Source organism: Acomys minous (genome assembly GCF_964271855.1).
Source record: "Acomys minous genome assembly, chromosome: 2".
In the NCBI taxonomy this organism is placed as follows: Eukaryota; Metazoa; Chordata; class Mammalia; order Rodentia; family Muridae; genus Acomys; species Acomys minous.
This window is the reverse complement of record NC_140484.1, coordinates 135,506,795-135,650,973: the sequence shown is the minus strand read 5'-3', so window position 1 is coordinate 135,650,973 and position 144,179 is coordinate 135,506,795. Positions and strand designations below refer to the sequence as shown.

At 36.6% G+C, this 144,179-nt stretch overlaps 13 protein-coding genes and 2 pseudogenes across 15 annotated transcripts; 11 read left to right on the top strand and 4 right to left on the bottom strand.

Moving 5' to 3' along the window:
* Positions 1–2,220: 2,220 nt before the first annotated feature.
* Positions 2,221–3,144, top strand: LOC311578530 (olfactory receptor 52A5-like; the record flags this gene model as incomplete). The annotated part of the gene is made up of 1 exon (XM_084748433.1): positions 2,221–3,144. The coding sequence occupies one exon, from the start codon at positions 2,221–2,223 to the stop codon at positions 3,142–3,144; it is 924 nt and encodes a 307-aa protein (XP_084604559.1).
* A 9,836-nt stretch (positions 3,145–12,980) lies between these two features.
* On the top strand, positions 12,981–13,940 carry LOC311578522 (olfactory receptor 51G2-like; the record flags this gene model as incomplete). Its single annotated transcript, XM_084748420.1, has 1 exon — positions 12,981–13,940. The coding sequence occupies one exon, from the start codon at positions 12,981–12,983 to the stop codon at positions 13,938–13,940; it is 960 nt and encodes a 319-aa protein (XP_084604546.1).
* Positions 13,941–22,595: 8,655 nt separating this feature from the next.
* Positions 22,596–23,505, top strand: LOC311581429 (olfactory receptor 52P1-like; annotated as a pseudogene). The gene has a single exon. The product of its transcript is annotated as an olfactory receptor 52P1-like (transcript).
* Positions 23,506–39,733: 16,228 nt separating this feature from the next.
* Positions 39,734–40,681, top strand: LOC311581182 (olfactory receptor 51B6-like; the record flags this gene model as incomplete). The annotated part of the gene is made up of 1 exon (XM_084753211.1): positions 39,734–40,681. The coding sequence occupies one exon, from the start codon at positions 39,734–39,736 to the stop codon at positions 40,679–40,681; it is 948 nt and encodes a 315-aa protein (XP_084609337.1).
* A 6,669-nt stretch (positions 40,682–47,350) lies between these two features.
* Positions 47,351–48,304, top strand: LOC311581059 (olfactory receptor 52P1-like; the record flags this gene model as incomplete). Its single annotated transcript, XM_084752995.1, has 1 exon — positions 47,351–48,304. The coding sequence occupies one exon, from the start codon at positions 47,351–47,353 to the stop codon at positions 48,302–48,304; it is 954 nt and encodes a 317-aa protein (XP_084609121.1).
* A 7,109-nt stretch (positions 48,305–55,413) lies between these two features.
* Positions 55,414–56,355, top strand: LOC311578513 (olfactory receptor 51V1-like; the record flags this gene model as incomplete). The annotated part of the gene is made up of 1 exon (XM_084748408.1): positions 55,414–56,355. One exon carries the CDS (start codon positions 55,414–55,416, stop codon positions 56,353–56,355), a length of 942 nt encoding a protein of 313 aa, XP_084604534.1.
* A 6,811-nt stretch (positions 56,356–63,166) lies between these two features.
* LOC311581201 (olfactory receptor 51B6-like) lies at positions 63,167–64,114 on the top strand (the record flags this gene model as incomplete). The annotated part of the gene is made up of 1 exon (XM_084753255.1): positions 63,167–64,114. The coding sequence occupies one exon, from the start codon at positions 63,167–63,169 to the stop codon at positions 64,112–64,114; it is 948 nt and encodes a 315-aa protein (XP_084609381.1).
* Positions 64,115–70,050: 5,936 nt separating this feature from the next.
* On the top strand, positions 70,051–71,018 carry LOC311581052 (olfactory receptor 52P1-like; the record flags this gene model as incomplete). The annotated part of the gene is made up of 1 exon (XM_084752958.1): positions 70,051–71,018. Exon 1 carries the CDS (start codon positions 70,065–70,067, stop codon positions 71,016–71,018), a length of 954 nt encoding a protein of 317 aa, XP_084609084.1. The 5' UTR covers positions 70,051–70,064.
* Positions 71,019–78,357: 7,339 nt separating this feature from the next.
* Positions 78,358–79,299, top strand: LOC311578506 (olfactory receptor 51V1-like; the record flags this gene model as incomplete). Its single annotated transcript, XM_084748396.1, has 1 exon — positions 78,358–79,299. The coding sequence occupies one exon, from the start codon at positions 78,358–78,360 to the stop codon at positions 79,297–79,299; it is 942 nt and encodes a 313-aa protein (XP_084604522.1).
* Positions 79,300–90,573: 11,274 nt separating this feature from the next.
* LOC311581320 (olfactory receptor 51V1-like) lies at positions 90,574–91,515 on the top strand (the record flags this gene model as incomplete). The annotated part of the gene is made up of 1 exon (XM_084753438.1): positions 90,574–91,515. The coding sequence occupies one exon, from the start codon at positions 90,574–90,576 to the stop codon at positions 91,513–91,515; it is 942 nt and encodes a 313-aa protein (XP_084609564.1).
* Positions 91,516–101,295: 9,780 nt separating this feature from the next.
* On the bottom strand, positions 101,296–102,252 carry LOC311580971 (olfactory receptor 52Z1P-like; the record flags this gene model as incomplete). Its single annotated transcript, XM_084752806.1, has 1 exon — positions 101,296–102,252. The coding sequence occupies one exon, from the start codon at positions 102,250–102,252 to the stop codon at positions 101,296–101,298; it is 957 nt and encodes a 318-aa protein (XP_084608932.1).
* A 9,536-nt stretch (positions 102,253–111,788) lies between these two features.
* Positions 111,789–112,800, bottom strand: LOC311580848 (olfactory receptor 52Z1P-like; annotated as a pseudogene). The gene has a single exon. The product of its transcript is annotated as an olfactory receptor 52Z1P-like (transcript).
* A 6,788-nt stretch (positions 112,801–119,588) lies between these two features.
* Positions 119,589–120,542, top strand: LOC311581033 (olfactory receptor 51A4-like; the record flags this gene model as incomplete). The annotated part of the gene is made up of 1 exon (XM_084752928.1): positions 119,589–120,542. The coding sequence occupies one exon, from the start codon at positions 119,589–119,591 to the stop codon at positions 120,540–120,542; it is 954 nt and encodes a 317-aa protein (XP_084609054.1).
* Positions 120,543–123,748: 3,206 nt separating this feature from the next.
* On the bottom strand, positions 123,749–124,690 carry LOC311578501 (olfactory receptor 51E1-like; the record flags this gene model as incomplete). Its single annotated transcript, XM_084748383.1, has 1 exon — positions 123,749–124,690. One exon carries the CDS (start codon positions 124,688–124,690, stop codon positions 123,749–123,751), a length of 942 nt encoding a protein of 313 aa, XP_084604509.1.
* Positions 124,691–131,596: 6,906 nt separating this feature from the next.
* LOC311581046 (olfactory receptor 51I2-like) lies at positions 131,597–132,550 on the bottom strand (the record flags this gene model as incomplete). The annotated part of the gene is made up of 1 exon (XM_084752945.1): positions 131,597–132,550. One exon carries the CDS (start codon positions 132,548–132,550, stop codon positions 131,597–131,599), a length of 954 nt encoding a protein of 317 aa, XP_084609071.1.
* Positions 132,551–144,179: the final 11,629 nt, after the last annotated feature.

The window sequence follows — 144,179 nt, the reverse complement described above, 5'->3', positions numbered from 1 at the left end:
GGGTATATTCCAAGGAGGTACCCACACAGTTCTTTTCTAGAGTATCCTTCTTCACCTTTCTGGTGGCTCTTAACCTCAGATCATTTCTATTCTCATCTTTCTGTTTCTCCTGCATCAGTCAGCAGCTTTCATAGACTACTTTCCCAGTCTACCCTCAACCACTTTCACATTATTTCATAACAGAGGTGTGTAGTAAACAACTGTTAAATGTTTTTCATTGATACAACCTTGTAGGTGTGTATGCTGGGCACACATCTATAGACTAGTATTTGGCAGAAATAGGAGGGTTAAAACAATTCCTTGTCAGTCTAATTTACATAGCAAGTTTTACACCAACCAGAGGCACACAGCAAGACACAGTAATATGCCTCTTACTCTCCTCATCTTCAAATATCAGAGATCGTTGATGCTAGTACCACAACCTAAATAAAGTAAAACAATCTAAGATGTTCATGGTGTACACACACTAATGATATTTAAAATCTCTTTAATAAATTATAGATGCTGTTTGATTTTCAAACTACAAACAATGTTGAGCTTTATAAAGATAAAATAAATGAACTCTCACTTTTTTCCTCAAATGTTTCAAAGAACATTTGGATTTTATGGTCAATGTTTCTTAATAAAATTGGAGGCACATAAAATTCCAATTTATATTTATTCACACTACCTTATACAATAAGTAAGACCTAGTTTAACATATTGTGATTTGAATAAAGAGTCCTGTGTAAGGAAATTCAGACACAAGAGACTGTGAGAGTTAGATAAGTGTGGGGAAAAAAAAGGAAGCAGATTCTAGTCTTTCGGGCAAGCCAAGAAAGGGTAGGTGACAGGCACCTTCTTCTTCCTCAGAGACAATGTATAGTAGTGCGAGAAGAAAAAAAGAACAGCAACTTACATAGGTGCCAGATGGAAAGGAGGACAGATTTATGTGGTGTGCCTTTTTAAAAAAAATCAATTTGCTGTTCTAGATCATGCTAATAGCATTTAATATTTAAAGCTATTTCAGGAAACAGGTTTGTGAATTACTGAAATAAAAATAAACATGCTTTGTAAATAATTTAATTTTCTGGAGTAGACATATTTTTCAAAGAAGATAAAAATATAAGCTTGAAGTAAGCCACAAGGTAAGACACCCCACACCCATGCAGATTTGACTACATGGCAAAGCAAAGGCCTTCTGCACATAAGCATGTTTGCAAGCCTGTCATAATGTCCTAGGGGAGAGGGATTGGAGTAATGGAAGAGAATACAGGGCAGAGAACTAGGATGAGAATAGTCTTCCAGGGAGTAATGTAATAGAAAAAGAAATATGCCATCTCCAGAGAAGAAATTCCCTCCTGTAGTCAAAGGATATATTAAAATTTTAGAATTGCCTCTTCCTAGAGCTTTCAATATTATTCAAACACTTAGGCAGGAGTGAATGGTAGCCTTAGGTAGGTGAAGGAGTTACTGATAAGGAAGAGTGAGCCACAGAGGCTGAAGGTAGGGACTCGTTAAATATAATTGATATGTAATGTGCATAAAATGGAAGGTTAGGACTACCTGTGAACAAGCAGAAATGATTACTGAATTAGAAAGATTGGATGGGTTCTCAGAGAATGGGCAGGAGAAATATAAAGTAAACAGTTGTGCTTCGGGAAAGATCGGGTGTTCAAAGGATTGACTTGCATAAACACTGGTGGGTCCTTTTATAGAAGAACCACATTATGAAAAGACTAGCAACAGCAGTTAATGAAGGACAGCTACTGTCCTGACAAACTGCCTTCAAAAACCTGGATAATCTTCTGCTCTGCTGTGTTATTCATGTCTAGATATAGGTTTTTATAATATCTATATTCTGTGAATTCCAGCTGCAAACAGAGAAGAGCACATAGAGAGCAAGTATCAAGCAAAAGGCTTTTGTGATCACATGTTTTTGGTCTTGGACCAGAATTAAGTCGTCGGTGAATTTATCTTACAGAAAATGACTCAGGTAAGGAGAAACAAAAGTTTGTGTTTAATTTTTAAATCTCTTTAGGAAGGAAAATTGTTGAGGCAAAAAAGTGAATTATCATACTCCTATTATTGCTAACCGGCATAGAGTAGAGTTTATTTTGCTAATGAACTAATATCTTTTATATTTAATGTGTCCAGTTTCAGTATGGAGCAGGACTTGAAGCACCATACCGCTATACCACTGACAGGCTCACCACGCTCAAGTTCAATGGCTCCGTCTTTATGCCTTCTGTATTAACATTAGTTGGGATCCCTGGCCTGGAGTCAGTGCAGTGCTGGATTGGGATCCCATTCTGTGTCATGTACATCATTGCTGTGATCGGAAACACTCTCATTTTAGTTATCATCAAAAGGGAAAAGAGCCTCCATATACCCATGTACATTTTCTTGGCCATCTTGGCAGTCACAGACATTGCCCTTAGCACATGTATCCTTCCCAAAATGTTGGGCATCTTCTGGTTTCATATGCCACAGATTTCCTTTGATGCTTGCTTGCTACAAATGGAACTCATCCACTCATTCCAGGCAACAGAATCAGGCATCCTCCTAGCCATGGCTCTGGACCGCTATGTGGCCATCTGCAACCCCCTGAGACACGCCACCATCTTCTCTCCACAGCTCATGACTTGCCTTGGAGCTGGTGTTCTACTCAGGTCTTTTACTCTCACATTCCCAATGATACTGCTCATCAAATGCCGCCTTAAGTACTACCGAACTACCATTATCTCCCACTCTTACTGTGAACACATGGCCATTGTGAAATTGGCAGCTGAAGATGTCAGAATCAACAAAATATGTGGCCTCCTTGTTGCCTTTGCTATCCTAGGGTTTGATATAGTCTTCATTACCTTCTCATACGTGAGAATCTTCATCACCGTCTTCCAGCTGCCCCAGAAGGAGGCTCGATTTAAAGCCTTCAATACCTGCATTGCTCACATCTGTGTCTTCCTACAGTTCTACCTCCTAGGCTTCTTCTCTTTCTTCACTCATAGGTTTGGGGCTCACATACCGCCCTATGTGCATATCCTCCTGTCAGATCTTTACCTGTTAGTCCCACCTTTTCTTAACCCCATTGTCTATGGTGTTAAAACTAAACAAATCCGTGACCAAGTCCTGAAAATGGTGTTCTCCAAGAAATCTCTGTGACCATTAGTCCCTCTATTGAAATGTTGTGTGGTTTTTAATTAGCCAGTTGAATGAATTAAACACCATGTCCTCTACAAATAAAAAAATGAGAGGTAGTGTGTGAATTTTAGGCACTCAAAATTTTAAAAAGTATCAGTTAAATAAAAACAACCTTGTTATTGTCATTTTAATTTCAAATTATTGAATGCATCATTCTTGTCTGGAACTGGATATTGTCTTATAGTTCTTTGCTGACACTATGGATTCATATTTTAAAAGAAATTTTAGAATCAGCATTTTCCATGAAGAAAATTTCAGAGTAAATGCTCTAAATTACTATTCTGAAACTTCTAACCTAACACATACATATGATTTTTGGCTATGTTTTACTTACAGGTACCTTCTTCTAATCTTTATTTTGACAATTTGGACAGATTTTTAGAATACATAACTAGTTTTATATATTGAGATAGTGATAATATCTAGTGAACAATTCACACAAAATTATTCAATGAAATTCAAACCCATTAAAGATAACAAATGTTTGCAAAATAAATTGTAGTGGGTCAGAAGAAATGGTTCAATAGTTCAGCCCTTGCTGCTCAAGTCCAGAATTCAAATCCCCAGAAACCTGTGTAAAATGCCAGGTGGGCATGGCAGATGCCTGCAATTCCCACTGAGGAAGATGACAACAGGGCTTCCCCCAGAGCAAGTTGGCTAAGAAAGATAAGCCACATAGGCAAACTCTGGGGGTGTGTATATGGCACACCCTACCTCATGCAATAAGGTGGCAGAAGAGCTGAGAATGATTCTTGAACTCAAACTCAGGCTTTCACTTTGCACATATCTGCACATTTGCCCACACGCATTTAAAAACTTGCTAATGCACATGCATGCACATACCACACACACAAAATATGAAAACTAGGAAACATGAAATACATTAACATGAAATACAATAAACAATACAATGATAAAAGAAAGAAAACAATGTCTTAGTTGATAGACAATACAAAAAAAAAACACGTTTTATGAAAAAATAGTGGTGAATAACTTAATGACTTATTTTGATTCTGAATTGGAGACAACATATTCCAGGGCTTTTGACACATACCTCAGAGCAATTATGCAATGAGGAATCAACTTAGAATAAATAAACATGAAGCATATAGAAATCCCATCAGAAATATTGGGAAATTAATGAATATAGAGAATATATTAGGTATTCTTAAATATGGAACGGAATCTAGTAAGACAAGATAAACACTTACTGAAGAAAAGTAAATTAAGCAACCTAAATTTTATTATATGTGTGTGTGTGTGTGTGTGTGTGTGTGTGTGCATACTAAGTGCATAAATTAAATTAAACTACCCTTTGCTGTTAACATAAGCAATTGAAAAAAAAAAGCCTAACACAATTGTAGAAGAAAAAAGAAAATGTCATACACCTTTATGAGATCATGGATTCACAAATTATAATTTCAATATGAGGAATAATAAACAGTAAAAATATTAAATACACACTTAAAACAATAATATTTAGTTGTATGATAGTAGTGGGAGTCTGTTAACAGTCAATCCATTTGTGGGTATAATTAAGCATAATTTTAGGGAGTAGCTTAGCAAGAATTTCCTGTGTACCAAGTGGGTTTGGCAAAGGGAGACTATTAATGGAGCAGACAGTTCAGAGAAAACACAATGAGATCATCTTTTTACATTACTTGTGTGAGTTTAATCTTTGACATAGGTGATTAGTACAGGTAATTTTATTATTATTATTTCAGATATGTAATTCATAAGTGAGGAAGGTCATAAAACCCAAAGAAACTGTCATTAAAGTAGCACTAACTAGAGAAATGAATCATGACTGTCCCTCCACACTTCCTGCAATGGTCCAGTTAGTTCCACAAGTATCTCATTTTTCTTGTGGCAAGCTTCACTGAAATATTTAACACACTTTCTTGTTTTTTTTTCCTTTTTCTCTTTATGTACAGTACCTGTGAATTGCTAGTCCTAAAATTCTGTTTTGATTGCTTAGCATTTTATGCAAATTGGATCACACAGTATATAATTTGTATAGAAGAAAAAAAGTGGATTTCTCCAGGTTATTGTTTGTGGTTTGCTTCTAATTTTCTTCCTGAATAAAAGGCTATAGAAACATACACGAAAATTTGCTTACATATCCTGTGTTGATGTGCTCTAAAAAACAGTAGGCTTAATGTGATAAATGCTTCTGTATTTGTCTTAATGCACTCAGGATGTTAATTTCTACATCAAGAATTAAATTACCAATCTTTGGCCACTAAAATTCTCCAACATGGCTAGATGTTTTAAGTATTCTTTTTATACACTTCTATCAGATAAAATCACCAGCAAGATACAAGATACTTGTGTTTCTTGATGTCTTTACAAATACTTGAAGGTGCAAATTATAATTTTGTTCAGGTGATTTATAAGTAGTAGGGGAATTCTGTTACCTTATTCATCATTTCCATGACATTAGAAATATTTGATTCTGTGTATATATTCTATTTGGCTAGAGATTTTTTGTTTGTTTTGGGTTTTTTGTTTGTTTGTTTGGAATTAAAGACTATTCTTTGGGTTTTTTGTTTTGTTTTGTTGTTGTTGTTGTTGTTGTTGTTGTTGTTGTTTCAAGACAGGCTTTCTCTTGTAGTCCTGGATGTCCTGGACTTGCTTTTTTAAGACCAGGCTGGCCTTGAACTCACAGAGATCTGCCTGCCTCTGCCTCTCAAGTGCTGGGATTAAAGGTGTGTGCCACCACCACCTGGCATAAAGACTGTTCCTTGGAGGGGGATCCGAGATGGCACAGCCTGATCATGCAGGGTATCAGATCACTAGAAGAGCAATAATTGCAGAATGACCAACAGGCTGTGGCTGTGGACCACAAAATTCCAAGTCTGTGTTTCCCAGGTGAGAGGAAAGTCCACAGTGAGGGAACAGTGGGTCCAACCTCAAGTAACATAGCTAATAGTGGGGAAAATCCCAAGGTTCCCCTGGAGCTTGGTCTCAACCTCTAGCCACCAGCATAGTCCCACTGTCTCATGGGTGGATACCCAGGGGACAGGTCCAGAGGTGCACAGCTCCAAACTCAGGGCCCCTTGATGCCTGACCTCCATTAACACAGCCCTAGCTCCTGCTCCAAAGCACAACCTGTGTTCCAAAGGAAACGATACCAGACCTTTGAGCTCACAGGTTCTCTAAAATGGTTGCACACAGCTAGCACATAGTCTGAGTGCAGTGTCTGGGACGCTGAAGGTCATTAACCTAGGAGCAAGAAAGCAAGTAGTGTGGTGACTGATTCCGGGACTTCTCCTGGTGCGAGGAGAGGGTCTCCCGGCTCCTGAGAGCACAGTCAGGGCTGAGGATCACAGATCACAGGAGCGCCATAGGCAATTCCCTGATAACCACACATCAGTCAAGAGACCATATTCACCAATCTAGGAAGGTCTCTTGCAGGAACATCCAGCTTCCTGTCCAGGGCTCTTCTTGCACCCTTGAGCACTCCCGTGGGCACCAGGAACTACTGGCCAATGCCAGAGACAACTCGATAGCTAAAGGCCAGAGTAAAAACACAGTCAACAAAAGCTAGAGAAATATGGCATCTCTACAACCAAGTTTCCTACCAGCAAGCAGCTCTGGACACCACAACACAACTAAAACTCAAGAAAATGACATTAAAGAAGTGCAAATGAAGATGTTAACAGTCTTTAAAGAGGAACCCCTTAAAGCAATAAGGGAAGGTACAGTCAAACAGATTGAGGCTTTAAAAGAGACAATAAATAAATCACTCAAAAATACAGGAAAATACAAACAGGCGAAGGAAAGAAAAAACCATTCTGAAGATGAAAATGGAAACAATGAAGAAAACACAAATTGCAGAAACCCTGGAGAGGAAAAACTTGGGGAAAATTTCCCCAATCTAAAGAAAGAGATGACTATAAGCACACTAGCGGCCTACAGAACACCAAATAGAATAGGCCAGAAAAGGAAATCCTCCCACCACATAATAGCAAAACACTAAATGTACAGAACAAAGAGAAAATATTAAAAGCCACAAGGGAAAAAGGTCAAGTAACATATAATGGCAAACCTATAAGGCTCCGTGGGAACACTGAGGAAGGGGATACAGCCTATTCAGATGAGACCTGATAGGATGTGGTCAGAAGGTGGAGGAGGAGGACCCACTAGTTAGAGGTCTAGGGGAGGGGACTAGGGCAGAAGAGGGAGGGAAGGTGGGAACAGGAAGATAAGAGCAAGCGGATTACAATCGAGATGTAATGTAAATAAACTATAATAAAAAAGCAAAGAAAAAACTTTTGTGACAGTGGAAAAAAAAACCTAAAGAGACTCTCCATGCTGGCAAGGATGTAAAACAAAGAGAACACTGCTCCACAGCTGGTGGGAGAGCAAACTTGTACAACTACTTTGGACATTGGTTTGGCAGTTTCTTAGAAAATCAAGAATAGATCTGCCTCAAAACGCAGCTATATCACTACTGGGCATATACCCATAATAAACTCTACGATACCACAAGGACACTTGTTCAACTATTTTCATTGCAACTTTATTTGTAACATTCAGAAACTAGAAATAACCTAGATGTCCCTGCATCAAGGAATATATAAAGAAAATGTGGCACATTACACAGTGGAGTATTACTCTGCCATTAACATGTGTTTATTAATACATATCCCATGATTATTAATTTTTTTCCTCCACCCATTGAAAATTAGGGCAGGAAAGTGACTGTAGGTCTGTAGATCTTCTAGCTTTATGTAGGATTTGTAAAATGTAATACTTCACAGAGAGTTCCGGTTTCCAACAAATACACACTAGACCTTCCTGAATGACAGCTGGTAATCCTTGGCCCAGTATAATCAGGGACTGTCAAATCATTGCCTGTCTCAGGCTCATTCTTTCACAGTAAGCATAGGACCAGTAGTTAATGAAAAGAGGTCAATTACCATTGACAAGAAATCAGTTTATATCTTACAGCCAGACATAAGTCATCTTGTGATGGAATTACCTTGTGAGATACTCTCTCTGATCCAGATGGAATAACACAATTGCTTTGGGACAATCCTAGGCTTGGAGCACCCTTTAGAGATAATAAAGTGGCTGCCTATCAATTGTAGACTCACAGAAAAAGATGACTTAGAATGTATGTCTAGGCTGGGGGCAACTAACAAACTGTTTCACTGTTTCAAATCATTAGAAAGTTGCAGCACTAAGAAAATCAAATTACAAAAATTATGAGAAACTTCCTGACCATCAATAAATCTACAATTCTACATGCCATCAAATCCCAAGAACTTTTCTATAACTAAGATCTTGTTTAAAGAACATGTAAGGTAAGATCATGTTCTTTTCCCCATTCACTTTGATGTATCTATCATTGTTTTCTTTGTTCAGCTCATGTTTATGCAGTCTTGCTATCCAATATACAGTGGTCAGCCCTGAAAACATATATACAAATAGTACTGTACAGTCTGAAAAGGCTACATTGAGAACTATATGTGTGTATACACATATACATGAACAACAACTAATAACAAAGAGGCCGTGAATTTGAAAGTCAGCAAGGATGGGTATATGAGAGTGTTTGGATGGAGGAAATGGAAGGAAGAAACAACCCAATTATATTATAATCTCAAAATTAAAAGAAAAATAGAAGATAAAAACAAATGGAACCACAGACTGTTACCAGTAGAAACTCAATTCAAATAGAAATTTAAACTATTTAAAGAAACTTAACACATTTCAAGAAAACACAGTACAACAATTTAATGTTTTCTCAGGAAAACAAAAAAAATATAGAGCAAATTTACAAAACTGAACAGACATTCTCTAGCTGAAAACCATACTAAATGAAATAAAAGTTATTAAAAGAAGTATTAAATGTTCTAAATGTGCTAGATAGATAGAAAATTACTAAGATCAGATATGGTAAATTTGAAATTTTAAAGCAGACAAATACAAATTAAGAAAGTTTCTGGACAGTATTAATAGTGTAAGTTTTTACTTGTCAATTTATGAAGGACTTGAGAATACCAAAAAAGCACAAAAAGTATTCAAAGAGGTAACAACAGTCAGGAGACCTAAGTCTCCTGATGGGACTGCCTTGCTAGGCCACAGGGGAAGGTGATGAACTCAGTCCTGATGTGACTTGATGAGCTGGGTGGTAGGTAGCAGGGCTTCCCTGTTGCAAGGAATAGTGGAGGGGGTGAGGAAGAGGATGTGGGACTGGAAGGAGAGGAGGTAGGGGGCTACAACCAGGTCATAAAGTGAGTAAATAAATTAATAAAAAGTAAAGTCTGTAATCCTAGATTTGACACAGATATCTATGTCAGTCAGTCAAATCTAAGTACATCAAGTCTATCTCAGGATATAACCTTATCAAAATTTCAAGGTTAGAGATGAGCAAATTAGTCTCAAGGCAGCAAGAGCAAATGAATGACTAATACAGAAGGGTATCTCAATTTGTCTGTGTTTTATCAGAAGAAACTTCACCATTCAATTAAACATGCTATTAAGAAGCTAACAAAACCAAAAGCATCCAGAAAAACTGCCAATCAGTAATGCAATGTGAGTTTAGCTGACAAAGTTCAGTGACATTAAAACCATTAGATCTCTGGAACAATATGGCCAGAGGAGTTCTTTGTTTAAAGAGAAAGAAGGGAGGGGATAACAATTGAGATGTAATATGAATAAATTAATAAAATATATTAAAATGTAAATAATAAAGAAGAACATGATCACTCTAAAATTTTCACCTTAAAAAGGAACTATGAAGGAAAATTTAGAATGCTCTAAACTAAACATAGTAAACAAATCATTCATGTACGGAGTATGAAGAACAAAAAAGGCAAAATAATTTCAAACAGCAACCATTAATATAAGATGGAAAATACAGAAAGATGTAACATTGGAGATAAGAACTAATCAAAATATATGGAGAAAACAATTCAATGTTTCTTTTGATTTTTTTTAAAATGTTCAAGTCAATATTAAATTGCTTTATTTCAAAATAATTATTATTATGCAAAGATGATTTAGTTTTTAGCCTTAATGGATAATACAATGTATAAATTTATAAAAGATGTAACAAAAATAATATATAATGAGGCAAGTGACACTACTAGATTTAAACTCTAAACCAGAAATAAAGATTTTGTGAGACAATGGATGAGAACGCAGCTGTGATAAAACTAGAAGTTAAGTATGATCAGTGTGTTTAGTAAATCTCATATATCAATAACCATACTAATAAATCAAAATGTCTAAATAAAAGATAGAGCGATGACATAGACTTAAAAGAAAAAACTATGAGAAACAATGTAGCTAAAGGCATGTATAGAATGAATGTGAATAGGATGAAATATCCTAGAAAAATGGGATACATCCTAAGGCATCAATAGCCATACATTTATAATATAAAACAAAGTATTAATAAAAATCTGTAAGAGGAGGCAAGATTTCAACTGTTTAATGATAAAGGGATTAATACAGCAGGAACAATCTAAATGAAATACCCTCAATATCATAGCATCAAATATATAAAATAATCATTAAGAGACCTAGAGAGACTGACAGAATACAGTGTAATAATTAATAGAAGACATCAACACCTCCTTTTCCATTTGATGATATTATAATACCAGTTTGACCATAGTCTGTAAAACATTCAACAGCAAAATGGAGTTAGTTACACTTCACTTTGGACCAATTATACCCAGTAGACATCTGAAAGATTAAATCGAGGAACTGCAGAACATACATTCTTCTCAACAAGATAAGAACAATTCTGCAGGCATCCAAGATAACTGTTACCACACTTGAATTTTAGGTATGCATAGCTCTTAGACATAGATGCTACGCTTTTCCACAATCTAGGCCACACTTGAAGCTTTTCACAGTTGTCTCATGTTCTGGATGTAAACCCATGTCTCATTACATATTGAATTATATCAGTTTCCCCAGACACAGAGACAACAAATATAGACATCTCTAGAGAATTCATTATCCATCACACTTAAATTGTGATACTCTGCTGTGCTCTGGCTAGTGATGGCGCTGAAAAGAATTGGACGGTGCAAAAAAGAACCATAAATTGGAAATGTTGGCACTGACAGGGTTACAGCCTGTCTCCTTCTTGGCATTCCGATTCCTCTCTAAGGACCACAGGAAGCCTTATTAATTCATCTTGCTTGCTTTCAGAGTTAGAATGATCTCTCATACCAAGAAGAACTCTTCTACAAAATATGTGAGATTGGGGGAAATATAAACAGGAGGACAAAGGAAAACACAGAAAGGATGTTGAGATGCAAAAGGGAGGAAGGAAGGCATCAAAGAGGAGAAGAGAAGACAGAGACCAAGAGAGCTCAGGAAGTATTACATATTCTTTAATGGTTCTCTCTCTTATCCTGTCTCCCCCTGTCCCTGTCTCTCTCTCTTGCTCTCGCTCTCTCCTGTATTCATTCTTGTCCCATCCAATGTGAACTAAAAAAATTAAGGTAAGCAGGCCTTACTTAGGATGGCCCTGACTTTCACTTCAGGTAGCGTCTGCCTACATGTGGCAAAAGGCGATATTAGATATAATTTCAGAATGAAGCTAAAATTTCAGCAGAAAACTTTAAAATGCCCGCTCCGACTCACATAACAGTTACTTTTAAGTATGTTTTTACATACTATGCCTCAAACCTACTTTACAAGCTCCCCAGACTTTTAAGTTAAAAAGTAGCCCTATGAATTGCAACTTTAAAAAATAAAATAAAAATGCTGGAAATCATGTCATGTCCCTATGGGTGAGTTGGAAATTACATGTTCAGAAGCAATAGAAAATGATGGGTCAAAATCAAGCAAAAGCTACAGTATGGTGCCTTGTAAGATGAGAGATAGTAGCACGCAAAATATCCAAAACAAAACCAAAAAATAAAACAAGAATAGAATGTTTTATCAAATGTTGTATAAACTTTGGACATTTATAATGTAAATGTGGCTGCATACTCGTATAGCTTGCTGAAGTTCTAGGATTTCATTTGCACCTTACCTGGAGAAGGTTTTATTTCAGAATTGACACTGGAGTGAATATGGAACGCATCATATAGTCCACACTACCAGAGGAACTTGACAGTAGAGCAAAGATAAAAGGCAATTCACACATTGATACATTGGGTCTTCACTATGTGACGAAGAGATGAATCTGACATATCTCATTTCGGGGGTGTGTGTGTGTGTGTGTGTGTGTGTCTGTGTGTCTGTGTGTGTGTGTCTGTGTGTGTTTACTTTTTAATTGTTAATTTTAGGTTACTATGGATACTGAGGAACTTCATCACGGCCTCTTCGTACATTTGTGTCATTAAAGCTTTTTGTCACTCACTTCCCTCCTCAATCACTTCTTCTCATGTCACTCTCTCCAAGCTGATTCATTCTCCTGCCCCAGTTAATTCCAACATCTGCTTCCATCGTGTTGTATTCTGCTACCCTCTCAGATTTCCACTCCTCTTAAGATCTTCTCTTTCCCTCTCAAGATCATATGGAGCTTTAATGGGTTTGAATTTGGGAAGCTGAAGGGAAGTTCTTGATGGAGTAAGTAGATATCCTACTTTAATGTTAACTGACAAAGCAATGGAGATTATGAGATAGAAATGAAGAACAGATTATGGTGTGAGTATACCTAAGCACTTAACAATTTTGTTGGTTCGTTTGTTGTATTAATCGTTGCTACTCTTATCATTTGCAGTTCCCTCCCCTCCTCCCCCAGATCTGGGTCTTGTCAATGCCTCCCTCATTAGAGAGTAACTGAGGAACTGGATTGCACTCTAACAGTCAGCTCGATGGAAACCTCAAACTCCAGCAGCATTGTGTCCACCACATTCTACCTCACAGGCATCCCTGGCTATGAGGAATTTCACCACTGGATTTCTATCCCATTCTGCCTCCTCTACATTGTTGGAGTAACAGGAAACTGCATGATCTTGCACGTTGTGCGGACAGACCCCAGGCTCCACGAGCCCATGTATTACTTCCTAGCTATGCTTTCCCTCACTGACATGGCCATGTCCCTGCCCACAATGATTTCACTTTTCAGGGTGTTGTGGTCTATTTCACGAGAAATCCAGTTCAATATTTGTGTGGTCCAAATGTTTCTGATTCATACTTTTTCCTTTACTGAGTCCTCTGTGCTCTTGGCCATGGCCCTTGACAGGTATGTGGCTATCTGCCATCCTCTGCGATATGCTACCATCCTCACCCCGAAACTTATCGCCAAGATTGGAATGGCTGCTCTGCTCAGGAGTTCTATTTCAATAATTCCACTTATGGCCCGTCTAGCATTCTTTCCCTTCTGTGGCTCCCACGTTCTTTCCCATTCCTACTGTCTGCACCAGGACATGATCCATCTTGCTTGTACTGACATCAGATTCAATGTTATATATGGACTAGTCCTCATTACGTTGCTGTGGGGCATGGACTCCCTGGGAATTTTTGTATCTTATGTTTTTATCCTTCACTCAGTGTTAAAAATTGCATCCCGCGAGGGTAGGCTCAAGGCACTGAACACGTGTGCATCGCACATCTGTGCTGTGCTCATTCTCTATGTACCCATGATAGGATTATCTATTGTCCATCGTTTTGCCAAACACTCCTCTCCCCTCATTCACATCTTCATGGCTCATATCTACTTATTGGTTCCGCCAGTGCTTAACCCAATCATCTATAGCGTGAAGACCAAACAGATCCGCCAAGGAATCCTCCATTTGATATGTTCTCCCCAAGTCAGTTCTATCACAAGGTAGGCACGTCAGCATGACAAGAAAGGTATCAGTACGTGTGATGCGAATCATGGTGAATTGTCTGATTCAGGTATACTGCATATATAGTTGTCAACAGTAACAGAAACAAGTAAACAAAGAATCACAATGAGACTCTGAAGGAACATGCTTCTGTCCACTGTGTCTAGCAAGGCTGTCTTCACATATGCTACGTAAATCTTCTTCAGTTGTGTTTGCAGAGCAGTGTGTTGGTAGTAATTTCCATTTATTCTCTCCCACTTCCATCTTCAAACTTTGCTCAAGATGTCTTATCTGCGAATATTATATCCTCGTATTCCTTTGCCTCTTGATACCTTATTCTATAATTATTATGTATGTAAAAAAGTTGGTGAATTGTTATCTAGAAATAAGAATGTACTGTAGCTTAGGGTTCACATCACCAATACTCATGCATCTTAGTATCAATTTCAAATATTTATAGGTACATCTCTTCCCTATCTGAAATTTAGTTTCTTTAGGAACAGGAAAGGGCAGCCTCAAATCTTGTCACTTAATTGTTGGTATTTTTTGTTTGTTTTGTGATGCCTAGGCCATGGCGCATGCAAAGACAATCCTCTACCGGTGCGATACATCTCTAGCCTAATAAGTTTAAGTTTAAAGAAAAGTGAGGGCAATTTTAAAAAATTTTCTAATTGTCATATGACATTGTAAAGATAATATTATAATCCATTGAATTAAATATGCCCTAATAAAGTAAATAATTCAAGTTTTTAAAATATAAAGATACTGATGTGAAAGTTCTTACAAGGTATGTTAGCAAGAAATAGATAACACAGGTCTTTGAATATTCATCTAGACCTAGAAATTTTTCAATATGTAAAGCCAGTATTTCTTATAATTTTGAAGTTTTTTAGTGTGCAGCTATGTATAGAGTGGGATAATGATTCCTTCAATATTATTAGGTTTTCTTAGATCATGTATCTACAGTAAGAAAACAGGCATACAAGCAGGGCAACCAAGATGGAGAAATAAGTTAAGACTCAAGTCCTATAGTAATGTGAATCAAAAGTAGATAATGTATTTCACACGCATTTTTGTAACTATTAAATAGGAATTGTGACAACTGGATTGTGCTTGTTTAAAAGGACAAAGTTACTGTATGTAAAATGGCTGTGAAATAAATTAGTCCTTGAAAAAAGAATGACTCATTTATATATTCATTTTAAAATCAATAATTGTCAAGAGGCCACATTTTATATAGTAAAATCCATTTTAACAATTTAAAATTAAAATCTTCAAATTTTAAGCACTTGATGTCAACTCTGAAAAATCCTCAGACTTTTGTTTGCACTTTAACTTTGGTTTGGTTGTATCTGTTTACCCTCTTTATATTGGTCCTGTTTACTACCCCATACTGAAAAAATATATATATACATATATATATATATGTATATATATGCATATATATAATAAAGCAAGAGATATTAATATCAAAATTTAATAATTCACTTTATAATATGATACATCTTTAAAATCAAACTGACTTCGTGAAGGTATTTTAAAAGATTTATTTTTTTCATTTTATGTGTATGAATGCTTGCCTGCCTGCATACATATGTACCACATGAGAGAATTATGCCTAGTGAGGCCAGAAGAGGGTATAGAATTCCCTGGAAATGAATTTACAGATAGCTTTGGGCCACCATCTGTGTTCTGGGAATCAAACCTGAGTCTTCTGCAGGAACAGGAAGTTCTCTTAAGTGTCAAACCTTTTTTCCAGCTCCTTTAAGAATAATATTTACAAAGAATATGATCATTGAACATTGAATCAATAATATTTTACAGTCATTATATAAGTAACACCTTCAGGGACAATTTTATTTTTAAGTTACATATGTTGAGCATATTGAATACAGAGAGAAGAAACAAGACATTCCTGTGTACATGGGAATTACTTCACAGTAGGATGGTACAAGGTCAAAATAATGACAAATGGATACCCAATAAACTCTGAGTTTATAATCTTTGTGAAATTATTATTTTCTTTGCTGTACATTAGAACTCAGTGTTTCAGATCCTGTGTAAGTTCTGGAATAGCCTGTTAACTTTAGAATGAATATATTTACTAAACTTATCTGTTAGCATTCACATAATATTCTACATGGATTAAATCTTTAATGTGTACACCACTGTAGCTAAGCAGCACGGACCTGTCTTCAGATAGCATGCATTGTAAAGAGCATTTCCTATCAGCACTGGGGAATTGACAGGACCCCACATTTGCTTTTGTGTCCAGATGTTTGCACACAACCACACTGTTTTCTCTTCACATGTATAGACATGGAGTCTTCTATAGCCCAGGACCACAACTGCCCATCAACATAACTGACTGCAGACCACGACCACCAACTTTTCGACTGAGGATTTGGTCCCAGAACCACAGCTCTCTTGTATCCCAACCATTCCCAGGTCAAGGGCTTTATAGTGACACTGAAGTAGGAAGCAATCCTCTAAAGATTTATGTGGAGTACAGTTTATTTTAGTTACTACACTAGTATTATACATGTTAAGATAGTTGAAAGAAAGATCCATTTGTAGATAGAAAAATCGCAACTGTGTTCTTTAAGAATAGGCATTGTCACTATCTTCATCAAACTTAAGAAACTAACTTAATAAAGCTATTAATTAATTCTGTGTGGTAGAATTCCCATATATGTAATGATCACTATCAGATTTATTAAAAATATGGATACTTGTAAGAATAACTAAGATCTGATGTTTCAAAAATGTCACTACATGCTCAGATGTAACCAATAGTCAGCAGCAGCCCAGTCTCCATGTGGGTGCCCTAGTAGAGGAACAGGGGCTGCCTCTGTCAAAGACTCTGTTGCCCGATCTTCAAGCACTTCTTCCTAGCAGGGAGGCCTTCCCAGGCCACAGAGGAAGAGGAAGCAGGCAATCATGATGCCACTTGGTAGACTGGGGTCAGTTGGTAGGGGAGGAGGAATATCCCTTTCTGAGAATTAGAGGAGGGGGATGGGAGAAAGACTAAGGGAGGGTGGGACTGGGAGGAGATGAAGGAGCAGCCTACAACTAGGATGTAAAGCAAATAAATTAAAAATAAAGACATTTAAATCAAAGAGAGAAAAATGTCACTTACAACAATAGCAAACTCTGACTAGGTGCTTACTTCCTGCTATGTGTCCCACAAAACATTTTATATCATGAAAAAAAATGTGCTTGAGAAAAGTAGCCAAATAGAAAAAATATTGCTCTCTGCTATTCTTTTAAAAAATATTAATTAACTAACTTTACATCTTGACCACATTTTCCCCTACTACTTTCTTCCCATCCTTTCCTCCACCTGCCATCTACTTCCTACATCTATTTATCCTCTCTTTTTTTTCTTCAGAAAAGGGCAGGCCTCCCATGGATGTCAACCAGCACTGGCATAGCAAGTTGCAGTAAGACTAGGCACCTCCTCTCCTATTGAGGCTAGAGGAGACAGCTCAGCAGGAGGAAGTGTCCTGAAGGCAGGTACAGAGTCAGAGACCGCCCATGCTTCTGCTGTTAGGAGTCCCACTTGAAGCTCAAGCTACACAAATGTAACATGTGTGTAGAGGGCCTAGGTCAGACCCAGGCCTATGCTCTCCTCTCTTCGAATATGTTGGTAAATTTTAATATATTACACTTCGTAGTCATTGATGAAAATAAATATTAAATAAAGGATTTCTGTTTCCTTAGATACTTGCATGCTTACACACACACACACACACACACACACACACACACACACACACCACAAAATTAAAATAAAAATCTCCAAAAAAAAAAGGTAAAAGAAGCAGAGAAATAAATATTGAGGAGGACAAATTGTTACAAGCAAGCCTGACTCCGTGACAGGCTTCACTTCTCCACTTTACTTCACTAGGCATGAGTTTCTGTTTCTCAGAATTCAGGAAAACAATTCCTGAAAGAACCATAATTCAGAGGCAGCCAATCAGCTTACAGGTCAGGTTGACCAGAAACTATGCCTATATTAGTTTATGGACCTGCTGTTCCCAGGAAAGAACACAGCTGGCTGTAACCAATCCAATTAAAGGTCAACTCCTGAGGAGACTCCAAACCTCAATGACTCAACAAAATCCCAAGTAACTAGGAAGAGTGCCAATCTTGCACGCCCTCCTATACTCCAACTCACTTCTAACCAATCAATCTGACAGTCATAACAAGACCCTTTGACTGTCTATAAATCGAGCCTGTGTGCTCACTTCAAGGTCACTATTTTGAAAAAGGTGGTGATCCTTGCATGCTGGAATCTCTGCAGAATAAAGGCTCTTTGCTTTTGCATACTGCCTGAGTCTGGGGTCTTTCTTCAGCAGCTCACCTGGACCCTAACAATATGAAACAACGACCACAACTCAAACCTCAAAGTCTAGTGACCCACGCCAACCAGTAAGGCTCTACTTTCTTACAGTTCCATAGACTCTAAGAATAGTGACACCTTATGACTAAGCTGTCAAACACATAAGCTGGTGGGTAACATGTTGCATTCAAACCTTAAACCAATGATCTCTAAAGAAAAGGAACATAAACACATTCCACTTAGGAGCTCTGTGGAGCTCACAAGGCTAGTATTGCTATGCCTAAGGACATTGCCATTACCAGTGGGTGGCTCTGCCCCAGGCCTCTCTTTGCTCACAGGCCATGTCAGAGAATGTACTAGGACATTAAACATTCAGTTTAAATTTAAAAATGACACTTATGTCTTCATATAGTATAATTTTAAGTGTATCCATATATTAGTAAAAGTTATCTTTTAGTATTGGTATGAAGCTTTTACCTGTATATAGGCATGCATGCATGCATGCATGAATTCCTGGGGCCCAGAGAAGTCTAAAATGGTAGCATGTCTCTGTAACTGGAGTTACAGTTTATTGTGAGCCTACATATGGATGCTGAGGATTGAACCTAGGTCCATTACAAGAGAAACCAGTGCTCATAGTTGTTGAACATCTCTCCAGACCTTGAATGTATAGAGCTGAAAGAAGCAGGCATAGCCCGATAAAAATCTTAGCCCTTTTCCTGGGAGAAGTGGCACAAAAGTGTGAATCCAGTCTCGGGGAATGCTGTTCACTAACAACCTATGAGCTTTGTGGGATTCACAGGGTTAACATGGTGGTGCAGGGGGACATTGTGCTGTTCTGTGTTTCCCCCAGTCTTCATCCTGGTTTCCTTTGATCTTCTGTCCCTGAGGGACCATCAGCTTTCCAAGTGTGAGTGGCCTCTTGGGAAGTGGACTACTATATTACAAGCAACCATAGCCATCAACCTGACTCAGAGTCCATGCTGTTTAAGGAAATAGTCCTTTCTTAATATCTTCTGCATCTAGAGGTTAAAGGAGTATTCAAGATGAAGATAAGTCAAATGGGAAGCAGATACACATAAATGGTAGTACATAGTTTAATCATTTTATTTGGCAGGCAAGTAGAGTATATTTAATAATATATTGTTCACAGAAGGACCTCATTAATTTGTCACAAGACTATTTCAGTTCATTAATTTATAATATAAATGATTTGAAAAGAACACATCCCCAAAAGACTATTGAAATAAATGGTGTTTGGACCATAACTGTGAATGAACAGATCATTTACAGAGAAATGGAAACTTTAAATACAAGATAAACCAACCATGGAGTTATTATCATACTATAGAGGACGCAGAGATTGTCCCTGAGAATTTATTGTGACTTTGTTGGATTTCAATAAATCCTTTTGGTGCACAAATCTGAGGAATGAGACTGAAAATAGACAGAAATGAGAAGGTAAGAACTTTAGCAGAAATCCAGTTAGCAGCTGCTGAGGGGATGCTTGCATCAAGTAAACCCAGCAATAAGCATCTCAGTAGTGGCTCTGCCATGGAAGAAAATGTAGTGTAATGGTAGGGTTGTGAATTCAGTTACGGTTCTGTGTATTATTAAAATACATTAAGATAAAATTAGGCTAAAAACGAATATTGTCTTTTATGCTTACAATATATTTTGTATCTAATATGTATTAGATTAAAAACATGCTTTTATCTTTTAATTGAGTCTCCCTCTCTTAAAGAGCTAGTTTCAGGTAAGGAATTTTATTCAATGACTGCGAAACAAAGTCCAGGTGCTTTGTTTGAAAGTACTTTTTGTGTTTGCATTCTAATGAGAGATAGAAAGAAAGGGTGTGAATTTAGGTATGTGGGTTACATGGGGAGGAATGGGGAGGTCTTGGGTGAGGGGAGACCAACCAAAATATGTTATAAGCAAAATTTATCTTCAGTAAAACAAAGATTATATGGACAAGCACGAAATAGAAGTGTATGAACAGAAATTTAGAGGTGAGGGCATTTTCTGCAACACCCTTTTTGCTGCTGCTGCTGCTGCTGCTAATAAGAATGAGACTCCCACAGTAAATTACTTGTCTCCAAACTCCATTAGAAGGAAGCTTGGGTGACAGAGATGATTTACTTAGGAGGAGAAGGGATCATCAAAGCAGAGCACACGTAGGGTCTGTAAAAAAAAAAAACTTATCCAAGTGGAACCACATTCATTTTTTAATAAATTGCACATCTTATCCTCATGGAGGTAACATTACTAGAAAGAAAATACTTTATTGCACTCACATGTGTTTGCCAAGGGTAAGTATGTTTATTTATACTTTAGCAAAGTTTTCCTCCTAAATTTCATGGCTATATTTCTAGGCCAGCTGATTTTCTTAGTACCATCACAAAGCACGTGTATCTGATTATTATTATTATGGTCTTAAAGCTACCATTAGCCTCAGGCGTGTTTGACTCTCTCAGAGTCAAGGAGGAGAGTTGGCCATGGCTTAACAACTCTCAGAGAGGACTGTGCTATATGGCAGCTTATACAGAGAAATTGTTTAGTGAAAACATAGTAAAATATATTCTAACTTGAGAGATCAAGATGTATATTTTTGCTTTCATTTCTTAACTTTATGTAGTGCCATCAGCTTCACATTCCATGAATTAATTTAAAAACTTTAAAATTTTTCCTATTATGATGAAAAATATTTTCTAAGTTTTTTCATGTTTTTGATACGTTCCTAATGACTTTTCAGTTCCTCACAAAAATATGCCAGAAAAATGATTTACGTTGGTCCTGTGCAGCAAATGATTAAGCACTGAATGTGGATGCCATGTTAGTTTTTCCCCTTGAAACTACTATTGGGACAGTCAGACATTAATAAGTCTCGTTGAGAATGTTCGAAATGATGCGCTATGAAGACTTTTAGTTAATATTCCACAATGTGAGTGGTAGGTGAAAACCAGACTCCAAGAAGGACAGAAGACTATGTTAGAAACTGCAGAATACAGTAAGGAGAAGAGGCTTAAACAGTCTTGGTACTGAAAGCAACACTGAATTTCTAAGACTTTGATCCACACTGTCACTACAAAGGATGGATACCAGAGCTAGAGGAAGGGCCTGTGACTCAGCTAGGGAACTGAATTTTTTTTTTTGCCAATAATTTGAGGCCATCTCACTGCACAGAAATAAATAATAGCTTCATTTATATTTTTATGGTAACTTCTCCACCCGGAGATGTTCATATGGAGTTAATATTGTTAAGTAAAAATTAAGTAGGTCACTGTTTGAAATCACCATCTTCCTGTTCTGAGAGCCCAGATTGAAAATCACCATGGTCTCACTCATAATAAACTTCCAATCCACTCAAATGGATAGTATTGCCTCCTAAGCCGGGAGACCTGTGCTCAATTCCCTGGCAACACATGGAGAGAAATGACTTCTAAAAGTTGTCTTCTGGCCTACACATGTGTGCACATTGCACAGAATAAAATACAAAGGATAAAGCAGCAACATAACAGTCAAAACTCCCAAATAAGAATCGAGATGACCATTACTCCTTATTTAAAAAGTGTGCCTGCGGTGACCTAATGCCAGCTAATGAGTAATTGCTTATTAATTTGTTTTCCCATCTCCACCTTCTAGGGAGACAAGACTGAAATAATCAATCCACCTTTTTCTGTTTCTTTTTCACCCTTTTCACAACATAAAATCAGCCCCCTCTGCTGATGAAATGTTCATTCTTTTATCCAAAAAAGCATCACCAAGCTCTAAAGTGGAAAATGAAGTAAAAGAAGATCTTTAACTCTGTGGAGTGTTCATGTTTGACAACCTGAAATACACCTAGATTTACCATTGATAGATTATGAAGCAATTAATTTCTATAATTGGATTGTTCAGTTTCAGCAATTTAGCTGGGACTGCAGTATCCTATGATAAGTTGTTTCTTGAAATGTCTGCTTATGGTAGGTGTTCGTGTGTGTATGCTTATGCTTATTCTATTAACTGCCCGAGTAATAGAAAATGAAATATTTGTAATAAGATTTAAAAATCCCTAAGTAAATATAAGATTCTTCTTTGCAAGTACAGATCCTGTGCCTCCAAATGTGGTTCATGTGCTTCTAAAGGTTGAAAAAAAAATTCCTGAGGCTTTACAAAGGTTTGGAGAACAGTCAGAGCTTCGAGGTGGGTTTTATATAGTGACTCTAGATTACCCAAGAAAGACACTTAAAATTAATCTGGCAATCATATTTTCTACGTTTTGGAAAATTTCCTGGTGACTGTATTTTTAAGCTTGTGATTTCTCTAGTTTTAACATGGCAGGCAATGTTACACAACATATTTCATCTTTTTTCCTGGTTGGTATTCCTGGGTTGGAAAACTTTCACTGCTGGATTGGCATCCCTGTCTGTCTCCTGTTTCTCCTGACCTTGCTTGGGAACGGCATAATCATTGCTACTGTCACGCAAGAGCCAAGCCTCCACCAGCCTATGTATTTCTTCCTCTGCATCCTGGCAGCGAATGACATGTGTCTTACTTGCTCTGCAGCTCTAAAGATGCTTGGCACCTTCTGGCTTGATGCACACTGGATCAGCTTTGATGCCTGTCTAACGCAAATGTTTTTTATACACACACTTTGCATCATGGAGTCAGCCATTCTGGTGGCCATGGCTTTTGATCGCTTTGTGGCCATTTGCATCCCACTGCGTTATGCGTCAATCCTGACAACGTCAATGGTGATTAAAATAGGTCTAGTCGGCCTAAGCCGAGCTGTACTTATGATTATGCCATGTCCCGTTCTCATTAAAAGGCTGTTGTACTATACCAAATATGTCATCCATCATGCCTATTGCGAACACATGGCTGTAGTGAAGGTGGCTAATGCTAATACCCATGTGAACAGAATATATGGAATCACAGTGGCCCTTTCAGTGACAATATTCGACCTCGGGCTTATAGCCACATCCTATATAAAAATTCTCCAGGCAGTATTCCGGCTCTCTTCCCAGAATGCGCGCTCTAAAGCACTGGGCACCTGTGCTGCACATGTCTGCACCATCCTAGCCTTCTATGCACCTGCGCTTTTCAGCTTCCTAACTCATCGTTTTGGCAAGAATGTGCCTGCAAGCGTCCATATAATCTTTGCTATCCTTTACCTGCTAGTGTCCCCCACCGTCAATCCTTTGGTGTATGGTGTTAAGACTAAACAGATTCGTGACAGAGTAGTGGGTCTTTTTTTTTTTCCTCAAAAAGAAACATTTTGGCTAGATCTGGGTAGGGGTTTAAAGTTTACCGCCTGTATTGTCCTTGGCTGGTGCCTTAGTTTGAGCAGGACCTTTGGGCCCAAATCTGCCTACCATAATGTTCTACTTGTAGGTTTCTAGGACCCTCTGGATCCTTCTACTTTGCCATTCTCCCATGCTTCTCTCATCCAGAGTCTCAATGGGATGTCCTCCCCTCTGTCTCAGTTTCCTGGTAAGTGAAGGTTTTCATGAATTTCTCACGTACTCTGGTGCCTCACATTTGACCATGTCCCCTGGAGGGGGAGACCTGGTGGCACTCAGAGGAAGGACAGCAGGTTACGGAGAAGAGACTTGATACCCTATGAGCATATACATGGGGAGGTAATCCCCCTCAGGAGAAGTCATAAGGGAGGGGAATAAGGGGAAAATGGAAGGGAGGGAAGAAGGGGAGGATACAAGGGATGGGATAACCATTGAGATGTAACAAGAATGTTTAAATTGGTTATATCAATTTAGTTTGCTTTTGTAGTTTATATATATTTGAAAATTTATGTATCTCTGTCATATTTTCTAATATAATTGAACATAGCTTTTTCATATATTTGCTAATGATACTTTGGACTTCATTGCTGTATCTTGTAATACTTTCCATTTGAATTCTACTGTTACTAGTTGTAGTTTATCTATTTTAGGTTAATTTTGCTAAGTGACTTATAATTTTTTTATAAACAACCAACTATTTGTTTTATTAATTCTTTCCATCATTCTTTTAATATAAAATTCATTAATTTCTATCATGTTATTATTTATTTTTATCTTTTTCTCTTGGAGTTTGGTTGCTCTTACTTGTCTAAGAATCTAGAATGAGTTATTCATTGAAACAAAGTTTTCCTGTTTGCAGCTGATTTAATTCTGTACTTAAGAGACATTAAAATCCCCACAAATAGTGAAGAATCTGATTTTTTTTAAAAAAGTTCAGTAAAGTAGCAGGATAAAGAAGTCCACATTCAAAAAACAAACAGACTACTGTCAATATATCAATATATTCATGCTAGAAAAAAAAAACTGGAAAATAAATTCATTCGCAGTAGATTAAAACAACCCAAAAAAATAACAAAAGCCAATCCTAAATAAACCAAATTAACCAAACCAAAAAGGTGAAAGACTTTTAAGTTCAAAGGGGTAAAATACAGTACAAAATCGAAGGAGATCCTGAGAAACAAGCCGCATTACCATCTCATAGATTGATGGAATTGATATGTACGTTTAAGATGGTAAGAAGGTTAAGATATTCTCAGAAGAAATCAAAACTGACAAAGTGGCCAATTAATGTGATAAATACAGGAAACAATGCCACTTAAGTGCATAAGGAAGAACAAATTACTGACTTAATTTTAGAAATGATCACAGTGTAAAACTAAAGAAAAAATTAAAACAAATCTCTGTATGCCAGGAATGGTGGTGCAGGCCTTTAATACCACCTCTTGGGAGGCAGATGGATATGAGTTCAAGGATAGCCTGGTCTACAAAGTGAGTCCAGGACAACCAAGGATACACAAAGAAACCCTGTCTTGAAAAAAAAATCTTTGTAGTTCATAGATTCTTAAATTGAGTGTCATGCTGCCATTTAGGATGGCATATCTGCATAGGGTTTGCAAAAAATTTGACAGTAGTAAAATGCTTCTGAATTTGCAATGACCAAATAAGAAAACCAAATTAAATGAGTGATGTATCTGAGGAGTTTTGGTAGTGTCTGCCTATGTTGCACTAAGTCATCTGTGCAGTAGCTTTGGCTCTGAAACCAAGCTTGTGTAATTTGTAATATGTATGCAGTCATATCATGAGATGCCAATGATGGGTGCCTGAAACACCTTGGTTATGAACTGAGACCTGTACATGTATTGGATTACACTAAAAGTTTAATTACAGAACATAGGGACTGTAATAGTTTTTTTAACCTCATCCTTCAGAACATGACTAGTTAGTGCTTATTTAAATGTATTGTGCTAAGTTTTTAAAAAGATTTTAAAAGAACATTTATAATTTATTTATCTCTCTCTTTCTCTCTCTTTTAGTGTGCTTGTGTGTGTGTGTGTGTGTGTGTGTGTGTGTGTGTGTGTACGCACACCCGCATGTTTGTGTTTGTATCTGAACACATGTGGGGGCCTGTGGAGGCCAAGAGAGGGAATCATATACCCTGGAACTTTATATCTGGCAGTATCTGATGTTCAGCTAAGTTTTAATGCTTTATGTCAGTCTAAGGAATTGCGTCCTTCTTAATAGTACATAATTTTGCTTAGATTTTAATATCTAGTAAATTCATAAATTCATATGAATCTAGACATTGTGTTAAAATAAATTTCTCTATGACTTATTACATTAATTTTTGATTAGTAAACTTACTATGCATGCTTATGTGAAGTCAGGTTAAAAAGTACTGGAGAGAAAAAGGTTAACAAATGGAAAACCGTAAGAACTGCTGCTCTAGGAGATAAATATAGGCGTCATACAGTCCTTGGGGATATGCTCAGAACCCAAGTTAAGAACTTGGTGCACTTTTTGTGTTAGTCTATGATCCCTGACCACAGCCCTGTGACACAGCGTGAGTGAGTTGAAGGCAGTAGAGTTGCTAAAAACCATGTAATGTTAAAAAGGTAATTCATGAAAGCACCATGGGTGGGACAAGAAGGACAGGAATTAAACAGATTAAGCAGATCATTGAAATGTGTACAATATGAAGGTCTGGTATGTAAAATTAAAAGTAGCCTGTATAGTAAATCCCAGGTCACTTAAGTGGATTTTGAGAAGAGGATTCAGAGTTCAGGCTTCTTCCTTACAATGATGTTGACTTCATGGCAGAGGAGCAGGAGCCATGTTATTTGTGAAGCTGTGAAAGAGTCCATGCTTTAAAAAGAACGATAAACTGGAGAGTCTGCAATTCCACAGCCACTCATACACACTGAAATGCCCACCACCTACACAGCGTGATTAGACTTATCATCTTCCTAGAGATTAAAACGGTCTCAGAACCTTGAATAGTCACTGGCATCTTAGATCCTATTCTCTAGTTACAGATTTCGTTCTATTTGATGTCTGTAACTTTTATCCTCAAGGATAGTTTTCCAAACAATATTTTGTATCTGATATTAAACGTCACATTTACTATTCATTGGGAACATTACAAGGCTAGTATAATACTACATTAAAAATTAATGAAATTTAATTATTTTATTAAAATATTTTTTATTTTTTAAATTTTTCATATTATTCATTTATTCATATTATACCTAAATGATTGTCCCCTCCCTTGTATCCTCTCATTCTTCCCTCCCTCCTACTTTCCCCTTACTCCCCTCCCCTATGACTGTGACTGAGGGGGACCACTTCCCCCTCTATATGATCATAGAATATCAATCTCTTCTTGGTAGCCTGCTATCCTTCCTCTGAGTGCCACCAGGTCTCCTCCTCCAGGGGACATGGTCAAATATGAGGCACCAGAGTTTGTGTGAAAGTCAGACCCCACTCTCCATTCAACTGTGGAGAATGCCCTGTCCATTGGCTAGATCTGGGTAGGGGTTTGAAGTTTACAGCCTGTATTGTCTTTGGCTGGTGCCATAGTTTGAGCAGGACCCCTGGGCCCAGATCTGCCTATTATTTTTATACACGAGATGAATGAAAATGAGGACATGACCACTCCTAGGTGTGGTTGAGGAGATGGTTTTTATTGTAGATATTAGGGAGAGAGAAAAACCAAAGGCATCTGGAAAAGTAAAGACTGAACATCTGAATACGGCAAGCAGAATAGACTAGGCTATAAGGAGAGAGAGAGAGAGAGAGAGAGAGAGAGAGAGAGAGAGAGAGAGAGAGACAGACAGAGAGAGAGAGAGAGAGACAGAGAGAGAGAGAGAGACAGAGAGAGAGAGACAGGGAGAGAGAGAGAGAGAGAGAGAGAGACAGAGAGAGAGAGAGAGAGAGAGAGAGAGAGAGAGAGAGAGAGAGAGAGACAGAGACAGACAGAGAGAGACAGAGAGACAGAGAGACAGACAGAGAGAAAGAGAGAGAGAGAAAGAGACAGACAGACAGACACAGACAGACACAGACAGGAGCAGCAGAGACAGACAGAGACAGACAAAGAAGGAGGAGACAAATGAAGACTGCATGGAGCCAAGAGTGAAAATGGCTACAATGGCCTAACAGCATGAGATACAGAGAAGAATTGCTGCCTGATTTCCTCTCCTCATTTTACAACTGTCCAATTGATACGTATTGAATTCTATTACCTTAATTACTCATTTCATCAGCAACACTGGTAGATTTTATCCATGCAGTTCCCCAAAAGATGCCATCTTTAAGGTTCTTATCTCAGTGATTACCAAGTAAGAACACCGAAACAAGCATGGCAAAGTTAATCCAATGCGTTATCTATTGACATCCATATTTTCAAAAAGTGTATGGCACGAAGTTAAAATATCTCATGCACTTGGAAATTTGTTAAAATTACAAAACTGCACATATCTTGATATAACATAGCTTGACAACAGTACAGAAGACCAAAGTCTAAAAGGAAACATCCTGGGAGAAATGACAACAAAGATAAACACACAGGAGACTGGAGAGACTAAGAGTGGTTAAGAGCACTGGCTGCTCTTACAGAAGACTTGTGATCAAGTCCCACCATATGTATTGTGCCTATCAGCTGTCTGTAATTTTGGTTCTAGGGACTGCTTTCTGGCTTTTATGGACACCAGGCATGCATGTGGTACATAGACATGCACACAAGCAAAATACACACGCATATAAAGTAAAAACAATTCAAGAAGTAAACATCTAGTTTTATAGAATAAGATTATTTCACCAATAATATACCAGGGTAAGGAATCCTGGTAGAGAACACACAAGAGACTGAGTGGACTACCAAGTATCTGAAACATTTCAATGGGGGAACAATCCTTTCAAATGATGCCCAAGTAGGAAACAACTTTTTTGCATCGTTGAGGCCACTGGATTTTTATTGAATTTAAAGGCAGTTTGAGTCATGGTATTTCTGAAATGAAAAATAAATTGTGTAGCACAGATAGTCATGGCTGCACATAAAAAGAATAGTCTTTAGGGACGTAAAGTTGATCCAGTGGTTAGAGTACTTTCTACTTTTCCAGAGTACATGGATTGAAAGCTCACAATCCACATGGTGCCTCAAAACTGTCTGTAACTCAAGTTCTAGGGAGTATGATGCTTAATCCTAATCTCTGTGGGGCATAAAATACTAACACACAGACAGGCAAAACTCTCCCATAATAATAAGTAGAACTTAAAAAGATAAAATGAAATAATAAATTAAAAATACAGTCAAATCTCATCATCTCCTACATCATGAAACTCTTACATAGTGTGTGGAGTAGTCTGGAACCATATAATTTTTACCAATCACTTTGAATGTAAACATGGCAAAGTAATATCAAAACTACAATATGAGCATGTCATAACCAGGAAGTGTAATAGAAAATGAGAGTAGCTATAGTCTACATGATATATCCTCCATGTACCCTAATTTATTGTTAGTTGGCTATGTTACTAAATCTATGTTCTCTAGATTTCTACACTTAACCAGGTTTTTATAGTGTTTCCAAAACCCATTATTCTATCATGTACAAAATTATTCACAGCACACCACATTTTAAGAAAAAAACATCTAAGAAACACATATGCATACTCACTATTCATTTATGCAAGTATGGTAATTATTCCAGATACTAGATCTACAGAACTGATTGCACAAAACTAGCATACTAACTGGTGATCAGATTCACTCATTTTGTGCTTGATTCTAATTTTTCTATTAGGTTTGATTTTATATTAATATTTTTTGCTATATGTGTGCCTGTCCTAAGCTATATCAGATATGTTCTTGAAAAAAAGAAAGTGCATCTAAATATTAATGTATATATTTGAATTTTCATTGTCAAATTAGTACTCATTTAACCAGGATCCAGCTTAAATAAATAATCTTTATTTAACCATCCTAATAATGATGCTGAGTATAATTTAAAATTGTAAAAAAGTGATTGCCTTCAAATTTAATATAATTTACATATATTCAAATAAAGTACATACATAGTACTATCAATGTCACTTGATACAGGATTTAAAAATATTTAGCATGTACACTTACTTTCTGAAAAGTGTTCACTATTAAAAGCTTAATTAACACAGGAATATATCTGTCTTTTATACTGAATTAAAATTCAACCTTTGGGCCACAGGCAAAGGTTAGTTGGGCGGGGGCCACAATCCACATTAGCTGCCATCCCAGGAAAGACTGCAGGACACTGGAGAAGCTTTGGTCTTGGACCTCTCTCTGTCTGCTCTTTTCTGTCCTGGCCCCCATACCAAGGAATCTTGAGGTTCACCCAAGAAGCTTTTGCCTTGGAGATCTCTCAGCCTGCTCCTCTCCTACCTGACGGAACTGGTCACAGTCAGGGAATCCAGCAGAGCTGAGCTGGGTGCAGGCTCCAATACCCCTGCTATTCCCCTGCCTGACCTATGTGAGACACAGACAGGGACCTTATAGGAGAAACCACCAGGCCTGCTAACACCAGAGACAACCAGCTAGCTAGAGGCTAGCACAAGAAAAGAAGCAACACAACACAGAGTCATATGACACCACAGGAATGAGTGGTCCTACTACAGCAAGCCCTGGAGATGCAAACACACAACAAGCACAAGAAGATTTTAAAGCTGAGGTAATGAAAATGATAGAAGCCTTGAAGGAGGAAATGAAATCTCTCAAAAAATGCAGGAAAAATACATTCAAACAGGTGAAGGAATTGAATGGATCCTATGAAGAATTACAGGAAAACATAATCAAATCGGAGAAGAAATGCATAAAACTGCTTAAGATTTAAAAAGGGAATTAGAAGCGACAAAGAAAACCCAATCCAAGGCAATCTTGGAGTTGGAAAGCCTAGACAGGGGAACAGGAAGTCAGCCACAAGTAACACCAACAGAATACAAGAGATGGAAGAGAGAATCTCAAGTCTAGAAGATATTGTTGAAGTTATGTGTACATCATCAAAGGAAACATTAAAACTAAAAAGTTCCTGACACAAAACATCCAATAAATCTGGGACACCCTCCAAACCTAAGAATTTAGCATTACTCTTAGGTGAGTGGCCACCCATGGGGTCACAACCTTAAAGAAAGCCAGCTCTTTCTCTCTTTTGGCTGCTACCAGTTACCATTACAGTGACATCTGGTGGCACAAATTCTTACATCAATTTCCAACATGTGTACCTTATCTCTGTTATAAAGTCATAACGTTTTACTATATTTTGACTGCTGGATCCTAAAGCAGTTGGAACACCCTCATGAACTAGTTTTGGCTGCATACTTGCCATGATTTTGAACTATTTGCTGAAATATAAGGCAAAGGAACACTTTGTATAATATTAAAACTTTAGCCAAGAGTCTTAAATCATAAAATAGCATGTCATATATGAGATAACATCATTTATTATTTATATTTTTTCTTGTTTCTCATTAGTCAGACTCTGGCAACAGCCAGTTTTCCATTTTCCAAGTAAGTGATACCACAGAACAGTAGTCTTTTTTTCCAATTTATTCCACTTCGTATGATAGACTTTCTTTCATTCATTATTTCACCAATTTTCAACTCTTTTAAGGCTGAGTAACATTCCATTTGAAGTACAGCATAATTTTTATTTTTATTTATTTTTATAAAATATTTTGCACTACATTTGTCATGTTCCTTAAAGCTAGAAACACACTTAAATTGTTAATATGAAACACTATGTGTATAGCCTTATCATCTTGGTTCAACAACTTCTTACCTTAGAAAAATTAACTTGGGATATTTTGGTAAATAATGTATCTTGTGACAATTCTTTTATACCACATACAAACAGAATAATACACTATTTAAGATAACATAGGTAAATTTTAATTATATTATTTTAAAGATAATGTTTTATTATGAAAGATGCACACAGTCTTGAGACTGTTTCTTGTCAAGTCATATAAATTTAGTAGCAAATTCTTGATTATTATGTAGATTCTATTGCATTCCTACTAACAGAGAATTCATACTAAATTAATCATGAGGTTAATTTACATTCACTACTTTATTGCTTATTTAATGTACACTTTCAATCTAGTAGGCTGGCTTTAGAAGCTCTAAATATTTTCTTTTTTAAAATATATTTTATTAATTTATTCATATTACACCTCAATTGTTATCCCATCTCTTGTATCCTCCCATTCCTGCCTCCTTCCCATTTTCCCCTTACTCTCCTCCCCTATGACTGTGACTGAAGGGACCTCCTCCCCCTGTAGATGCTCATAGGGTATCAAGTCTCTTCTTGGTAGCCTGCTATCCTTCCTCTGAGTGCCACCAGGCCTCCCCATCCAGGGGACATGGTCAAATATGGGGCACTAGTGTTTGTGTGAAAGTCAGACCCCACTCTCCTCTCAACTGTGAAGAAAGTCCTATCCATTGGCTAGATCTAGGTAGGGGTTCAAAGTTTACTGCACGTATTGTCCTTGGCTGGAGCCATAGTTTGAGCAGGACCCTTGGCCCAGATCTGCCCATCATAATGTTCTTCTTGTAGGTTTTAGGATGCTCTGGATCCTTCTATTTCCCCATTCTCCCATGCTTCTCCCAGAGGGTCCTAGAAACCTACAATATTTTCTTAATTAAAAATAAAACATTTGGAGAGCTACTGGTGGTGTATTCTGTAATAACATTGTTTGTCTGCATGTCCAAGGTCTTGGATTTAAAAGCAAACAGGAAAACACAAACAAAAAACCCAAAAAGGCTTTTTGGTCCAAAATGGATAAAAACAGGTGTTTTTCTTAATTAAAAACACTTCGAGTTATGGCTTACAGGATATTTAAAAAGAGACCTTGTTGTTGGGATAACAAATTCTTATCCTCTTATCCGACCATCCCAATGCCAACAGTATTAAATCATAGATCTATCACATTATATAGGATCTATAATTTTATAACTGGCCCAAGATTTTTCTTGTATGGTCTTTGTGTGCTCAATGATAATAAAGTTAATATTAATATTAGAAGTAGCTAAAATGAAATAGAGTTTATGCTTTCTTTAGCCATACAGTATTGTCCAGTCCTCTTAGCTGACAATAAAATCCCCAGAACAAATCTTTTTTTTACAATTTTAAAATATTTATTTATTTGTTTTTATTTTTACATATATATTTATATTATTATACATATATACAGTAAACCTCCTATAGCAAGAATAACCATGACACAATCAGGAATTACATAAATGTTACATTCTTAGTGTTTTGGCTATTTGTATTTGACAGCCTTGAAGAAAACATCTTTACTATCTTGGTGCATCTAAAATTCTGAATGTAAATCAATCTCCATCACATCTTATCAGTATCAACTTAGAATATCTGTCTAGATCTAAATACATCTTAACCCCTAAGTGACTAAGCTTCATTGGAAGTACAACATAATTTTTATTATCAATGAAAGTACAGTTGTTTATAGACTTTATTACTGTGAATGGTATTCCAATAAACACATAAGTACAGGTATCTTTTTGAAAATTATTATATGTTTTCTTTACGATGTAAATCTGTGGTACTTGGAAGAAATTCATTAAGTAAAATACTATTCTTGCATGTCTGAAGACCTGAGTTTGATCTGATATAAATAAAATCAGGGAAGAGTAGCATACTTTCATAATTTCAAAGCTGAGTAGGCACAGACAAGCAGATACATAGGTGGTTTCGTTGCTTATTTTGTGAGTACTGGGCCAGTAATAGACCCCAACACACATACATACACGCGTGCACACACACACACACACACACAAATGCACACATGCACACAAGCACACACATATGCATACACATAGAATTTATATATGTGTACAGATGCCTATGCCATAGCATATGTATAATAGTTCAAGGACAGCTTTGGAGAATCAGTTCTCTTCATACACCAGGTGAGTCTAAGGGACAGAACTCAGATTATAATGTTTGATAGCAAGTACCTTTATCTACTGAGCCATCTTGGTGGCCCATTAGAAGAATTTCAATTATCCTATCATAAAAATAATTTGAGTATTTTTCCATGGAACTTCATGTGTGCGTTGAAATCCAAAACTTATTTGCACCAACTTTTCTAAGTCACTGACTTTCCTTTTCTGTTATATTTTTTGTTGTTATTATCAGACATTCTGTTGACAAGAACTTATAACATGTTTTCATCACCACTAGGAGAATGCCACACAATTTTTAAAAGGGTTTCCTCAGTAGACATGACAAAGTAGATGGGAAACCGATCACAAGGCCACAACTCTACACAAAGAACCACAAGCAACTAAGGAATACTGAGAGCAGGAGAAATAGTTCTCCCCAGGAACCATCACACCAACTCCTTACCCCGCGTCTGCATAGGCCCTCCTGGCATTTAGAGTCTCTCTTGAGAAGTCTGGTGTAATTTTAGTAGTTCTGCCTTTTATATATTATGTGGCCTTTCCTCTTGCATCTCTTAATATCCTTTCTTTGTTCTGTACATTTAGTCTTTTGATTATTTTGAGGTTATTTTGTGATGAGGTTTTTTTTTTTTCTGGTCCAATCTATTTGGTGTTCTGTACGCTTTTTGCACGTTTATGGGCATTTCTTTCTTCAGGCTAGGAGAAACTTTATTCTATTGAAAATTTCTGGGTCTTTCAGCAGGAATCATCTCCTTCTATTCCTATCATTCTTTTTTTTAAAGCTTTTTTTCCCTTTATTAATTTATTCTTGTTACATCTCAATGGTTATCCCATCCCTTGTATCCTCCCATTCTTCCCTCCCTCCCATTTTCCCCTTACTCCCCTCCCCTATGACTGTTCCCGAGGGGGATTAGTTTTGGTCATTTTATAGCATTCCCCATTTCCTGTGTCATTTGTGCCAGAAAGTTTTTAAATTTATCATTTTCTTTGGCCAGTGTATCAGTTTCACTTATTGTAACATCTATTCCTAAGAGTCTGTCTTTCAACTTCTATATTCTGTTGGTGATGTTTATGTCTGGAGTTCCTATATGCTTACTCAGATTTTCCATCTACAAGGTTCCCACGGTTTGTGTTTTCATTGTTACTTTTGCTTTCATTTTCAGGTCTTGAACTGTTTTATTTGTTTCCTTTACTTGTTTGATTGTATTTTCCCACATTTCCTTAAGAGACTTATTTATTTCCTCTTTAAAGGCTTCCATCACCTTTATAAGATTAGATTTAAGATCATTTTCTGTTTCTGTTTCCTCCTATATAGCTTCTCACCTGAGTGGTCTGGAGTTCTGGTGCTCAGAGTCTTCTGGTCCAGTAGGTTGTTGCTACTGTTTTGTTTTTTGTTTTTTATTTTGTATTTTGTTTGTTTGTTTGTTTGTTTTTTGTTTTGGCCTATGTGACCTCTGGGGTTTTAGCTGCCAACATTGCCACATGGGTCCCTTGAACTGGTGTAGCCTCCAGAAAAGCAGAAGTCTTGTCCTAAAGTTGTGGGTCAGAATATGGAGCCCAGGTGATGGGGTACAGGTACCAGCTGTTGGGTGTGCTTTAATGGGAGTTAGCCTTCAAAGAGCATAAAGAAGGGGTCTTACTTGCTGTTCTTGGTGCTGGAGTGGCCTCCAGGAGGCAGATAGAGTTGTGGATGGGAAAATGGAGCCCAGGATATGTGGTGTAGTTTGTGACTGTTGATTGTGCTTTAAAGGGAGTTGATGGGCCTAGGCCATAGAGCAGAGTCTTACATGGGGTCCCTGATGCTAGTGCAGCCTCCAGGAAAGCAGGCAGAGTTGTGGGCTATAAAATGGAGCTCAGGGGATGGAGTGCCTACTTTTTAATTATAATATATATTTTCCTGTAAAAAACTTTTTTAGACATTGAAAGGCAGAGAATATTCTTTTCTCATTTTTTATTAAATATTTTTTTACATATCCATTTATGCTGTTACACATACATAGAATATACTACCTTCAGCAAGAAGAACCATGAAACAATCAGGAATTACATAAACATTACATTCATAGTGCTTTGGCTATTTGTTATTCCAACTATGCCATTAACATCTGCTCGTGAAGAACCCAATCTGTAACTACAATAAATAAATGGCCATTGGTGAATGTAGAAGCTTGGCTGATTAACAATAACACAAATATCTGGGTAGAATTTTATTTCCTGGGGGCTCTTTAATTTTAATTTTTTTTTATATAATCACTTTACATCTGATCCCAGCCCCCTTCATCCTCTCCTCCAAGTCCCTCCCTTGTGCTCTCATCTTCCCATTTCCCTGTCTACATCTTCTCAGATGAGAGGAGGCCCCCAAGGGGCATCAACCCACCCTGGACCCCAAGTCAAAACAGAACTAAGCACATCCCCTCCCACCGGGGCCTGACATGGCATCCAGGCTAGGAGAAATGGATTAATTGAACAAAACTATCCACTTAGTCTCTTATTTACATATATTTTCCATTGTAGGTGGAGGATTGAGATTTCTTAAAGACTGTAGGATATATACATTCCCCAAAACTTGGTTGTAGTTCATATTTCTAACCAGTGTGTTTCAATTTCCATACATTAGATAACCATGCTGTCAAGAGGCTCAAGTCAAAGCCCTAATATGGACAAAAGACTTGGAAACTGTTAGTAAAGTCCCATAGGTTCAGAGAACACACAAGGGAGGGAACATGCAAAGAGACAGACAGAGAGGAAGGAAAGAAAAGACAACAAGGAAGGAAGCGCAAATGAGATGCCTTAATTATAATTCATCCCTGAGGAGATGCTTCTGAAATAAATGCTCCTACAGGCCAGGCTTGTTTCAGTGCCTGAAAAAAGTGTGTAATGGCCAAATTCTTCACAACTCTAACTATCTGAAGCTCCTAAAAATGTCATCCAAGAATGAACAAGGTCAAAATCTCAGGTTTGTAAGGGTATGTAGTGTATTTTCTCTTAGAAGTCCTATAGGTACCAGGACAGGGCAAAATAGGAAACAGGTGTCTGACTTTTCAGTAAGAGAAAAACAATGGGATTGTCTGCCAAGAATCCACAGGTGATGGTCATAGTCTTTAAGACTCCTACGCTCTTCCAGCCTGGCCTCTTTCATAGTTGGCTATTTTGATGTGTATATATATATATATATATATATATATATATATATATATATATATATATATATATATATATATATGACATCAAGTTAGGCACTGAGTTTTGTCCAGGGTATGGGGGAAGTTTCTGGAGATAATGAGGATTGTATATTTCATTATATACATATGTAAAAGTTTCAATTCTTATAATAATGTTAATAATAGTAAAAACTATACTAAAGGTGCATAAAAAGTGAAAGAACAAAGAAAGGCCATTGAGATGAGTTGTGTTTCTATATACTTTTGCCTCTCTGTCTGAACTTTTATTTTTCTAACCTTTATTCATCTAACCCTGTGATTTTCTTCTCTAAAATTATATGTGTCTACTTTTCTCACATGTTAAAAAATTGATTTCCGCTATTTCCCCAGTCCCAGGATCAATGTCATCTTCAGAAATGTCAAAATTTGTCACTTACCACTCCACAAATTTAGTTTGCTAGACAGTACAAATTCTGCTGCCTAATTTTAATCTAGTGCAGTATATTTGCTTAAAGTCGAACCTCCATTTGTTATGTCATTTTCCCCTAAATGCTTCATAAGAAATTAGTAACACATGAAAATTCTCATAAGAGAGATATGTATCTACTGTAAGTTTTTATAATAACAAAAGCTTCAAACAGAGGAAATCATTCTCTTTAGCAATTCTAATTCATTCTTATGCTTAGTGTTTAAACCAAGATGATGAAAGAAGTCACTAAGATCTTTATACATGACAACCCCAAATATTAAGTCGCTTTCCAGTTTTAATACTATTAGAAAACATTCCAGATGTAATGTAACTAAATTATCATTTTAAAAACTCTTGAATGTATATTAAAATGTTCCACAATGGAAAAAAAAACAGGGTAATATGGGCAAATCTTGAAGAGTGAAGCTCAGTTATCTTGGGTACACCTTTGCAAGATGAAAGTGGCTATGTGAGTAATGTCTAAATGTACACAGGAGTATAGTAGTATAGTTTGCACAGCATGTGAGATAAGTAATGCATACCAAACATAAAAGAATATGGCCATATTTTCTTCTGATGATGCTAGAAAGTGTCTGCCTGTATTCTCCCAATGATACCTTAGAATTTCAAGTCAGAGGCCTTCTCAGTATATTTGGATACAACTTGACTCCATAGCTTCTAAAACATAACCAATGTACATGTATGAAACTATCAAACAATAAAAATATCCATGTGAGCATGTCTAATCAATACTTTTTTTTTGCTTCTCTAAATAAGTGATGTCATATTCATATATCTGGTATTATCAAATAGTGCCTTCAAGTCATTATCATAATCTCTTTTATTGCCTGTACATTATGAATTTATGAAATATGATATAATGTATATATAATTAAATAGTACATATAATGAATTTCTGATTTTTTTTGAAGTATTTATCAGGAGCTAGAACATTACACTGCTAAAACACAGAGATTTTCTCAGTTTGGAGACACATGCATGAACATCAGTTTTATGACATTTTGAAGCCTTCTCCAAATTCTAGAATTTTATCAATGGAATAATCCTTATAGTCATTTGTCAATCCATACACTTAACCAACTTTTATTTATTTGTTTATATGCCTGAATAATTTTGCAATCAGCTATCAATACTTGATTTTCAAATAATGCTTATCTATTTTCTAACCTTCTAGGTTTCACTTATTCTGGAGAATCTTCAGGTCAAATCTCCACACTTTCAGTAAAAATGAATAATACCACAAAAAATACTTTGTAAACACCAACCAGAATGCTACTCGACTATAGTGGTTTCTTCCTTTAGAGTATAGGATTTACAAAATTTTCATTTAGATCAGTGGTTCTCAACCTTTCTAATGCTGTGTCCCTTTAATACAGCCCCTCACCTTGTGGTGGCCTCCAACCATAAAATTATTTTTGTTGCTACTTTATAACTGTAATTCTGCTTCTGTTATGAAATGTAATGTAAATATCTGATATGCATAATCTGTTAAATGAGATTCCTATGAGAGAATCATTCATCTTCCAAAACAGTCATAGCTCACAGGTTGAGAGCCACTGACTTAGATCTGCTTTTCATACATAGCTTATCTATAATGTACACCCAGTAATCTTAGACTGAGTTCGGAATAATGTGTAGACTTGCTCTTCTTTTCTCCTTTATTAATTTATTCTTGTTACATCTCAATGGTTATCCCATCCCTTGTATCCTCCCATTCTTCCCTCCCTCCCATTTTCCCCTTATTCCCCTCCCCTATGACTGTTCCTGAGGGGGATTACCTCCTCCTGTATATGTTCATAGGGTATCAAGTCTCTTCTCCGTAACCTGCTGTCCTTCCTCTGAGTGCCACCAGGTCTCCCCCTCCAGGGGACATGGTCAAAGGTGAGGCACCAGAGTATGTGAGAAAGTCATATCCCACTCTCCACTTTACTGTGGAGAGTGTCCTGTCCATTGGCTAGCTCTGGGTAGGGGTTTAAGGTTTACCGCCTGTATTGTCCTTGGCTGGTGCCTTAGTTTGAGCGGGACCCCTGAGCCCAAATCTGCCTATCATAATGTTCTTCTTGTAGGTTTCTAGGACCCTCTGGATCCTTCTACTTTGCCATTCTCCCATGCTTCTCTCATCAAGAGTCCCAATAGAATGTCCTCCCCTCTGTCTCAGTTTCCTGGTAAGTGAAGGCTTTCGTGGGACATGCCCCTTGGGCTAATATGCAGATATAAGTGAGTATATACCATTTGAGTCTTTCTGCTTCTGGGTTAACTCACTCGTTATGATCATTTCTAGCTCAATCCACTTATCCACAAATTTCGGGAATTCCTTGTTTTTAATAGCTGAGTAGTATTCCATAGTGTATATGTACCAGTTTCTTTATCCTTTCTTCTACTGATGGAGTTGCTCTTTACCTATCCCATGTTTCCATATTTAGAAAGCTCCCAGGAATGATTGTACTGCCATTGTTGTTGGAAAGCAGGACCACTGAACATCCACACAGCAGGTGGCATCTTCAAGGGGTAAAGCCTACAGAAATCATTTCTATCATTTTACCTGATGGGGAAACTTTCCTCTGCAATGCCTGCAATTTGGCTCAATACCTCTGCCTGCCCATTCCTGCTCACTGGGTTTCCTGGTCTGGAGAAAGCCCATCACCTCATCTCCCTCCCATTGCTGGTGGCCTACATCTCCATCCTGCTTGGCAATGGCACCCTTCTGTTCCTCGTTAAGGATGACCGGAACCTCCATGAGCCCATGTACTATTTCTTAGGGATGCTGGCAGCTACGGATCTTGCAGTAACACTGACCACCATGCCCACAGTGCTGGGCGTACTGTGGTTAAATCACCGGGAGATTGGCCATGGTGCCTGCTTCTCTCAGGCCTACTTTATCCACACTCTCTCTATTGTGGAGTCAGGGGTCCTGCTTGCCATGGCCTATGACCGTTTCATTGCCATTCGCAACCCGTTAAGATATACCACCATCCTTACTGACACTAGGGTAATGCAGATTGGCATAGGTGTATTGACAAGGGCTGGACTATCAATCATGCCCATAATCATTCGCCTGCATTGGTTTCCCTATTGTCGATCCCATGTACTCTCTCATGCTTTCTGTCTGCACCAGGATGTCATCAAGCTAGCCTGTGCCGACATCTCATTCAACCGTCTCTATCCAGTTGTGGTTGTATTTGGTATGGGGCTTTTAGATTTTTTTATTATTTGTTTCTCCTACGTTTTGATTCTCAAGACTGTCATGGGCATCGCTTCTACAGACGAGAGGGTCAAGGCCCTCAACACATGTGTCTCCCATATCTGCTGCATCCTGGTTTTCTATGTCACTGTGGTTGGTTTGACATTTATTCACAGGTTTGGAAAGCATGTTCCTCATGTGGTCCACATCACAATGAGCTATGTCTGCTTTCTTTTCCCCCCATTTATGAACCCTGTCATCTATAGTATTAAGACCAAACAGATTCAGAGTGGTTTGCTCCGTTTATTCTCCCTGCCTTGTTCTAGAGCATGACTCTGACTCTGATTACTTCTGAAATTGGAACAAGTTGACAACATTTCAGGCAGGAGAGACCACACAGAATAATTCAATAGAAACATACTAATGCCTCTGAAACTTGATTGTTGTTTAATACTGATATAATATGCCTTATTATATTTATAATACTAAGCACTATTTAAAGATCTCACTTTGGTGTTCACTGTTCCACTAAGGTAACTCATTTGTTTTTGTAAGCTTATGGCATGTGCATTTGTATATAGTCTTTGAGAGTAGAGCACACAAGTGTTTGGATCAAGACCATAATTTTCCATGCTGGCCCTTATTTATCCAGGACTAATATTTTTGGTTGCTGTTTCTAGAAAATGGCATGGAGTGAAATGAGCTGGACATAGCCCTCAATTCACAGTGGTTCCCCTAGGAAGAGCATGCCCAAAAAGTCTGCCCAGTTACAAACTTGACAAACATTTATCAAATAATAAAACCAACTATAGAAATTTAAGCCAGGCATAAAATTCTGCTGCAGACAACCATTATCTTCCTGCATTTGGTTCTAGACACCACTGAGTAGGAGTTGGCATTTTCATTGAATGAAGTGATATGAAAGGTCCTATTTGGAGAACAGCACAGGTACTCTTCCCCAGGAAAGAATATACGTAGTGATTATCCAATACCAGATGGCCACTATATGGACTAAACCAGTGACAGAAATATATTTAGGAATTCATACACACATATATAACAACAATTTCTAAAACAGGATCAATGAATTTGAAAGAGAATGAGGGGTATATTGAAGGTTTGTGGAGAAGAAAAAGAAGAGGTAAATTAGGCAACTATACTATAAACTCAAAAAATATTTTTAAAAGTAAAATAAAACTCTTCTAACAACTAGATGTTTGTTTTCTTTATTCTCTTGACATAAATTCTGGAGGTATATCTTACATCAAGGGAAATATTTCTTTACTTTTGTATATACACTGATATTGATGCCTGTTCCTACTATTAAGATATGGTATTTATTAATACTTTGAGAATTTCATAGGATATATTTTGTTTTCACCTCCTAACTTCACTCAGATCCAATCATTATTTTCTACTAGCCCACCTTTGTGTTCTCTCTAATTTAATTATTTCTTTTAATTTTTTGAGATTATAATATAATAAACCATTTCTTCCTCCATACCTTTCCATACACCTCTCTTTTTTTCCTTTTTAGATAAATGACTTATTTTTCACTAATTGTTTTTGCTCACAGATATGCATGTGTCAGTTCTTTAAACCTACCAAGTCCAAATTGTGTTGCGCAAATAGGTACAGCACATTCCAAGGAAGGGTAACCGCAGTTTTGAAATATCTATAAATTGATTTCCGTATGATAGTCAATACTCAAAGCGTCTCTTTCCATTTTTCCTTCCTTATATTTAAGAGAGAGGATGGAGAAATCAGAGAAAACTTACAGGAGGAAGAAAAAAAACAGATAGGGCTTCAGATATTTTTTAATGGAGCCTAGAGCTGAGTGACACAACAGGTTTTGGATCCATCATGGCCTTTGAAGAATCTCTCAGTAGTAGGTAGGTCCAAGAGGTACAATATAATGCAATTTGCAAAATGAGGATTTCTGTGAACCTTTTATCTAGCTCCACTTGACTGAAAATAATGGGCACTGGATGTTTTCTAAAATTCTGTGCTAAAAACCAGTCTTCCCTATATTCTTTTGTCTAATCCTATGTGATATTTAAAATAGAATACTTTCCTGTTGTTAAGGCTAGTCCTTAAATTAATGCATGGAAAGAACTTGGCACCTGCTATTTCAAAATTTAAAATCTCCAAGGCTGTAGAGATAGAGGCTACATCCTAGAAACCTACAAGAAGAACATTATGATAGGCAGATTTGGGCCCAGGGGTCCCTCTCAAACTATGGCACCAGTCAAGGACAATTCAGGCCTTAAACTTCAAACCCCTACCCAGATCTAGCCAAAGGACAGGACAATCACCACAGTTGAGTGAAGCATGGGGACTGACTTTCACATGTACTCTGATGCCTCATATTTGACCACGTCCCCTGAATGGGGAGACCTGGTGGCACTCAGAGGAAGGATAGCAGGCTACCAAGAAGACACTTGATATCCTTTGAACATATACAGGGGGAGGAAGTCCCCTTCAGTCACAGTCATAGGGGAAAGGAGTAAGGGTAAAATGGGAGGGAGGGAGGAATGGGAGGATACAACGGAGGGAATAACCATTGAGATGTAATATGAATAAATTTAAAAAAGAAGATATAAGTATAGTTATCAACCTCATCAAAGAAGCTGTTCTCTTCACATCAAGTGGAGACCATCAAAGAAAAGCACAACTGAACACTCTGCTGAGATCAACAGTGCGTGCGGTCCTCAGACCAAGTGGATACATTTATGTCAAAGCCCACACATCTATTGCTAGGGAACATCACAGAAGAGGAAAAAATAAGAAGAGAATGGATAATATATCTCATAATTTTGAGATTTGAAGAATCATGGGATTTCTTCTATTTCTGTGGATTTTCAACACTACCTTTTCTCAACTAGTAAAGTACTCAAGTAATCTCACAATTCTCCAAATCCCAGGAAGATATTTCAGGGTAAAAAGAGACTCCGAACATCTTCTCGATGCCTCCAAGTTCTGGAAACAGAGTGACTGTTCCAGGAAAATAGTCTGTCATCAACACAATTCAAGAATTCTCCGAGGATGAGCTCCTGTAAGTTGACAGTTTTCCAAATCAAATGCTGATTGTGTTCAAGTAGCTGACTCTTAATACATAAAACAATACAACAGGACCTGTACCGTACACCACACACAAGTGCAACCTGTATGCACTACTGTCATAAGTGTAAGATCTGAAACTGCAGAACTGGGAGGATTTGATGAGAGGATTTTAAAACTCACCTGGTAATAGTGGGATAAAACTTCTCCAAGATACTATATTCTATCAAATAAAAGCCCATTTCTAGGTATGGAAAATATACTTATTTTTGAAGTTTTGGTAATATGGGTCCCCTAGAACTCCTTAAATAGTATGGGCTACTGCCACTGATCTTTGTTACCCTCATCAGTGTGACAGGAAGACCTTAGAACGAAGATACTAAGTACATGAGCTATGAGGCACAGAGAAATCAAACTGGGTATTTCCCGGATGCATGTTCCCTACAGGAAAGCTTTCACAGACCTGGAAGCTTCTTCTCCAAGGCTCAGGCATCATCATGGAAAAGGGAGAGAAAAGACTGCACAACTAATAAAACTGTATTTGTTTGTTGTTATAACATGGCCACTGGGTATATGAACTTGCAGCAGTTGGGACCGATTGTGTAAGAGCTGCATAAAATCAAGCAATCCAGCATCCCGGGATGGATGAGGGAGAGGCTCAAGGAGTACCGCCGCTAGGTGAGAATCATTTTTCTTCAGAGATGTGATCTAAGAAATCTGATGTTCTAGAAGATTATCTTACATCAATGCACATACAGAAAGCATCTAATGGACCCCATGGGTTTAAAACAAAGTACATGGGGTTGGTAGGAAAAATGGATAAGGTATAGGGAATTAAGGGAGAGCAACTAGGGGACTGAGTCTGATCAGAACACCTTATACATAAAATTATTATACAGTTTAAAATATGTAAGAAGAGTTTCAGAACTGCCTTGATGTATTCTAAGACTTTTCACAGATTTCCCCAGAGAACAAATTTGGTTTTTTTTTTCTTTTCGGTTATGACTCAATAGAAACTAAAGTTTGTGCTCTGGAGACGACAAATTCACAAACTATACCATATCTGTGGGGTGTATAAGGATAACATGGCAGTGTCGAGGGACATTGCATGTTTCAAGCTATACCAATTCTCTTTTCCTTTTAATATTGCATCCCCCCAGGGATTATCTACCTTTGATTCTAGGTATCCCTTGAGCCTTCGGCTAACACATTAGCAGCTGTAGCCACCAACTTGGTCATGTGCTCTCTGCTATATGAAACAACCTGGTTTCATAGGACATAAGACAATGATAGAGAGAAGGGGACAAAATCAAACCAGAGAGAAAGATCCATACAGACCCTGGTGGTGTTACATATCTAGATGAAGAAAATACGAATTTGATAAACTTGGTTTGGTAGCAAGGACACAAATAACATGGAACATTTTATTGCTCAAGGAAGAATATTGACAGTTTTTTAAGCAGGATTGTTTCTAATTGTGTAAATTACTGTATAATAATCTGGACAAAACCCAGTCTATTGAGGAAATTGGAGCTAATGGAGATTGAAATCTGTGGAAAGACAAGTGGCACAGAAAAAGGGTGGGAAAACCTCTCAAATGCTTCTGAGACTGAAGAGGAGGCCAGAACGACTGATTTGTAAGAATTTATTATGTCTTTATTGGAATTTTATAAATGCCTTTTGAACTTAATTCATGATGAGCAAGAATGACAACAGGTACTTAGCTGAGAATACTAGCATAATCTCAAAGTTAGCTATGACTGATGAAAGGCTGGCATTAAAGAAATCTAGTTTGGTGTATCTTCATATGTGTTATGCAATACATTATGATAAAATAGGTAGTATATTAAAAGAAAACTGCACCAAAGTGCAATAGTCTTCTTGTGAGTCATCTGCTCTTAAGGTGAGAGTTCCAGGCTCTATGAAGCAATTCAATTATGTTTTGAGTTTAGAAAGATGAAAATTCTGTCAACAGAAGTTAGAGGCAAGAGTAGTCCTGACAGCTACCTGTGTGCTGAAGATTATAGTGCAGGGGAGTCCATTCAAGTAAGCCTGGGAGCATGGTGCTATCTCTGGGCAAAGGGGATAAGGAAATATCACTCCTATGTGGTGTGCAAGTCTGTGCCTCCAGGGCTTTGCCGAGAAGCTTCTCATAGACGGAGTCAATTTTCTTCTTTTTCTAGGTATAAGGCAGCCATGTTATCATGATGAAAGTAAACTTACTGGAAACAAAATGATAAGGTTTTAATAATCAGGGATAGTTCATTTATCCTCTTTAGAAAGATTTTCATGATAAAATCTAGGAGACCTTACAGTCACAACTTTCTGCTTAACATGATGTCCTGTATGCTCCAATCAGCTTTTTATAAGGTTAATTATTTCAGATCAGATCAAAGAGGTCATTTCAGGACTTACAAATAGCAGATTTTGATAAATATGATAATATGACACCCTTACGTAATTGAAACATTAATGGTTATAGCTTTGCCTTGGTTTCATGTCATCAACACTATAAGCCTCAATGGTGCAAAGCAATTTCAGTTCTAAATTATAGCTAACAAAAAGTTTAAGCTATGATTTTTCTCTAATATTTGAAACAAATTTGGTTCTTTATTAGAATTATTTTAGAAATACACTTAAAGACAAGTAGGAAAAAATAGTTTGTCTCTTCAGAAGTCTTACTGAAATATTTAGGCAACGAAGACTGCAAAGGAACACATGAATGAAATGATGTTATGAAATGGGCAGATGAAACTAGATCCGAAGAGCAATGATTCAGGGTGATTGTAAAAGCTGAAGGAAATAGCAAGAAGAGAGGTCCTAAGACCTCAGGCTTACTGCTGAGATGAAAACCCTGAACTGTTGAGGTCTTCAGCCTCCTGCATTAGAGGAAGGGCTGACTAGAGAGCTGTTGCTCTGCAGGTAGACTGGTCTTATTTCCAAATCACAGGCTTACAAGTAACAATTTTAAACATTCGGCTGTGCGTTCTTTCTATTTTTCATTTTGTGTGCTTTTATTCACCTATTCTTCAACCCATATTTTTAAGGATTTAATATTGTTAAACAGAAATGATAAGAGGGCATTGTTAGCTAATAAACATGCATGAAATTTCCTAAATATGACAGTTTTAAGCAACAGCATGTAAAAGATCCCTCTGCCTTAATTGGTAAAGTAATAAGTGAACTGGTGATTGGTATTCAGTAATTACCACACTGAGCTGTCTCTCTGTTGCCACCTTCCAAGGAAAGCAACTTTGGAATGGCCAATCTGCCTTTGTTTCCCTCATTTGTATTTTTAATTCCCTTTCCACAATGTTTTTCTGCTCATGCATTTTTTCCTGTTTTATGCACTGAAGGGTCTCACAGTTTGGAAATGGAAAAATGTATGATTTCCCTGTTGGCAATATAATATGCTTGACTTTATTTTTGAAGAGTGATAAATATTTCTGTCTAATTTATGTTCTTTATTCTTATCAGATCCTACTGAAATGTCTAATTATTTAGTTACATTAAGGATACAATTTTAACTTCAAAAGGACAGCATGTTTTCACATTTGGTAGAATAATAAGGTGTATTTGTAACTATTTTCATATCATTCTCTGTTTTATATTTCATTTCTTGAGAAGAAAATCACCACCAAGGACAAAGATATACATTATCTTCCCTCAGATCTAGTACTACAGAAGAAAAATTGTGCATATTGAAGCAATCATTGGCATTCAGAAAAAGTAATGAATAAATCTACTTTCCTTTCATATTGAAATGCTAAATTTTAAAGTATAAAGTCATTTACCTTAACATTTTCACTGGTTGAGTAAGATCCTCTGGGAAAGTGTTTTCAAGTGATGCTGGACCAAAGAAGAATTTGCAATGCTGTTTTCTATTTATAGAGTGTTGCCATAGGTATTTTCTATCAAACATATAGCATGTTGAGTTTTAACATGGCAGGCAATGGTACTTGTCAACAGATTACATCTTTCTTCCTGGTTGGCATTCCTGGATTGGAAAGCTTTCACTGCTGGATTGGCATCCCTGTCAGTCTCCTGTTTGTCCTGACCTTGCTGGGGAACGGCATAATCATTGCTACTATCAAACTTGAGCCAAGCCTACACCAGCCTATGTACTTCTTCCTCTGCATGCTGGCAATGAATGACGTGTGCCTGGCCTTTTCTGCAGCTCTGAAGATGCTTGGCATCTTCTGGTTTGATGCACACTGGATCGGCTTTGATGCCTGTCTAACGCAAATGTATTTGATACACACACTCTGCACCATGGAGTCAGCCATTCTGGTGGCCATGGCATTTGATCGCTTTGTGGCCATTTGCATCCCTCTCAATTACGTATCCATCCTGACAACATCTATGGTAACTAAACTAGGTACAGTGGGCCTACTCAGAGGTGTCCTCATTGTTTTGCCATGTCCCCTTCTAATTAAGAGGCTGCCCTACTGTACAAAGTATGTCATCCATCATGCCTACTGTGAACACATGGCTGTGGTGAAGCTGGCCAGTGTAAACACACTCATTAACAGAGCATATGGAATCTCAGTGGCTCTTTCAGTGATAACAGTGGATCTAGGACTCATAGCAACATCTTATGTAAAAATCCTCCAGGCAGTGTTCCGGCTCTCTTCCCGGAATGCCCGATCTAAAGCCCTGGGCACCTGTGCCGCACACGTCTGCACTATGCTTGTCTTTTATATACCTGCACTGTTCAGCTTCCTGACTCACCGCATCGGCAAGAAGGTCCCACCAAGTGTCCATATCATTGTGGCCAGCGTGTACCTCTTACTGCCTTCCGCAGTTAATCCAGTGGTGTACGGTGTCAAGACAAAACAGATTCGTGATCGGGTGAGAGATCTTTTCTTTACACACAAGAAACTTCTTGAAAATTAAAACATTCCCATGTAACTTGTTTCAGCATATTCTGTTTTGTGGAGTCATGGCACACTAAGAATAGTTAACTTTTGTTTTCAGTTTTTTATTTTGACCTAAAATATATTTCAAAAGGTTATATTTTATGACATTATATGCCTCTACATTTACTCAGTTTTATTTTATACAAAATGTTTATAGAACTGTACAATGTTTTTTTAACAAGCATAACAAGTTTTACAATTTTAGCTTAAAGTAATTTCTAACTATCTACTTTCTTTACTATATCTATATCTGAACTTCTTTAAAATAATATTCCGGTATCTATGAGAGATTTGTAAAAAGCATATGCTGTTCTCAGTTTTATTTCCATTACACAGTATGCTAAATTTATTACTTCTATCCTTAAAGGCAGAAGATCAATATGAAAAATATCTAAAGCAGGTAATATTTCTTCTATTTATCAGAAAAAATATGCTTTAGATTGCTGCCACACTACCTTGGGATCAGATAGGCAAAAGAACCAGAGTTAAGTTGAAATCTCTAGAGACAGGCAAACAGGAAGTTGAATGATTTTCTGGATAAATGTTATAAACAGTTTTCTGATGGAAGGAAATGTGAGCTTCAAAAGTGGGGATCCAATTTTAGTGAGAAATAAATTCAAAATAACCTAAGTAGAGGTAAAATGTGTGAGTTTTCTTATTCTTTGTTTACTACACAACACATTCTCCAAGCAGGTCTCATCAGAAGACTGTAAGTAATAAGATATGAATATGAAGGATGAACATCTTAGATGTTGTAAAGGATGAGAGAGAATCTCCAGCCTATCTTCCCTCCTCTTGCTGTGCTACCATGTACTGGCGTTTGACAATGAACGTAGGTGATTTCTTTCGCATGCTGATTATTCCTGGCCCTGGCAAACACTAATTGTATTAAATGCTAAACAATGTTAGTTTAAATATAGAAAATATAAAAAGAGGAAGAAAAATTAGTAAATGAGTGTATAGAAAATTATTTCAAGTATGGTAGTCATTGTTCAAACATAGGGAAATTCACAGCGAATGTGAATTGTCTAAATATACCTAAAAGACAGATTTTCCAGAGTGTATAAAATGCAGTACAAACTGTATATTCTGTATGAAGAACACATTTTGTGTGTTTTTGAAAACTCAAGATTTATTTTATGATACTATGGTGAGACACAAATGAACAATATATCCTAATAGGGAAAGATACACGTTTTGTGTATTTACCATCAAACTCAGCTTTTTGTTCCTTAAAAGAATCCCATTTTTCCCAATCAAAGCTTTGTGTATCAACATTATAAAACAAATAATGAAAGAAATTCTGCTTTCCCTAAATAACAAACTGTTAATGCTGAAAAAGACATGGTTTAGATGAATGCTCTACACTCTTGCATTATAATAATTAAATCTAATTAATTTTGCCTGCTATCCTGAATATTACATAAGCAATTTTAATAGATATATGATAAACCCAGTGTAAAATAACCTATGAGACTGGAACTTATTATTCAGTTAATTTTGGGTATGTGATATGAAGATCTTAAGTTAAAGGTCTTCTGGACCATAGAGTGAGTTGAGGGCCATTCTGGGCAATTTATCGAAATGTGGTCTCAATAAACAGGGAGTGGCTGGGGTGTTGCCTCAGATAAGAGAAGTTGTTCTGTTGATGATCCAGGTTGGATTCCCAACATACTCATGGATGCACACGGCCATTACTACTAACTCAGTGCCAGGAATTCTGATGTTCTCTCTGGATGTCTGTGGGCATCAAGCACATGTGGTCCATATACATACAAGTAGACAAATTATTTACACATAAAATAGAATGCGCAAACCTAAATTTTTAAGTAAAAAGAGATCACTGATTACTCAGAGTTATTACTTTTTGCAAATATTCATTAATTCCTAGCTAAGGAGCAGTTGTCAATTAAAACTTCTGGAGAGGAAGTATCAGTCTCCATAAAAATGTGGTACTTGGTATGTTGACCACTCTCTGGTGGAAGGCCACACATCCAAGAGTATGAGTACAGCACAAACTGTATTTCATGTGTTCAAAAACGGAATAATGTTGGGTGTATATGGATCTGCAATGAGTTGGGTTGAGGGGGAAAATAAGTAAAAAAAAAAACAGTATAGTAGTTCTCAAAGAACTAAAAGTAAAAGTAAAAAATACAGGGGGTGGAAATATGGCTACATGATAAAACGCTTGCCTCACACAGTGAAGATATGAGTTTTGTGTCTATCTTTTTTGAGTCCTTCCATGGCACAGTGGGAGACGGAGATAGGAGAGCCTAGGGTGCCAAGAGCTCATTAGGCATGTGGGCTTTCTAGGAGATAATCCAATATTTTGCAAGGCCTGTACCATAATGCAACCCCCCCAGAATTGGTTCTAGAATCTGACACGATGTGTAGAGCTAATGATTTAGGGATTCTCAGTAGGCATGAGAGATCTCTGGAAGTGATCTGGGATTTCGCAGTCTCTCTACTGTCATGCACCCTAGAACTCCTGGCAACCTCTGACAACCACATCGATGGTTCATGGCTGCATTTTTCTAAACTCTGTCATTAGAGCCAGGCACGGTGGTGCATGCCTTTAATCCCAGCACTCAGGTAGGCAGAGGCAGGTGGATCACTTTGAATAAAAGACAAGCTTGGTCTATGAAATGAGTCCAGGACAGCCACTGTTACCCAGAGCAACCCTGTCTAGGAAAACCAAAAAGACAAAATATCTGGCATTTGTGTGAACTGTCACTTTCTGGGTATTGACCAGTTCTGACTGAGAAAACTTCCTACAGGATCTTGTTGTTGTTGTTCAGATGAATTAATCCCTGATCATGGAATTCCTGATTGGATTCAAATTGTTTAAAAATCTAAATTGTTTTAGACATCCTAAAACAAGTTTAGTGAGTCTGTGGCTGCAATAAAAACCCTTGTGGACCTCCAGATTCCTCACTAGGGCATAGCCTGAAGCAGATTTGTGGACCCAGATAAGTCTTTCCTCCAGATAGCAACACAAATGTTGGTATTCACCATAAATATGGGCAAGTTGGTTTAAACATACCATGAACCCAAGATATAATGGGGGTACCTCGATATGTCTTAATTAAGCATGAACCTTAATGTCTAAATATACAGACTGCTCTATTATAATTCCTTATACCTTGTCACTTTGTGGTATCCTATGTTGTCATTTTAAATTTACTCAGTTTCTTAGAATGAGAGAGCGATTAAATTATTGTCCTGAACTCATTATGAACTAAGAAATAGCTGAATAATGTATAGCGAGTTCAGTCCTCATTGAAAAGTCATCTTCTTGTAAGTTTTAGACCCTATTAACCTTTAGGCCTTGTCAACCTTTGTCACTCTGAACCTACTGTAATCTTATGTAATGGATACATAGATAAGAAGTGTTTAGCTTTATATCATGTAACCTGTCGTGATTTAGAATTCATCTGTTTTTGTGATTAATTGCCTTTTTTTGACTATGAGGTACTTCCTCTTTCTCAGAAGTATAAGTATGGTGACCAACAATAAACAGCATTGAAATTGCAAAGCTTAACTTCAGTTGAGTTAAGATGCCTGACTTCATCCACCTTTTGAATGTATGTGTGTTTGAGTGGTTTATTTTCTATCACTCTGTTATTTCTTATTTCTCTGTGTATTCACAAATAAGTTAGCTGACTCATGGCTTTACCATCAGTCCTCTAAGACTAACAGGCCTAAGTTTACATTAACATACTGTAGATTTCCACAAGAGGCCTATCTACAGATCAGAGCACCTCCTTTTATGGACCCGCTGCAGTGTCCAGCTAGACACCTCTTTTATAGCCTAAGCTGTAGGGAAATTGTGGGCAGTTTAAGTTTTCCTCTTTCTCCGCAGTACAGACAGTCTCTAGAGAAGAATCCCTGGGTCCTTTCCCTCTTTCTGCTTTCAATCCTGATCAGTTGCCTGATCTACCAGCTCTGGCCACACAAAGGATGTAACAAAACTGAAGAGAATCTGCATCCTACCCCAGAGATTTTACCCTGGACATTCTCAGAGTTACAGACAGACATGAAGACCCTGGAATCATAGAGATGACTTAGCCTGAGGTACACAGTGGTAAGCAACAGGAGACCCTGTGTTAACCAAAGTGGAAGAAAAGGACTGAAACACAAAGCTGTCTCCAGATGTCCTCATATGTCCAGTGATACATATGGACACACAGTACACACATGAATATGCACATGCATACTCAATGATGTTTAAAAACATCTAAAAGGAAGAAGACTAGGACATAGCTATGGTGTAAAACATGGCTAGAATACATAACAATCTAGGTTCAACCATCAACAATAGTTGCTATTGTATATCATTATTTTATTTTTATTTAAATTGCCTGGGTGTAAAATTAAATGTTAAGTTATAAATAATAAAATGTCATAGCTTTAAATGTATAGTGTAATCTCACCCACAAAGAACACAAAAGCCTTGAAAGGGAAAATGAGACACTAGTACTTGGAATTCATCATAACATAAGATAAAGTCAGACTTCAGTAAGCTGAATATCTATAATATGCATGTTATCAATATTAAGCAACAGCATTATAACTTGTGTTACATGGAATCATTAACCCCAGGAAAGGCAATATATTGGAAACTAATAGAAATAAGACATTCATAAAGCAATTATATTAATGACCACAAGTATAAACACTCTAAAGCATTGGAAACAAACCCAACTATATTTTGCTTAAGAGAAATGTAGTTTAACTATAAATGTAAAGATGGATTAATATTGAGAATGGAAAAAAGATTCCCCCTCCCTGCATCCATGCATCAAAAGCAACAATAACAAACTCAGAGTGATCATGTTTAGCATAGAATTGATTTTTAGAGTAAAGAACTTTGACAGGGTTAATGTGTGATTTCACAACAAAGAAGGGACCGGTTCATTAAAATCCAAACAACTACTCTGCTTAAAGAAAATCTTCAGAAGAGATGCTACAAAAGCAAAAGGAAATAAACACAGACACAGCTGTCAGAGTGGATTTCATCACTGCTTTCTCAGCACTTGAGAGAGCAAACAACTTGAATATCAACAAGAATATCTTATTTTGAGGAACACAATTAGCCACCATAAGCTTATTAGTATTTATCATGCAATTTATCCAATAATAACAGAAAATTTATGGACTATCAGGAAACTCCAATAAACGTAAAATTTTATTTATTGGTGTGTGTGTGTGTGTGTGTGTGTGTGTGTGTGTGTGTGTGTGTGTGTTCTTTTTTGAAGTATGAGACCCATAAATCAAACTGATTGGCAAGCTGGAACACAAGTGCTTTCATGTGCTTAGCATCTTGTCAGGTTAGAATACTAATCTTTTCTTTTGTGATTTTTACCTTTTATTTAATGTAGTTTTTTAAGTTAATTTTTTGTCCTTAATTAAAATATTTTTTAAAAACTATATTTTTGTCATGTTTTCATTTTTCTAATTCTTCCCTGATATCCCCATTAAGATACACACATACACACACACACACACACACACACACACACACACACACACACATACACACACAGGAGAGAGAGAGAGACAGACAGACACACAGACAGACAGACCCAGAAGCAGACATAGACACAAAGAGAATATGTGGGGTTTTTATTTGTTTGTTTGTCTGTTTTGTTTTTCAACACAGGGTTTCTTTGTGTAGCCTTGTCTGCCCTGGATTCACTTTGTATGGCCATGTACTGACAGAGATCTGCCTCCTTCTGCCTCCCTGATAGCTGGGATTTAGAATTACAGGCCTGTGCCACCACACCTGATTGAGAATGTGCATTTTTTTCTTCTTCTTCTTCTTTTTTTTTAATTTATTTTTTATTTATTTATTTATTTTTTTGAGACAGGGTCTCTCCGTGTTAGCCTAGGCTGTCCTGGACTCGCTTTGTAGACCAAGCTCGCCTAGAACTCACAGTGATCCGTCTGCCTCTGCCTCCCGAGTGCAGTGATTTTTCCACTAGAGTGGCAAATTATCCTAAAATGAATATTGGTGGTAATCTTAAATGTAGCATCTATAAAATCTAGGAAGTATAGAAATAAATCTACTTATAGAGTTATATTTGCTGTTACTATCACGCAGATAATAGGTAAACAAGGATATTGTATGTTATGGTAAAAAACCAAAGCCGAAGAACCAATTAATACAGAATATCCTCCCTGGTAAGTCCCTCAGCAGGTGATACACTGCTTATCTTTGCTGAGCATGGATGTAGATGTATACAAAGCAAGGTCCAGATCTACTTTCTCTATTACTGATGCACCATTCAACATATGCCACATTCTCAAATGCCCAGTTTATTCAAAATAGAGATCACACATATGAGAAAAAATATTATTTTTTTCAGAACCACTCAACGTAAATTCCTTGTCAGTTATTTTATGTGACAAGAAGGACATAAGAATAAGCAATAATAGGATTTTGGTAAAAAGACTTACATCTTCTATAGGTTGAGAGGAATACAAAGTATGATTATACTGACAAGAGCTAAGCATTGTCATGTCTGTCATAAAACTTCAGTTTCTATTCAGATTTCTCTGTTTCCTTTTTCTCTCGTAGTTGATATTCTAAAAAAAAAAAAAAAAGATGTGTTATTTCAACCAGCTTATTTCCCTAGGGATCATTTAAGACTTGAAGAGAGTGAAATGCCCATCTGTAGTACCGGACAGGAAAATCCTCAATGCATTTCACATACTCCTGAGGGGTATATGAACCATGACATCACCATGAACCTGTGAACAAACACTGTTGTTCTCAGGGACACACTCTTAGAAGTGAAGTATACAATCTAACTCCCACGAGTCCGTGGCATTATTGCTTTAACATAAGACTCTCTGATTCCTGGTTTCTCTTAAAAGGAGATGTGAATGGTCTGTGTCTGTGTCTAGTAAAGAGGTTTCTGCAATGATAAGCAATCAAGGATCAGGTCTCTTTCTCTGCTTATGGAAATTGAAATTTTCCTTTCCCAAGGCAGATAAGTATTTCTAGAAATTAGAATATAATATTTGTAATGTAGAATAGTGTCTAGAAACAGTTTGTCCTTTTTATCAATGCCTGTTATCTTGATGTCAAACTTAAGTACCTCTCGGTTTGTTCTCACTGGATTTCCTGGCCTGGAAGCTTACTATATCTTGTTTGCCATTCCTTTCTCAACCATCTACGCGATGGTGTTCCTGGGGAACTGCATGGTCCTTCATGTGATCCGGACTGAGCTGAGCTTGCACCAGCCCATGTTCTATTTCCTGGCCATGTTAGCCCTCACAGACCTGTGCATGGGGCTCTCCACTGTGCACACCGTGCTGGGCATCCTCTGGGGCTTTGTGCAAGAGATCAGCCTTGATGCCTGCATTGCACAGTCTTATTTCATTCACGGCTTGTCCTTCATGGAGTCCTCTGTCCTCCTCGCCATGTCCTTTGACCGCTACATTGCCATTTGCAACCCTCTGCGCTATTCCTCCATCCTAACCAATGACAGAATCATGAAAATTGGAGTGGCCGTCTTATGTAGGAGTTTTATGCTCACTCACCCAGTCATCATCCGCCTGAGGTTCCTAAACTACTGCCGGCCTCATTTCCTCTCTCACTCTTTCTGCCTGCACCAAGACTTAATTCGGATGGCATGCTCAGATATCCGCTTTAACAGCTTTTATGCTCTGGCTCTGGTGATTTGCATCCTGTTACTGGATGCAGTGTTCATATTACTGTCATATATTATGATCCTGCGCACAGTGCTATCCATTGCCTCCAGGGAAGAGAGAATCAAATCCTTGCAAACGTGTGTGTCTCACATCTCTGCTGTTTTGGTTTTCTACATCCCCATCATTGGTTTGACCATGGTTCACCGCTTTGGGAAGCATCTCTCCCCACTGGTTCAGGTCCTCATGGGCAACATCTACATCCTCTTCCCACCCTTGATGAACCCCATCATATACAGTATCAAGACTCAGCAGATACGGGTGAGGATTCAGAGACTGTTTTTCTGGAGTGGAACCTCAAGTCTACAGTGATTATATTTGAAAGTGAAGAAATCACACGGAAAGGAACACTGTCAGGAACGGAAACTTGATTAGTTAACTCACCTTTTGTTGGTGATTTATATTTTACATGTTCTTTCTTCTACTTTTTACCTCAGCCTTCATGAATAATTGTCATTAACTCATATACATTCATATTCTTTTATATAAACTGGAATATGAATTTATAATGTACTAATAATTATATTATCAGACAAGTTATGATTCTTTTCTACACTTCATTGTCTTTTTAAAGAGAATTTTAATTTTTTAAAAGTTCAAAAGCATATTTTACTCATTGCATTAAAAACAAAGCCCGGATATGTGCAAACAGCACATTGACTGCAACTCTGTGTTATGATGGAACACAGACACTGGGGTAACACTACACTGGTGCTGAGACCTGGCAAAACTCTCAAACTAATTTGAATTGAACCAAGTTGAGACTTTAAGCATTTTGTTCCAGTGAAATCCAAGTAAAACAAGGACACACTCGAAGGTTGCTGTTCCATTATGGGATGTCCATATTGCCTCATCAAACAGTTGTCACATCAAGTTTCCCCCCAAAAGCTATATAACTAATCATCATGTGCTTTGAAGCCCATGGAGAGCTGCTCCCTGCTGTGTGCAGCATATGTATAATTTCCTCAAATGCCACGTCAAAAGTTTGGTGACTCAGTCATATCAGTTCGACTGACTGTTTTAACTATTCAAATTCTCAGACATATTCATTGGTCACCTAGCCTTTTAAAACGTCTCTTAAACAATTCAAAACAGGTGAAGAAATTGCTTATGAGAATTTTTTAAATGGATAGGTGACCAATGTAACCTATATAGTAAAGGGACTATAGAGAGACTCTGAAGTTAAGAGCATTTGCAGCACTTGACTTGACCATAGTTTGGTTCTTGCTTGAAACTATGCCTCAAATTTCCAGGTCATCTAGTATTGTATTCTGGCCTCTATGGGCACCATCTATGTATGAGGTACACTTATATACATGTAAGCAAACATTTATTAATTCTTCATATCTATTACAAAGGCATATAATAGCAGATAAAATTGGGATGGAAGATCTAGGATCATCTATGCTTTGAGCACAGCTATTTCCTGACCTATGATGATGTCAGTCATGCTCAAAAAACTAGTTTAAAGTTCAAAATATGGTTTTTATAAGATGTCTTTAGTCTATCTGACACACATAACCAGAGCAGCTTAGCCTAGCTCACCTGTGTGCTTTGAATCTTTCTTTAGTGTACCAGTCAACAAAATCTACCTAGCACAATGCCCGTTTTATAACAAAATGTTCCATGTCCTATTTGACTTACTGAATTTTGCAATTAAAGTGAACCCCTCCCTCCACCAGTTAACAGACGTGGGCTGGCACAACCAAAAACCTTCAGTACAGCAAAGGATGCCTTCGTACAAGTGAAAAGACAGCCTACAGAATGGGAAAAATTCTTTGACAGGTATATGAATGATAGAAAATTGGCATCTAGAATTTCCAAAGTTCTTAAAACACAAAACATTAAGTAATATTTATGTTCACTTCTTTATATCTTTATATACTTATTTTAAGTATCTTTAGCCATCAGAAAAATGTAAGGGAAAAACCTCATTCAGATTTTTATCTTACTTCAATCAGAATAGCTAAAATTAAAAGATAAGATATGACATCACATTCATTTTGGTTGGGTTGTGGAATGTGTTAATACTGTTAAAAAGAAATTTTCCAATTATGTACATACTTACAATTTGTCTTTATCTATGCTTGTATGTGTTCATAGAGTTGTGTGATGTGATCCATCTCTCATGTAATTTCATGGATAAAATATGCATTTTAATACCCATAGTTGATGTTATGCATTGCATGAATGTTTTAACTTTTTAAAAATATTTTTCAAATTTCTTTATTCTCCAACTTCCATTCATAGCATCTGTAATCTCCAGTTCCAAAAACTAAATGTTGTATGATTCAAATTTTCGATGATACTGTGGAAAGTTGATCTTGCTTTGCCCACCTTACTCGACATTGCATTATAACTTCTGTTTCATTTATGATGACACACCAAAAATTTTGCTGTGATACATTATTTTCTTTATCCATTTCTCTGTAGTGAAAACCTGCTGTTTAATGGCATTGCTGTTTTGAATACCACTGGAGAAAGAAGTAAAAGTATTTTTTGACATCTAATTTTTTTTGCCAGTATCAATGAAGAAATGCAATTTATGTAAAAACTGATAAACAGGTTGCTGTTTTTCAAGGAATTTGTAGATATTGCTACAGATGATTTTGGAAGATTATTATTTATTTATTTATATTTTTGCCATCACACATGGCTTTTATTTATTTTTTTATTAATTTATTCTTGTTACATCTCAATGGTTATCCCATCCCTTGTATCCTCCCATTCTTCTCTCCCTCCCATTTTCCCCTTATTCCCCTCCCATATGACTGTTCTTGAGGGGGATTACCTCCCCCTGTATATGCTCATAGGGTATCCAGTAATGAAAGCCTTCACTTACCAGAAAACTGGGACAGAAGGGGGAACATACTTTTGGGACTCTAGATGAATGAAGAATAGGAGAATAGCAAAGTAGAAGGATCCAGAGGGTCCTAGAAACCTACAAGAAGAACATTATGATAGGCAGATTTAGGCTCCAGGATCCCGCTCAAACCAAGGCACCAGCCAAGGACAACACAGGCGGTAAACATTAAATCCCTACCCAGATCTAGCCAATGGTCAGAACATTCTCCACAGTTGAGTGGAGAGTGGGGTGTGACTTTCACACGAACTCTGGTGCCTCATATCTGACCATGTCCCCTGGAGGGGGAGACCTGGTGGCACTCAGAGGAAGGATAGCAGGATACCAAGAGGATTCTATTTTAAATTATAAAATTATTCATATTTTCCTAAATATGTCTGACACAGACAATGTGAAAAGAGCATAAAATCCAATATTATGCTTTAACTCTATTGATATATTTTCTCAGTATTTCAGATCCACTTTCTGTTGTTCATTTTATTGGATAGGGATACACACAAATTCCATCAAGACAAAGGAGTTTAAAATGTATCAAAGAGACGCTGTGTCCTGGCCGATGTCTATACCCTTTAGAATTCCATTTCTGTTAGGGAAATGGCTGGAACCTCACAAAAGGGAAAGGCACATCACACCACTGGTGTGAAGATAAGGCTTTACAGAAAATGGTGGGATTTTGTCTCATACTTTATCAAATCTCATGATTACAATAACTTAGCTTTATAGATGAAAAATGCATTGGTCACTGATATTTTGACGGGATCTCTGTTAAGAGAATACATAAATATCATGCAGTTAATCCAGTGGTGGACAGTGTCAAGACCAAACAGATTAGCGAAAAAGTGAGAGATTTTTTCTTTAACACACACCACACACACACACACACACACACACACACACACACACACACACAAAACCTTCCAGAAAAGTAAAATATTACCATGAAACTTACATTAGCAGATTCTGTTTTATGCACTTAGGGTACATTAACAATAATTTACTTCTGCTTTTTAAAATTTTTATTGATTTAACTAATATTACTAAAGGACATATTTTATGATATAATATGCCTGTATATTTATTCAATTTTATTTTACACAAAATATTTATAGAATTGTATCACATAGCTAACAAATTTAGCACATTTCACAATTTTAGCTTAAATGTATTGATAACTATCTACCTTATATAATATATCTATATCTAAACTTCAATATAGTAATATTCAGGTATCTATCAGAACTTTGCCGAAAAAATGCAGTATTTTCTGTTTTATTTCCATTATACAGTGTATATTGAAATCAATATGTCTATCATTAAATCCAGAAATCAATTTGAAAAACACTTAAAGCTATTGATATTTCTTTAATTTATCATGAAAACATATGTTTCAAATTGCTACCAAACAATCTAGAGTCCAGGAGCACAAAGGAACCAGTGTCAAGTTGAAATAACTAGAGATGGACAAGCTTGAAGCTGAACATTTTGCTTCATAAATGTAATAAAGAATTTTATGATGCAAGAAAACATAGATTTCTAACATGTGAGTCCATCTTCAGTAATAAATTAAATCTAAATAGACTAAGTAGAGCAAAAACATGTTAGTGCCCTTACTCTTTATTAGTACGTAACACAATATTCAAGCAGTCCTAATCACATGACTAGAAGTAATGAGAAAGGGATATGAAGAAAGAGCATCATAAATGTAAAGAAAGAGAGCGATTCTCCATCCTACGGTCCCCCCTTCCTTGTGATACAATGTACGGATACTGTACAATGGATTTCGATGATTTTTATTTGTATATTAATAGTGCCAGATCAACCATTAAATATTTTAAAGGTTATAAATGAAAATCAAATGCTAAAATGCTTAAGATGTGCAAAAATCCCCCCCAAATGAAGGGAAATTTAATAAATGAGTGTGTAGAAACTTGTGTCCTATATAGTAGCAATTGTTAAACTATAAGGAAAATTACAGTGAATGGGAATTATTTAAATATACCTGAAAAGAAAGGTATGTTTTTCAAATTGTATAAAATGCACTACAAGCTGTGTATTCTGCATGAAGAACCCACTTTTAAAAACTCCAAATTTTAAATATATATTTTTTAATGTATTCACTTTACATCCCAGTTGGAACCCCCTCTCTTGTCTCCTCTGAGTACCACTCTCCATGACCTTTTCCCCTTTCAACTGATCCAGACTACTAAGTCTCAGCAACACTGTCTGCATCTTCTTCCTCTGTGTCCTGATAAGGCTGCCCCACGAAGAGGAAGTGATCAAAGAGCAGGCAACAGAGTCCACTGCAGGGACAGCCCCTGCTCCCCTTACTAGGGTACATGTATGGAGACTGAGCTGCTTCTGGGCTACATCTGAGCAGGGGCCCTAGGTCATCTCTGTGCATGGTCCTTGTTTGATGCACCAGTCTCAGCAACACCCCTGGTCCCAGCTTTGTTGGCTGTGTCATCTTCTCATTTGGGATTATTTAATTTATTCGTGTTCAATTTCTTGAGTTCTTTATATATATATATATATATATATATATATATATATATATATATATATATATATATATATATATATATATATAGGAAATTAGCCCTCTGTTAGGTGTCAGGTTGGTGAAGATCTTTTCCCAGTCTATAGGATGTCATTTTGTTTTAATGACAGTGTCTATTGATTTGCAGAACTTTTCAGGTTCATGAGGCCCCATTTATCAATTGTTGATTTCAGAGCCTGAGTTGTTCATATTCTGTTCAGGAAGTTTTCTTCTGTCCCAATGAGTTCAAGGATCTTGGCCACTTTCTCTTCTGATAGACAGTTTTTGAATTTTTAAAATTATGTTCCTTTTTTAACATATACATTTAGAGATGTTTCTGAGCCACCATATGGTGAAGGCAAGATAAACATGTTTTTGTTTAGATCACAAGTGCGACATGAGAAAAGACTTGTGAGAGAGCAGGTGATGTCTATCCCCTTAGAAGTCGAACCACCATGTGGGGGAGATTGGTTATTAATTAGCGGAAAAACATCCTTGAACAAATTCTGAGAGGAGGTATAAAAATAAGCCAAAAACAAGAGGCAGAGACTTTGGAAACTTGGGATAGTTTTGGCTCTTCATCGCTCCATGTCAAAAGGCTTGTAGGGAGAACCGCTTGAGAGAAGGCTTCAGGGCTCAGGCCTCCAGCTGAGGTTCCAGGTTCTGGTTGCTTCAGGTTCCAGCAGAAGAAATCCTGCTGACTATGCCAGGAGAATTGTTCCTCAGAACTGATATCCTTATGGATTCATTATTGTATTATTTAATCTTCTTTTCCTATTTTTTTTTTTTTAGTTTTTTTAGCTTTCCCCTTCTCCTTTATTAATTTATTCTTGTTACATCTCAATGGTTATCCCATCCCTTGTATCCTTCCATTCTTCCCTCCCTCCCATTTTCCCCTTATTCCCCTCCTCTATGACTGTTTCTTAGGGGGATTCCCTCCCCCTGTATATGCTCATAGGGTATCAAGTCTCTTCTCCGTAACCTGCTGTCCTTCCTCTGAGTGTCACCAGGTCTCCCCCTCCAGGGGACATGGTCAAAGGTGAGGCACCAGAGTATGTGAGAAAGTCATATCCCACTCTCCACTCTACTGTGAAGAGTGTTCTGTCTATTGGCTAGATCTGGGTAGGGGTTAAAGGTTTACCCCCTGTTTTGTCCTTGGCTGGTGCCTTAGTTTGAGCGGGACCCCTGAGCCCAAATCTGCCTATCATAATGTTCTACTTGTAGGTTTCTAGGACCCTCTGGATCCTTCTACTTTGCCATTCTCCCATGCTTCTCTCATCAAGAGTCCCAATAGAATGTCCTCCACTCTGGCTCAGTTTCCTGGTAAGTGAAGGCTTTCGTGGGACATGCCCCTTGGGCTAATATGCAGATATAAGTGAGTATATACCATTTGAGTCTTTCTGCTTCTGGGTTAACTCACTCATTATGATCATTTCTAGCTCAATCCATTTATTCACCAATTTTGGGAATTTTTTGTTTTTAATAGCTGAGTAGTATTCCATAGTGTATATGTACCAGTTTCTTTATCCATTCTTCTACTGATGGAGTTGCTCTTTACCTATCCCATGTTTCCATATTTAGAAAGCTCCCAGGAATGATTGTACTGCCATTGTTGTTGGAAAGCAGGACCACTGAACATCCACACAGCAGGTAGCATCTTCAAGGGGTAAAGCCTACAGAAATCATTTCTATCATTTTACCTGATGGGGAAACTTTCCTCTGCAATGCCTGCAATTTGGCTCAATACCTCTGCCTGCCCATTCCTGCTCACTGGGTTTCCTGGTCTGGAGAAAGCCCATCACCTCATCTCCCTCCCATTGCTGGTGGCCTACATCTCCATTCTGCTTGACAATGGCACCCTTCTGTTCCTCGTTAAGGATGACCGTAACCTCCATGAGCCCATGTACTATTTCTTAGGGATGCTGGCAGCTACGGATCTTGCAGTAACACTGACCACCATGCCCACAGTGCTGGGCGTACTGTGGTTAAATCACCGGGAGATTGGCCATGGTGCCTGCTTCTCTCAGGCCTACTTTATCCACACTCTCTCTATTGTGGAGTCAGGGGTCCTGCTTGCCATGGCCTATGACCGTTTCATTGCCATTCGCAACCCGTTAAGATATACCACCATCCTTACTGACACTAGGGTAATGCAGATTGGCATAGGTGTATTGACAAGGGCTGGACTATCAATCATGCCCATAATCATTCGCCTGCATTGGTTTCCCTATTGTCGATCCCATGTACTCTCCCATGCTTTCTGTCTGTACCAGGATGTCATCAAGCTAGCCTGTGCCGACATCACATTCAACCGTCTCTATCCAGTTGTGGTTGTATTTGGTATGGGGCTTTTAGATTTTTTTATTATTTGTTTCTCCTACGTTTTGATTCTCAAGACTGTCATGGGCATCGCTTCTACAGACGAGAGGGTCAAGGCCCTCAACACATGTGTCTCCCATATCTGCTGCATCCTGGTTTTCTATGTCACTGTGGTTGGTTTGACATTTATTCACAGGTTTGGAAAGCATGTTCCTCATGTGGTCCACATCACAATGAGCTATGTCTGCTTTCTTTTCCCCCCATTTATGAACCCTGTCATCTATAGTATTAAGACCAAACAGATTCAGAGTGGTTTGCTCCGTTTATTCTCCCTGCCTTGTTCTAGAGCATGACTCTGACTCTGATTACTTCTGAAATTGGAACAAGTTGACAACATTTCAGGCAGGAGAGACCACGCAGAATAATTCAATAGAAACATACTAATGCCTCTGAAACTTGATTGTTGTTTAATACTGATATAATATGCCTTATTATATTTATAATACTAAGCACTATTTAAAGATCTCACTTTGGTGTTCACTGTTCCACTAAGGTAACTCATTTGTTTTTGTAAGCTTATGGCATGTGCATTTGTATATAGTCTTTGAGAGTAGAGCACACAAGTGTTTGGATCAAGACCATAATTTTCCATGCTGGCCCTTATTTATCCAGGACTAATATTTTTGGTTGCTGTTTCTAGAAAATGGCATGGAGTGAAATGAGCTGGACACAGCCCTCAATTCACAGTGGTTCCCCTAGGAAGAGCATGCCCAAAAAGTCTGCCCAGTTACAAACTTGGCAAACATTTATCAAATAATAAAACCAACTATAGAAATTTAAGCCAGGCATAAAATTCTGCTGCAGACAACCATTATCTTCCTGGGTTTGGTTCTAGACACCACTGAGTAGGAGTTGGCATTTTCATTGAATGAAATGATATGAAAGGTCCTATTTGGAGAGCAGCACAGGTACTCTTCCCCAGGAAAGAATATACGTAGTGATTATCCAATACCAGATGGCCACTGTATGGACTGAACCAGTGACAGAAATATATTTAGGAATTCATACACACATATATAACAACCATTTCTAAAACAGGATCAATGAATTTGAAAGAGAATGAGGGGTATATTGGAGGTTTGTGGAGAAGAAAAAGAAGAGGTAAATTAGGCAACTATACTATAAACTCAAAAAAATATTTTAAAAAAGTAAAATAAAACTCTTCTAACAACTAGATGTTTGTTTTCTTTATTCTCTTGACATAAATTCTGGAGGTATATCTTACATCAAGGGAAATATTTCTTTACTTTTGTATATACACTGATATTGATGGCCTGTTCCTACTATTAAGATATGGTATTTATTAATACTTTGAGAATCATAGGATATATTTTTTTTCACCTCCTAACTTCACTCAGATCCAATCATTATTTTCTACTAGCCCACCTTTGTGTTCTCTCTAATTTAATTATTTCTTTTAATTTTTTGAGTTTATAATATAATAAACCATTTCTTCCTCCATACCTTTCCATACACCTCTCTTTTTTCTTTTTTAGATAAATGACTTATTTTTCACTAATTGTTTTTGCTCACAGATATGCATGTGTCAGCTCTTTAAACCTACCAAGTCCAAATTGTGTTGCGCAAATAGGTACAGTACATGCCAAGGAAGGGTAACAGCAGTTTTGAAATATCTATAAATTGATTTCCGTATGATAGTCAATACTCAAAGGGTCTCTTTCCATTTTTCCTTCCTTATATTTAAGAGAGAGGATGGAGAAATCAGAGAAAACTTACAGGAGGAAGAAAAAAAAAACAGATAGGGCTTCAGATATTTTTTAATGGAGCCTATAGCTGAGTGACACAACTGGTTTTGGATCCATCATGGCCTTTGAAGAATCTCTCAGTAGTAGGTAGGTCCAAGGGGTACAATATAATGCAATTTGCAAAATGAGGATTTCTGTGAACCTTTTATCTAGCTCCACTTGACTGAAAATAATGGGCACTGGAAGTTTTCTAAAATTCTGTGCTAAAAAGCCGTCTTCCCTATATTCTTTTGTCTAATCCTATGTGATGTTTACAATAGAATACTTTCCTGTGGTTAAGGCTAGTCCTTAAATTAATATGCATGGAGAGAACGTGGCACCTGCTATTTCAAAATTTAATATCTCCAAGGCTGTAGAGATAGAGGCTACATCCTAGAAACCTACAAGAAGAACATTATGATAGGCAGATTTGGGCCCAGGGGTCCCTCTCAAACTATGGCACCAGTCAAGGACAATACAGGCCATAAACTTCAAACCCCTACCCAGATCGAGTCAATGGAGAGGACATTCTCCACAGTTGAGTGGAGAGTGGAGACTGACTTTCACATGTACTCTGATGCCTCATATTTGACCACGTCCCCTGAATGGGGAGACCTGGTGGCACTCAGAGGAAGGATAGCAGGCTACCAAGAAGAGGCTTGATACCCTATGAGCAGAACTGGGAGGATTTGATGAGAGGATTTTAAAACTCACCTGGTAATAGTGGGATAAAACTTCTCCAAGATACTATATTCTATCAAATAAAAGCCCATTTCCAGGTATGGAAAGTATACTTATTTTTGAGGTTTTGGTAATATGGGTCCCCTAGAACTCCTTAAATAGTATGGGCTACTGCCACTGATCTTTGTTACCCTCATCAGTGTGACAGGAAGACCTTACAACGAAGACACTAAGTACATGAGCTATGAGGCACAGAGAAATCAAACTGGGTATTTCCCGGAAGCATGTTCCCTACAGGAAAGCTTTCACAGAGCTGGAAGCTTCTTCTCCAAGGCTCAGGCATCATCATGGAAAAGGGAGAGAAAAGACTGCACAACTAATAAAACTGTATTTGTTTGTTGTTATAACATGGCCACTGGATATGTGAACTTGCAGCAGTTGGGACTGATTGTGTAAGAGCTGCATAAAATCAAGCAATCCAGCATCCCAGGATGGATGAGGGAGAGGCTCAAGGAGTACCGCCGCTAGGTGAGAATCATTTTTCTTCAGAGATGTGATCTAAGAAATCTGATGTTCTAGAAGATTGTCTTACATCAATGCACATTACAGAAAGCATCTAATGGACCCCATGGGTTTAAAACAAAGTACATGGAGTTGGTAGGAAAAATGGATAAGGTATAGGGAATTGAGGGAGAGCAACTAGGGGACTGCGTTTGATCAGAACACCTTATACATAAAATTATTAAACAGTTTAAAATATGTAAGAAGAGTTTCAGAACTGCCTTGATGTATTCTAAGACTTTTCACAGATATCCCCAGAGAACAAATTTGGTTGTTTTTTTTTTTCTTTTCAGTTATGACTCAATAGAAACTAAAGTTTGTGCTCTGGAGACGACAAATTCACAAACTATACCATATCTGTGGGGTGTATAAGGATAACATGGCAGTGTCGAGGGACATTGCATGTTTCAAGCTATACCAATCCTCTTTTCCTTTTAGTATTGCATCCCCCTAGGGATTATCTAACTTTGATTCTAGGGATCCCTTGAGCCTTCGGCTAACACATGAGCAGCTGTAGCCACCAACTTGGTCATGTGCTCTCTGCTACATGAAACAACCTGGTTTCATAGGACATAAGACAATGATAGAGAGAAGGGGACAAAATCAAACCAGAGAGAAAGATCCATACAGACCCTGGTGGTGTTACATATCTAGATGAAGAAAATAGGAATTTGATATATTTGGTTTGGTAGCAAAGACACAAATAACATGGAACATTTTATTGCTCAAGGAAGAATATTGACAGTTTTTTAAGCAGGATTGTTTCTAATTGTGTAAATTACTGTATAATAATCTGGACAAAACCCAGTCTATTGAGGAAATTGGAGCTAATGGAGATTGAAATCTGTGGAAAGACAAGTGGCACAGAAAAAGGGTGGGAAAACCTCTCAAATGCTTCTGAGACTGAAGAGGAGGCCAGAACGACTGATTTGTAAGAATTTATTATGTCTTTATTGGAATTTTATAAATGTCTTTTGAACTTAATTCATGATGAGCAAGAATGACAACAGGTACTTAGCTGAGAACACTAGCGTAATCTCAAAGTTAGCTATGACTGACGAAAGGCTGGCATTAAAGAAATCTAGTTTGGTGTATCTTCATATGTGTTATGCAATACATTATGATAAAATAGGTAGTATATTAAAAGAAAACTGCACCAAAGTGCAATAGTCTTCTTGTGAGTCATCTGCTCTTAAGGTGAGAGTTCCAGGCTCTATGAAGCAATCCAATTATGTTTTGAGTTTAGAAGGATGAAAATTCTGTCAACAGAAGTTAGAGGCAAGAGTAGTCCTGACAGCTACCTGTGTGCTGAAGATTATACTGCAGGGGAGTCCATTCAAGTAAGCCTGGGAGCATGGTGCTATCTCTGGGCCAAGGGGATAAGGAGATAGCACTCCTATGTGGTGTGCAAGTCTGTGCCTCCAGGGCTTTGCCGAGAAGCTTCTCATAGACGGAGTCAATTTTCTTCTTTTTCTAGGTATAAGGCAGCCATGTTGTCATGATGAAAGTAAACTTACTGGAAACAAAATGATAAGGTTTTAATAATCAGGGATAGTTCATTTATCCTCTTTAGAAAGATTTTTATGATAAAATCTAGGAGACCTTACAGTCACAACTTTCTGCTTAACGTGATGTCCTGTATGCTCCAATCAGCTTTTTATAAGGTTAATTATTTCAGATCAGATCAAAGAGGTCATTTCAGGACTTACAAATAGCAGATTTTGATAAATACGATAATATGACACCCTTACGTAATTGAAACATTAATGGTTATAGCTTTGCCTTGGTTTCATGTCATCAACACTATAAGCCTCAATGGTGCAAAGCAATTTCAGTTCTAAATTATAGCTAACAAAAAGTTTAAGCTATGATTTTTCTCTAATATTTGAAACAATTTTGGTTCTTTATTAGGATTATTTTAGAAATACACTTAAAGATAAGTAGGAAAAAATAGTTTGTCTCTTCAGAAGTCTTACTGAAATATTTAGGCAACGAAGACTGCAAAGGAACACATGAATAAAACGATGTTATGAAATGTGCAGATATGTGGAACTAGGATGAAACTAGATCCAAAGAGCAATGATTCAGGGTGATTGTAAAAGCTGAAGGAAATAGCAAGAAGAGAGGTCCTAAGACCTCAGGCTTACTGCTGAGAGGAAAGCCCTGAACTGTTGAGTTTTTCATCCTCCTGCATTAGAGGAAGGGCTGACTAGAGAGCTGTTGCTCTGCAGGTAGACTGGTCTTATTTCCAAATCACAGGCTTACAAGTAACAATATTAAACATTCGGCTGTGCGTTCTTTCTATTTTTCATTTTGTGTGCTTTTATTCACCTATTCTTCAACCCATATTTTTAAGGATTTAATATTGTTAAACAGAAATGATAAGAGGGCATTGTTAGCTAATAAACATGCATGAAATTTCCTAAATATGACAGTTTTAAGCAACAGCATGTAAAAGATCCCTCTGCCTTAATTGGTAAAGTAATAAGTGAACTGGTGATTGGTATTCAGTAATTACCACACTGAGCTGTCTCTCTGTTGCCACCTTCCAAGGAAAGCAACTTTGGAATGGCCAATCTGCCTTTGTTTCCCTCATTTGTATTTTTAATTCCCTTTCCACAAAGTTCTTCTGCTCATGCATTTTTTTTCCTGTTTTATGCACTGAAGGGTCTCACAGTTTGGAAATGGAAAAATGTATGATTTCCCTGTAGGCAATACAATATGCTTGACTTTATTTTTGAAGAGTGATAAACATTTCTGTCTAATTTATGTTCTTTATTCTTATCACATCCTACTGAAATGTCTAATTATTTAGTTACATTAAGGATACAATTTTAACTTCAAAAGGACAGCATGTTTTCACATTTGGTAGAATAATAAGGTGTATTTGTAACTATTTTCATATCATTCTCTGTTTTATATTTCATTTCTTGAGAAGAAAATCACCACCAAGGACAAAGATATACATTATCTTCCCTCAGATCTAGTACTACAGAAAAAAAATAATAGTGGATATTGAAGCAATCTTTGGCATTCAGAAAAAGTAATGAATAAATCTACTTTCCTTTCATATTGAAATGCTAAATTTTAAAGTATAAAGTCATTTACCTTACCATTTTCACTGGTTGAATAAGACCCTCTGGGAAAGTGTTTTCAAGTGATGCTGGACCAAAGAAGAATTTGCAATGCTGTTTTCTATTTATAGAGTGTTGCCATTGGTATTTTCTATCAAACATATAGCATGTTGAGTTTTAACATGGCAGGCAATGGTACTCGTCAACAGATTACATCTTTCTTCCTGGTTGGCATTCCTGGATTGGAAAGCTTTCACTGCTGGATTGGTATCCCTGTCAGTCTCCTGTTTGTCCTGACCTTGCTGGGGAACGGCATAGTCATTGCTACTATCAAGCTTGAGCCAAGCCTACACCAGCCTATGTACTTCTTCCTCTGCATGCTGGCAATGAATGACGTGTGCCTGGCCTCTTCTGCAGCTCTGAAGATGCTTGGCATCTTCTGGTTTGATGCACACTGGATCGGCTTTGATGCCTGTCTAACGCAAATGTATTTGATACACACACTCTGCATCATGGAGTCAGCCATTCTGGTGGCCATGGCATTCGATCGGTTTGTAGCCATTTGCATCCCTCTCAATTATGTATCAATCCTGACAACATCTATGGTAACTAAACTAGGTACAGTGGGCCTACTCAGAGGTGTCCTCATGGTTTTGCCATGTCCTCTTCTAATTAAGAGGCTGCCCTACTGTACAAAGTATGTCATCCATCATGCCTACTGTGAACACATGGCTGTGGTGAAGCTGGCCAGTGCAAACACACTCATTAACAGAGCATATGGAATCTCAGTGGCTCTTTCAGTGATAACAGTGGATCTAGGACTCATAGCAACATCTTATGTAAAAATCCTCCAGGCAGTGTTCCGGCTCTCTTCCCGGAATGCCCGATCTAAAGCCCTGGGCACCTGTGCCGCACACGTCTGCACTATGCTTGTCTCTTATATACCTGCACTGTTCAGCTTCCTGACTCACCGCATCGGCAAGAAGGTCCCACCAAGTGTCCATATCATTGTGGCCAGCGTGTACCTCTTACTACCTTCCGCAGTTAATCCAGTGGTGTACGGTGTCAAGACAAAACAGATTCGTGATCGGGTGAGAGATCTTTTCTTTACACACAAGAAACTTCTTGAAAATTAAAACATTCCCATGTAACTTGTTTCAGCATATTCTGTTTTGTGGAGTCATGGCACACTAAGAATAGTTAACTTTTGTTTTCAGTTTTTTATTTTGACCTAAGATATATTTCAAAAGGTTATATTTTATGACATTATATGCCTCTACATTTACTCAGTTTTATTTTATACAAAATGTTTATAGAACTGTACAATGTTTTTTTTAACAAGCATAACAAGTTTTACAATTTTAGCTTAAAGTAATTTCTAATTATCTACTTTCTTTATTATATCTATATCTGAACTTCTTTAAAATAATATTCCGGTATCTATGAGAGATTTGTAAAAAGCATATGCTGTTCTCAGTTTTATTTCCATTACACAGTATGCTAAATTTATTACTTCTATCCTTAAAGGCAGAAGATCAATATGAAAAATATCTAAAGCTAGTAAAATTCTTCAATTTATCAGAAAAAAATATGCTTTACATTGCTGCCACACTACCGTGGGATCAGATAGGCAAAAGAACCAGAGTTAAGTTGAAATCTCTAGAGACAGGCAAACAGGAAGTTGAATGATTTTCTGGATAAATGTTATAAACAGTTTTCTGATGGAAGGAAATGTGAGCTTCAAAAGTGGGGATCCAATTTTAGTGAGAAATAAATTCAAAATAAACTAAGTAGAGGTAAAATGTGTGAGTTTTCTTATTCTTTGTTTACTACACAACACATTCTCCAAGCAGGTCTCATCAGAAGACTGTAAGTAATAAGATATGAATATGAAGGATGAACATCTTAGATGTTGTAAAGGATGAGAGAGAATCTCCAGCCTATCTTCCCTCCTCTTGCTGTGCTACCATGTACTGGCGTTTGACAATGAACCTAGGTGATTTCTTTCGCATGCTGATTATTCCTGGCCCTGGCAAACACTAATTGTATTAAAGGATATAAACGGAACTCAAATGCTAAACAACGTTAGTTTAAATATAGAAAATATAAAAAGAGGAAGAAAAATTAGTATATGAGTGTATAGAAAATTATTTCAAGTATGGTAGTCATTGTTCAAACATAGGGAAATTCACAGCGAATGTGAATTGTCTAAATATACCTAAAAGACAGATTTTCCAGAGTGTATAAAATGCAGTACAAACTGTATATTCTATATGGAGAACACTTTGTATGTTTTTGAAAACTCAATATTTATTTTATGATACTATGGTGAGACACAAATGAACAATATATCCTAATAGGGAAAGATACACGTTTTGTGTATTTACCATCAAACTCAGCTTTTTGTTCCTTAAAAGAATCCCATTTTTCCCAATCAAAGCTTTGTGTATCAACATTATAAAACAAACAAGGAAAGAAATTCTGCTTTGCCTAAATAACAAACTGTTAATGCTGAAAAAGACATGGTTTAGATGAATGCTCTATACTCTTGCGTTATAATAATTAAGTCAAATTAATTTTGCCTGCTATCCTGAATATTTTATAACCAATTTTAATAGGTATATGATAAACCCAGCGTAAAATAACCTATGAGACTGGAACTTATTATTCAGTTAATTTAGGGTATGTGATATGAAGCTCTTCAGTTAAAGGTCTTCTGGACTGTACAGTGAGTTGAGGGCCATTATGGGCAATTTATCGAAACGTGGTCTCAATAAACAAGGAGTGGCTGGGGTGTTGCCTCAGTTAAGAGAAGTTGTTCTGTCGATGATCCAGATTGGATTCCCAACACACTCATGGATGCACACGACCATTACTAACTCAGTGCCAGGAGTTCTGATGTTCTCTCTGGATGTCTGTGGGCATCAAGCACATGTGGTCCATATACATACAAGCAGACAAATTATTTACACAGAAAATAGAACTCACAAACCTAAATTTTTAAGTAGAAATAGATCACTGATTACTCAGAGTTATTATTTTTTGCAAATATTCATTAATTCCTAGCTAAGGAGCAGTTGTCAATTAATAACTTCTGGAGAGGAAGTATCAGTCTTCATAAAAATGTGGTACTTGGTATGTTGAGCACTCTCTGGTGGAAGGCCACACATCCAAGAGTATGAGTACAGCACAAACTGTATTTCATGTGTTCAAAAACGGAATAATGTTGGGTGTATATGGATCTGCAATGAGTTGGATTGAGGGGGAAAATAAGTAAAAAAAAAAACAGTATAGGAGTTCTCAAAGAACTAAAAATAAAAGTAAAAAGTACAGGGGTTGGAAATATGGCTACATGATAAAACGCTTGCCTCACACAGTGAGGATATGAGTTTTGTGTCTATCTTTTTTGAGTCCTTCCGTGGCACAATGGGAGATGGACATAGGAGAGCCTAGGGTGCCAAGAGCTCATTAGGCATGTGGGCTTTCTAGGAGATAATCCAGTATTTTGCAAGGCCTGTACCATAATGCACACCCCCGAATTGGTTCTAGAGTCTGACATGATGTGTAGAGCTAATGATTTAGGGATGCTCAGTAGGCATGAGAGATCTCTAGAAGTGATCTGGGATTTCACAATCTCTCTACTGTCATGCACCCTAGAACTCCTGGCAACCTCTGACAACCACATCGATGGTTCATGGCTGCATTTTTCTAAATTCTGTCATTAGAGCCAGGCACAGTGGTGCATGCCTTTAATCCCAGCACTCAGGTAGGCAGAGGCAGGTGGATCACTTTGAATAAAAGGCAAGCTTGGTCTACGAAATGAGTCCAGGACAGCCACTGTTACCTAGAGCAACCCTATCTAGGAAAACCAAAAAAACAAAATATCTGGCATTTGTGTGAACTGTCACTTTCTGGGTATTTATCAGATCTGACTGAGAAAACTTCCTACAGGATCTTGTTATGTTCAGATGAATTAATCCCTGATCATGGAATTCCTGATTGGATTCAAATTGTTTAAAAATCTAAATTGTTTTAGACATCCTAAAACAAGTTCAGCGAGTCTGTGGCTGCAATAAATACCCTTGTGGACCTCCAGATTCCTCACTAGGGCATAGCTTGAAGCAGATTTGTGGACCCAGATAAGTCTTTCCTCCAGATAGCAACACAAATCTTGGTATTCGCCATAAATATGGGCAAATTGGTTTAAACATACCATGAACCCAAAATATAATGGGGGTACCTCGATATGTCTTAATTAAGCATGAACCTTAATGTCTAAATATACAGACTGTTCTATTATAATTCCTTATACTTTGTCACTTTGTTGTATCCTATGTTGTCATTTTAAATTTACTCAGCTTCTTAGAATGAAAGAGCGATTAAATTATTGTCCTGAACTCATTATGAACTAAGAAATAGCTGAATAATGTATAGTGAGTTCAGTCCTCATTGAAAAGTCATCTTCTTGTAAGTTTTAGACCCTATTAACTTTTAGGCCTTGTCAACCTTTGTCACTCTGAACCTACTGTAATCTTATGTAATGGATACATAGATAAGAAGTGTTTAGCTTTATATCATGTAACCTGTTGTGATTTAGAATTCATCTGTTTTTGTGATTAATTGCCTTTTTTTTTACTATGAGGTACTTCCTCTTTCTCAGAAGTATAAGTATGGTGACCAACAATAAACAGCATTGAAATTGCAAAGCTTAACTTCAGTTGAGTTAAGATGCCTAACTTCATCCACCTTTTGAATGTATGTGTGTTTGAGTGGTTTATTTTCTATCACTCTGTTATTTCTTATTTCTCTGTGTATTCACAAATAAGTTAGCTGACTCAGGGCTTTACCATCAGTCCTCTAAGACTAACAGGCCTAAGTTTACATTAACATACTGTAGATTTCCACAAGAGGCCTATCTACAGATCAGAGCACCTCCTTTTATGGACCCGCTGCAGTGTCCAGCTAGACACCTCTTTTATAGCCTAAGCTGTAGGGAAATTGTGGGCAGTTTAAGTTTTCCTCTTTCTCCGCAGTACAGACAGTCTCTAGAGAAGAATCCCTGGGTCCTTTCCCTCTTTCTGCTTTCAATCCTGATCAGTTGCCTGATCTACCAGCTCTGGCCACACAAAGGATGTAGCAAAACTGAAGGGAATCTGCATCCTACCCCAGAGATTTTACCCTGGACATTCTCAGAGTTACAGACAGACATGAAGACCCTGGAATCATAGAGATGACTTAGCCTGAGGTACACAGTGGTAAGCAACACGAGACCCTGTGTTAACCAAAGTGGAAGAAAAGGACTGAAACACAAAGCTGTCTCCAGATGTCCTCATATGTCCAGTGATACATATGGACACACAGTACACACATGAATATGCACATGCATACTCAATGATGTTTAAAAACATCTAAAAGGAAGAAGACTAGGACATAGCTATGGTGTAAAACATGGCTAGAATACATAACAATCTAGGTTCAACCATCAACAATAGTTGCTATTGTATATCATTATTTTATTTTTATTTAAATTGCCTGGGTGTAAAATTAAATGTTAAGTTATAAATAATAAAATGTCATAGCTTTAAATGTATAGTGTAATCTCACCCACAAAGAACACAAAAGCCTTGAAAGGGAAAATGAGACACTAGTACTTGGAATTCATCATAACACAAGATAAAGTCAGACTACAGTAAGCTGAATATCTATAATATGCATATTAACAATATTAAGCAACAGCATTATAATTAGTAAAGTAATAACTTGTGTTACATGGAATCATTAAAGCCAGGAAAGGCAATATATTGGAAACTAATAGAAATAAGTCATTCATAAAGCAATTATATTAATGACCACAAGTATAAACACTCTAAAGCACTGGAAACAAACCCAACTATATTTTGCTTAAGAGAAATGTAATTTAACTGTAAATGTACAGATGGATTAATATTGAGAATGGAAAAAAGATTCCCCCTCCCTGCATCTAATGCATCAAAAGCAACAATAACAAACTCAGAGTGATCATGTTTAGCATAGAATTGATTTTTAGAGTAAAGAACTTTGACAGGGTTAATGTGTGATTTCACAACAAAGAAGGGACCGGTTCATTAAAATCCAAACAACTACTCTGCTTAAAGAAAATCTTCAGAAGAGATGCTACAAGAGCAAAAGGAAATAAACACAGACACAGCTGTCAGAGTGGATTTCATCACTGCTTTCTCAGCACTTGAGAGAGCAAACAACTTGAATATCAACAAGAATATCTTATTTTGAGGAACACAATTAGCCACCATAAGCTTATTAGTATTTATCATGCAATCTATCCAATAATAACAGAAAATTTATGGACTATCAGGAAACTCCAATAAACGTAAAATTTTATTTATTGGTGTGTGTGTGTGTGTGTGTGTGTGTGTGTGTGTGTGTGTGTGTGTGTTCTTTTTTGAAGTATGAGACCCATAAATCAAACTGATTGGCAAGCTGGAACACAAGTGCTTTCATGTGCTTAGCATCTTGTCAGGTTAGAATACTAATCTTTACTTTTGTGATTTTTACCTTTTATTTAATGTAGTTTTTGTTAGTTTATTTTTTGTCCTTAATTAAAATATTTTTTAAAAACTATATTTTTGTCATGTTTTCATTTTTCTAATTCTTCCCTGATATCCCCATTAAGATACACACACACACACACACACACACACACACACACACACACACACACACACACACACACGAGAGAGAGAAAGAGAGAGAGAGAGACAGACAGACAGACCCAGAAGCAGACATAGACACAAAGAGAATATGTGGGGTTTTTATTTGTTTGTTTGGTTGGTTGGTTTGGTTTGTTTTTCAACACAGGGTTTCTTTGTGTAGCCTTGTCTGCCCTGGATTCACTTTGTATGGCCATGTACTGACAGAGATCTGCCTCCTTCTGCCTCCCTGATAGCTGGGATTTAGAATTACAGGCCTGTGCCACCACACCTGATTGAGAATGTGCATTTTTTTTTCTTCTTCTTTTTTTTGATTTTTTTTTCGAGACAGGGTCTCTCCGTGTTAGCCTAGGCTGTCCTGGACTCGCTTTGTAGACCAAGCTCGCCTGGAACTCACAGTGATCTGCCTGCCTCTGCCTCCCCAGTGCTGGAATTAAAGGCGTGCGCCACCACGCCCGGCTGAGAATGTGCATTTTTAAAACCCACTTGCTGCTTTGAAACAAAACTATGTGAAAATGTTCCAATCTTCACTTTATCTTGGTGTTAGTGCTAGAACTGATCCACCACTTACACTAAACATGTTGTTTACTGTGCCCCTTCTCCCTTTCTAAGACTTTATAGAATTTCTTTTAGCATAGAAGCCTTAATTTTGATTTTTCCACTGGAGTGGCAAATTATCCTAAAATGAATATTGTTGGTAATCTTAAATGTAGCATCTATAAAATCTAGGAAGTATAGAAATAAATCTACTTATAGAGTTATATTTGCTATTACTATCACGCAGATGAAGAGTAAACAAGGATATTGTATGTTATGGTAAAAAACCAAAGCCGAAGAACCAATTAATACAGAATATCCTCCCTGGTAATTCCCTCAGTGGGTGATAGACTGCTTATCTGTGCTGAGCATGGATGTAGATGTATGCAAAGCAAGGTCCAGATCTACTTTCTCTATTACTGATGCACCATTCAACATATGCCACATTCTCAAATGCCCAGTTTATTCAAAATAGAGATCACACATATGAGAAAAAATATTATTTTTTTCAGAACCACTCAACGTAAATTCCTTGTCAGTTATTTTATGTGACAAGAAGGACATAAGAATAAGCAATAATAGGATTTTGGTAAAAAGACTTACATCTTCTATAGGTTGAGAGGAAATACAAAGTATGATTATACTGACAAGAGCTAAGCATTGTCATGTCTGTCATAAAACTTCAGTTTCTATTCAGATTTCTCTGTTTCCTTTTTCTCTCGTAGTTGATATTCTAAAAAAAAAAAAAAAAGATGTGTTATTTCAACCAGCTTATTTCCCTAGGGATCATTTAAGACTTGAAGAGAGTGAAATGCCCATCTGTAGTACCGGACAGGAAAATTCTCAATGCATTTCACATACTCCTGAGGGGTATATGAACCATGACATCACCATGAACCTGTGAACAAACACTGTTGTTCTCAGGGACACACTCTTAGAAGTGAAGTATACAATCTAAATCCCACGAGTCCATGGCATTATTGCTTTAACATAAGACTCTCTGATTCCTGGTTTCTCTTAAAAGGAGATCTGAATGGTCTGTGTCTGTGTCTAGTAAAGAGGTTTCTGCAATGATAAGCAATCAAGGATCAGGTCTCTTTCTCTGCTTATGGAAATTGAAATTTTCCTTTCCCAAGGCAGATCAGTATTTCTAGAAATTAGAATATAATATTTGTAATGTAGAATAGTGTCTAGAAACAGTTTGTCCTTTCTATCAATGCCTGTTATCTTGATGTCAAACTTAAGTACCTCTCGGTTTGTTCTCACTGGATTTCCTGGCCTGGAAGCTTACTATATCTTGTTTGCCATTCCTTTCTCAACCATCTACGCGATGGTGTTCCTGGGGAACTGCATGGTCCTTCATGTGATCCGGACTGAGCTGAGCTTGCACCAGCCCATGTTCTATTTCCTGGCCATGTTAGCCCTCACAGACCTGTGCATGGGGCTCTCCACTGTGCACACCGTGCTGGGCATCCTCTGGGGCTTTGTGCAAGAGATCAGCCTTGATGCCTGCATTGCACAGTCTTACTTCATTCACGGCTTGTCCTTCATGGAGTCCTCTGTCCTCCTCGCCATGTCCTTTGACCGCTACATTGCCATTTGCAACCCCCTGCGCTATTCCTCCATCCTAACCAATGACAGAATCATGAAAATTGGAGTGGCCGTCTTATGTAGGAGTTCTATGCTCATTCCCCCAGTCATCATCCGCCTGAGGTTCTTAAACTACTGCCGGCCTCATTTCCTCTCTCACTCTTTCTGCCTGCACCAAGACTTAATTCGGATGGCATGCTCAGATATCCGCTTTAACAGCTTTTATGCTCTGGCTCTGGTGATTTGCACCCTGTTGCTGGATGCAGTGCTCATATTACTGTCATATATTATGATCCTGCGCACAGTTCTATCCATTGCCTCCAGGGAGGAGAGAATCAAATCCTTGCAAACGTGTGTGTCTCACATCTCTGCTGTTTTGGTTTTCTACATCCCCATCATTGGTCTGACCATGGTTCACCGCTTTGGGAAGCATCTCTCTCCACTGGTTCAGGTCCTCATGGGCAACATCTACATCCTCTTCCCACCCTTGATGAACCCCATCATATACAGTATCAAGACTCAGCAGATACGGGTGAGAATCCAGAGACTGTTTTTCTGGAGTGGAACCTCAGGTCTACAGTGATTATATTTAAAAGTGAAGAAATCCACACGGAAAGGAACACTGTCAGGAACGGAAACTTGATTAGTTAACTCACCTTTTGTTGGTGATTTATATTTTACATTTTCTTTCTTCTACTTTTTACCTCAGCCTTCATGAATAATTGTCATTAACTCATATACATTCATATTCTTTTATATAAACTGGAATATGAATTTATAATGTGCTGACAATTATATTAGTGGATGAGGTTAATTTACTAGGAAATTCCTTTCATTACTGTGGCCAGTGGGTTTAGGATACATTTATTTCTTACTATTAGTAGAAAATTACATTTTTTATGGATATATCCTTTCATGTAATTACTACATTATCTTTTCCATTCTTATTACTCCAGTCAGCCTATTAAGTTTTCACACATGATCTCTGCTTATCAATTTATTCAAATGGCAATATAATGAGTATCATGGAGAGGTTGTTATTTTTTAAATATTTATTTTTAATTATGTATATTGTGTGGTATAAAATGCTCAGGTAAGTGCAGATGCCTCTTGATGCCAGAGTAATAAGGTCTCCATTAAGCTGGATGTACAAGAGTTTGTGAGTATCTGAACATGTGTGTGGGTACCTGAGCTATGTCTTTCTTTTCAGAGATTGGCTATTTTTAATCAGTTAAAAGATAATACAATATATACAGATATCTCGCTGTTGGAATGTATCCATCAAAATATCTCCATATTTCTATTATATGAATAGTAATGAATCTGGAAATATAAGCTACTGTGTATATCACAGTACCTGTAGATTGGGGCATAATAGACATTTGTGAAAATTGTATTTACCCATATGTAATAGTAGTAAGGTAGTATTTGTAAATAGAGAAAGATTTGGGTGACTCAAAAAGTTTTATCTTAACTCATATGGTTGTCCCACAAAATTTAGCATTTGAGTGTATTTAAGTAAAATACCTTGATTATTCTTCATTAAAATATTTATGACTGAGAGTGGAGAGTGGGATATTACTTTCTCACATACTCTGGTGCCTCACCTTTGACCATGTCCCCTGGAGGGGGAGACCTGGTGGCACTCAGAGGAAGGACAGCAGGTTACCAAGAAGAGACTTGATACCCTATGAGCATATACAGGGGGAGAAAATCCCCCTCAGGAACAGTCATAGGGGAGGGGAATAAGGGGAAAATGGGAGGGAGGGAAGAATGGGAGGATACAAGGAATGGGATAACCATTGAGATGTAACAAGAATAAATTAATAAAGGAGAAAAAAAAGTAAAAAAAATTATATATCACTAAACTTATATTTCCTTTAAAGTTCTAATGTACATAGTATTAGAATGTTTATATTTTCCTATGCAATGTCTCAACCAAAGTTTTAATGTGGATGGAATTTTGCTTTTTATAATTGGACTTTTCCTTTCTTTTTTATGATTTAATAAGATTACATCCACTCCCTTGTATCTTTGCTCCTCCCACCCCCTTTTTTTTTTACCCTATTTCCCTCCCCTAAATCTCTGACAGAAAGGACCCTCCTCCCCCAACATATGACCACAGCCTGTCAGTCTCATCTGGATATTCAGCTTCCCCTTCTTATTAGTGCCACCAGGCCAGGCTTTCCCACCAAGGAGAAGTGATCAGATTGGGGGCACCAGATTTCGTGTCAGAGGCAGTCTCTGCTCCATCCATAACCTTGGAAAATGAGCTAGATTTGAGCAGGGGGTCTAGGATTACTACATGCATTGTCCTTTGTTAGTACAGCAGTTTATGCAGAACCCTTGGGTCCAGGTCCACCAGCCTTGATGATATTCTTGTGCAGCTCCTGGACCCTCTGGGTCTTTCTGTTTTCCCCATTCTTCCACACCACTCTCACCTAGAGTTCAGCAGCAAGTTCCAGCATCTGTCTTCTTCCCCACTGAGTGGAGACTCTCACAGGACGTCTGTTGGCCTAATATCCACTTGTAATTGAGTATGTATCATGCATGTCTTTCTGGGTCTGAGTTATCTCACTCAAGATGATCATTTCTAGTTCCATCCATTTGCCTGTAAAATTTCAAGAATTGCATGGCTTTAGCAGTTATGTGGGATTCTATTGTGTAAATGAACCACACCTTCTTTATCCATTCTTTGATTGAGGGTCATGGATCTTTTTTAATGCCAGTGTTATAAAATGTCAGATTGCAGGAAATATTTTATGAGAAATTCCCATATATTCTTTTTTTTATTATCAGACAAGTTATGATTCTTTTCTACACTTCACTGTCTTTTTAAAGAGAATTTTAATTTTTTTAAAAGTTCAAAAGCATATTTTACTCATTGCATTAAAAACAAAGCCCGGATATGTGCAAACAGCACATTGACTGCAACTCTGTGTTATGATGGAGCACAGACACTGGGGTAACACTACACTGGTGCTGAGACCTGGCAAAACTCTCAAACTAATTTGAATTGAACCAAGTTGAGACTTTAAGCATTTTGTTCCAGTGAGATCCAAGTAAAACAAGGACACACTCGAAGTTTGTTGTTCCATTATGGGATGTCCATATTGCCTCATCAAACAGTTGTCACATCAAGTTTCTCCCCAAAAGCTATATAACTAATCATCATCTGCTTTGAAGCCCATGGAGAGCTGCTCCCTGCTGTGTGCAGCATATGCATAATGTCCTCAAATGCCACGTCAAAAGTTTGGTGACTCAGTCGTATCAGTTCCACTGACTGTTTTAACTATTCAAATTCTCAGATGTATTCATTGGTCACCTAGCCTTTTTAAATTCTCTTAAACAATTCAAAACAGGTGAAGAAATTGCTTATGAGAATTTTTAAAATGGATAGGTGACCAATATAACCTATATAGTAAAGGGACTATAGAGAGACTCTGAAGTTAAGAGCATTTGCAGCACTTGACTTGACCATAGTTTGGTTCTTGCTTGAAACTATGCCTCAAATTTCCAGGTCATCTAGTATTGTATTCTGGCCTCTATGGGCACCATCTATGTATGAGGTACACTTATATACATGTAAGCAAACATATATTAATTCTTCATATCTATTACAAAGGCATATAATAGCAGATAAAATTGGGATGGAAGATCTAGGATCATCTATGCTTTGAGCACAGCTATTTCCTGACCTATGATGATGTCAGTCATGCTCAAAAAACTAGTTTAAAGTTCAAAATATGGTTTTTATAAGACGCCTTTAGTCTATCTGACACACATAACCAGAGCAGCTTAGCCTAGCTCACCTGTGTGCTTTGAATCTTTCTTTAGTGTACCAGTCAACAAAATCTACCTAGCACAATGCCTGTTTTATAAGAAAATGTTCCATGTCCTATTTCACTTACTGAATTTTGTACTTAAAGTGAACCCCTCTTTCCACCAGTTAACAGACGTGGGCTCGCACAACCAAAAACCTTCAGTACAGCAAAGGATGCCTTCGTACAAGTGAAAAGACAGCCTACAGAATGGGAAAAATTCTTTGACAGGTATATGAATGATAGAAAATTGGCATCTAGAATTTCCAAAGTTCTTAAAGCACAAAACATTAAGTAATATTTATGTTCACGTCTTTATATCTTTATATACTTATTTTAAGTATCTTTAGCCATCAGAAAAATGTAAGGGAAAAACCTCATTCAGATTTTTATCTTACTTCAATCAGAATAGCTAAAATTAAAAGATAAGATATGACATCACATTCCTTTTGATTGGGTTGTGGAATGTGTTAATACTGTTAAGAATGCATTTTCCAATTATGTACATACTTACAATTTGTCTTTATCTATGCTTGTATGTGTTCATAGAGTTGTGTGATGTGGTCCATCTCTCATGTAATTTCCAGGATAAAATATGCATTTTAATACCCATAGTTGATGTTATGTATTGCATGAATGTTTTAACTTTTTAAAAATATTTTTCAAATTTCTTTATTCCCCAACTTCCATTCATAGCATCTGTAATCTCCAGTTCCAAAAATTAAATGTTGTATGATTCAAATTTTAGATGATACTGTGGAATGTTGATCTTACTTTGCCCACCTGCTCAACATTGCACTATAACTTCTGCTTCATTTATGATGACACACCAAAAATTTTGCTGTGATACATTATTTTCTTTATCCATTTCTCTGTAGTGAAAACCTGCTGTTTAATGGCATTGCTGTTTTGAATACCACTGGAGAAAGAAGTAAAAATATTTTTTGACATCTAATTTTTTTGCCATTATCAATGAAGAAATGCAATTTATATAAAAACTGATAAACAGGTTGCTGTTTTTCAAGGAATTTGTAGATATTGCTACAGATGATTTTGGAAGATTATTATTTATTTATTTATATTTTTGCCATCACACATGGCTTTTATTTATTTTTTTATTAATTTATTCTTGTTACATCTCAATGGTTATCCCATCCCTTGTATCCTTCCATTCTTCCCTCCCTCCCATTTTCCCCTTATTCCCCTCCCATATGACTGTTCTTGAGGGGGATTACCTCCCCCTGTATATGCTCATAGGGTATCCAGTCATGAAAGCCTTCACTTACCAGAAAACTGGGACAGAGGGGAGGACATCCTTTTGGGACTCTAGATGAGAGAAGAATGAGAGAATAGCAAAGTAGAAGGATCCAGAGGGTCCTAGAAACCTACAAGAAGAACATTATGATAGGCAGATTTGGGCTCCGGGGTCCCGCTCAAACTAAGGCACCAGCCAAGGACAACACAGGCGGTAAACATTAAATCCCTACCCAGATCTAGCCAATGGTCAGAGCATTCTCCACAGTTGAGTGGAGAGTGGGGTATGACTTTCACACGAACTCTGGTGCCTCATATCTGACCATGTCCCCTGGAGGGGGAGACCTGGTGGCACTCAGAGGAAGGACAGCAGGATACCAAGAAGATTCTATTTTAAATTATGGTAAACATAAAATTATTCATATTTTCTTAAATATGTCTGACACAGACAATGTGAAAAGAGCATAAAATCCAATATTATGCTTTAACTCTATTGATATATTTTCTCAGTATTTCAGATCCACTTTCTGTTGTTCATTTTATTGGATAGGGATACACACAAATTCCATCAAGACAAAGGAGTTTAAATGTATCAAAGACACACTGTGTCCTGGCCGATGTCTATACCCTTTAGAATTCCATTTCTGTTAGGAAAATAGCTGGAACCTCACAAAAGGGAAAGGCACATCACACCACTGGTGTGAAGATAAGGCTTTACAGAAAAGGTGGGATTTTGTCTCATACTTTATCAAATCTCATGATTACAGTAACTTAGCTTTATAGATGAAAAATGCATTGGTCACTGATATTTTGACGGGATCTCTGTTAAGAGAATACATAAATATCATGCAGTTAATCCAGTGGTGGACAGTGTCAAGACCAAACAGATTAGTGAAAAGGTGAGAGATTTTTTCTTTAACACACACAACACACACACACACACACACACACACACACACACAAAACCTTCCAGAAAAGTAAAATATTACCATGAAACTTACATTAGCAGATTCTGTTTTATGCACTTAGGGTACATTAACAATAATTTACTTCTGCTTTTTAAAATTTTTATTGATTTAACTAATATTACTAAAGGACATATTTTATGATATAATATGCCTGTATATTTATTCAATTTTATTTTACACAAAATATTTACAGAACTGTATCACATAGCTAACAAATTTAGCACATTTCACAATTTTAGCTTAAATGTATTGATAACTATCTACCTTATATAATATATCTATATCTAAACTTCAATATAGTAATATTCAGGTATCTATCAGAACTTTGCCGAAAAAGATGCAGTATTTTTTGTTTTATTTCCATTATACAGTGTATATTGAAATCAATACTCCTATCATTAAATCCAGAAAATCAATTGGAAAAACACTTAAAGCTAATGATATTTCTTCAATTTATCATGAAAACATATGTTTCAAATTGCTACCAAACAATCTAGAGTCCAGGAGCACAAAGGAACCAGTGTCAAGTTGAAATAACTAGAGATGGACAAGCTTGAAGCTGAACGTTTTGCTTCATAAATGTAATAAAGATTTTTATGATGCAAGAAAATATAGATCTCTAACATGTGAGTCCATCTTCAGTAATAAATTAAATCTAAATAGACTAAGTAGAGCAAAAACATGTGAGTGTCCTTACTCTTTATTTAGTACATAACACAATATTCAAGCAGTCCTAATCACAAGACTAGAAGTAATGAGAAAGGGATATGAAGAATGAGCATCATAAATGTAAAGGAAGAGAGCGATTCTCCATCCTACGGTCCCCCCTCCCCTGTGATACAATGTACGGATAATGGACAATGGATTTCCATGATTTTTATCTGTATATTAATAATGCCAGATCAACCATTAAATATTTTAAAGGTTATAAATGGAAATCAAATGCTAAAATGCTTAAGATGTGCAAAAATCCCCCCAAATGAAGGGAAATTTAATAAATGCCTGTGTAGAAACTTGTGTCCTATATAGTAGCAATTGTTAAACTATAAGGAAAATCACAGTGAATGGGAATTATTTAAATATACCTGAAAAGAAAGGTATGTTTTTCAAATTGTATAAAATCCACTACAAGCTGTGTATTCTGCATGAAGAACCCACTTTTAAAAACTCCAAATTTTAAATATATATTTTTTAATGTATTCACTTTACATCCCAGTTGTAACCCCCTCTCTTGTCTCCTCTGAGTACCACTCTCCATGACCTTTTCCCCTTTCAACTGATCCAGACTACTAAGTCTCAGCAACACTGTCTGCATCTTCTTCCTCTGTGTCCTGATAAGGCTGCCCCACGAAGAGGAAGTGATCAAAGAGCAGGCAACAGAGTCCACTGCAGGGACAGCCCCTGCTCCCCTTACTAGGGTACATGTATGGAGACTGAGCTGCTTCTGGGCTACATCTGAGCAGGGGCCCTAGGTCATCTCTGTGCATGGTCCTTGTTTGATGCACCAGTCTCAGCAACACCCCTGGTCCCAGCTTTGTTGGCTGTGTCATCTTCTCATTTGGGATTATTTAGTTTATTCGTGTTCAATTTCTTGAGTTCTTTATATATATATATTGGAAATTAGCCCTCTGTTAGGTGTCAGGTTGGTGAAGATCTTTTCCCAGTCTATAGGATGTTTTCTTTTAATGACAGTGTCCATTGATTTACAGAACTTTTCAGGATCATGAGGCCCCATTTATCAATTGTTGATCTCAGAGCCTGAGTTGTTCATATTCTGTTCAGGATGTTTCCTCCTGTCCCAATGAGTTCAAGGATCTTGGCCACTTTCTCTTCTGATAGATAGTTTTGAATTTTTAAAATTATGTTCCTTTTTTAACATATACATTTAGAGATGTTTCTGAGCCACCATATGGTGAAGGCAAGATAAACATGTTTTTGTTTAGATCACAAGTGCGACATGAGAAAAGACTTGTGAGAGAGCAGGTGATGTCTATCCCCTTAGAAGTCGAACCACCATGTGGGGAACATTGGTTATTAATTAGCTGAAAAGCATCCTTGAACAAATTCTGAGAGGAGGTATAAAAATAAGCCAAAAACAAGAGGCAGAGACTTTGGAAACTTGGGATAGTTTTGGCTGTTCATCGCTCCATGTCAAGAGGTTTGTACAGAGAACCCCTTGAGAGAAGGATTCAGGGCTCCGGGCTCCAGCTGAGATTCCAGGTTCTGGTTGTTTCAAGTTCCAGCAGAAGAAATCCTGCTGACTATGCCTGGAGAAGTGTTCCTCAGAACTGATATTCTTATGGATTCATTATTGTATTCTTTAATCTTCTTTTCCTATTGTTTAGATCAGTCAGGTGATAAGTGAGGTACTCTCAGTTAATAATTTTGTAATAAAATATATTTTTTAAGAAAATTGAGCCTACAACATGGTTGCTAGGAATTGAACTTAAGACCTCTGTACGAGCAGATACTGAATGCTCTTAACAGCTGAGCCATCTCTTCAGCCCTCTCCATGATGTCTTACATGAACAGGAATTAGAATTTGTCAAAGCTTTTTTGGCATCTAAGGAGATGATTGTATGGTTTTTTTTTCCTTTCAGTTTGTTTCTGTGCTGGATTATATTGAAGGATTTCCATATAGTAAACCATCCCTGCATGTCTATTTTGTCATGGTGGATATTTTTCATGTGTTTGTGGATTAGGTTTGTGAGAATTTTATTGAGTTTTTTGGCATCAATCATAAGGGAAACTGTTCTGAAATTCTTTCTTTGTTGGATGTTTGTGTGGTTAGGTATCAAGGTAACTGTGGCCTCACAGATTGAGTTTGACAATGTTCCTTCAGTTTCTATTTTGTGGAATAGTTTGAAGACTTTTGATTTTAGCTCTTCTTTGAAGGTCTGGATTCTATACTGAATCTATCTGGCACTGGGATATTTTTGGTTGGGAGACTTTTGATGACTGCTTCTATTTACTTAGTACTATAGTACTATTTAATTTGTTTATATGATCTTGATTCAACTTTGGTAAGTGAAATATAACAATTCATTTCATTTAGATTTTCAAATTTTGTGACATATAGGTTTTTGAATTAAGACCTAACAATTCTTTGGATGACTTCTGGGTCTGTTGTTATGTCCTCCTTTTCATTTCTGATTTTGTTGACTTGATAGTGTCTCTCTGCTTTTTGGTTAGTTTGGCTAAGAGTTTCTCTATCTTGTTGATTTTCTAAAAGAACCTGTTCTTGGTTTTGTTGATTCTTTGAATTGTTTTCTTTATTTTTAATTTGTCGATTTCTATGGGGACCAGGAAGGGGGAAAAGGGAATGAACAGCAATGGAGCCCAAGCAGAATCTTTGGAATCAGACACTAGAGACCAGCCTCAAAGGTGCAGATATAACTTTATTGTTCAGTGTATAAGCCTTTTTTTTTACTGTTTTTAAAATTTTCATCTTTTGCATACACATTTATATTATTACACATATATAAAATAAACTACCTACAGCAAGAAGAACCACAAAACAATCAGGAATTGTATAAATGTTACATTCATAGTGTTTTGGCTATTTGTATTTGGCAACACTGATGAAAACATCTATTCTATCTTGGTATGTCTAAAATTATGAATGTAAATCAATGAAACTAATCCATGTGAATGTAAGATTTAAATATTTCTATTTATAAATATTAAATATGTTAAAAACTTAATGACTAAACTCTTGGAGACTTTTTAATTTCACAACCATAAAAACATTTTGGGTAAATGTCTATTAGACTCTTATTGTACTCTGAAATCTTACTTTATATTTACAAACTGTATTAATTTATAAAAATTCATAATCAAAGTATTTCATGTATCTTTTTATATGAATATTCTTTTTTATTAAATGTGTTTTTGGTTTTTACATATACATTTATATATACATACATATATATATATATATATTTTTTTTTAGTATCCAGCACTTTTATATCAATTTGATGAGTATACAAATATACATATAATACTTCTGAAAATGTTTCTTCTCTATCCATAGGCCACTGATTCTCAGTACTAATAAATTTTAAACCACAAAAAAGGAAACAAAAGGAATGACAAGAAAAGAAAATATAGTAAAGGTCTGGATATATAACTCAATGGCAAAACATTTTGCCTGCCATGCCTAAAGCTCTTGATTCAATGTCCACCATTCCTCCTCCTCCCCAAAACAAAAGAAATAGACACCATATTTCGACTAACAATAATCTCCTCACCATGATGCAGGTCACCAATGGTTTTCTTCCCAAATAACTATAACTTTGCACCAGTGCACTCAACTCATCCTATATCCCCAGCACTCAAATGGCCACCAATCTACTCTCTATTTTTAATTTCTACTATAAATGGCATAGTATATGAGTTTTCCTAAAGCATCTGAGATGCTTAAAAGGCAACACTGTACACTAAATAATCAATAGTTCACAATTCTCTGGAACTTGAGATACAGAGTAAAGAATTGTCAATGACTGCAGCAACTTTAAGAATAGCTAGGGACTCCACTCAATATTATATAGTGACAGTGTGACAAAACACCTAGTAAATTCAACTTAAGGTAGAAAATACTTATTTCGTCTCATGTTTTCTGAGGAGTCTGTACATGTTTATTCAGTTTTATTGTTTCTGGACCACTATAGCACAGAGCAGCATGACAGGGATCACATGGTAGAAGGGAGCTGCTTATTTCATGGCAGACAGGAAGCTGAGAGGGAGAGACAGGAAGAGGATGGTGACACAATTTAGTGCCAGCTTTTATATTACCACCAATTCCTCCATCAGCTTTTGAGCCTTACAATGGAACGAGTACATTGCTGAGATCAGAGCAAACTGCTTTCTTTTGTTGTTGCATTATTTTAAAAAGCCTATATATATTCTCTCTATATATACATATATATATATATATATACATATATTCTATATACCTACATATACTCTTTCTCTACACACACACACACACACACACACACACACACACACACACACACACAGATAACAGAGGCAAAGCTAGGATGGATATTATAAAATGTTTGGGTCAAATTACAGAGTATAATTTGGGCCAACTATGTTACCCTATAGGTTAAAATTTTAACAAGTGACAGTACCATAATATAAAGAAGAGGCAAAAAATCTCATACAAAGTAGGATTGCATACATTTCAGAGAAAAAAGAAATGAAGTAAAATTTATGTAGATGAATAATTTAAAGCAGCTTTGATCACTTAAAGTCCAAAAGTTCTGATTCCACTAAGATTTCATATACATATGACATATATATGTCTTATATATAGCCTTATATTATGTATTTTATGTATGTATCCATTTATATAATACATATGGAAAAGATACATTAGTTTAGATGCCAATTCTGTTGGGATACTTTTAACCTTGGAAGAAGTGAAAGACACAGATGTCATACCACAGAGGGAAATTCTCCTGATGTTCATAACAACTGAGTGACTGAGCACTGTCCACATTCAGAGTTCAGCAGTCTTTTAGCAGACGTTTAACAATACAAATCCCATGATGCCATGGGATTTGCTGATCCTGTATAAAACTCCCAAGTTTCCTGGCATCCCTCAACACTAGCATCGGAAGGTCTCTGTCAAGCAAACAGGTTTTGCAATGGTAAACAACAAAGGACAGTGTATGTATCTTGCTGTTTATGGAAATTATATCATATTTTTTTCTTCCAAAAGCAGGTAGACAGTACTAGAAAAATCTATCATTGGTAAGTTATGTGATTGAAAAAAATCTTTCCAAAGATATTTTCAATCTTTTGCAAATGTCTGCTCTCTCTGTGACAAATTTCAGTAACTCCAGGTTTGCTCTGACTGGTTTCCCTGGTTTAGAGATTTATTACCTCTGGCTTTCTGTTCCCTTCTCCATAATCTACGCAATGGTGTTCCTGGGGAACTGCATGGTCCTTCATGTGATCCGGACTGAGCTGAGCTTGCACCAGCCCATGTTCTATTTCCTGGCCATGTTAGCCCTCACAGACCTGTGCATGGGGCTCTCCACTGTGCACACCGTGCTGGGCATCCTCTGGGGCTTTGTGCAAGAGATCAGCCTTGATGCCTGCATTGCACAGTCTTACTTCATTCACGGCTTGTCCTTCATGGAGTCCTCTGTCCTCCTCGCCATGTCCTTTGACCGCTACATTGCCATTTGCAACCCTCTGCGCTATTCCTCCATCCTAACCAATGACAGAATCATGAAAATTGGAGTGGCCGTCTTATGTAGGAGTTCTATGCTCATTCCCCCAGTCATCATCCGCCTGAGGTTCTTAAACTACTGCCGGCCTCATTTCCTCTCTCACTCTTTCTGCCTGCACCAAGACTTAATTCGGATGGCCTGTGGAGATATCCGTTTCAATAGCATCTATGGTCTTGCCCTGGTAATCAGCAACCTGTTGCTGGATGCAGTGCTCATATTACTGTCATATATTATGATTCTGCACACAGTTCTATCCATTGCCTCCAGGGAAGAGAGAATCAAATCCTTGCAAACGTGTGTGTCTCACATCTCTGCTGTTTTGGTTTTCTACATCCCCATCATTGGTCTGACCATGGTTCACCGTTTTGGGAAGCATCTCTCCCCACTGGTTCACGTCCTCATGGGCAACATCTACATCCTCTTCCCACCCTTGATGAACCCCATCATATACAGTATCAAGACTCAGCAGATACGGGTGAGGATTCAGAGATTGTTTTTGAAGGGAACCTAGAATCTGAGAACTGCTGTGAATCTATCTGAAAGCCAATGAACAGACTTTCAAAGGCTGAAGTTCAGTAAGTAAATGTTACTAGTTGTACCTGCTGCTGTTTAATGATGCTCCACATGGTGTAAATTTTCTCCTTTTCTCATAGGTGTTTTTAAGACATTGAAGTGGACGTCTGTAGCATTCTAGTTAACATCACAAATGGTCATATGCAAATAAAATATACTCAGAATCACTCTTTTAACCCGTTTTTAATTTTTATGTTTTAATTAAACCAATCACTTTCCTCCTCCTTATGTATCAAATTGATTAGTTCGTGAAATCTATAATCTTATGTGGTCATTGAACACGTGTATTTCTTCTTTCATTCATTGTGAAGCTGATATCTTTAAAACAAAAGCCTTTGGTGGTTACTATTCATCAGTCATTATCTTAATCTTCTTTTGTTTATCCAAACAACACATTGTATACACAATGTCCTGGTAATTCTTCAGCTACGTAGCACATAATAAATGTGCAGCATATGAGAGTTGGCTCTTTAGTCATTTTGCACTAGTTAAATAAGTGAAAGAAGTAATCTCAGTGCTGTGTTGTCCAACCCCTCACAGCTTCCCAGGTCCCCATGCCATGGATGGTAACAGCGACACTTGTGACTACCACAGGGAAACAGTTCACAGCATGTGAAAATATCCTTGACTCATCTTTTACTTAAATCCCAAGTCTCAGTTAAAAAATATCATTGCAACTATGTAATAGAAATAATTTTCTAATTTAAGATCTCCAAAAAATTCTGAAGTAGGTATCATTCTTTAAGATGTCAATGGATTTTTCAACCAGCCACTGAGTGATTTAGGCTGCATTTTATTATAAGAGTCTGATATGTTTTCAGCTTCATTAGAGTCACATGACCATGATTTCCTGCCTCTTTTGTGTGCTTCTTTTACTTCAAACTGGTGTGACAGTTGCTGACAGTTTTAAGACATTGAACAGTAAGCAGAAGTAAACAAAAACACCAAAATAAACTACATAGGATAAGGCATGTAACATCTCTTTTTAATGTAATTTTCCTTAAAATATTAATGTAATTTACAATAAATATATGTTATGTTGAATATTTATTCACTAAGTAAGACAGTATTATTGAGGTATAATTACAAACAACTTGATCATTATAATAGGTACATATAAAATAGGTGAAAAAAGAGAAATGCATTTAGTAAGATTTACCATTATGAATATATTACAATTTCTAAGGTGATGAATATTTCTACCATGTTTCAGTGTTTAGCACATGCTATTACTCTCACTCAAATTCTCGACATATGCTTATTTTTGGCTTATAGTTTTGGTGTTAGTAAGGTCATGTAGATTACATAGTACCAATTTAACTCTTTCTGCATCCTTTATTTCACTGATAGCAATGTTCTTCCCACAGTTATCACACACTGTTAATAACCGACACCTCTGATTTTAAATATTTATATCTTTACTATTATGAGTAAAAACAGTCTTACAAGGTAATAAAATTTTCTCCATAAAAACAGAATGTACAAAATATATTAGAGACACAAGGTATACTTCTTACTATTAATCTTTAGAAAAATGCTATGTGTGGTAAATCATGTCTCAACATGTCTACACACACAAAAAAAAACAATCAACAAGAAATTTTAAGTGTCTCAAAATAATGGTGAGACAATTTGATTTGAAGTTAATATTTTTGCTACGTCTGCTATTGTATTTTAGTCCATATATAATTGCTTACTCATTACTCTTGTACTTTATTTAATGTTATTTATGTTACCACTTAAGAATTTTAAAATAAAGTTTTCAAGAAACTCATTGTGGGAGAATAGCTCCATATGCAAAGGTTCAGTTCCCAAGACAAGGAAGGGAGTAGGAGCAAAGTAAAGATGCTGACTGTCTGTTGACATTCAAACAAGTGTTTGGCTCATAGCTCAAGCCATCTTTACTTAGATCATCACATCCAGCTCACCTGAGCAATAACATCATTAATTACTTTTTTTTAAAAAGAACTCATAACATCCGTAATTCATAAGCCCCTTCCAATAATTCTTCCAAAAAGCTTCCAATAATTTCTCTTCATTCTCTTCTCCTCCCACTGGGTCAGTTATCCCCCCCAACCATATTTTGCACTACAAAACACAATTTCAGCAGATCAAAAGTACATGTCTAGTCAGCCATGTCGTGTGGACATGAGCACATACTCAGATGGCAGCAAGTATGGGTACAGAGTTATGCAAGATGAGAGAAAAAGTAACCGTTTGTGGCTACAATTCCATTCATCAAATGGAACTTCTCTGTCATAATATTTTAAAAATTGCAGATAGAGACATGCTTGTTTTACCAAGCAACCTCTCCTGATATGCACATATCAACTCTTGATACCATTTTTCCAAGAATCATTTTTAAGTTTCTATTGACCAGACACAGCTTTCTCATTTTTAAGTCTCTTCCTCAGAGCAATAAAATGCTGGATTGGCAAAAGCAAGCAAGTGGGCTTCTGGATGCAGCCCACTCATCCTTACATGGCTGATGAATGGGTGTATCCCTGATTTAGGCAAAACCCAAAGAATTTTGCTCCAGGACTGCTTGTTGTTGCTATATTGCCTTTCCATGCTTGTTTCATATATCTGGCATGGCATGACCATCACTGTCTGTAGAATAATAATATTCCTTTATAGGTACTACTATCTCTGTTGGGCAGGTATCCTACAGATGATTTTATAATTCTTGATAATGCTTTCTAATTGATTCAAATAACTTTAAAATATACTACAATATAGCAAAAACTGTAGGAGCTCTATGAACCTCCATGTGAATTACACCAAGAAGGAAAAATAAGATTGAAGTAATTAATAATCAAGGAAATACATTCATTGTAGGTTTAGTCCTAGTGTAGGGCCCAGGTGTACACCACAATAAGAAAGACCTTATGAATATAAAAACAAAGAAGGGGTGGATATCCATATAAGGCAACACAGACAGTTTTCTTTTCAGAAAAATCTTGACATAAAGACCTCTTCTTTGAACACATAGCATGCATTTGAAATAAGAAAAAGATAAAACTTCCGCTTTGAACTCATAATGAGCATATAGATAAAACCACTGCTTTAAACTTATTACCTGGTTAGCTATTAGTTACAATAGTCCTACTGTAACTCTCTTTTATATAATGATTGAATATATTTTTGAATGAGGTAATTTTTCCATACATAAAGGACCCTTGTATTAGATCATATAAAAACCCAAGACAGAATTAAATAGTCATAGAAGCCATCTGCTTCATCCAAAAATGTGCTGTCTGTGTCTGTTTATGTCTAATTGTTTGTATATATTGACTATTATATATATATATACATATACACACACACACACACACACACACACACACACATATATATATATATATATATATATATACGTGTGTATGTATGTTTGTATGTTTATGTATCTGTGCATAAATGGTGTCTAGTGTTTTATCAACCTTCTCAATTAGATCTCCAGCTTCTGGCAAACCTCTGTTCACTGCTAAGCCACCAAGTCCAAGGAACTGAGGTTCTTCCTTTTACAACCACTCATAACTCACTGCTTAGTTGATTAAGACCTTCTGCTGTTAAATAACCAAGGTCCTCAGCTAGAGGTGAGGTGTGGTGGCAGAGGACCCAGAAGGCCTGAAGAGTTACCTCTCTTTTCCTTAAGAGTTAAAGTATAAATAGCAAGACACTGAAGCCTGGAACTTTATGAGTTAAAGTGTAAATAGCAAGTCCACAAGCCTGGAACTTCAAAAGTTAAAGTGTAATTTGCAAGGCTACCAGCCTGAAAGATGAAGAGTTAACTTAAATAGAGAAACTTTGGCCAACTCTGCAACCCTCATGGGTCTACCCTGTGTGCTGGAGCTGGCCTGTAGCATCTTGATGCCTGAACAGGGACCTAAGGAAGGTAAGTTTCATCACAGCTAGGCCATCACCTGGGTTTCTGAAGAGCCCTAGAAGAGAACTAAGAAAGGATGGGTGAGCAGTTGGAGCTTCCAGCAGCACAAGTTGATAAGTTATGTGCTATCAGCACCCAGCTTTTTCTCTTTTTCTTTTTTTTAATTGGGTACTGATACCTTTGTGTACATTTTCTAAATATCTCACAGGATGAGACAAGGTGAATCTACAAACAGAAGGTCCTTTTGTTCTGAGAGATACAAACACTAGAGGACTTGATAATGTGAAACAGAAACTATAGGGGCTTTTTGAAGAATTTATTGCCCAGCTGATGGAGACAGTGGACAAGGTAGTTTCTAGTACAGAGGTAAAAGATATCATTTTAGATCAACTATCTGGCCTTTGAAAATGCTATACCTGCTTGTCAGTCATTACTGAGACAAATTGGAGAATCTGGAAATATTTATGAATTTATTAAAGCATGTACTAAAATTATTCCCTCATATTCCCAAGTTGTAATTATTGCAGAAATTTTCAAGGCCAGACTATTACCCAGTTTCCACCTAGTCAAGAGAAAGAAAAATGTGATCAGAGGGGCATAGCTTACAAATGCTATTTATATGGCAAGCCTAGACATATTAGCAGACAATATCTCAGTAAGACAGGAAGCCCCATGAGCTTTACTACTCTTGAGCCCACTCAAGGCACAAATTCAAACTTGCCTCCTTCACTATGTCCTCTCTGCTAGAGAGGATGCCAGTGGAAAAGGGAATGTATATCCTGTTTTTTACAAAGATGACACTCCCTTATCTGATATTACTGTACAGCCTAAATATGTAAGACCACCACTGAACCAGAGAAACTGGGTGAGGGGGCCACCCCAGGTCCCCTAAATAACAAAAGTAACCCCACAGCCTCAGACTACCTATCTACTTGTCATCAGGAGGTGGTCAGAAGTCATTATTGGTCTTATACAGAGAAAAAATGAGGGAAAACACAGGAACATCTCTCTTTGTCTTTATCTTGCATATGTAGGCAAGAAGATGGGAGCCAAAAAGAAAGAAAGGGAGATTTTGGAACGTAGAGGGAGGACAGAACAAAAGCTAGATGATTGAACCTTCTCCTTAACTCAAGGCCTTAATTGCTACTTATAATGAAGGTTACATCTAATTCATTGCTATAGAATTTAATATATTGGTACAAATTATGGGCATGTCAAATAACTGGAAGATTTTAACATAAGAATATATATCCTAATTCTAACAGATAGATATGACTCTATCGATATATGAGGTAAAATAGTTGAATAAGGTCTTCAAAAGCCTCAGAGATACACAGAACATGGCATTTAAAGTTGTTCTCACTAGTGTATATGTACCACAGTTTCTTTATCCATTCTTCTATTGAGGGACACTTAGGCTGTTTCCATGTTCTGGCTATTATGAATAAGGCTGCTATGAACATGGTTGAGCAAATTTTCTTGTTGTGTGCTGGAGCATCTTCTGGGTATATTCCAAGGAGTGGAATAGCTGGGTCTGGTAGTGGTGGCACACACCGGTAGGATTTGCTGAAGGAGGCAGAGGCAGGAGGATCATGAGTTCGAGGCCAGCCTGGGCTACACAGTATTTCATTTCTATGAATGTGTATTCATATATTAAAATGTATCTCCAGGGGAAACAAAGATATTTTGATCATTAATAATGGCTTTGATAATGAATGGTTATGAAAGAAATAGAGATGACATTATACAGTACTTACATAGGCTCCATTTCTCACTGCAGTCATTAACCTCTGACCTGAGAATCACCAATTTACTGTAATTCACATCATTTCACTCTTCTCCCTAATAATCAAGGCTTATCTTGTTCAATGAACTAGTCCATAGCACACTTGGTATTATAGTGCACCTGCAACCAGGCAGGAGAAGCCATAAATAACCATTATCAGACATCTATTATGCTATAAAGTCTATTGTGCATGAAATTGTTATTTAAATGTAGGTACATTTAACTTTTCATCCTCTTTATAATTACATCAATTCTAAGGCCTTTGTTTCTGTTTTATATCTTAGTTTACTTTTTAACCCTCATCAAAACTCTATCACCAAATACTTCAAATGCTAATACAAAATAATAATAATAAACAATAAACAACCCCAAAGTAAAATGTATCATGAGAAATTTTTGTAATGCCAGCTCTTTCTCTTCTGAGACTCTGGCTTCCTCACCCACCACACCAAGGCCCCTTGTGTGTTTTTCTTTCATTTCTGTCTCAAACAAGTGAGGAAAACTCATGTTGTACTTATTTTCTAAGGGTGCCTTTACATTAGAAAACTGAAAGTAATAAAGAAAAGTACACAGAAAACTGAGGTGGGGTGAGGGTGGGGCATGGAATCTCAAACCATGCCAGGAATGCTGCCTCCATTATAGGATCTCTATCCAGTGACAGAGTAATGTGGAGTGATCAATAACCTTATGTTTGTTTTTGTACATTTATATCTATATGGGAAATTGTGTTTCATTTATCATCTGAGATAATTCTCCCTCATCAAATGTATCCATTTGAAACGACATAAACCATTTTTATGAAGCTTTGGTTGGATCAAAAGAGTATGTCTGACCTCTGTTAAATTATACCCATTTATAGTAAAAATCATTTCAATAGCCAAAGGTAGACTTCCCCCCACAAACTTGGATCATTAAATAGCTCTCACGGTAACCTGCATATAATGAAAATGCATAACATGACAGACCCATCGTCTGTCACATTTGAATTAAGATGCTCTTAATCTGAAACTAATATTCAGAAGATACCCTCAGAAGGTAGTAGCCATCAACCCTCCAATATGGAATGCTGTATGCTGTTACCTCCTCTGTGTTGTTGCAACTCTGGCCTCCCAGATGTCCTGTGAGATAGGTTGGTTTTTCTTGATCTAGGTGACTAGGGCTCAACCCAGGGACTGGCCATATAGCTTTTACAGGCCTAAGAGATTAAAGACTCAGTGGAGTTGAGGAATACAAGAAAACATTTGTAGTACCATGGGTAATTTAAGTAAAGTAAAACAATCGAACAAAGAACAAACTAGCTGAAAACCAAAGGAACACTGAGTGTTTAACTAGTGTGAGAAGAACATCATTCTGAGACCACATGGACAGATAAACAAAAACTATCAAAAGCAGCAACCCAAAAACAGAACTATAACTGTTCTGAAAGAAAGGGCAGAGACCAGATAACATTGCAATAGCCATACATACAATGTATGACTCTTATGAAAATATGATCATTTTATAGTGTTAGAAATCTACAACTTAATAATTTGCAGCCCCCTGAAAATAATTCATAACCACCTGACATAAAATTAATGTGTAATTTATCATTATCTCTTTCCTTTGTTTTGCTAGGATCAACCAGGGAGCTTAATGTATACCAGGAAAATCCTGTGTCATTGAGCAAACACACACACACACAGACACACACACACACACACACACATACACACACACATTCATTATCAAAAAGTTTACAGATTCTTTCTTTTGTAACATCTGAGTCAACTATGTTTTTATAAAAACATACCTAATCATCTAACCTGTGCATAGTTTAGTATAAGAATAGAAATGGGTAGGGAAAACAGTCACTGTCAATCTACATGTCCTTATCATGTCCCAAGATGAGACATATTCCCATATATCAATTATTTAATCCCATAAAATATTCAGTGTAATCATTTATCCATAGATTAGGCAATGGCATAAAAACTCAGAAATTCAAGTCACCCAATTCACCTACAGAAATAGCAAGTAAACAAACCGAAATCTATGCATTCCACTTTTGTGAATATTATTTGTTCTCATCAAAATGTTATCAATTAAATTTTAGGGTGATCAATTAGTAGAGTAACAAAACTACTCATTTGAAATTCTTTCTCAATTTTTTTCCAATCTCAAGGAATTTCTTTGTAGATGTGAACTTTACTGACAAACATTTTAGCTGCACATTTTATTTGTAGAGTTAGGTAAATGATCTGAATATGTATGTCTTGAATTTTAAACAATATACATTGTGAACTATGATTCTATAGTGATGTATATATCTTCCTTGTACATTGATTACAGCTACTTAGTGTTACATACTGTCAAACAGCTACCATAACACTCTTTGTCAACGCTTTTGCAAAAGGAGTCTTCAAGCACTCCTACAAGTGATGAAAAACTACAACCAAAAGTAAAACACACTTTCAAGATACAATGAAAACAAGCAAATTTAACCCCTGTATATTTTATTGGGTTATTGAATATTTGACAGACTTTTTAACATGATAATAATTGTACCTAAGATCATACTGTATGAAGAAAACAGGAATATCTACCTATGTAATCACAAAACAATTTGCTAGTACAATGCATCTTTCTTATAAAAGATAAATTGATAAAGTCGTGGGTTTTAAATTAATTTTAGCTGAAGTCTTTCAACATTTCTACAATATAAGTGTCATTTTATTTATTCTTTATTTTTATGCAAATATAATGCAAATAATGCTTTATATGAGTCTGAGTTGGGGCATCCATGTATTTGAGATAATATAACATGTATCATTTTACATTACTCATTTTTATGTAAAAGATTTAAAGCTTTATTTCTGTACAAGTTCTTAGTGATACCTTCTCTTGTGACAATTCTACTACAGTACAGTTTTAGGATGCATCTTAATAAATATATCTAAGGCATTCATGACATTATTCGTTAGTTCACATTTGTCCTCAGTGCTGAGAGTGTTTATAATCATTAGAAAGTTACACTCTTTTTGGTTAAGTGAATATTTGGAATCACTCTATATTTATTCACTTTACTTTGTTATATGCCCTGATATCTTTTCATCACATTAGCTTCCTAGTGCATACCTGTTACCAGTGTTATTAACTGTAAACATGAAGATTGTGGTAACCCTGCAGTCCACACTGTCATAAATAGTGACCAACAGAGAAGCTGCTATTTTCTCATTTATTTAGGGGGAAATCATTTTGATTAATTTCAATAGTTAATTAACAAATGTACTAATGAGACTAAATCCTCTCTATTTCAATTTCCAATTCTTACTCTGAAATATTTCAATTTTGCGTACTCTAGAATTGATTGCCTGAGAAAGGAAGAGAAACAAAGATTTTTTTCTGCCTGGAAAATCTAATATTCGTGAAATAAACTAGTTTTCAATTCATAATAAAATAACACACAGATCATTTTCCTTGGCAAAACCTTGGCACTTTTGGAATTATATGAGCTTCTTGTAATAGAGTTTGTATTGTATGTATTATATAGAATTATATTCATATATGTGCACCTATATTCATATACATTCATATATACAGATTTCAGCTAAATACTTAAGACCTCAGAAGAGTAATAGTCATAACCAAAACTGGACATCTAAAATTCTGATTTTGAACTAAAGGTATAGGTTCTCAGTGACAAAGGCACATTGCTAACATGGAATTAAAACTTTCTCTGAAGTATAGTATTATCTTTCCTGATTTTATAAATAAAAATAAGGTGCGTATCTGATGGATTGTTATGAGACTTTCGCTTTTGATTGCTTGGTCTACAATTATGTGAGATATTCTTAGTTCTCTTGGGGATGTTATGAGTGACCTTAATATGGAACAGAAATTAAGCTATTATCAGACACTCAAGAACTCAGCCTTGTCTCTTTTACTCAAAGTTATTGTCATTCTTATTCTTAATGCTCTCATGATATAATATTTCAGGAGCAACTTCAGATGCTCTTCAGTTATGCAGTTTCTACAAATAACATTAAGATCAGGCTCCTTCGTTTATATCAAAAACATGCCTTATTGAAAGAAAACACCTGGAAAAACCTCTCTTGAATTTGCTTTGTCTTAACTCCATAAATGATGGGGTTGAGAGTAGGGGGTACTACCACATAGAGGTTAGCAAAGAGAATGTGCATGTGACGTGGTATGCTGTGGCCCCCAAAACGGTGAGCAAAAAATGTAAAGAGAGAAGGTGTATAGAACAGAAGGATGACACAGACGTGGGAACCACACGTACCCAGAGCCTTGAGTCTGGCATCTCGGGAGGGAATTCTAAATACCGTACGAAGTATAAGGGTGTACGAGACGATGATAATCACAATGTCTAGGCCTATGGAAAATAAAGGCACAGTCATTCCATAGTAAATATTGACTTTGATGCTGTCACAGGCCAACCTGGCAATGCCCATGTGTTCACAGTATGAGTGATGAATGATGTTTCTCCCACAATAGGTGAGTCGATAAACTAGAAAGACCAAGGGGAAACAGATGAGGAAGCTTCTAGTCACAGATGCAACGCCCATTTTACCAATTACTGACGGGGTTAGTATGGTAGTGTATCTTAGTGGAAAGCAGATGGCCACGTAACGGTCAAAGGCCATAGCCAGCAGTATGGCAGACTCTGTCACAAACATGAAGTGGAGGAAAAACATCTGAGACACACAGCCGGCAAAAGAAATGCCTCCAGCTCGGAACCAGAAGATGGCAAGAACCTTTGGCGTGGTCACAGTAGACAGAATGATATCAGCCAGGGCCAACATAGAGAGAAAAAGGTACATGGGTTCGTGAAGACTATGCTCTGTGAAGATGAGGAATACTAACAGGATATTGCCTGCAAGAGCCACTATGTACATTGAACAAATAGGAATAGAGAGCCAGATGTGTGCATCTTCTAGTCCTGGGATCCCAATCATGGTATACCAGATGTCTCTAAGGTTCGTTTGATTTGAAGACATTGTCATCTCTATGTCTATTGTCAGATACTGGAGCTTGGAGCTGAAGGAAAACAAAAATTACATAAAGGTGCAATTAGTTTTATTGCATTATTATGAAATATCACTTTGTGGAACTTATTCCATTAACAACTTATTGGCAAGCATGGTTCAGTGATAGCCAGACATAGTTATTTACAGGAAATTAAAAACCCATAAGGCCTCTTCTTTGCAGATCTTTGAATAGGTAGAAGGTTTTGCATATGATAGCTGGTTTTTAGTTTGTTGTTCTTTTCTTGGTTCTTTTCTCCATTTATTTATTTATTTGTTCATTTCACATCTCAATCACAACCACACTCCCACCTCTCCTCCGAGTTCCACTCTCCCACCCACCTCCCCCAAATAGCCACAACTCACCCTGGATCATCAAGTCACACAGGACTAAGTGCATCCTCTTTAACTGAGGCAAGACAAAGTAGTCCTGGTAGGGAATTAGGATCCAGAGCAGGGCAGCAGAGTCCATGTCAGACACAGCCCCCACTCCAACAGTTGGAGACCCACATGAGGACCAAGCAGCCCATCAGCTTCATATGTGAAGTGGGCCTAGGACCAGCCCATGGACATTCTTTGGTTGATGGTTCCGTCTTTATGAGTGCCCATGGGCTCAGGTTAATTGGCTATGTTGGTCTCCTTTGATGTCCTTCACCTCTTCAGTTCCCTCAATCCTTCCACTAACTCTTTTCCAAGGCTCCCTGAGTTCCACCTAATGTTTAGGTATCAATATCTGAATCTGTTTCCATTATCTTTTGGATGAGGGCTCTCCTCTTTACTGTTTTAGAATTGTGGTGGTCAAGATACTCTTATTGTCTTCTTCGGAGCTCAACATCACTAAGATCAATGTTAAGCCTTGTATGTAAACACTTTCATAAAGAAGTATGTTTTTTTCTTATTCTACCAATGTATTCTCAGAGGTTAATAAAAATATAGAAAATGTTTGCTTTGCACAGTCTCAGATTTACAAAGTTCAAAACCAGAACTATCATCTTGTGGCATGATCACAGTCCACATTTGTTTCAGCTTAAACAACACATGAGCACTCTGTTAGAACTAAATCAATATATACTATTCTATTAACTTTTCTCTCTTTTTCTTTTCTCTTTTTTTGCTTTTCTGAGACTCGATTTCTCTGTGTAACAGAGCCCTGACTGTTCTGGACTCACTCTGTAGACCAAGCTGGCCATGAACTCACAGAGAAGTCCCTCCTTCTGCCTCCCTAGTGGTAGGATTAACAGTGTGTGCCGCCACCACTTCCTCTACCCTGTTATTTCCTAACCATCACTTTTTACCCCAGTGTCCCTCACCTACACTGATTATTTTTCTCACATTAAATTTTCTAGATTCTGTTTAAATTTTAGTATTTTTCCTCTTTTTTACATTTCTAATCAAATATAAACATAGAGGTAAGGGGAGCAACTTTCTCAGAGAAAACAAAATCACAAAAATAAAAGAAATTATTGACCAGTTTAGGATCACCGTATGCTAGACAAACAATAAAATATAGATCATATATATATATATATATATATATATATATATATATATATATATATATATATATATATTCTACATTGTAAACAACAACCTTTCAAATCAGGTGGAAAGGAGTATTGGGATACACCCATTTGTGCATTCATAACAGAACTTTCTAGATCTTATCTTTATTAAGGACAATGGCACAAAGCTAATTCTTGTGTTTTAAAATAATGCATTCATTGGTAGCACTCCTAACTAATAAAAGGGTATTCTTGGAAACAACAGCAGAGATGAGTAAAAGTCTTTTATCAACAGTATATATCATTTTATACATCAAGACATCTACCATAGTGAAAGCTTTGAGAACACATTCTCCACAGTTGTGTGGAGAGTGGGAACTGACTCTGACATGAACTCCAGTGCCCCCGATTCAACCACTTCCCCTTGATGGGGAGGCCTGGTAGCATTCAGAGGAAGGGGATGAGACCTGAGAGGTTGTGATCATATGGTGAGGGAGGAGGTCCCCTTCTGTCACAGACCTAGAGGACAGGAATAAGGTGAAAGGGGGAGGGAGGGGAGAATGGGAAGATACAAGTGAGGGAATAACAATTGAGATGTAATATGAATAAATTACTTAAATAAAAAATTTTTTAAAGGATTTAAAAAAGATATCAAATTATATAAGTAAACTGACATGTAAGTTTCAGAATAAGTATAGAAGATCAAATTTTTGTTTTAGTTTTCTAAGTTAATAAATAAATTACTTAAATTTATATTTAAAGTACTTTATGTGTTTCTTGTGTTTTAACATTTTATAGAAGTCTTATTTTTCTTTAATTTTCCACCTTGAGATAAATCACACAGCTATGTCACTTCCTATGCAGATCTCTTTTTGTCTCCTGAGTGTAATGCTGTGACTAAAGGCAGGTGATCCAATACCTTGTACATAAATCTCTTCTAATGGAAATAATACTCATGCCTTTCCAATCACATACTGATACAATTCCTAAAAATATTATATTTTGTTCTTCATCAATAAACATTAAATTCTATAATAGCATGAGTATGTTTTCAGGATGTGACTTTTTTTTTCTTGTGTAAAAAGGTATAAGTCAGCATTGATGTGAAGAAAGACAGAGTGACTAACATTTATTTCTCATTGCTAAGAGAGGTTGCTAGCTAGCCTAAGACTATGCAGAACCAGAAACATGATGTTACCAATAAAGTGGGGTAGAGATGAGCCTACATTGTCACATAATGTAATTAGTTTGATGTGGTAAGTAAATCATTCGTGAAATAAGGCAATAAATTATCTTGACATAAACCATGTATAAAAATAGTAATACCATTAACCAATGTAAGAAGTAAAAGAAGAATTTCAAGAATTATAAAAATAAACATAAATATATTTTTACTGAGAGATAGTATTTTCTATATAAGAAGAACTAGGTAGATAAATTGATAAGGTTGTTTCAAGCCTCCATAGTTGACTGGAAAAAGAACCCTCCCCTAGCTGTATCTATCTCTGGCTTTCTTGATATTATCATTATCATGCTTTCCTGAGGTATTCTCACAGTTCAATCTTGCACTGCTTCTGCTGTTATTTTTGTTAATACATTGCTATCATCATAACCCTTAGGGGAAATGTACTGCTACTATTATGATAAAGGAACATAGTCACAAAACAACTCCTAATGACTCATTGCCATACCCAAAGAGCAGTACATCATTCAACCTACAACAGAACAGTGTCTCCTTTCAGTTGATGGTAATTACTACAGAGCAGGGCAATGTTCAGAGAGTAAGGGATTTTGAAGTACTCAGTCCTAGATAAGATATCTTTACACAATCGTCCCTTTAAGGCTCAGGAATCTATGAGGAAAGCAAGTTCTGAAGATTATATGAACTACATACAGATGGTGGATAACTCCAAGAAAACAATATTACCCAGAGACAAGAGGACTTCTGCGTATATGAACTCACAGAGATTGTGACTGAATGCCCATGACATGCACGTGTTCAAACAATACAAAAATCCTTTAACTGAGAAGAGCAAATGGAAAACAAAGTTTTACCCATAACCAAAAAGCTATTTGCAATTTATACGTGCTAGGAAAGAGAATATCAGTTTTCTCCTGGGGAGTGAGGGACACTGGGTACATGTGTCTACCATATTCTAGGGCGGACCTCTTGTCCAGAAGCTGGGCAACACAGGACAGACTACATATAATTTTGTGTTTATTCATAATTTAGCTTGGGACTTAATTTCTATGTGTGCTTTTTTTTTTGTCTTATTGGTTTTGTTTGATTTTAACTTTGTTTTGACTCATCTTTGAGAGAGCAAAAACATGAATTCTGGTGAGGATGGTGGAAAGGGAGGTAGGTAGGAGCTAGGATTAATTTGGGGAGGGTAAAGAATATGATAAAGAATATGATAAAATATGTTGCATACAAATTTTAAGTAAGTAAATGGAAAGTCAACATTTCAGTGCTTGTAGAAGAGATCTAATAGGAAAAAAAGTATAGCAAAAAAATTATACTTTAGTAATGAGGGACCCATAATGAGATGATTAAAAAATATTATTTTTTTTCTGTAACAGTGTCTTACTATATTACCAGGTTCAAGGAATGATCCAGCAGACAGACAGAATACTACCTCAAGAACAACATACTTACATAGCAGAGGAAGATTATGTGGGTGACTGGGCCAACAATGCTTCAAGATGGAAGCAATGTCTTTAAGGCAAATGAAAAAGTGCATCTTTAGTCAAGAAAATAATTTTACACTATGACTTTGATACTGGTTGGGTAAGGAGTTCTGTTCAAGTAAGAACAGAAGTAACTCCCAATTTGTATAATTTAGTGTATTGTCAAGTCTCCTTATTTAGAGCTTCATTTGTTGTACTCAGTCTAGCAATTTCCTTTCAAATGCACTGGGTATCCTACATTTAAATGTGTGTTAAATACTGCCATGAAAATTTTGAATTTGCAGGAATGAAATGATCATGGAGAACATCTTGGATATTGCTGATAAAATTGAATAATGATGAAAATAGTGATTTTTCATACTCTTTACTTAAGGCTCAAGTCCTCACCTCCAGTTATTTAATGATGATCTGAGTATCATCCAGAATTCCTATGCCTTTATGGTAATTTACATCACTTCTCATTTCTCCCTGGGCTACTTCTTAGCCCTCTCAAAGCAATAGCATACTGCAACTTAGAGAGAAAATGTCATGAATATTCATAGGGAACTCATTTATAAACACCTACTCCATCTCCAAATGATAGCCACATCTGTCTATCACTTTTATTCTTGCATTTCTTAAAAAACTGAAGTTGCACTTAAATTTTCTACTCCTTGGTTACAATATTGCTAACTACAAGTCTATGCCCGTTGCTTGGGTTTAGTTTCATATTTCTTCTTCCCAACTATCATCATAGTTCTATGTTGTTTTTAATCAATAGCGATGTACCAAAAAAACAAATGAATAAGAACAAATTAACACAATGAATCAAAATTATCATGAAAGTCTCTGAATAATTCAGCTTTTCCTGTCTGGAGTATCAGGCTTCCTCACTTCATCAAAACTCATTTTGTGCTTTTTACTTCTGTTTTTAATGATGGGAAAGATAGCCCACTTCCCCCTATATTTCAAAAATTTAAATCTTTAATTATAAACTGAATGTAATAAATAAAATCAAAGTTTTGTGTTGCACAATCAGATGCCTCTTTATTTCCAACAAGCCTAGACTGATTGACTAGAGTTGAAATAAAAGACTCCCACTTTTCCTCCTGTACATTTTCCCAGTTTGGAAACAACCTATCAATACACTCTGGGAAACCTTTGTATTATAGATATCTTTTGTTACAAAAACATAAATCGTGTTTCAATGAAATCTTCATTTGATTGAAAGACTCTACTCCAACCAGGTGTAGACTACCCTCTATATTAGATAGTATTTCATGAGGATGAGACATGTTTCCATTACTCACAACAGCTCAGCTAAAGACACTGTCCTGAAGAAATGTAAGAGCATAAGCAGGTATGGCTTTAAAAACTGTCATTTTTCTCCTACGAATCAGGAGTGTACTTATTTGAAACTTGTCACACAGGACCCGTCTAAAAGTAGCAGTCGTCAGATGTCTAATGTGAGATTCTAGGTGTGCTTACTTACCTTTTATTTTCGGCAACTGTGGACTCTCTGATGCGATTTGAGATGGGTTGTCTTTCCTGGATTTAGTTACATACACTCAGGTTATATAGCATTGTCATTCCCAAGAAGCCTAACCCTCAGTAGAATTGAGGTGTCTAGGGAAATGACCATGTCGTAATGAGCCTTGGATCCTTAATTAAGGCCAAAATCAAGCCAATCAAAAACAAACAAACAAAACACAAGATACTCACTAAGTGGTTCACTGGGTTCACAGAAAATCTATAATCTGAGAAAATTATCAGGGATTAACACAAAAATTCTACCAGCACTAACAAGCCACACTGACTGACTATCATAATAGAATGACCTAGAAATACTATCAATTATATGATTTTTTAATTTATTTTTACTTTTATTGAATGTCTATGATTTACATGTCATGCACCAAAATCCCTCTCCTCACCTCATTAAAATAAAACAAACAAACAACAAAAAAAAAATCACAGAAGGTGTAGTGTATTATGCAGGATAGCCTTTTGTCCACAAATGTTTACTTTCAAATATTCATTGCTATGAGTCATGGGTCTGGTGTGAGGCCTAAACTATCATTACTGGATCCTCACTGGGACTGCTGTCTGATATGGCATTGTGTCAAGGAGATTCTTAATCTTTGAATCTGCAGGTCCGTCCCCTTCATGTGTTCCAGCAGGTCACATATGGGGTAGATGCTGGGGTGAGGTCTACTCAGAGTCCTGGATCAGGGCACCACTCCCTTGTCCTCAGGGTAGAGCTAGCTCTCTTAATCCCATGTCCTTGGCTCAGGGCCAACTCTCCTGCTCCTGAGTTGTCAGGGCAAGGCTGGCTCACTTGCTCCCTGGTCCTCAGGGCAGGGTCCACTCTCCTGCTCTCATGCCATCATGGCAGGGCTGGCTCTCCTGCTCCCATGTCCTCAGGGCAGGGCCAGCTCACCCCCTCCCCTGTCATCATGCCAGGGCCTGCTCACTCGCTCCCATGTCATCAGGACAGGGCCAGCTTACCCGCTCCCATGTCATCAGGGCAGAGCCTGCTCACTGGCTCCCGTGTTCTTGGGGCAGGGCTGGGGTTTACCTGCCCTCATGTCATCAGGCCAGGGATGGTTCACCCACTCATGTATAATATAATTTTTAAAAATATATAAGATGAACAACCAGAGAACAATTAGCCTAAGTCTGTTTTCTAAGCACTACACATATTTAGAGATTTTAAAAAATACAGCCCATGTTGTTCTTGTAGTCTGTTATGTGCCTTGTGAGCTGGAAGATGTTTCAATCTGGTTGGGAAAACTCACTATTCAGGACATGTAGAGTTGGGGTTTTTTTCTTCTTATAACTGTGCAGTAGTAGATATTTTACTCACTGGTAATTTTCTTATACACATGTAAGGAATCAGTATCCTAAAACATAATACAATGTAGTGCAGATTTCCTCTTTTTATAACTTTTTATTTAAGTAATTTATTTAGATTATATCTTATTTGTTATCCCCTCACTTGAGGATGTGGAGAAAGGGGAACACTCCTTCGTTGCTAGTGGAGGGCAAACTTTTACAATCATTTTGTAAATCAATCTGGCACTTTCTGAGAAAACTGGGAATAGGATTATCTCAAGACACAGCTATCCCACTCCTTGGAATATACCTGAAAGATGCTCTACCACACAACAAGGACATATGGTCAACCATGTTCATAGCAGCCTTATTTATAATAGCCAGAACCCAAAAACAACCTAGATGCCCCTCAGCCAAAGAATGGATAAAGAAACTGTGGTACATTTACACTATGGAATACTACTCAGCCATTAAAAACAAGATTTCCTTTTTTATACAGTTTTTTTTCCCCGTTCATAGGAGCAATGATTTGTCTTCTTAGGTATTCAGGGATGATATTGGTTGTCAGAGATTTGTGTTTCTAAAGCATTCTAATTTCAGACTTTATTCCCAGCCTATAAAAAGTAAAATCTAGGATGTGCTTTCATTAATACACTTTGGAAAATACTTTTGATACAGAAATCTTAAATTCTGTAAAAAAAAAAAAATACATTGTTAAATAGAATTATGAATTTTGTCTAGATGTAAGCAATTTCTTTTCTTCTCATAGACAAGACCCTGACAATAAATATGGTCTTTAGGGGCATACTTTGTCTGTTTTCATAAGCTCAACAGTCCTAAAATATCACCTCTTCAGTGAGAAACAACTACAAATAAGTAGTAAAAATACGACCTTGATAGGAATAAAATCAAGTGAATAAATGTCTTGGAAGACTTGACATGACAATGAGTATATGTAAGAACCTAACATGTGAAGAAAAAACAGGAATTCCTACAGAGTAGGGAGATAAAGTATTATTAATCCTCGATATCTATTTTGTAAAGAAGAAAATTCATAGTCATTTAATGTTTCCTTAAAATTTTTTAATTAGCAACACAATTTTATTTGTTCTTCCTTAATTTATGTAAATAAGGTAAACATATTGTTTCAGATGGATACATGTATTCCTATACAAACCTTATTTTATCTACATTCTCTTGAAAAAACTTTAAAAAATTATTTCCTTGTGCACACTTAGCTGCGATTTACACTGTAACAGTTTTACTATGCTATAGTTTGGGTTATATTGTAACAATTCATTGTGTACATTTGTGCTGGTTTTAGTTCATTATCATTTTCAGTGGAGAGAAAGTGTACACACAGGGTAGTGAATTTGCTAATGTTTTTGTATAAATCAACATGTGATGTTTCTATGTTCAATTGTTTAGAGTTTTAACATTCTTTAATATTGTGTCATAATTTCTCTCTGATAAATGTTACTGTTACCACTAATTGTAATTATTGTCCTTTGAGAATTCAGCGATTCACACTGTTATCACAAAATGGCCAAGACATATAGCTGCCACCTTCACATTTATTATCAGAGGGAATTAAGGACTTTTTTCTATTTTAATTGTAACTTATACATATATTAAAATCTGTATCTGGTAGTCTTTCTCCTATACTTACAGTTATGACATCTAACATTTGCATGACCCAGGATTATTTTTTGTGAAAAAGGAAATCCAATAAAAAGAAATTAAATATCTGGGATTATCAGATTCATACTCATCTTCAATTCATAGTAATAGCCATAATTATTATTTTCATTTTTTATTAAATATTTTTTATTTTTATGTATACACTTATATTATAACACATATATACAATAAACTACCTACAACAAGAAGTATCTGACACTAGCGTAGAATTTAATGTAGGACACTCTTGTCTGTCTGCCTATTTTTCCATCTATCAATGCAAATTGAAGATGAATGTGCATGAATGATAAAAGGCTAAATACTTGTGATCAAAGCCAAACATCTTAACTTGGGTTGACTTGAACTTGGAAGCCAAATGCTCTGTGACTGATCTAATATAATAGCTAGACAGAAATAATGTGCTGGACATGTAGTACTCTTCATTTCCCAGTTTTAGAAAAATGTGCTGAAATGGCAAATATTTTTTTTAGGATTCTGTTTCCACTTGTTTGTTTTATGAAGAAAGGTTATATCATTTATTTTCCTTTTTTATGTGTCAACATAAAATTGAATGTTTTTGAAATATTGTGAATTATATACATTGTAACAAAGATGAAAATAGGACATAAAATAATGTGTCCTTATTATAGTACTATTCTGAATAAAATATATGCTGAATAGAATTCACCCTTTTCTTGATTGCTGAAAACTGCCATAATTGCCTTCACTAAGGATGACTTTATTTAACATTTACATTGTATCTTCAAATGCCCTTGAGTTCTATAGTTTGGGAGAAATTATAAAGAACCCAACCAAGCTGCTTGGTTTCGGTCAGCAAAATATCTTGCTCAAAGAAAAGAACTGGATAACCTTCTCCTGAATTTGTTTCGTCTTCACTCCATAAATGATGGGGTTGACAGTGGGTGGTCCTACCACATAGAGGTGAGCGAGGAGAATGTGGATATGCAGTGGTATGCTGTGACTCCCAAAACGATGAGCAAAGAAAGAGAAGAAAGCTGGTGTGTAGAACAGGAGAATAACACAGACATGCGAGCCGCATGTACCTAGAGCCTTGAGCCGGGCATCTTGAGAAGGAATTCTAAACACAGCACAAAGTGTAAGAGCATATGAGACCATGATCAGTACCACATCCAGGCATGTGGAAAATAGAGCTACTATCACCCCATAGTAAATGTTGACTTTGATGCTGTCACGAGCCAACCTGGCAATGCCCATGTGTTCACAGTATGAGTGACGAATGATGTTTCTCCCACAGTAGGTGAGCCGATAAACAAGAAAGGTAAGAGGGAAGCAGATGAAGAAGCTTCTAGTCACAGATGCAATGCCAACTTTGCTGATGACAGATGGGCTTAGAATGGTGGTGTATCTTAGCGGATAACAGATGGCCACATAACGGTCAAATGCCATAGCCAGCAGTATGGCAGACTCTGCCACAAAGATGAAGTGGAGAAAAAAAAAAATCTGAGACACACAGCTAGCAAAAGAAATGCCCCCAGCTTAGAACCAGAAGATTGCTAACATTTTTGGTGTTGTGACTGTAGACAGAAAGATATCACCCAGTGCCAGCATGGAGAGAAAAAGGTACATGGGTTCGTGAAGGCTGCGTTTAGTGATGATCAGGAATAATAGCAGTGCGTTGCCAGCAATGGCCACTGTGTACATTGAAAAGATGGGGATGGAGAGCCATATGTGTGAATCTTCCAGTCCTGGGATCCCAATCATGGTGTACCAGATGTCTCTGAGATTTGTGTAGCTTAAAGCTGTTGAAGATGTTGTCATGTTTATTTTGTCTACTAGTTCTGAACCTGCCAAAGCATAACAAAAAAAGGGAGAAAAATTATTGTTATTTTATTAGATTAAATGTGCACACTCACAGAGTTGGTTAAGATTATTACTTTATGAAAAATGTTAATAACTTTCAATTGAGGCATAATAACCCATAAAGACTTCACTAACAAAATTATAACCAAAGTTTTATAAAGCTTTGCTAGTTGGCAAATGTGGCAATGTTAAGTATGGTTGCAAACTAGGTAGTCTTGAAATTGAGATTTCACCTTTCATTCAAAGTTTTATATTCACCGGGCTGTGTTGGCGCACGCCTTTAATCCCAGCACTTGGGAGGCAGAGCAGGTGGGTCGCTGTGAGTTCGAGGCCAGCCTGGTCTACAAAGCGAGTCCAGGACAGCCAAGGCTACACAAAGAAACCCTGTCTTGGAAAAACCAAAAATTAAAAAAAGTTTTATATTTGTCTCTTTTGCTTCAGCCCTCAGAGGCTCTGGCCGGCATTGCCTATGATTGCTTTTCCCCCTATTGTTCAGTTCTGATGTCCAAACACAGTTCTATTATTCATGTTCTAGAGACGTAATGGCCAAAACCATGTTGTGTTTGGGGAACTCAGCTATTGAATCAGTGCTAACCAGTACCTACATCCTACATTTAGAGTAATCAATGAAATTGTTGAATAGAATATTGCATGTTTTGAAACACTATTAAGATTGTGTAAAGTTATATGAATTACTATTAACAATAGGTTAGCATGATGTTAAATGGACATGGCCCAATAGCCCATTATGTAATGGAAACAAGCGTAGGCAAATAGCCAAACCACTATGAATGTAACATTTATAGAACTCATGATTGTCACATGGCTCTCCCTGCTGTATGTAGTTTGTTTTATACGTGTGTAATAAAATAAGTGTCAGCTATTAAAAACGAGGAATTCCCGAAATTTGTGGACAAATGGATTGACCTAGAAATTATCATAATGAGTGAGTTCACCCAGAAGCAAAAAGAGACAAACGGTATATACTCACTTATATCAAAACACTAGTCCAAGGGATACGTCCCATGAAAAACCTTACTTACCAAGAAAGTGGGTCAGAGGAGAGGACATCCTATTGAGACTTTAGGCGAGAGTAGCATGGAAGAATGGGGAAATAACAGGACCCACAGGGTCCTGGAAACCTACAAGAAGAACTTTATGACAGGCAGATCTGGGTCCTGGGGTCCTCCTCAAACTAAAGCACCAGCCAAGGAGAAATAGGCAGTAAACTTCGAACCCCTACGAAGACCTAGCCGACGAACACGATATTCTCCACTGTTGAGTGGAGAGTGAGATCTGATTCTCACGTGAACTCTGGTGCCCCTTTTCTGACCATGTCCCCTGGATGGGGAGGCCTGGTGGCACTCAGAAGAAGGATAGCAAGTTACCAAGAAGAGACTCAATAATCTTAGAGCATACATAGGGGGAAGAAGTCTCCCTCAATCACAGACATAGGGGAGGGGAGAAGGGGGGAAGTGGGAGGGAGGGAGGAATGGGAGGAAACAGGGGAAGGGCTAACAATCAAGATGTAATATGAATAAATTAATTAAAAAAAAATAAAATAAAATAATAAAAAAAAAAATAAAAATAAAAAAAAATAAAAATAAAAATAAAAATAAAAAAGAAAAGAAAAAAAAACAGAATGAAAAAAAGTTTGTCAATTTGATATGAATCAGATAATGATATATTAACATGTGTAAGCAAATCTATAGCCTTTTTAAAAATTGATGATAATATGGAGCAGTAACTTAGATTGTTTTTCCTTAATTAACATTGCTGCAGAACCCATGCGGGCCCCGTGTTTGCCGCTTTAGTCTCTTGGAGCCTATGCAATCTCTCCATGTTTGGTTGTTACATTGAGCCACATTCTTCTGGTGTCCTGTATCTCCTCTGACTCCAACTATCTCTCTACCCCCTCTTCAGCTAGGTTCCTGAATCTCCAAGGGCAGGAACCTGATGGAGAGGGCTCCAGTTTTTATCCCCTCTGAGTAATGCCTATCTCTAGGCCTCGGCATCTACTTTCATCTGCTGCAATAGGACGCCTCTCTGATGACTTCTAAACAAGACACTCATATGAGTATAGCAGAATATTAATTTTTTCCAGAATATTACTATTTTCTTACCTAACTAGTCTCAGGCTCCTGACCATCCAGGCGGTGTCAGGCATGGGCTTTCTCTGCTGGCATTGGCCTCAAGTTCAACCAAATATGGTTGGTTACTCTCACAAGCTCTGGTTCACTACCATTGCCCCAGCACATCTTGATGACAGGACATCTGGGTCGTAATTTTTAGAGCCTTCTATATTTATGCGTTAGTGCTAGGGAGGAAGTAAATAACACAACTTTGAAAGGAAAATTGTAACAACCAGTAGCATATATCTATAGACAAATATTTTAGAGTTCGTTGCATTGATAAATAGATTTGGTTTGGAGAAAACGATCAATAACAGTTTTAAAGAAAAGAAGAGATAAACATCTTTAATGAGATTATTGGCTCAATATAAATGGACCTAGACCTATCAAAGACCTGTAACATCACAGTGTTGGGGAAGAAAGGTACTGATGAATGATTATAGCAGCTGTAACCCTCAGTTTCTCAGAGAGAAAGTAAAAACTTACATTTAAAAATTGTTCACTTAAGAATGACTCAAACTGAGCTGGATAGATAATGGCTCACTGGATGTTCTTTCAGAGCACCTGAGCTAAATTCTCAGCCACCACGTGGTGGATCACAACCATCTACACTGGGATCTGATAACCTCTTCTGGCATGTAGGCATATATGCAGAGAGACGACTCATATGCATAAAATAAAATGATTCAAAGTAAGCTTAGGTGCCAAAATATCACTTGTAAGAAAATCAAAACCTATAATGTATAGATTGTGGCACATTAGCAATAAACTGTTGTGACACGGGGTTCCATGACTGAGTGTGTGAGAAACTATGAAGACAGAGATATTAAGAAAATTTAGAAAGATTTCCATTCCAAGTATTTTGTTTTTCATCATCTCATATCTGACATGTGGAAGCCATTACCTCATGGGGATATTTTGATTGACTCCCTCTGGTACCTGCTCACTCTTTCTCCGTGTGTTGTAGTAAATAACTCTCAAACCGAGGAGCTTCCCCTGGTAGCGGCTTTGGGAAACTCCCTCCTTAAGAACCCTTGCATTCTCTACCGATGCCCAGATTGGTAAGTTGAAAAGAGAAAATAAGAGAGCTGTGTTCTGAACCTCTTTCTCAATCTGAGAGTTCAGGTTTTATAGTGAGGTGATCGCATGGTGTGTTCAGTAGCACAGAATAAATGAGGCCTTTTGTTCAGGGGGTTTCCTAACTGAAGTTTTGTCTCATTTTAGAATGAAACTCAGAGTTCTATTGAATGAGATGAAAGAGAGCTTTCCAAAGGTGAAAACAGAGACACTTAGTAGAAGATCTGAGAAAAAGCATTGAAGGAAATAAGGGAGTTGTAGAAGAAAATGGCAGAATAACTTCTCAGTTGGGGATTTGAAGAAACATGAGAAGAATAGATGTTACAAAAAATTGAGGAAGTCTAGAATTGAGTCATGACATTTGGAAAGGTGAAAGGGTGAAGTGACTTGTGAATGTAGAAACTGAGGAACAATGTTAGTAGCATAGGAAATCTGTCATAGAGAAACATGGACACCAGGACACAGGTGACTGGAAGTTGGATATTGAGTAAGTTGACAAATTCTAAAATGGTACCTTTCAGATGACAATAACCTTTTCCATAACTTTGGTTTACTGGAATTTATGCTTCAGTTTTAAATGTTCCCTTACCCTCCATCTACTAAAGTATGATTTCCCCAAACATTATACATAGTAGAACTTAAAGTGAATTTTGTGCTACTGGTGAATTTTACGTCTCTACTGAATGTTAGTATACATATGGTGCAGTAGGATTATATAATTTTCTATTTATTTTGCCAATATTCATTTTGTTCTTTGTATTTATAAAGAAAATATGACTGCCTTTACAAATCTATGAGGATTTTATAATCCCAACATTACTGACACTTAACAACAACCGGATAAGAAAAAAAATCTAGCTAGGTACCACAAAAAAGACAACATTAAATCAAAAGGACTAAACGTTAATTATAGGGCAACACTGAACATTTGGTGGGAATTTAATGTCTAGAGTAATTCTCATGATCCAAAATAGCTAAGGATATTTCAGTAGAAGGCTGCATAGAAACTAAACATTAATCAGCTGATTTAACTATTGTCAGAAGAGCTAAAGCACAGTTTGTTTCTGAGCATGTGATCAAATGGGGATGAAAAAAATCTAATGTAAGAGTGGTTTAAACCATCCAATGGGATCGGGCTGCAAAAATAAATAAAATCAGTTGGAATGAAACACATCTTCATTGAAAAAGTCAGAGATGTGTCTACAAAAATAGCAAAAAATGAAGTAGGCTATGATATAGACCAAGTATATAGCAAATTTATAGTAAACCTTGCAAGAACGTGAATGGTGATCTAGTTGTATTTGAGATCAAGGCAGTGCTAAGCAGAGGGAAGAAAAGGAAATCTGGAGGATGAATTCCTACATGTTCAGGAAGAAAGTTAAAACAAAGAGGCTGTTACATATTTGTATAGGAATCTGCAGCTATGGGATTTCATGTATGTGTGTTGGTTTAACATATAAATGCTATGTGGTTTCTAAGAAAGTTCCTTGTTTTCATGTGCTGAGACTCAATGTGATGGATGGTTGAGCATGGCTGGCTTGTCATGTGACTGGACCTGCCAGTACACTATGTACTGTGCCTTTAAAAACATTTATTTACACTAATCTGGCATTCTAGGTAAACCAATGAAAAATCACATCAAAATAACCTTGTTTTAACTGTCTTAGATCCTCAGAGAGCCTTCTTCTCAGGGACTGCACATGTTCCTTGTAACACTATCAGAAAAACAGACAGGCTTTGTAAAACTCATTGCCAGTTATTTATGCCATAAAAACCTCACTTCAAAAACATATTTACACTTAAAAAAATAACACCTGTGATATTTTCATATTTCCAAAATGTACAGAATTCTGATCTTGCTAAGGGAAAATGAAGTTTCTTGTCCCAGTTTGTGTGTATGTGTTTGTTTTCCCCCTCTCTGTCTCTCTGTCTCTGTCTCTGTCTCTCTGTCTCTCTGTCTCTGTCTCTGTCTCTGTCTCTCTGTCTCTGTCTCTGTCTCTGTCTCTCTGTCTCTCTGTCTCTGTCTCTGTCTTTGTCTCTCTCTCTCTCTCTCTCTCTCTCTCTCTCTCTCTCTCTGTGTGTGTGTATGTGTGTGTGTGTAGCACGTGTGTATTGAGTGTTTAAGTGTGTACATGTTGGTGTATGTGTGACTGCTTTTGAAGACCAGTTGATGTTGGAGTTTTTTACTCAGTCTCTTTCCTCATTATTACCACTGAACCTTGAACTCTCTGATGCACTAAGATGGCCAGTGGGCTCCAGGGATCTGCCTGTCTGTCTCTAGTCCCAGCACCTGCTTTACAGACACAGGCTATATATCCAGCTTTTTTAGAGAGGGTGCTGGGGACTCCACCTGAGGGCCTTGTTCTTGTTAAGGAAGCACTCCATTGACTGAACAGTCTTCCCTGCTACCCCAGGTCTCTTCTCTATGGCCTCTTTCCTAAGAAAAATAGCTTATTTATTCTATTTAATTGATTTTCAGGTGCATTTTATATATTTGATCATATTTATAATTACTCTACAAAAGGCATCATATTTGGATTCTAGGCTTTTTTTTGATAGTTTACATGAAATTTTCACTTTTCTTTTATTTCTTGTCTTTATATCCAATTGTAGTTACATCAATAATGTAGTTACAACATTCTTATGAAAAATAGAGATTTTTGAGACATAAATATAAATGTATTCACCTAATAGAAAATAATATTCATTTCTACTTTTTAAAAGATAAATACATAAAATAAGATTTTTTTCCTTCAATGATGCTGATTTGAAATATTTGCTAAAGTATTGGTATTTGTTTTTCACAAATGCATTACTTGTATTTTGGCAAATAGATGTTTTCATTTATTTCAAGAAACTATTTGTTCATGTCCAATTCTGTTCTAGAACTGGCTGAGAAAACCAACAATCCCTGCTTTAGTTCTTTCATCATGTTCTCATATTTTGATAGGCATTCTCTTGAGAAAGAGTAACCCTATCAATCTAAAGAAAATATCAAATGACAGAAGTTCATTGGAAGAATGAGAATTCACAAATGATTTAGATATAACAATAGTTATTAAAATAAGCATGCATTTTATTTCTGCAGAAGAAACATCAGGAAGAATGCTCATATTTCCAGAAGGCTTGAGTGTTGAAAGTATGACACTGATCTGTGGGAAAGTACAAGGGCTGCTTTGAGACTTCTGATAATTTTAGCTCAAATTTAGTACTAAATAATATTTAGTGAAATGACATTTTTAGTGCAGAGAGAAACATAATTAAATAACACCAATAAATCAAGACACCAAAATTATAGCCTTAATTTTCATTTGCACATAATCAGTGTTATTAGATTGAGTGTGCTAAGTAGGTGAAAAGAATTCTACCATTTTCTACATTTAATAGCAGCTATTCATTGTCCAAGCTGCAAATAGCTATTCAAATAGGTTTGGAAACCTAATTCCTTCATATAATCATTTCATAGATAGAATTGACCCAGAAGAACATCATGAAATAATCTCTTATTTTTAAGATTTACCATTTTTTCTTACAATAGAGACATTTGGAAGCTGACAACAGCTTGATAAGAGGTATCTTTATGGAGATTACAAATAGTAGCTGGTTCCAGCCACCTACGTTTCTTCTAACAGGCATTCCTGGACTTGAAGATGTGCAGATATGGTTCTCTATCCCACTGTGTGTCATGTACCTAATCGCCCTCCTAGGAAACTGCACCATCCTCTTTATTATCAAAACCACCTCCATCCTTCATGAGCCTCAGTACATCTTCCTGTCTATGCTGGCAGCTACAGATGTGGGTCTTTCTGTATCAACTCTGCCTACAGTACTGAACGTCTTCCTCCTGAATCACAAAGAGATTGAGTTCCACTCTTGCTTGACACAGATGTTCTTCATCCATACCTTCTCTTCCATGGAGTCAGCCATCTTATTGGCCATGGCTTTTGACCGGTTTGTTGCTATTCGTAATCCATTACACTACAATGTAGTCTTAACCACCCCTCGGATTATCAGGATGGGACTTGCAGCTGTTGTTAGGGGTGTGTTGTTAATGGTACCCTTGCCAATCCTGCTCAAGCGGTTGCCCTTCTGTAAGGGTGTCATTCTGTCCCATTGCTACTGCTACCACCCTGATGTTATGAAGCTGGCCTGTGGTACTGTCAGGGTCAATATTATTTATGGATTGTCTCTAGTCCTCTGTTCATTTGGCGTTGACTCTGTATTTATTGTCATCTCTTATATCATGATTTTGAAAACAGTGCTGGGTATTGCCTCAGGAGATGGTCAACTCAAGGCGCTCAACACCTGTGTCTCCCACATATTCACTGTCTTTATATTTTATGTGCCACTCATTGTTCTGGCCCTAATTCACAGGTTTGGCACATTTGCGTCTCCTCTGCTCCATGTCACCATGGCCAACCTTTTCTTATTCTTGACTCCTGTTCTGAACCCCTTGGTTTACAGCCTAAAAACCAAACAGATAAGGTCCGCAGTGTGTAAAGCATTCATAATTCGGGGAAACTTGCTCAAATAGTCACATATGGTCTTAGCAAAAGAGATGTCCTACTTCTGTGCCCTGTCATCTACCTGTTTCTCAGGAACATGCTTTTATTTCAAGGTATAATTTTGTGAGAATTAAGATACACTTGTGTTCTAAGAAGAGTGTGGTATTTTGATTATCACTGAAAAAGAAATACTGATCTACTACACTGTGGAATGAGAGTATGATGAGACTCAATGTGGGATGTGTATATATTTTGTTTGTTTACCTATAAAGAACACATGAGCTATAAAAAATTTAAAGGATGTGGAAACCAAGTGGATGCAACACATTTTTTGGAAAAATATCAAGCTTATCTAAAATAAAGGGGAAATATCATTTAAATTTTTAATTTATTTTTAAATTTTAATATAAAATTACAAATAAAATTGTTCTTTTAAATTTATAATTATTCATCCAAGGAATCAAAGATTGCACCATATTCAGAGATGTGGAAATAGAAAAGTATAGAATAATAAATTCCTTTAAAGGAAGCATGACAAAATCCCAACAGAGGAGCAGATACCTGAATGTCCACCAGCCTGTATACTTATTGATTTAATTAAGAGATAAAATTGACTTGTATACTGCTTCTACTAAAGTTAATATTCCAGGCCACTGAAATACTTTGCTTGGGATAAACAGAGGCTCTCATAGCACCTCATAATACAGTTACCCTGATGATCTATAAGGAATCATTCCTTATACATACTTTGAATTTATTTAATACTTGGCTATTGTTACAGTTTTATATTTGAAGTCTGGTATAAATGGTATTTTTGTTATTATTTTCTCTTACATTTTGTAATATGTATCTCCCCTTTCTCCTTCTCTCACACCTCATAGACATGATCAGAGAATATATGGAAAACCCAAACAAAATGCTTTCCCTAATACTTAAAGAATCATTTAATGAAGCATAGAAAATCCTGACTTTCACACGAACTCTGGTGCCCCATATTTGACCACGTCCCCTGGAGGGGGAGACCTGGTGGCACTCAGAGGAAGGACAGCAGGCTACCAAGAAGAGACTCGATACCCTATGAGCATATACAGGGGGAGGAAATCCCCCTCAGGAACAGTCATAGGGGAGGGGATTAAGGGGAAAATGGGAGGGAGGGAGGAATGGGAGGATACAAGGGATGGGATAACCATTGAGATGTAACAAGAATAAATTAATAAAAAAATTTTAAAATCCTGATATCTGATTAATTTTCCAGTGAAAATCAGCTGAGTGTTCTTTGATTCAATTAAATTCTGATAGTATCTACCTAGAGACAGTACCAGGTCTGAGTGATTAACTGTAGGACTAGTACAACTTAGGAGACACCAACAACGATGTCCTTCTCACTGACATTTTGATTAAACAGTTGGCAGTCACAGAAGTCTATCATTAACTAGTTTTTAAAGTCCGGTGAAAAACTTTATTACAGAAAGAGAAAGACTGCACTGTCAGTCATAAACAGGCACAGACAAAAAATGTCTTAAATTAATGTGTTTTCCAGAGGACCTAAGGCGATTTGGCATGGGTAGAGTATGAAAACAATAGGCAGGTCGAATCAAAGAGCTTCACATGCAGATTTGGTTAAGCTTGTCCAACCAAACACATAATTTGCTACTAATTTGAAAATAAAGATTTGACGTCATCGTATTTGCTCTCAGAACTTTGCTGTGATGATGGTACATGCAGAGCTGGGCTCTGACAGGCCCAACTGTGGCCAACGCAAACACTGAATAGAGATTTTTGCCCTTCTACCCTCTTTCCTTTCTCTTCCTTAAAACTGTTACTTTCTTAAAGCTAGCCCTCAAGGTCTATTCTCTTATTGACCAGTGAGACAAAACACCAAGGTCCAACAATCAAAATTCAGGGTTCACCAACTCACCCTAGCACACACTTCCCCTTTTCAACGTTAAAAGTTCATCCTACAGACATCCTCTCTTGCTTTACTTGCCTCAGCTGATCCTATGCTCTCCTAGTTTCTTGCTCACTGCTTGTGCTTGCTGTTGCTGCTGGTGCTGCCGCTTTTGCAGCCCTACCTCCACCCAAGGTAATAAATTTTCATTGTACTAAGAATATGGTGTCTGGGTATTTCCCCCATTTCAACGGGAAATTTTATACAACACAGTAAATGTCAGTTTAAAACCAGATGAGGTTAGAAGTATGGAATTCAGTTTCACATTACATAAAGAAAGGCATCTAGAATGCTTACATTAGTGGAGCTAATGCTTAGATGTAGAAAAGTGAAAGCACTTAAGGTTTATTTAGGTAATGAAAACAGACAACATTTATGAAGAAGAAACTTAAAAGACATGTGGAGGTAATAGAATTAATTTCCACTCTAAAAACAGAAAATACAATCAACACTTAGGTGCACAGGGAATTCAAGAGAAAATTTGCATTTGAAGTAGTTCATGAATTTAACCTTGGTTTTCATGGATTTGAAGACTATTGCTATGAAGAACATATCCATGTGTACACGCACACACCGGAAGAACCTGAAAAAGATTTTCAAAATAGCCATACAGGTGTCCTGTAACCGGGGAGCAAATCAAAGATACAGAACTAGCTAACAATGTTGTTCTACAGGAAGTCGGAATAAATGATTTTTTTTCTAAAGGATGTGACGCAAATGCAGGTGTATTTCAGAAAAAAAGGATACAAATTGACTTACTAATTGATTGCTGTGACCCACATACTCTGTAGCAGGGATAGTCAAAATAGTTTAGATGATACATATAAATTTTGTTTTCATGGAGATAGTGCAAAAAAGAAGAGGATGTTTTAGTAAATAAATAGACCAAAACCCAGAGGAAAGAAAACAATGCAGAAAGCGAAGGAATAGGATTAGGGATTTTGTTGAAATTTCTGAGTCATTTAGAGAATTACTTAATTAGAACCCTTATCTGAAACTATAAAAATATAGTGAATTTAGATAAAAATTAACATTAAATATCTAGCAAAGAACTGTTCTTTACTATTTAGTTTGTAAAGTCTATCATAAACATAGGAGAAAATAAAACTTGCGATTATATAGATGCATGCGGTGTCTTTATTCATAAAAGCTATAATTTCAACATTTTATCTCATTTTCACATCTGTATACACATCTCAGATATTAAACTACAATAAAATCAACAATCACATGAACTGTCAAGTTGTACTTTACTTCATTGAAACTGCCATTAACTCTCTGAATTGTTCATCCAACGTGGATCTTCATAGATTTTCTCAGGGCAGAACGAATTTGCTTGGTCTTCAGGCTATATACAATGGGGTTGAGCATTGGAGGCATAAAGAGGTAGACATTTCCCAAGACGGCATGTGCTATCGGAGAGCTTCTGTGGCTGATTCGATGCATTACAGTTATGGCCAGCAAAGGGCCATAGTAAATAAAGACAATAAAGATATGGGACAAACAAGTGTTGAGTGCCTTCATCTGACCTTCTTTGGAAGCAATTCCCATGACTGCTTGAAATATTAAAGCATAAGAAATGGCTATGAGCAGAAAGTCCACCCCAAAGGAAAATATAACCAAAACAAGCCCATAGAAAATATTGATTTTGACTTGACCGCAAGCTAGTTTCATGACATTTGGGTGTATACAGTAGGAATAGGACAGCATCTGCCCCTTGCAGAATGGTAGTCTCTTGAGCAGTATAGGTAAGGGAGTCATGAGTGCTACACCCCTCAGAAAGGCTGCCAGCCCCATCTTTGTGACTCGTGAGTTGGTAAGTATAGTGGTGTATTGCAAAGGATGACTGATGGCCACAAAGCGGTCAAAAGCCATGGCTAACAGGATTCCTGAGCCCATGGAGGAGGATGTATGGATGAAGAAGAGCTGAGCAAGGCAACTATCAAATGCAATTTCATAGAGGTCAAAGATAAAGACTTTTAGCACAGAGAAAAGTGTGGAGACAGACAAGACAATATCAGCCCCAGCCAGCATAGATAAAAAGTGGTACTGAGGCTCCTGAAGACTCCGTTCGGTCCTTACTAAGTAAATTACAGTACAGTTCCCTGCCATTGTAATTATGTACATCAGGCTCAGGAGTGGTCCGAGCCATAGGCGGGCTCCCGCCAGCCCTCTGAGGCCAGTGAGGATGAAGACAGAAGGTTGAAAGGTCATATTAAATTCAGACATGGACGACTGTAGGGATGACTGTGCAAAACAGTTTCTCTGACATTGAACCCTAGAGGAAAACAAAAGTTAAATGTCAGATTCAGGAAGTACTACTGAGTGTGCTAAATGTCACCTGTGAAGGGATAATCTAGGGATGAGCATCTTATTGGGAGCAAAATGACTTTAGCAATTACACCAGGGAACAACATGTTATCTTGAAGATCGCATTAAGGATAGATGAGCCTTTCCATTACTAATATCCATGTATAGAAATGAGCTAGGGTAGATGGCAGTTAAAATGAACAGTGCATTTTATGTTCAGCCTATTCCCAAACCAGCTCTTATCCAAAGAGCCTAGGATAAGAACTATGTCACAGCAAGCACAATTCTGACGACTCAAAGCAAAAATCAGATAGCTTCAAAGTTTTAACAGCGAGAACAACATGGGGCTGGCCTCAGCAGGTAAGAGCAGTTGCAGTGCTAACATAAGGACCTGATAGCAAATTTGGTTTTTTCCATCTAAAGGCAAATTCCCTCAAGAGCTTCCTCAAATTCACTGCTGTCTTTTAGAATGCATTTATTCATCAATTCAGTTACTAATTACTTATTTCTTGACCAGACCATATTGATGCATTCTTCTAAGCTTTTAGGATACACTTATTAAACATTTTTACTGTATAATTTGTTTTTATTTTAAAAATTGCTATGACATAAAGCTGTATAATCATGTTAATATTTTAATGCTAATATTTTAAACGGTGAACTAAATCACCTATTCTCAACCTTATCATAAAAGTTTTCAAAATCCTTGGAGAAAAAAAATTAAATTTAAGAAGAGAACAATTTTACTAGGCATATGTGATTATTGTTTTAAAGTATTCTAAGATTTGAAGATGTTAATGTAAATATGTGAAGAAAATGATAATACATGTCATAAGGAACATACACAGAGAAAAGAATTTCAGACAAAATAGTGAGAAACCGAGAGCCAGAGGATTAACCTCTGATGTATGTGGAAAGAAAAGCTGAAAGTTTACTCAACTGAGAAGAAGAGAGTGGCCCAGGGAGGGAGAGAATGTTTGAAATTATAATAAACAATAATGCATACACTACAAAAACAATGTTGTAACAAGCTTTTCAGTCACCAAAAGCTTTAAAGTCAGTGTTGTGACTTCATTTTCACTTCTGCAAATCCATTTTTGTGGTCTTTGGACAATAACTCAAATGGAACATCTATGTGAAAAGACACACATTTTAAGCTTATTTTAATTTCCTAAGGAAAAACCGAGATTAGGATCTATTTTCTTATGACTAAGAGTAAACGATCTCAACCTATATTTTAAAGAGTTTCAGTGTGTTTTTTAATTATTGGTATATCATCAAATTCTCATAATGTGCTTAATGGTTTTTGTCCTGCATAAGTCTTCCTCTGTATAAACACATAAATATTACTCAGAATAGACGGAGACCAATGCAACAATGCTATGCCTTAATGTAAAAGAGTTCTCCAATATGAAAGGGGGAAAGTTTGACCATGACTTTCTTTTGTATTGTGTTTTCTTATTGTCTATTCTTAATTCATATCTTAGGTAGAGTCTTAAGTACTCAAGAGTTTAGGTTTACCTCAGTGTCTGTGGCTGGAGAAGTTGAGTGAGGCTGGCACAGCAGTTGTCTGAATTTCAATGGAGTTTTTATTGCATTAGCTTACATTCCCAAAGGTATTACACGGCAACCTCTCTCTCCCTTTCTTGATCCATCTTCTTCTCCACCTCTGTCTTTCACTCGCCACATCGATCTTCATTTGTTAAGAAAATATGAATATGAACATGCACACACATGCACATATCTATTATCCCACCAGTTTTCAGAATAAATAATGGAGTAAGACAAGAATTAGTTAAAGGTGATCAACAACAGGATTATAAAATAAACAAACTGATGATATTTTTAAAATACTGAGTCGAGAAAAAGCCAACATTTAAAAAGAAAAGGTTGTAATCTTCTTGGAGATTTTAGGAAAATGACAGTCAAAGTTAAACTAGATCTTGTCCTTAGAAATGTCATGATAAATAAGTATGAATTTTGAATCGCTAATCAAGGATCAAAAGAGACTGCCATTTAACTAATTGCTAAATCTTATCATCTGTTTGTAATTCAAGAGAATAACAAAGAATATGAGGAGAAACTACAAGCTTAGAAAAATTCTCAAATATGTGATTTTTTGAGGTGGCTTTTCAGTTGATATAGCGAGATAACATAAGTCTAGTCACATGGATTACTGGAAATGATTTATACAAAAACACAAAAGGAAGTATTGTGTTTTACTTATATACACATACAAAAAGGAAGCTATATCTCTTCCTTACTGACAAGTGATTATCAAAACAATTGAATGCAGATAGGCAAGATGGGTTAGCTAATAAAGACACTTCCTTCAGGGCCTGAAAATGAGTTCTATTTCTCAGATCCAAGGGCTGGAAAAAGAAAGCCAAGTCCTGCATGCTATCCTCTGACCTCAATGTTAACAAATTTCATGATTTTGAAAATACAATAAAATGGGTGAATTCTAATTTTTCAACAAATTTTTCTGATAAAACACAATATCCAGGTAGGAAAAAGGAATGTTAACAGAATACCAAAGCACCCCTCTTTGTGTTCTCTCTCTCTCTCTCTCTCTCTCTCTCTCTCTCTCTCTCTCTCTCTCTCTCTCACACACACACACACACACACACACACACACACACACACATACACACACACATACACACACACACACACACACACACACACACACATACACACACATACACATACGCGCACACACACACACATACACACACACACACACACACACACACACACACACACACACACACATTACATCCCAACCAGTTTCCCTTCCCTCCACCTCTCTTAGTCCCTTCTCACCACCTTCCCTCTCCCTCAGATCCATTCTTCCTCCATTTCCTTTCAAGAAAGAGCTGCCGTTCCAGGGATATCAACAGAACACATCAGAACAAGTTACAATGAGCCTAGACAGATACTCTCATATCAAGGCTAGATGAGGAAACTCTGTAAGATGAAGGGGTTTCAAAGCAGGCAGAAGAGTCAGAGATAACCCTTCTCCCACATTTGGAGTCATGTAGCTCCAAGCTACATGAACATAACATATATGCGGAGGTCTTGTTTCAAACCAATACAGGCTTTAATCTCTGTGAGCCCCTATGAAATCGGCATAGTTGATTCTGGGGGATGTACTCTTGACATGTCCTCGACCCCTCAGATGCCTACAATTCTCCCTTCCCATCTATTCAAGGGGTTCCCTGAGCTCAGCCTAATGCTTAGCGTGGGTCTCTGCATCTGTTTCCATTAGTTATTAGATGAAGCTTTTCTGATGATGACTGTGCTAGGCTCTTATCTAAGGATAGTGCAGGATATTATTAGAATCATTTCACTGGCTTTTGTTAGCCAGTGGTTTTTGGTTCTGTCCTAGATCTTTGGGCTATCCAGCCTCTGGTTCTTGGCCATCCAGGCAGGGTCAGGCATGAACTCCCTCTTTTGGCATCAGGATCAAGTTAAGCCAGTCATTGGTTGGTCACTCTTGTAAGTTCGGTGCCACCACTACCCCAACGTATCTTGCAGGCAGAACAAATTGTAGGTCAAAGGTTTTGCGGCTGGGTTGATGTACCAATTCCACCAATAGAGACATGGGCCTATTATTGATCCTTTCCTCATGCCTCTTATCACTGCATTCAGTGCAAGGCTACAAAGCTTGGAATCAAGAGTCAAAAAGTATGCTTTGTAAACTGTTGGCATTTAGGCTAGGATGAAAGTTAGCAGGTATGTTGAAAAACAGGAGTTGAAAAACAGGAGTGCACTGAAGCACCTTCCTTACATGCAGTGTGTATCTGAATAGTGTTACTCTATTCTTTTAGAAATTAGATTTCTTTCTATTTAAATTAAATGACCAAGAAAGGCATTCCTAAAACTAACTTGTCATTCCTAGAACTGATGCTCCTTCCCTGTAGACCCCATTTAAATACAAATAATTCTTTATCTGAATTCCATTTAGCTATAGCTATATGTCTTATTTGACTAAATTGAATTATTTATATTGTTAAGGAAAGGTATATTGCTTTTGGGAGGTTTGAGAAATGAAATAACATTTCTAGAGGAAATGCTCCAAATTTTAGGAAATAGGGGTCATTTTTCAATGTTTATGTGATGTGTTTTAGAGCTCTTAATGTAAACCCATCCTGATCTTAAGTTTTCCTAGTATACAAATTCAACAAGAAATCAAAACAGAAGTGAAATAAATTAGTATATCTACTTTTCAGTTAAATAATAGACACTGGATTAATTTAGATTATATTAAATTGCATTTCACATTTAGTTAAAAACAAGAATATAATGAGTACATTTTTAAAAAATGATAAATTATATTTATACAATAAGTATCAACAATCAACCCAAATCCTAAACCAACCAACAGCCCTGGGACTGAGAAACAGCTGGGGGACTTCCTTCATGCTGTTTATCAGGAAGGGCATGGTGGCATGTGTGCAACACACATGGCAGTTGCCAGTGGCTTCATCATCAGCGCAGCGGGGAACTGGGACATATGCTGGGTGGTCTGTGGGTAGAGGAAGCCTAGTGGTTATTGGGATGAGTGTATTTTTATAAGTGTCTCCACACTTACCTGATATGTTCTTGATGAAAACCTGTGGCCCTGGCTGTGCTTGAGTGTTTCCTCAGTCAAAAGTTACTAGTGGCATCTTCTTTGTAAGGACATTGAGAGAAGAAATGATAACCAGTACAATTAATTTTATTTTTAGGACTTATTTAATTTTTATTCACTTGTGTGTGTTTGTCTGTGAGTATGTGGATTCGTACATGCGTGCATGCATTTGCATCCTTCTGTGATTGTATGCCACTTGTGTGTGGCTACCTGAGGAAGCTAGGAAAACCATCCATTGCTCTCAATACTGAGGTACAGGTGGTTATGAACTACCAAATGTGGGTTTTGGGAACTGAGCTAGGGCACACTGGAAAAGCAGCAATAAATTTTAACTCCAGACTCTGTTCAAGCTTTTATACAATATCTTTGTAACAATATCTGATAACTAACAAAAATCAATGGATAGTAACAATTCTACATCAAAATATATTAAGACAAAGACCATGTTACACTTTAATAATAAAGATAAAATTATAACTCTTTATGTCACTTGCACAGTGAAATACTGAAGATATAAGATAGTAATAGACATTTTCAAAGTAAAAACATTTTTCGTAGTTATAATGTTTTATTCATAAAATGTCTATACTAACAAACAGTTTTAGAATTAGTTTTATACATGTTGTGATTATGAGTGTCAAATGACTTTTCTTCCCTTTCAACACTGTAATAGATCAGAGTGAGCCACTATACTCACTATTCATCGTGATATTCTTAGTTCATGATGCCCCCTACAACTGAATTGTCCTAGGCCAAAGACCTCACTCATTGCTAACCACATAATACAGACATGAATTTACAAATAACATTTACTGTAGCGATTATGACAGATTTTTTTGATACCTGTCCCTCGTGTTTCTTTCTGCTTCTCTTCATATGTTCTAAGTACACTCATTCTAAGAACTGACTTCACGTTTTTCCATAGTGTTAGATGAACCAGGAAAGCAATACTCTCATAGAGAATGAGATGAAGCACAAATAGAACTGTCCTATTGATAAATAGAAGTAAATCAATGGTCTATTCTGCCTAAACAGAATATACCCTTAAGCTGCCGCTGCATTAGTTCTTTTGTACTTTGTTTTCCTGATTCAGACCCCACTAATGATATCATTACAAGCTTTGTCCTGACTTTGTACCAGAATGGAAACTGTATGACAATGATGTCTTCTTTTCCGGATATCCACTAAATGTGTCTAACACATATTAAGTTTTTGTGATCAATGACTTCAGCTATTATTAAGAAATTCATTTAAATATTTCTCTTATTTTTTTAATGTTTTTATTTTTTCATATTATAATATAACTACACAATTTCTCATTCCTTTTCCTCTGAACTTTCCCATATAACCTTTTTTTGCACTTTTTTCAAATTCATAACCTTTTCATTAATCATTGTTATATGCATACTTGTATATTTATATACATATATTTTCCTAAATACAATCCTCTCAGTCAGTATGATCTGATTGTATGTACGTATTCAGGTTGACCAACACCACATGGTCAGCCCTAGAACTTTCTTAGAGCAGGTTCAGATCCTTCCTGTTCTGCTACATGCTTACTTATCATCAGAGACAATTGAGTTTCTCTTCCTCTGGTTTGGAAGTCAAGATTTTAATGTCTACATTCAACATGTGGTTGGAAAGAAAACAGTGTCTGAGTAAAGTTCAATTCCCAATAGATGAGATTAACCACTTCTTAGACTTGTTAAAATGTCCATTCAGTATATTATCTAGTTTTATGGATCATTAGAACATTGACAACATCAGTTAATGTGAAAGGTATATCTTATATTCATCATCCATTTTTATTTTTTAATGCATTAAGTAACACTGATGTCAAGAATTGTGTGAAATCTTGGCTTTTCTCTATAACCAGGCCTTTACAAATTATATATGATAGAATTAGATCTCTCAACTTCTCAGTCATGGTAGGATTCAATAACTTTGAACCAGGATTCCTACGATTTTTCCTCATTAGTACCAAACAACCATCATTAGTCAACAGGCAACAATGATATCTGTGCTCTTTTTAAGTCTTTCTGCCCATCCTTTCCACCTTGTTTTTCTTACGTGGTTGAATGAGTACTTTTTAAAGTTAGAATTCATGGTGCCTAGGATAATATTTGGCACATAGTAGACCTTGACTATTTTAAAGACCATTGCAGTTTTTCCTATGTAGAACAATCTCATTCTCCAGCAACAACACGTTGCACCCCAAATCGCTTGCGCAGGGCAGCTTGGATCTGCCTGGATTTGAGACTATAAACCAGAGGATTTAGCAGTGGAGTCATGAGGAGGTAGGCATTGCTCATGGTGGTATAGAGAATTGGAGAAGTTTCCTGAGTGTAACGATGCAGAACTGCAAGGCTGATGAGAGGCAAGTAAAACACCAGCACAGTGCAGAGGTGACAGACACAAGTTTGCAGAGATTTCCAGTTCCGATCCTGGATGCCCAGTTTCATCACAGTGCCTAAGATCTTCATGTAGGAAACTAAGATGAAGATTACATCCACTGCAAATGTGCAGAGTACACAGACCAATCCGTAGACGCTGCTGAATGTGACGTCTCCACAGGCCAAATTCAGCATGTCTGGGTAGTAGCAGTAAGAGTGCGAGAGGACATTGGCCCCGCAGAAAGGAAACGTCCTGAGGAAAAAAGGCAGAGGTGCCAACAGAGTGGCTCCTCGTATGAGGGCAGCTCCACTGAGGCAGACAACAGTGTGGTGGGTCAGGACCCTGGTATAGGTGAGTGGAGCACAGATAGCTACCAAGCGGTCAAAAGCCATGGCTACCAGAACACCTGATTCTACAGAGGAGAGAGTGTGAATAAAGAACATCTGGGTCAGGCAGGCATCCAGACCAACATCGTGGACATCAAACCAGAAGATGGCCAAGACGCTAGGCATTGTTGACAGTGAGAGGCCTAGGTCAGTGAGGGCTAGCATGGCCAGAAAATAGAACTGGGGTTCATGGAGGTTCTGCTCTGCTCTAACCAGAAGGAGGAGGAGAACATTTCCCCCAAGTGCTACCAGGTACAGGAGACAGAAGGGAATGGAGATCCACATATGTGCAGCCTCTAGACCAGGGATGCCAATGAAGGAAAAAACGGGCCAATGTGAAGTAGCATTCAAACCCGACATTATGAGTTATAGGAGAAACTGCAGTCCAGGACATTCACGGATCTATGAAAGAGAAATCGAGTAAATAAAAAACTTGACAACTGAGTAATAAATAAAACAGTATTTTATACACAGAATAGCATAAGCGAGGCATATAGACTTCAAACATGGTCATCAAATTATGGGCCAAGACTGGAAGAACTGCTGTTCTCAGAAAGTGCTGGTGGGACATAAAAATGTAGTCACTTTGGAAAATGATTTGATGGTTTCTTTTAAAGTAAAACACAGATTTACAGTGATTGCATTGCTATGAATCTGCTTAAAAGAAATGAAGATATATGTTCATAAAAAGACATAGAATTAACCTATGTACTATTTATGATGGTAAAATCATGAATGTACATTTATTGTCTAATGGATAAACTACAACAGATCCATATAATTTAAATTTTAAATGGAAGAAATAACTGCAGGACAACAGAAGAAACTGATCATTTATATGATATGAAAAAGAGAAATACAAGATATGAATGCTGCTTGATCTCATGTACATGAAAAAAAGAAATCATCAAAATCAAGGGCAGCTGATCAGAGAGATGGGAGTGGCACATTGTAAGGGCTGCGGCGACACATGTAAGCCAGTGAGCCTCAGAAAAATGAAGATGTCTCATATTTGTGTGGTGTTGTGGTTTCATCATTATATATTGTACAGTTATCTAATAATTGATATAATTTATTGTCTACTGATTCATTATCTTAATAAAAGTGGTCTAAAATATTGTTTTAATCAAAAAACGGTTTCTCAGCAATGCTAATCATAAATCTCTCTGTCTCTCTGTCTCTCTCTCTCTCTCTCTCTCTCTTGCCCCGTGTGTGTGTGTGTGTGTGTGTGTGTGTGTGGTGTGTGTGTGTGTGCGTGCGTGCACATGTGTGTTTGCATTCTACCACAATTCTGTCCTTTATCTGATCTTAAAGGATATAATTTTCATTTTTGTGAAATTACTAAACTCTCAGTTCTGCTAACTTTTTTTTTTGTCAAGGACAAGCCCAGCTTCTGTGTCATGCATTTCCAGTGAGTAGACCCTTGTAGATTGCCCATAGTGAGCAAACTCACAGAGCTCTGTGACCTCACCATCACTGTTATTTAAATATTATTTTGTCCTTCTCTATTTAGAGTCTTAAAGCCTTTCATGTATATACACATACTTTCATACTAAAAGATTTTTTGGACATATGTTGTATAGCATATAGGTTTTTTATTTGGGGCTATTTTAACCCTTATAAATCTGTATAGCTTTTTGTATATTTTCTTCAGAAAAATGAGTGAGCTAATGGTCCATGAAATGCTTGCTTATTTGCTTTGTGTTTAGAGAACAAGAAGTCAGGGTCATAGGAGGCTTGAATTATGACTGCAGTGCGTGAGGAAGTTGTCTTTGGCTATCGCTTTGGGCAGATTTTCCTATTTTTAGCATACTGTTCTTTAAATCATGTAGTCTCGAAACAAGAAATAACAGAACAAATTACTTCAGTAGAGGTTAACAATGATAAATTCATTGTTCATAAAATGGAAATTTATTTATTTTTATTACTTTGTTAGTTCACCCCTTCCCTCAAGCCAAATGCTATGACTGCACCATTTATTTTTTTTGCTGAGTCTTTCAAATCCATTGTGTGGATGTCTCTTGCAATTTTATTAATTTTTAAAGAACCACAATTTTATCTCCTCCAAAGAATATCATCTAATCATTTGATATAGAATTGGCAACTTTTACTTCAATAGTTGCACTGATAAGGTTTTGAATTCTGATTATATTTTCTCCCCATTGTTTTAGATACCAATATTTACTTTTACAACATTTTGTTTCTTTGAAATATTTTCTAGAGATATCTAAAGGATGATTATCAATGATAATGTTATAAGTGTATATAAATTTGACTTAATCCTAATGACTGAATTTAGTAATTTGATTTCAACAAACTCTATTTGTTTCTGATAGTGAAATTTGCAACAATGGTACTACATTGCAATGTTGCTATGTGGATTAATTCAGTGAAATGGTAGAGCAAAAGGATACAGTATACTTCCTAAAAATCACTCAACTAGAATTTCTTTATGCTGTCATAGAATTCAATTTAACATAAACAAATCTAGGCAAAATTTAGATTTCATAAAATAAAAGTCTATGCTAATTTATAAATCAATAAAATCTTAGTGTATATTAAGATGTTATAAAACTATATATGTGTACATATACCTGAACTCATTAAAATGGTGGCACAAAACAGTGAAAAAGTAAATTGTATCTATGATTCTATATTAAGACATATACATCCATATGTGACTATAAGAGTCCATACAATACATACACAAACTTAAAATATATAAATAATCTTTATGAATCATTCATATTGTTGATAGTATTATACAGGAATAAGCTCATATATTTCATCCAGTTCCTGGTGACTCATTTTAGCTTAAATTTATAATGAATGAAATAAAATAGCAATATAAATAATCAAAGATTGAAGAAATAACCAAACAAAGGGAAAGATAGAAATAAAAATAGAAAAGAAAGAAAAAAAATTCAGTTAAAAAAAAACGTTACTTAAAACTCTGCTCCTGGTCCATCTTCATATTCCAGTGGTAAAGTTGAAACATACTTACTGGATCATAATACTGGAATTGCTGTAGACAAATAAACTAAGTAATTGCTATTGATAGTATATTTAAATAAATTTAAAGGATATATAAATATTTAATTATATGTTATATATAGATCTATACACATTTTCCTCATTAAAGTCTAACTATAATATTCTACACATTTTCACACATCTTTTGAGTGAGAATTCACCTTTTAGAGGTAAATTATCAACCACATGAAAATTTTTAAACAGAAGCACATAGGTAAGGCTAAAATTGACTATTCAGTCTGGAAAGAGTTCTCCACCCATATACACCCTGAATTTTATTTTTACACTGGTAACTTTAATTTGGCTTTTAATAGTCCTGGTTACAATTTGAATATCTTTGAATTTGCGAAGAAAAAAGCATATCATTATAGAGGATGAGTGCAATTAGTATATGAAAGAAAGGGCTTCATGTGGGGAAGAATCTCTCCAAGCATGCAAGCTCCCTTTATGTTTCAATAAATAATAATGAAAAAATAAATTATTGATTGGATGAATTTTAAATGAATTACTTATTGTATTTATCATTGTATTGGCTTTATCACTACATGAATTGGGGATTATTGGTTTGTATAATTCTCATGAATGCTTAAAATGCATCATTCTAAGACGTTGACTCCCAGAAAAGTTATCAAACAAAGGCAAACAAAAACCACACAGTCCATTCAGCTTTTTACACACAGTATGCACTAATAACACCCACTCTTAAATAAATTATTGACAAATAAATTAATAGCAAATAGAAAATACAACTAATCAACAATTTAATTGTACATTATTATGTATTCAAACATAAAATTCTTTAGTATAATTTCCCAACCAAATACTGTGTAACTTTGATCATTTTTTATCACAGGAAATATATTACTGATGGTATTTTTGACATTTAAAAACAGAATAAAATATGAAGTTGTTATTTTATACAGCATTGACTAAATGGACTTTCTCAGAGTCCGGTAGATGCTATCACTTCTTTTCAGAATACTTCACTCACTGCACAGTAGACAGCCGATTCTCCAGCAGGAGCACCTGTCCTCTGTGACACAGGAAGTTCTTCTCTTAATGTGGAGAGGAAGTGTCTTACCTCAGGGGCTTCATACTGATTTATAGACTAGCAAAAGGCTCTCCCAGCTGCCTGGCAAGCTCCAATGAGATTTTAAAAGTTTGGGGAATTCAAAACTATCTTAGGCAAAAAAGCATATTTATTTTTGCCCCAAGGGATCCGAGGAGAGTGCTTTTCTTGTGGAACACGGCTTACCCTGGTGTACTGGAGATACGGATAAGTATCATCTTATTGGAAAGTGAAGGTCTGGTCAATTCCTTATCTTATTGTATGGAAGACAAGTTGAAGTGAAAATGTGTAATAGGGGTAATGTATATAGAGATACAGTCAAATGTCTAGTGAGCACTGAGTTTATAAATAGGCAAGGACTCACTTTGGAGAAATCTTATTAAACTATGTTAATATGTGCTATCTAATCTGAATAACACACAGCCACTTTATGTGATTTTAAAGAACACATTCTCCTCTCTGAAAGTAACATGGAATGATGTTTTGAATTTAATATATTTGCTATTAAATATACTGTGTTAATTCACCTGGCCGAATTACAAGTTTTATTTTCTATTTGATTTTAGAATTTCTCCTAATCAAAAGCCTTAGATAATTTACCTTTTATTTTACTGTTTGTAGAAATTCACAAAACATTATAAATAACCCTGAAATTACATTTGCTTAAAAACTTACTCTTGAGTTTTGTGTAATTGTGAAAAAAATGCCTATATGATTCTCTTCTTGGCTTTTCCTTTCACTAACTAGCCCACATGACATCATCCTGAAAGCATCATGAAAACATATACTCCCCAATGAGCTTGGCAAACACTAAGGACTGTTTTGCTTATATCTGTATTCTTAAGCAGTTCAGAATTTAAGTCACCAAAGTATCATTATACTTACTTTTTTCCACTTAAATTTTAAAGTAAAGTTTCTACTAATATAAAACTCACACCAATTGGTTATCTCAAAGTATATATGGAACATAAAGATGAATTTTACATATTATATATAAATATATATACATATATGCATATAACAACAATTGATGTAAAAGTGGCCATAAATTTGAAATGGAGTAAAAACGGTATATGGAGAGATTGCGGGAAGCAAAGGAGAGGAGAAATCAATGTAATTTCAGTCTCAGAATAAAATTTATAATAACAACAACAGAAAAACAACAAATTGTTGTTGTTGTTGATGATGATGATGATGATGATGATGATAATAATAATAATAATAAAAAAAATCTGAACTGTCATGAGCTCATCCTTTTTCTATATGTCCTGATGGTTCATTTGCAGGTTTTTGTTTGGGAGATTTAGCTATAATCTTTGCTATTGAGAGATTTAGGGACAGTGGAGATATTGCCTTCAGTTGTGTGTCCAGTGGGGACACAACCGAACTCTGACAAATAGTTCTAATGAAAAAGTCACACAGAGGGCCACGGTTAAGACCAAACTGGCCACAGAACAACCCCAAACTCACAATTCTGAAAGGGTCTGACATAGGGGAGTGTAAAGGGGTGAGGAGTAGTGGGGATATAGGGAGATACATAAGGGTGCAGGAAAGAGGACCAGGATGAACTATATGGACATAGAAATTATCAACAAACTACATTAATGGGAATGAAATCACAACTGCTTTTTTAGTTGCAGTTTCTATTGATTTATAAAATGGTTAGTATCTATAAAGATACAAAAGTACTAGATAATAATTTTATAAACTTTAAATTATACAATTATATTGATTAACTAAACCTCAAAGGGACCTATTCTAACAGAATGGAAAATGTTTTGATGCTTCTTTACACAGGTCAGAAAGTTGTGGTTATCTTCCTTTTTGCTCTCAGTAGCAGAATTGTAGTTGTGGAATGCTTTACAAGAAGTTGATTTAATTCTAAATTATGCCCAGTATAACTATTTAACTTGGACAGTAACTTCATATACCATAGTTATTGTGTGTCTAAGCAGCATAATATATAATCCGTCATGAAATGGGTACACAAATAAATAGAAACAAAAATATTTGGAAATTTTAATTGCCGGTATATCTAACATATTGACTTTTTAACAAAAACACAGGCTATATCAATGTCAAATTCAGTAAATATTTAATTTCTCAAAAATAAATTCCCTGTATAAGAACTTACTTGCAGATTAGACCGTCCTGGAAGAAAAGACAAAGCTGAGAAAAATCAACATAAGATTGTTAGTAACTAACTCAAAGCACAGTCATCCCTTATGGGGAGCCTTTCTATCTTGTGGCTCATGAGTCACACATGACATAAGAAAACTTTGGATGTGTTCCAATACCAAACAATACATTTATGAGTTTTTTTCAGTTATTTTGAGTCTCATTGTGAGCTTTGTAGGTGTTATCACCTTGCAAGGCCAAAGGCTGAATGGACATGAATGGGACTTTGTGTGATCACAGCCCTATAGTACACATCTTAACCCTGTACTTCCTCTCTTCTTTACGGAAGTCTACTTGTATTTTCACTGATTTCTGATTTTAGTCAACAACACAGAGAGATACACATTTCTACAAGTCCAATGATCATTAAGGGAAAACCTTCTAGTTCAACTGAGCATGAAAAGATTGCTTTTTAAAAGGCATTATTAATTAATAATATATCTCATAAAGTTTGCATTTTAGAGGTCAATAAAAAGAAATTAAAGTTTGTGCCTATGCTAGATTTATCTCACTATTAACAAGTCAGTGCAAAATCTAATCAGGAGACCTAGGAGAGATGGGTCTTGTAGTAAGACAGAACGGGGAATACAAATTAGACTGAAAAATAACAACTGTCTCTGAAGAAAAACACAAACCTAAGGAAAGTTTTACTGTGAGTTAAAGTGGGATATTTATAGAGTTTGGAATGTGGGCACATATGCTTAATCTGTTTGTCAGAGGATAAGATATTAGTAGCAAAGAATAAAGGCACCATAGTTCTGAGTAGGAGGGAACAGTGCCATGTAAGAAAAACTGGAGTCTTATTAAGTAAAAAAAAAAAATGCATGATAAGTTAACTATGGTGTTTGACATCTTTATTGCCAAGTTTTTCTAAAAGCAAAGAGTAAAAGCAAATACATAGTTTCTTCAGGAAAGCATATGTCAGTTGCTCATTGTCTCAGAGGAAGATGTCAGCCTTCATACATACCACTGTTTAATACACATTAATATCAGTGTTATGCTGTTGAACCTGCACACAGTGATGTAAGAAGGACAATGAACCATACTTAATTTTTGAATGAGATCAAGCCAAATATTTGAATAAGTCATCTGAGAAGCTGTTCACATTTTAAGAGTGTTCTTTAATAGAACATCTGACAGGAAGAGAGCTACTATGTTCAGATAAAACAAGTTCAAATGTGCTGTCACACAGTAGGCTAACTAAAATAACAACACACCACATACGTCTTTATAACATCTTTCTTTTTTGAAATTATAATATAAAGAGTCCTTTTTCCCTCCTTTCATCTTTCTAGTGTATGTTAAAATTTAAAAATTTAAGTTTTTAAAGATATATATATATATAAGTGATAAATGTTTGAAAATATAAATACATTTCTCCAGTGTTAAGTGTTGCAGCTTATACATATTTTAAAATATCACTATATCTTGTTAACATTTACAACTTTTATATTTGTCTGTGTCATTTGAAAATAAAAAGAACAGAAACAAATGTTACATATATGGAATTTGTAAGGAAAAGTTAGAATTCCAGTTACGTAGTTTAGAGAGAGAAGGGTTGCATAGCCATAGATCAAGTTACAAACTTTAGAATGAAAGAGAAGCTTGGAAAATTCTATTAAATACTATGGCATAACAGATAACAGCACTTGGAAATTAGTAAGGAACTAGATTGTAAATATTCACACTAAATATGTATTATTCATACATTGACTATTAAATTACTCTGGTAAACTAGCAAGATATACATGTATCTAACAATAATTTACAGTATACATATTTGTTTTAAGTATTAGCATAGGATAAATTGTTTCTTTTTTGATAGATTGTTTCTTCTTAAGATAGCTATGATAACAAATGTTTTTAAAAATTAAATTAATATAGTGTTTCTTAAGTTTGCTCAGGCCACTGAGAAAGAAATTAGGGAAACTACATCCTTCACGATGATATAAAGTGTCCTGGTATATCTCTAACCAAACAAGTGAAAGACTTATATAAAACTTCACATCTATAAAAAAAAAAAAAAGAAACAGAAGAAGATATCAGAGGATTGAAAGACCTCACGTTCGTGGATCAGAGAATCAACACAATAAAAATGTCCATCTTGCCAAAGGCAGTTAATAGATTCAATGCAAATCTCACCAAAATTCCATGACAATTCTTTACAGACAATTCTTTACAAAATTCCAAGATCAATTCTCAATTTCATATGGAAAAAAAAACAGGAATAGCTAAAACAATCCTGTACAATAAAAGATTCTGGAGGAATCTCCATCCCGGATCTCAAGCTGTGCTACAGAGCAACAGTAATAAAAACCAGCATGGTGCTGGCATGGAAATAGCCTGATTGACCCATAGAATCAAATGGAAGAACCAGAAATAGATTCACACATCTATTTGATTTTTGACAAAGCCAAAACCTATACAATGAACAAATGATAGCATCTTCAACAAAAGGTGCTCTTCTAACTGGCATGTCTACATGTAGAAAAATGAAAATACACCCATATTTATCACCATGCACAAAACTAAAGTCCAAATAGGTTAAAGACCTTAATTTAAAACTGGACATGCTAAATCTGTTAGAAGAAAAAATGGGGAAGAGCCTTGAACTCGTCTGCACAGGAGACAACATCCTGAACAGAACACCAACAGCCAGATTCTAAGATCAACAATTAACAAACGGAACCTCGTGAAACTGAAAAGCTTCAGTAAGGCCAAGGAAACAGTCCACAGAACAAAATGACATCCTGCAGATTGGGAAAAGATATTTACAAACCCTACTACATCTGACAAAGGGCTAATATCCCAAATATATAAAGAACCCAAGAAAATAAACACCACCAAACCAAATATCCCAACTAAGAAATGGTGTACAGAGCCAAGCAGAGAATTTGCAACAGAGAAATATTGAATGGCTGAGAAACACATTAAGAATTGCTCAAGTCCTTTGTCATCAGGGAAATGCAAATCAAAATGGATCTGATATTCCATCTTACACCTATCCAAATGGCTAAGATAAAAATTCAAATGAAGGCACATACTAGCAAGGATGCAGAGAAAGGGGAACACTCCTCCATTGCTGGTGGGAGTGCAACTTGCACACCCACTCTGAAGGGAGGGGATGGAATCAGGAGGTGATGAAGTAGGGATCTGCAATCAAGATATAAAGAATTCAAATGGCAGAACAAGCAGGGAATAGCTCTGAGACTGGCTGAGATATGAATGTCTATATGTAGACAAGGCTTCATTTTAGTCACATATTCTCTGTGACTTATTATTAGAGACCATTCTTAGTATGGCGTGAAGGAAGATTTGCAGATGGCTTATCTTACTTCTGCCCATATAATGAACAGGGAACCAATCTTAATTGTTCTGTGCATCCTACACACATCATACAATTATAATGTTAGAACTGCATAATACTTGTGAGAAATTATGTTTTTAGAAGAAAAGAACCAGACACTGATGCTGGATCAGACCCAACAGGATTCATTCCTCTCAGCATGCTGGATGCTGACATCCTGCATCTTTTGTGTTACAGCACCAAGTGCTTCAGTTGCTGTTCCTCATCAGAACAGGACAGCTCCCAGGACACCTTCAAAGAAAGCTTCTGATCCCAATTGGTCCAGCATTTCAGGCTGTCCCACACAGGACTCCTATTAAGCTTGGAATATCTCAACGTTTAGAAAATGGACCACAAATGCTATCCCTGGCTTGCTTAACCATTTCTGCAAATTTTTTTTGCCCCTGCAAAGGTAATATTTGCCCTAAATCAGGCTGAAGAAACCTTAAGAGAATGACATCTCATATCCTGGGGTTGAGTAGGTTTCTGTTTGATCTCTTGGTCTACAGATGCTTATTTTCATCGGGAGTTGGTTATATGTTAGTATTGGTCTTATACAGAGAGAAAAGTAGGTTGAGCTCAGGGATGTCTCTCTTTTCTTTTATATTTCTTTCATAGGTAAGGAGATAGGAGCTAAAAAGAAAGAAAGGGGAATATAGAAATATAGAGAAAGGATAGAACAAAAGTAGACTATTGAATCTACTCCTCTACTTCAGGCCTTAATTATTACTCACAAATTAAGTTATTCTTAATTAATTGGTATAGAATTTTGTATATTGATGCAAAATAAGTGTAATTCTGAAACATTGGTATAGAATTCAAATTTAAGATTATTTTCACATACATTATATATCTATATATCTTCTCTAATATGAGATATTTCACCCATCTAACTCAATTATAATACAAGGTTTACTTCTAATACCTTGAATGCTGTGCTGTAGCCTATTTATGATAATTAAGTAATACAAGCTAATTGTTAATTGAACAAATCATGGTTATGTCAAATATTAGTCTAATTTTATCACAAGAATATATATCCCAGGTCTAATAGATAGATATGATTCTATAGATATATAAGGTAAAATAGTTAAATAAGGTCTTCAAAAGCCTCAGAGACCTATAGAATATGTCATTTAAAGATGTTTTTATTATTCTAAAGATTCTTTGACAAGACAAGTTAACTCCTGTCAAAACTCAGCCTACCTCAAAGAAGATGATGAGCATCAAAGATGGCTTCAAATGTGTCAAAGCCACTGGGCAAAATGTCCTCACTTCTGCCACCGACAGAATTCTGCCTAAAAATGGGCAACCTTAGATGCAGGCAGAGTTGATAGCTGAACTCTGCCAAGACAGGGTAAGCAAGTCCTCAAAAATTTCTACCTTGCAAATATGCCTGTCAGATATGTTGTGCCAGAAGGCTGAAGATGATGCTCCAACATTATAGATAGTATTGGGTGACTGTCCAGGCAATAAGCTGTCACTTTTTCATTTTGGAAGCTGCTAACCTGCACCTCTGGTTCACTCAGGTATAAAAGTTTTATTCTTTCTCAAGTCTCAGATGGGGTTGAAGTCCGAATAGTTTAGTCTCACAATTAAGCTTAGTTGGTTAGATGTTAAGATGTTTTTAGATCAAGATAGATGTTTTAACTTAATAGAGATGTGATATGATAGATATTGATTTTCATTCAGAAATTTAGACCCAACAAGATAGGAAAGATGTTTACCTTGTTTGTCAAATACAAATAGCCAAATCTCTAGGAATGTAACATTTAAATAATTCCTGATTGTGTCGTGGTTCTTCCTGATGTTTGTAGTTTATTTTATTCATGGGTAATAATATAAATATATATGTTAAAAATAAACATAATAAAAAATGAAAATAAGAATAGACATATTTATTTTAAAATTTATTTTGGGGTGTCTTGATGAGGTAAAACTTAACTCTTGATCAAGACAGTGTGTTACAAAGAGGAAATACACTGAGACAGGAAGTGCACTTGGTTTTTATTCTAACGCAAATGGTGACTGTGTCTTCTCCCTGTTGGCTAGAGTCTGACCTGACAGACTGGCTCTACTGATAGGAAATCAGCACACAGGAATTGAAGGAAATGGGAAAGCAGTCAGGTCACCAAGTCCATTGAATTCAGGAGCCTTTGTGTAAACAAAAGTTTTACTGGGTATAAGGATTAATGCATTTGCATAAAGGTTTAACACAGTTGGGTAGATAGGAAAATTTTGAGGTCCATGTTTTACAGTATTTGATAGAAAAGACTCATGTTTAGTGTTTTTTACAAATACCTCCTCTGTTTTTAAACATTATTTTTTTGAGAGTCATTAAAATGCTGGTTCTCTTTGTCAAA